This window comes from Nerophis ophidion, linkage group LG22 (genome assembly GCF_033978795.1).
Source record: "Nerophis ophidion isolate RoL-2023_Sa linkage group LG22, RoL_Noph_v1.0, whole genome shotgun sequence".
Taxonomy (NCBI): Eukaryota; Metazoa; Chordata; class Actinopteri; order Syngnathiformes; family Syngnathidae; genus Nerophis; species Nerophis ophidion.
The window spans coordinates 30,349,216-30,471,997 of NC_084632.1; the positions used below are offsets into that span (position 1 = coordinate 30,349,216).

The window sequence follows — 122,782 nt, forward strand, 5'->3', positions numbered from 1 at the left end:
CAAGTATCAAATAATTATAGTTGCATATTACTTACACATACAAAGGGCCAAACATCACGCGCTAGAAAAAGATGAAATTGTGTGTAGTGTGAGTGGGTGTAATGTACTAGCAATTTGTGTGCAATTGAAAATTGGTGCAGAGCGCCCTATTTAAATTAGGATTTTGCGTGTATACAGGGCTATTTCCGCGGAGACGATCACATTTCTTCACATTCATGTTACCATGCACACTGACACTTTCTGACACTTTTTTCTAACTTTCACATTCATTGTGCAAAGCTGTGGATCGCATCACCGGCACATTTGTGCGCCTGAAATGATTCAAACGCAGGAATTTACATAATGAAAGACGCCTTTTCATGTGGGATATATATTATATATATAAAAAAAAAACAATTTAGGAAAAAAAAACAGCAGACACCAAAAAGCGTCGATTGAATTCATTTTATGCAGTCATCCGGCATCAATAAAATTATAAAATGAAATTGCTGAGTAGACAATATGTGTAATATTTTTTATTTCTGATCGTCCACTAACACACACACACACGTAGGACAGAGGATTCTCGTATGTCCATTGACTGTCTTTGCAACGCAAGCACTGATCCTGCAGCCGTGTGTGGAACTGTCTGTTTGCACCTACTTCCAACACATGCGTGCTAAATAAAACGACAAAACGGTGACGAGTGTTGATAAATCACATTGTGCGTGCTAATTGATATATTTGCATTTTTTTCCTTCCAGTATTGTGTGCGTTTTGATGATCAGCATATATTCTGCATAATAATGAAGAAGCAAAATGGCTAGCACGCCTCATTCTGCTCACTTAACAGACACAATCCACTTTGCACACGTTTATAAATCAGCTTTGCACGTGTTTAGTGCAGACAGACCTTTAGTTAATCAGGCCCAAAGTCTCCAAGGCAGAGGAATATTAGAAACAATCCAGTAAAAAATGTGTCAGCGTGGTTCATCTTGTTGTATCATGACTCATCAGCTTAACTTCTAATTATCATTGTGACCACTAGGTGTCGCCAGAAAGAAATTACCACTCCACTTCAAATTTAAAGACAGCATAAGTACTCCGTAATTTTTTTTTTTTTTATATCTTTCATTGTTAATTTCACTTGATCTAACCTCTTATATTGTTCTACACTACAAAATAGTCAAAGTATGTATTGTAGCTGACCTGGCTGAAAGATTATCTTTTCGCTTCCCGATAGACTGGACTCCTACATGACCTATTCATTTATACATTCAGTAATTATAGCCACTCAAACTCCCTTGCAGCCGACCTTGGAAGTGGGTTCTCTACTTCTCCGGTCCCTTCTCACAGTTTCTTCTTTTTCTCGAGCTGGAGCCTTTTAAGTTTTTCCTTTCACCTATGTGGTTTAGGTCAGGGGATGTCGCTGTGAGTTTGTTAAACCCTTTGCAACAATTTTGATTTAGGGCTATATATTTTGATTGATTGATTAATTATGATTTTGATTTGTGCTGATATTGATATTGGGGCGGCATGGCGTGATGGGTAGAGCAGCCATGCTAGAAACTTGAGGGTTGCAGGTTTGCTCCCCGATGGCACTTCTTGTCATCCAAATAACTGCTGTTGGGTCCTTGGTGAATGAATGATGTGTGGCGGTCAGAGGGGCCGTAGGCGCTAACTGGCAGCCACGCTTCCGTCAGTCTACCCCAGGGCAGCTGTGGCTACAAATGTAACTTACCACCACCAGGTATGAATGAATGATGGGGATCTCAGTTCTCTGTGAAGCGCTTTGAGTGTCTAGAAAAGCGCTATATAAATCTAATCCATACTGAAAAAGATGTATCGAGACATTCCTAATGTCTAATGGCATCAAAGAGTACATTTACACATTAAAGTGATTCATTAGGTGTTATTTTGGGGCATTTGTCAATCACACTAAGCCCAAGAAGGGGCAGGATCCAGGTTGAAGCAAGAATAGTATAATTGAAAACGAGTGGTGTGCCGTCAAGGCCAGCAAGGCCTTCCCTGCTGGCCTAACGTAACCAGTAATCATGATCATAATTAAAGATAAATGTTTTAATTTACTTTCCCTAAATATCTAAATTTACTCATTTTCCCTTCATGTTATATTAAAGGCCTACTGAAACCCACTACTACCGACCACGCAGTCTGATAGTTTATATATCAATGATGAAATATTAACATAGCAACACATGCCAATACAGCCTTTTTAGTTTACTGAATTGCAATTTTAAATTTCCCGCCAGTTTCTTGTTGAAAACGTCGCGGAATGATGACGCGTATGCGTGACGTCACGGAGTGTAAGGAAATATTAGCGCTGCACCAAACACGGCTAAAAGTCGTCTCTGTTCATGGCGTAATTACACAGTATTTTGGACATTTGTGTTGTTGAATCTTTTACAATTTGTTCATTTAATAATGGAGACTATAAAAAAGAATGCTGTTGGTGGAAAGCGGTGTATTGCAGCTGTCTTTAGCACCGAGACACAGCCGGTGTTTCTTTGTTTGTTGTGCAGCTTTACTATGGAACAGAGCGGTCAAGCGAACATGTTTTCTCTATGTCAACCAGCATTTTTTTGGATGGGGAAATTGTGATATATATCTTACCGGAGAAATCATTGGATTATTCGTCGTCCTGCTGCAGCTGTTTAAAAGGCAACTGTGAGCTTGGCTCCTCGGCTTCTCTGAGACACTTCGTGTTCACCGCAGCCATCCAACCTCGAGGTATGTCTTTACAATCTTTAAAATCTCACTAAAACACTATTAAAACAATAAGCATATAAGGGATCTTCCAGAATTATCCTAGTAAATATGTCTAATTACATCTGAAAGGCTCACACTGCCGCCGCCCAGAGCCGTCGCTTTTTCATTTTTAATTTTTTTAATTTTTTATTTTCTAGTCCTTCCCTATCAATATCCTCATTCACGAATTTTTCATCCTCGCTCAAATTAATGGGGAAATTGTCGCTTTCTCGGTCCGAATTGATCTTACTGGTGGTGGCTCCCTTTAAAAACAATGTGAATATGTGTGGAGCCCTACAACTCGTGACGTCGGTAAAGGCAGGGCTTTTCTATTAGCGACCAAAAGTCGCAAACTTTATCGTCGCTGTTCTCTACTAAATCCTTTCAGCAAAAATATGGCAATATCACGAAATTATCAAGTATGACACATAGAATGGACCTGCTATTCCTGTTTAAATAAGAAAATCTCATTTCAGTAGGCCTTTAAGCTCCTTCCAGCACTGTTGTTTTTAGGTTAGAGTTTTTATCCAATCAGAATTCAGCTAGCTTATGTTGCCATGCTGTACCAAATCTGCCCGTGGCCTTCAGAATCAACAATGCTGGCGTCCGTGCACTGTAAGTGAACGGACACAAACATTTGACAGACAGTTGCGATAGCCAATCAGATCACGAGTTGTTGTCATTAAGGCCTTCTTGCTGGCCTAAGGCAGATACATATTGTGATGTTTTGAGCTGGGTAACATAAGAACTCCATTACCCAGCATGCCACAGTAGCGAAGAGGATGAGCAGTAGCCCCGTTTAGGTTGTTGAATGTTGACATTTTATTTATGAGCACGCTGAGGAGTAAACTTTAAGAACTCAGCCAACACGCCTTGTCTGCATCTTTTATGAAGACAAAACATATATTTGCAAAGCCATTTTCAAGAAGGATATTTAAAGAGAAACTACATTTTGTGAGACCATGTCGGCCAACCCCGGAAACTAGCTCAGCTGTCCTGGCGATGAAATAGGGAAATGCCCACCACACAACGAGCGACACCACTGGCTTATACGGCCGTTGATTGGGTTCTACTAATGGTGAGTTCAAATATTTTATTTTTTCATGTTTAATATGTTTTTTGCAATTTAAATGTTGACAGTACCACGTAAAATATGTTTTAATTGCTGATGCGGGTATATTGATTTTTATATGCGCCAGAAAATAACCCGTTTTGTACACTGTTGATGTGTTTCAATCAATCATTGTTCATTTATATAGCCCTAAATCACAAGTGTCTCAAAGGGCTGCCCAGTAAATATCTTCCTGTATAGTATTTCTCCAGCCATGGTCATGTGGTGACATAAATGATGGTATTTTGAGAGGTAATCATTGAAGTTGGACAGGTGGGAAACACACGGCCCGCCACTGTTGAAAACACTTTAATAGAGATACGTAAACTTGTTTTGTGGCCTAGTGAGTAGAGTGTCCGCCCTGAGATCGGTAGGTTGTGAGTTCAAACCCCGGCTGAGTCATACCAAAGACTATGAAAAAAATGGGACCCATTACCTCCCTGCTTGGCACTCAGCATTAAGGGTTGGAATTGGGGGTTAAATCACCGAAAATGATTTCCGGGCGCGGCACCGCTGCTGCCCACTGCTCCCCTCACCTCCCAGGGGGTGATCAAGGGTGATGGATCGAATGCAGAGAATAATTTCGCCACACCTCGTGTGTGTGTGTGACAATCATTGGTACTTTAACTTTTAAAATGTAAAATATCTACTAATAGAGAGTGCAATGCATAGTAAAATGGATCGTCCTCCAGTTGTTGATGGACTGTGCAGTAACTTTCTAGATCAAACACCTGCTGGCCTTTAAATCACTGAGTATTATCAAAAATAGTCAACAGAGCCCTTATGTAGCATGTGATATGTGACCTAAACCCAGCTTTACTCTACTGCTGAAGCCAACCCATCCCTGTAGTATGGAGAGATACGAAAGACTGTGGCTATACAACATGTTACTGTGGAGGTGGTAGTAAGTCATTCACATCTTAACTGCTGCCATCCGTCAGCGTGTGAAGGCTCCCGGTGGAGCTGCCACTGACTAACTAGTCCACCAATGCATGCACTTGCTGCTGACCATGCAGCTCACTCTGCAGCATGCATGGGCTCGGTTATGCATAAATGCCATCGTTACTGACCAACACCTCCCCTCAATGAGATATCACACACATTTCATTCCTTGACCCAACCCCCCCTCACACTGCATTTAAGTCATGCGAGCGTCTTCTTCTCGCAAAAAACAACAACTCTGCATCCCCTCCACATTTAGATCAACACTGCACATGATTCAAATGAACCACTCGGGCGGAAACAAGTCAGCGTTTTCTTTTTCTGAAATCCACACAAGAGAGAGCCGAGAAAACATAAATAGTGTCTCACCGTTCAATTCGCGGACGAGTAGTCTGGGCTTGACTGTCAGATGTGGAGATGCTCCGGTGACGGTGGATGATGCCGTTGGAAGGCGTCGCCGTGTTAGTGACACGAGAGACCCCTGCTGGCTGATGAAGGCCATTGACTTTAACCACTGCATTAAAGGCCTACTGAAATGAGATGTTCTTTTTTAAACGGGGATAGCAGGTCCATTCTATGTCATACTTGATTATTTCGCAATTTTGCCATATTTTTGCTGAAAGGATTTAGTAGAGAACATCGACGATAAAGTTCGCAACTTTTGGTTGCTAATAGAAAAGAATTGCCTGTACCGGAAGTAGCAGACGATGTGCGCGTGATGTCACGGGTTGTGGAGCTCCTCACATCCTCACATTGTTTACAATCATGGCCACCAGCAGCGAGAGCGATTCGGACCGAGAAAGGGACGATTTCCCCATTAATTTGAGCGAGGATGAAAGATTCATGAATGAGGATAGTGAGAGTGAAGGACTAGGGGGAAAAAAAAAAGACGAGGGCAGTGGGAGCGATTCAGATGTTATTAGACACATTTACTAGTGTAGCCGAGTGGCCTGGGTTCGCCTATACAGTGAACTTATATAATAAAATGATTAGAGCAGGTCCGGGAGCCACCGCTTCTTTAATGTGAACTCCTTTTCACCTCTCTCTCCACAACCACACACCCTACGTCAAGGACCCACAGCAACTCTGAAAGGACAAAACTCCTCCTTCTCCCCCTCCTCACACTCTGTTAACTTGGGACACCCTGAACTGTTTTTTACACTACGAAAATTCTGGAAAATCCCTTATCTGCTTGTTGTGTTACTAGTGTTTTTTGTGAGATTATATGGTGGTACCTGAAAGTCGGAAGGGTGTGGCCACAGGTGTGGTGACCGCCAGTGTCTCCGTGGGAAGCCACGTTTCTCGACGAGGCAAGGCAGCCGGGCTGAGATTTTTTTTTCCCCCCCTCCTCAATGGTGTAAGCATCCGACGGTCGGGGGTGGCCGTTGGGAGGAGGCAAGAGAGTCCGCAGCTGCAGGAAGAACAACGCAAACTCTCCGCTCATGTCTACGGAAAGAGCAGACTTATTGCCACCATTTTCTTACCGAAACCTGCCGGTTGACATGTGGCAGAGAACCATGTTCGCTTGACCGCTCTGTTCCATAGTAAAGCTTCACCGTCACCTTTCGGGAATGTAAACAAGGAAACACCGGCTGTGTTTGTGTTGCTATAGGCGACCGCAATACACCGCTTCTCACCTACATCTTTCTTCTTTGACGTGTCCATTATTAATTGAACAAATTGCAAAAGATTCAGCAACACAGATGTCCAGTATACTGTGTAATTATGCGATTAAAGCAAATGACTTATAGCTGGGATAGGTACTGGATCAAAATGTCCGCTACAATCCGTGGCGTCATCATACCGCGACGTTTTCAGCAGGATAATTCGCGCGAAATTTAAAATTGCAATTTAGTAAACTAAAAAGGCCGTATTGGCATGTGTTGCAATGTTATGATTTCATCATTGATAAATAAACTATCATACTGCGTGGTCGGTAGTAGTGGGTTTCAGTAGGCCTTTTAAGAAGGATTGGAATTTGGAGAATTTGAAAAGGAATTTAAAGAATAATTAAAATTAAAATAAGATGTTTTAGAAAATATTTAGAAAATAATTTGAAAAGAACTTGTAAAAATAATTTGAATTGCGTGGCGCAGTGGAAGAGTGGCCGTGCGCAACCCGAGCGTCCCTGGTTCAATTCCCACCTAGTACCAACCTTGTCACGTCCGTTGTGTCCTGAGCAAGACACTTCTATTCCCACCTAGTACCAACCTCGTCACGTCCGTTGTGTCCTGAGCAAGACACTTCACCCTTGCTCCTGATGGGTGCTGGTTGCGCCTTGCATGGCAGCTCCCTCCATCAGTGTGTGAATGTGTGTGTGAATGGGTAAATGTAGAAGTAGTGTCAAAGCGCTTTGAGTACCTTGAAGGTAGAAAAGCGCTATACAAGTACAACCCATTTATTTATTTAAATATTTTAAAGTGTGAATGTTGTCTGTCTATCTGTGTTGGCCCTGCGATGAGGTGGCGACTTGTCCAGGGTGTAAAGCCTTCCGCCCGATTGTAGCTGAGATAGGCACCAGCTCCCCCCGCAACCCCAAAAAGGGAATAAGCGGTAGAAATATTGATGGATGGATGAATTAAAAGAATTTAAATTTTAAGAATGATTTCAAGAGGAAGTTGAAATTAAGGAAGAATTTGAAGAAGAAATTTAAAGAACATTTTAAATTTAAATTTAAATATGAATGAAAAAAAATAGTAGAAGCTATAAACAACAGAAGTACAGATTTTTTTTTTTAATTAACTCAATGTTTTCTTTTTCCAGGCCAGGTCACGGGTTTGCCATCATTTCTGTTAAGAATCTACAGGAACAAAATCACTTACAATAGTAGTTTATTTTTTACCCCTTATTCCTACAATCGAAGATCCACCTTTTTGGACATTTAAGACGCGTCTGTATCAAGATTATTGCAGAATACCAAACAGCTCGTCATGTTTTCATTGGAACAGACAGCCGTCCTTTTTCTAATACTGCATTTATTTTTATTCAACATACAGATAGTACATACTGAAAATATACAAACAAATTTAGGTACTTCCAATACATAAAAATATTTCAATCAATAAAAAAGTTGATCAATCAGCAATTTATATTTAATGTTGAATATTTTGAGTATTGAATATTATATTTAATGTTGAATAAAAGGAAAGATACCATTCAATAATATAAAGATAAAAATGAGAATGTATACAAAAAATTGGGTTTATCTATCCGTCCATCAATCTATTTACTAAAACAAATTCGCCCAGTAAGGAAGAGTTTTTTGTTTTTTTTTTACTTTTTACAATCTTGCGCAATTGTAGTATTAATTTTAAACCATTAAATCAATGTGAGAATTTGGGTTTCACTTTAAGAAATCGACTTTTATTTATGAAAAATTTTGCTTGAATCCATCCATCCACCCATCCTTTTTCTACCACTTATTCCCTTTCGATTGCTTGCAACGCAATACTATTAATACTTATGCTATTTTATGTAAAAAAAAAAATTAAAAAAAATCTGCCATCATGGGGGGGATTTTTTTATTTTTTCTGTCATGAAAAAGGGAGGTTTTTTGGGTTGGTGCATTAATTGTGAGTGTATCTTCAGTAATTGTAAGTGTATCTTGTGTTTTTTATGTTGACTTATTAAAAAATAAAAATTATTTAAAAAAAATCTGCAAACCGGTACCAATGGAGCTGGGGCCCGGTATCGGGCCGCAGCCCGGTGGTTGGGGACCACTGGCTTAGAATAAAAGGCTATAGAAAACTCCAAACATGGCTTCTCAAATGATCAAGCCGGACCTGACACAAAATGGTGTCTAATGATACGCCTGATGAAAAGTAGAATAGTGTTCATGTTCTTTAATATGTTCAGCCCATAAATGTAACATTTAAATACTGACATGTTAATATAGTTAACTATCACGATTGCTAGTTATCCTAAGAGGAATATCTGACGTTTCAATTTAGTGCAAGGCACACTGGCGGCGCACAAGTCAGCAGTTTGTCCGATGGAAAAAAGCGCCAAGTTGTGGTGGAGCGTCAATGAAACTGTAAAGGGATTTAAGTCAGAAACTCGAAATATAATTGAGGAATGAATTAAGCTACGACTGTAAGTATGTTACTAATTGTGTAGTTCGCTTCATTTTACAGTGGAGTCGCAAAAACGTGTCTTACAGTTTCGCTTTCTACTTCCGCCTTTAAGCCGAACCGTTTTGACCCAGTTTTGGTTTTGTGCTCATCAAGGCTGCAAAGTCGGCAAATAGAAACACTTTGACATGTCGGCGAGTGTTGTGTCGTCCGCAGTGTGCCGATACATGTGTGCTAAAAAGACCACAGCCACGAAAAACATCGACAACTAACCGACATTAATATAATTTCTTGTTCAGTCAGTAATGTACGTTAGTCATGCGTCTTTGATTGTGTTCTAAGCACAATACCAATGGGTACAAATTTAAAGTCAAATCAAATCAAATGTTTATTGGATTCATCACTATACAGTGTACATCCACGACTAAACTACTACCACAACTTGGTTTACTATTTATAAAATATAATAATGTAGGGTTACCTGGAACTTGCCAGACACTTTTGTTTCCCAACCCTCACGCTTGAATAAATAGGCCTTGATGCCATCTGCGCAGTCTTGGGAGACCGTTTTGCTGTTAGATCGCGTCCAAATTTGCAAAGTGCGCGAAATTGGTGAAATGCTTACAACAATTGCAACTACTTTGTAGTGTCATTCCAACGTACATGAAACGTGGCCTTGTGCGTATTAGTGTTTGTATTTGAAACTTTGATGCAGCAAACTGAAACCCCATTGTTTCTTTATTTTGCCATACAGTGGCGCTGTTGCAACTCCTTGGGGGAAAGCAGCCTCGAACACTGAAGATGCCTGGCCTCCAGGGTGAACATGTATCCTCTCTGGGGAGCCCCATCAAGAGGAATAAACTTTCTCTGAAGTTCTTCCAGAAGAAGGACACGAAGCGTGTTTTGGATTTCTCTGAACCTCAAGCAGATGAAGCCCAGCCAGTGTACATACTTATTATTTTTTTTATATTTATTGTGGTCCTGAGTAGTCCTGAGTTCAATCCCGGGCTCGGGATCTTTCTGTATGGAGTTTGCATGTTCTCCCCGTGACTGCGTGGGTTCCCTCCGGGTACTCCAGCTTCCTCCCACCGCTAAAGACATGCACCTGGGGATAAGTTGATTGGCAATACTAAATTGGCCCTAGTGTGTGGATGTTGTCTGTCAATCTGTGTTGGCCCTGTGATGAGGTGGCAACTTGTCCAGGGTGTACCCCGCCTACCGCCCGAATGCAGCTGAGCTGGGCTCCAGCGACCCCAAAAAGGGACAAGTGGTAGAAATGGATGGATGTTCATTTAAATCAGATGCCTCATCTTGTTATACTCTAGCACTGGACTTATAGATCAGGGGTCACCAACCTTTTTGAAACCAAGAGCTACTTCTTGGGTACTGATTAATGCGAAGGGCTACCAGTTTGATACACACTTAAATAAATTGCCAGAAATAGCCAATTTGCTCAATTTACCTATGTTATTATTAATAATTAATGATATTTATCTTTGTGGAAACCTTGATCATCTTGATGATTTCTCCCAATAAATATATATTTTTGATGACATGTTTTAAATAGCTTAAAATCGAATCTGCACTTTGTTAGAATATATGACAAATTAGACCAAGCTATATTTCTGACAAAAACAAATAATTATTTCTTCTAGATTTTCCAGAACAAACATTTTAAAAGAAATTCAAAAGACTTTGAAATAAGATTTGAATTTGATTGTACAGATTTTGTAGATTTGCCAAAATAATTTTTTTGAATTTTAATCATAAATTTGAAGAATTATTTCACCAAATATTCTTCGTCAAAAAAACAGAAGCTAAAATGAATAATTAAATTAAAATGTATTTATTACTCTTTACAATAAAAAAACTAAATGTACTTGAACATTGATTTAAATTCTCAGTAAAGAAGAGGAAGGAATTTAAAAGGTATAAAGTATGTGTTTAAAAATCCTAAAATCATTTTTAAGGTTGTATTTTTTCTCTAAAATTGTCTTTCTGAAAGTTATAAGAAGCAAAGTAAAACAAATAATTTATTTATTTATTTATTTATTTAAACAAGTGAAGAACAAGTCTTTAAAATATTTTCTTGGATTTTCAAATTCTATTTGAGTTTTTTCTCTCTTAGAATTACAAATGTCGAGCAAAGCGAGACCAGCTTGCTAGTAAATAAATACAATTTAAAAAATAGAGGCAGCTCACTGGTGAGTGCTGTTATTTAATGGTATTTTTAGAACAGGCCAGTGGGCGACTCATCTGGTCCTGACGGGCTACCTGGTGCCCGCGGACACCGTGTTGGTGACCCCTACTATAGATGAATTACGTCTTCAATGGAACATTAATTTTGCAGGTGTCCCCTAATTCCTAACCAGCTCAGTGGCCTTGTGGTTAGACTTAGACTTAGACAAACTTTAATGATCCACGATGGAAATTCTTAGAGTGCCCGCCCTGAGATCGGTAGATCGTGAGTCATACCAAAGACTACCAAAATGGGACCCATTATTATCTCCTTGCTTGGCTCTCAGCATCAAGGGTTGGAATTGGTGGGTTAAATCACCAAAATGCTTCCTGGGCACAGCCACCGCTGCTGCTCACTCATCCCCTCACCTCCCAGGGTGTGAAAAAGGGGATGGGTCAAATGCAGAGGTTAATTTCACCACACCTATGACAATAGGTGTGGTGAAATTCATTGGTACTTTTTAACTTGAATCCACCTGCCTTACATGTCATTGATTGTATGACTATAATGTGTTCATAGATTGTAATGCCTACTGATGTATATATTTTTTTCAGCTCAAAACTTGTCTGTATGTTTGCTCAGCAGCTGTGATCAGGTGGTGCCTGCTCCATCTTCACGCCCTGGCTCTCCTGGCCTCTTCTTGCCACCAAGTGAGAAAAGAGACAACTTGGTGCCGTTCGTGGGCTTCAGCAACGGTGGCAACACCTGCTATTTGAACAGTATTTTACAGGTGAATCACCACATTCAAACTATTGTTTTTACACTGACAATTGTTGTTTTTAACTGCTAATTTGAAGATATTCTCGAGGTGGTCTGAATACTCTAGTCTAAATTATTAATTATATTGTTAAATCAGTCCATTCGGGTACCAACTATGCAAATTCAACCAATCTCTGCACTTTTTTTAGTCTATCAACATCCTTTTTGCCACACAAATTTGTCTGAGTGGCGCTCAAACATAAACACAGAACACATTTCATTGTGTTGACAAATCAGGAAAAGCAACGTGTAACAATACTTACATTTTTTGTTGTTCAAACGGCACAAATGTTTTCCTCCTGCGTAGCTTAGACAAGTTCAGGTTCTCATCTACAGCGCTAAGCTTTCTGGGTAAGGTAGCATTTAAACATTTAACAACACACCAGTGTCATAACTTTCTAGTTTCCATATTTATTAAAACTTTATATATCCAGAGTAAGGTAATTACGAACATACTCTCCCCATTGTGGGATGAATAAAGTTTATCCTAACCAAACATGGTGGAAATGTCTGTTAATAGATACTGCAGTAGCGAAGCAACGGTGCTCGGTACAACCCTGCACGGAACAATCTGCCTTCATTGACCGTGATCTTGTGGGGGTCTGTGAATGGGTCTGTGTTTGTGTGAATGTGTTTGTGTACATGTGTGCGGGTGCGACCGTCTCTGTCCACTGTCGCGAAAGTCAGGCTCTTCGCAACGTAATTGATGTCCAGCTGGAAGTGCAGGCCAGAAGAATGAAATAAAAATATCTCCAACACTAGCATAGAAGTTGAAAGACAACATTGAGAAAAAGCAGCAATTTCAGTGTCAGACTTTAGTTTAATTGACTGCCGAAGCTCACTAGTAATTCAGCCCTGAATGCAGACTCACAGGCAAGCACAGAATGTCTTTGTGACTTAACTACTGTATTGGTCCCGACAGGGAGAATAAACACACCAACTAATTTAAACAGAAAAATAGGCGTTTTTCATATGTAAATATTTTTTGAATCAGACATTGTGTTTGCTCTTATTCAACTCCTCTTATATAACATGTACTAAAAAACAGAACAATTTGCCTTTAATAAAAAAAAATTGTGCTGCTAATAAATTGGATGATATAAAAAAGATAGAAGTCTTCTCACTCATCGTTGCACTGACGTATCCATCAACATTTAATCATAATTAACATAAAACTGTAATCTGTATAAATTGCAGTAACTGTATAAACACAGTTTGTTATAAGTTACAAACATTATTTTACATTGGGATAATCAGTCACCCACCTCTTCCAAAGAGGGACACATTTGTTGTTAGTACTAGGGCTGGGCGATATGGCCTTTTTTCAATATCGCAGTATTTTTAGGCCATATCGCGATGCACGATATCTATCTCGATATTTTGCCTTAGCCTTGAATGAACACTTGATACATATAATCACAGCAGTATGATGATTCTATGTGTCACCATTAAAACATTCTTGTTCATACTTCATTAATATATGCTCATTTTAAACTTTCATGCAGAGAAAGAAATCACAACTAAAAAAGATCACTATTTTTTTCATACTGTGTTGATCTGGAAATATTTGCCTCGGCACTTTGATGGTGTGGGCGTGTGGCACCGAATGGATATGTTAATATGCAAAGTAAGCACTCTTCATTCTCTAGCAGGTGACTTTTCAAATGATGCTACATATTAGCAGTAATGCTACTTTTTGTAGCAACGCTTGTGCCCCACACTTGACAAATTAAAGTTGTCTATTCAACATATTCCCACTTAAAGCCAAACCACCGCCGGACGATGGACCCAATGCTGTTTTTCTAGGGAATGAATTCTTCCTTCATGTGTTACCAGATTTGCACCTTCTCTCGCTCGTATTACCTCTCGCACGGCTGCGCTGGCATCACAGCTAACGTTACCCATGCTGCTCCCTCTCTGCTCCGCGAGGGCGTATACGTATGTGGCGTATGACGTGACAGTATGTGACATATGTAAGAAGGTGCGCTTGCTCTCTGTGAGAATGAGAGACAAGAACGAGCGAGGAGAGCCTGTAGTGTAATGCCAGCAGCTAAAAGCAACTGCGTGAGAACGTATACTCGAATGTCACGATATAGTCATTTCATATATCGCACAGAGACAAACACGCGATATATCAATATATCGCCCAGCCTTAGTTAGTCTACTACCCAGTAGGTGGTAAGTGCACCGGGACAAATGCATTTACTACCTAACTGACACGACCATTTTTTTTTTTTTTTCTGCTTGTGTTCAGTGCTTGTAGACATAGTAAAGTAAGGCTGACAATCGCTCTGCCGTCTACTCGAAATAGGAGAAAGCAGCATCTTCTACTGACTTGTGACTGGACAAACCGTGCTAAACTCAAGCACATGGCAATGTTCAATAATATTTGCATGTTTATAAGGGGTACTTGGTCCGAGCATGCCAATCACATGTCTGCGATAAATTCCAAGTAAATTGTGATGAAACAAAATAATGTGCTTGGATTTGTCTGGGCGAACCCACATCTGAATTTTTAATTGCGTACGCCATTTTCTGGATTTGTCCATATTTCGTAGGAAAAAAAACATGCAACTGTTGGTACTGTACTGACAACAAGCTACATTTGCAATCAGTCCCATTGTAATGCAATTAGTGCCAAATCTATATGAGGCAGCTACAAGTAAATGAATATATGCAAAACACTGCCAGGCTGTCAGTGACAACAAAAAGGCCTTAATGTCTTTTTGCTCCTGTAGGTACTCTATCATTGTCCAGGCCTAAAGGAAGGTATCAAGTCATTGTACAATTTGTCAAAAAGGAACTCTAAACTTGGTGAAGAGATTAAATCTGAAGAGGTGAGTACCTTAGTCCATCAGGACAAGTCACCTGTCACAATCGCCATGACAAAGCAACTGTCATTCTCATTTGTAGCATTTAGAGGGTACTGCTGAACCTTCCTCACCGGCACACATTGAGATCATTGGAAGCTTTCACAGTCTGATAACCTCAGTGGAGCAGGTACAGGCCAAATTCCTGCTGAGTCCAGAAAGCTTCAGTGAGAGAGAGCTTGACACGTCACCTCGCAAACTTCTTCACACGCTCAGGTAACATCGCTGTAAATGTTCATCCCTTGAGTGTTTTGCTTTCAAGGCCATTGCCAATTAATGCCTTTTAATCTAGATCACAAACGCGGATACTCCCTGGCTAACAAGCTAGCAGTGAATTATGTATCTCCATACACAATATGGAGCCGCTCCATTAAGCTTATATTATTCACCTGCATTACGGTAAAAAAAACTGCATTTCTTAGTATCATTATCAAGTATAATTATCGCTGGAGGACAAGGTGATACATGTTATACATCGAAACAAAGCCAGGAACAAGCATATAGTTAAAATAACCTTGCTTAAATAACAACAAGAAATACGTGCTTAGTAAACTTTAAGAAGTCTAGATGGAACAGTGTTACAGCAGAACATAAGCAGTTATTAACAGGAAATTAACTAGTAGATTATTAAGAGCATAGAGAATAATGTAACAACTGTTGATGTGTCAGCAAAGTCACAGTCAGTCCATGACCAAAAGAGTAGGGTTGGATCATCCATAAATTGATAGTGTTGATATCAAGGGTAGTGTATGATCGATACTAGAGTGATCGGCTTGATATGTTTATTTACTCAATCACATTTTATTATTTTTTTGTTAATGTTTTTGTACTATTGACTTTGTTTTGTTCAAACAATTAGATATAGGTAGTACTTTATTGATTTCTTCAGTACTTTATTGATTCCTTCAGGAAAATTAAAATTCTAGCTCCAGTGTACAGAGTTGAACTCAATTTAAAAAATAAAAAGTAAATAATGGGGGTTTAAATGGAAACAAAATAGGGAAATATTAAAATAGGGAATATAAATGAAAAGCAATAATGGGAATAAAAATATAACAGTAATATAAGAATATAACATGAGAAACTAGGCAGTAGTGACCATGTTATGAAAAATGGTCACTATACTATACTATGTGTAATAAGAGATAATAGGGAACTAGTTTGAAGTTTATGTTGATATTTTTTAAGCTGTCAATAACACTCACCATGAATACATTGAAAAATGTTCAGTTAGTACAACAGATTGGTATTGGTATTCAGGGTTTCTTCTGTACTACAAATATACCTGTGGTGGTGGGGGCGTGGTTATGGGTGTAATCACCATGACGTCGTCGAATAATTTGCGTAATCTGCTATGATGATTTTCATTTAAAAAAGGTTGCTGTTGTTTTTTTACAATTGACTCTCCTTAGTTTTATCCTGGGTTTTGACTCCTGTGCAACACTTTAGAAAACGATAAAAGTTTGACTAAATGTGCTATATAAATGAAGTCGATTGGATTGGATATAAAGGCTAAAAATGTATAAATGTATTTCAAATCAAATCTGTTCTTATTAACAAGTAATAAGATATATTTGGTTACCTTTTTTCTATATTTTCAACTGTTGTTGCTTGTTGTACAATGTACTTTGAAAATGTTTCAAGTGTAATTCTTGAGACTTTTAATGGCCTTTTTTAATTTAAACTACTCACAACAAATATCTTACAATGTTATTATAAAATGTACTTGTGCTTAGAGACTTTAAACTTCTGTCCCTCTGTGTTCCTGACTATAGAGGCGTGCTACAGCAAGCATGACGTCACACGCTTAGCGCTGGTCTAGTTAACTTCCTCTTATGAGCCGCCACTGTCTTCTTACTATTTGCACATTTTGTAGCTCACTTCCCAAGGGTATATCTGGTTACGTCCACATTGCAGACATGCTGACAACGCTCCAGACAATGGTGTGCGTCTCGTTTACATCCGTGTTCGGCAGCACTGTTTATGGTAATTAAAAGTCTTGTTTTTGGCGGTTGGCTTTTCGGTACATTAGCTGTCAATAGTGCGCAAATAGGAGGCTGTTTATACATACATTCAAACTAGGGTTACAAAATTCTGGGAATATTCTAAGTTGAAAACTTTCCATGGGAATTAACGGGAATTAATGAGAATAAACATTGAATGCAACATGCTCGATCTTGCAGCATTAATATTAGCTAAAACAACCAGATTTAATGCAAATTCAGTTCAATTTCAACCTTTCATTGTGCATTCTTCCATCACATGTGCAGTGCATTCTTCTATCACATGCACAGATAATTCCCAGTATGCTACACACTACAGCAGGGCTATAGAGGCCACGCTAGTATTTGAGCTAGGACTGGGCGATATATATCGATATACGCGATATATCGCGGGTTTGTCTCTGTGCGATATAGAAAATTACTATATCGTGATATTCGAGTATACGTTCTCATGCAGTTGCTCTTAGTTGCGGGCATTGCACTACAGGCTCTTCCCACTCCTTCTTGTGTCACCTCACAGACAATAAGTGCACCTTCTTACATACGTCACATACTGTCACGTCATACGTCACATACGTATACGCCCTCGTGGAGCAGAGAGGTAGCAGCATGGGTAACGTTCGCTGTGATGCTAGCGGAGCGGTGCGAGTGGTAATACGAGTGAAAGAAGGTGCAAATCTGATAACAAATGAAGGAAGAATTAATTCAGAAGAAAAACAGCAGGGGGTCCATCGTCTGGCGGTGGTTCGGCTTCAAGCGAGAAAATGTCGAATAGACTACTTTAATTTGTCAAGTGTGGGGCACAAGCGTTGCTACCAAAAGTAGCATTACTGCTAATATGTAGCATCATTTGAAAAGTCACCTACTAGAGAATGAAAGGGGCTATTGCTATTTGATTTCCTATTATGCAGTTTATTTTTATTTGACAGTTATTGAAATATCTTGTGTGACATCATGCACAAAAGTGCACTTTATTTGTTTTAAACTATTGTAGTGGCATTCTGTACAAAAAGTGCACTTAAATTTAGTGTTGTTTTGATATGTCATCTTAGTGACATCATGCACAGAAGTGCACTAATAGCTTGTTTTAAAATGTCTCTAACAATCTTGCACTTTCAGTTTTGGAAATGACATGAATGTTTGTGGCACTGCTTAATAATTGTTTAAAAAATACAGTTTTGGTCAATTGACTTAGTTGTGATTTCCCTCTCTGCATGAAAGTTTAAAATGAGCATATACTATTGCAGTATGAACAACAATGTTTTAATGTAGACATATAGAATCATCATACTGCTGGCTAAGGCAAAATACCGCGATTTATATCGTCTATCGCGATATGGCCTAAGAATATCGAGATATTAAAAAAAGGCCATATCGCCCAGCCCTAGTTTTTCCCATGTTTACAAACACACTGTCCATGCCTGAATGGCCAAGAATGAGGAAGTGTTGTTATTGTCCTGCAGGGAAGCGGGGACTCTCGACACAAAATGTGGACACGGTAGCTAAAACCTGTTGGAATTGTGTGATTTGTTATCATAGGTTTGGTAATAAAAGTTAAAAACCCAACTATTTGTCAAGGTGTGGCGATAATAGAAATATAGTGGCGGTCCGCCGCATTAAGGGAAAACCCTTGTATTGGCTGATCTCATTCATAAATTATTAATTTCAGAATCAACAGTAGAAAACCGTGACTGGAACATCCCTACATTTTTAACATAATTGTTATGTGCTTCGACTGATTTATTTGCTTACATTTCTTGCAGGCAACTGAACCCAATGTATGAAGGCTATCTTCAGCATGATGCCCAAGAGGTTCTGCAATGCATTCTAGGCTACATCCAAGAGGCCTGCATCACCATACGGAAGGAGCACAAGATGGAGAAGCAGGAGGATGTTGATGTGACTAAGGTCCAAGTCGAAAATGGCACCCCTCTTAGTTCACACAATTCTGAACTGGATAGAAGCACAGAAGATGAAGGTCAAGTGAATGGAAAGAGGAAGAGCGATACGGACCTGGGAAATGCCAAAAAGAAGCCAAAATCTGTTAAATCTGCCAGATCTAGTGCTGAAGAGGAGCACGCAGTGAGTGCACCTGTCACCCGTTCCAAAAGGAAGTCTTTTTGCGACATCACCCAGGACAACACGAATGGCAAAGATGGAGATGAAGGAAAGGGAGACAAGGAAATAAAAGTAAAAGAGGAGGAAGATGTAGGCAGTGATGATGAGAAAACTTCTAACGAGGCTGACGGGAAAAAGAAGCGGAGTAAATTGAGCTGGCTGAGACCAGTTAGGAAACAACCCAGCATCATGTCGATGTTTCGCACTGTGGGGAAGCTCACCACCTCCTTTGGAAAGAAGGTGGAGCAAGAGAACAATGTGACCGAGGACAAGCAAACCAAAGATAAGTCAGAAGATGATCAGGAGATCGTCCCTAAAAACATAAACAGTGTAGAGAAAGAATCACATGAAGGTATGACATTAGTAACATTTGGGGCATCTTCACATATAATATGACATAACCTGGACCTCCTTTTTGGTTGTGTTGCCTTGCAGACGGTCTGGACCTGTTGGAGCGCTTGTTCCAAGGCCAGCTGGTCTTACGCACTCGTTGTCTGGAGTGTGAGAGCTTCACCGAAAGGCGAGAGGACTTCCAGGACATCAGTGTCCCCGTGCTGGATGAGCAACCCAGCAGCCCAGACGATCTCTCTTCAGGTGAGGCTTTAAACAACAAACTGTTGAATCCGCACCACGGCCACTTTTCCACCCACCAAAAGAGTTCAGTCTAGTAAACATGGAGTTGTTGTGCGACAGCGACATTATTGCGTAACCTGTCAGTGACTTGAATACAATTGAGAGTTAAATAATGTGATGTAATGTAAATTAATGGGGAAAAAAGACAAATACATACTAGGGATGTAATGATATCAAAATCTCACGATACGCTATTATCACAGGTTTAAGGTCATGTTAAGATATTATTGCAGTAATGTATGAAAAAGATGACTTGAAAAATATGCCTTAGTCTGAAAAATTAAGTCTTATGTTAAGGATTAACACACCTACTGTAAATAAACACAAACCTAATTCTCAAATATTGTAATCATATTTATTACTACCAAGAGGTTTGTCCAAAGTGCAAAGAACAGTGAGGGAAAAAGTGTTTGAAATAACAAGCAAACATAAAAAAACTTTGTGTTTTTAAACTGACATGTTAGACGAAAACCTGATTAAAAAGACTCACAAGTTGATGTTTGGCTTGTATTACTTATTGTTTTTGCTTCAATAATATTTTCCAGGTGATGATTAATCAAGTGACTTCTTAAGTCGCTTTTATTTCCGGATCTGCAGCGTAGGCGGCCGTGGTCTAGCAATATCTCCAAACTGTATTTTGCATGTACGTCACGTTTTCTCCTCTTTTAATTTCTATGACTTTGATGTCAAAATTTAAAGTTTGTAAGAGGATCCGATCGCTTGCTAGAGCTTTTTAGTCTGATCCTCTGTGTTTCCTGCCGTATTTTTACTGAGCTGCGCCGCGCAGGGGATTATGGAAGATGTGGTTTGCTTCTCAGATCGGCTCACTCAATAGTGGCAAAAAAAAAATCGTACTATGGTGGGAGTAGTCCTAGTTCCCATTTACCGTCACTCGTTATGGCATTATTGTGAGAATGTTGAAACCGTGATACTGCAGTATTTACAATACCGTTACATCCCTAATACATACACTAATAATAATAAGGCACCTTCAAGGTTCATAGTTTTATTCGTCACATGCAGAGTGCACCACAGTGAAATGCTTTTTCCCATGGTCTTCAGATATTGCGTACAGTAGGATCCAAACACTAGTTGCAGAATTCAATACACTAAATACAAAAAATACAAACATATGAATAGCTGTGGTGTACATTAATTACAAGACAATAAGTTGCACAATAAGTCACAGTAGTTATGGTAGAAGTATCAGTACAAGTTGAAGTACAGTAGTCAAATAAAGTACCAGTGCAATATCAAATAGTACAACAGTATATACAGTATAGGAAGCAACAAATATTAGGTGTCAACAGTTCTTTGGCAGTTGAGTAGTGAGGAACAAAGGTAATGGAACAGTATGACTTCTTTATACTCTTGTTTTTACATTATTTAAGGTCAATGAATGAAGTGTATTGTAGTCCCGTAATTACAGTGGTAGGTAAAGTGATCTTGTGCGTGCGGTTTTGTGCAATTGTGACAAGTGTTAATCAGCGGTGCAGTTGGGCAGTCTGATGGCTCGGGGATAGAAGCTCCTCCTGAGTCTCTCCGTGTTGGCCATGAGACTCCGGTAGCCCTTGCTTGATTGCATCAGTGAGACGAGGCAGTTGCTTGGGTGGCTAGAGTCCCTCACAATCCTCTTGGCCTTGGATCACACCGCCAGGTGTAGATTTTGCAGATGGTTGGGAGCACACCTCCGATGGTTCGCTCGGCTGATCTGGCCACTCTCTGCAGTCTGTTGCGGTCGTGTGCGGTGCTATTCCCAAACCAGGAGGTGTTGTTTCCAGTCATGACACTCTCTGTTGTGCATGAGTAGAAGTTTCTGAGGATCTTGTGGTTCCTTAGTCTCTTGAGGAAGTAGAGACGCTGTCTTGCGTTTTCCACCACTTTGTCTGTGTGGTCCAGGACAGGTCTTCTGATATTGTCACTCCGATGTATTTGAAGTTGATCAGTCTCTCGACCGGCAGCCCGTCTATGCCGAGTGGACTGTAGTTCCTTTCCCCCCCGTCTCCTAAAATCCACTATGATCTCCTTGGTCTTGCTGACGTTCAGGGCGAAGTGGTTCTCCTGATACCATAGTGCCAGGTTCTTGACTTCACTCAGGTAGGCCGTCTCATCGTTTCCGGAGATCAGGCCCACCACAGCTGTGTCGTAAGCAAAGTTCACAATGGAGTTGGTGTTTTTAGCCACACAGTGTGTAGAGTGAATAGAGGAGGGGACTCGGAACACAGCCCCGGGGGGCACCGGTGTTGAGGATAATAGGTGCGGTTCCCTGCTCTCACCACTTGTGGTCTGCCTGTCAGGAAATTCAGGACCTACTGACAGAGGGTTTAGTTCAAGCCCAGGTCCTTGAGCTTGATGACAAGTTTGGATTGGACTATGGTGTTGAATGCTGAACTTTAGTCTATGAACAGCATTCTCACATAGTTCCCCTTTTGTCCAGGTGTGTCGTTATTATGTGCGATTGCATCTTCGGTTGACCTGTTTGAGCGGTAGGCAAATTGCAGGGGGTCTATAGTGGGGGGGCTCCTTCATTGCTGTGTGTGATGCAGCAGCTGTTAGTAGAGCTGCGCACATTTTTCTCATTCGCTGTATACTTTTAGTGCGTCTCTCTCCAATATTGTCCACACCTGTTGCCATCTAAATACAGCAGTGCGCTCACGATGGGAAGCGAGGGAATGTGACGTTAAACCAAGCGCTTGGCTCAGTTTACGTCGAGGGGAAATCTCCGCAGCAAAGTCCGTGTAGTTAGTCCGCCATGATTGTGAAGCCAAGTGACGCTAGGGCCTGACTTCGTGTTGCAGAAAATGCATTAAAAAATGTTTTTTTCGGTAATTAAAAAATTAGACAGTTTTACTCACCGTCTGGAATTTTATTGCAAATGCTCATTATACCGTTTACTGTTACATCCCTTGTCCATTAACAAGTAAAAAGTCAAGGGCGGTCATGGCATGTTTTTGCCGCAGATGTTGGTCAATTCTTTGGGCATCGCGGCAATGACAAGGGTTGTCCTGGTTAAATTGGAGCCCTGCTGATGTGTATCATTCTTTTTGTCAACAAACTGCAGTGTGTCTGCTAACTGGAATCATGCTTTAGGTCAGGGGTCACCAACGTGGTGCCCGCGGGCACCAGGTAGCTCGTAAGGACCAGATGAGTAGCCCGCTGGCCTGTTCTAAAAATAGCTCAAATAGCAGCACTTACCAGTGAGCTTCCTCTATTTCTTGCTTTGCTCAACATTTTTAGTTCTAGGAGAGACAAAACTCAAATAGAATTTGAAAATCCAAGAAAATAGTTTAAAGGCTTGGTCTTCACTTGTTTGAATAAATTCATTAATTTTTTTATTTTGCTTCTTATAACTTTCAGAAAGACAATTTTTAGAGAAAAAATACAACCTTAAAAATGATTTTAGGATTTTAAACACATATACCTTAATACCTTCTAAATTCCTTCCTATTCTTTCCTGACAATTTAAATCGATGTTCAAGTATTTATATTTTTTTATTGTAAAGAATAATAAATACATTTTAATTTAATTCTTCATTTTAGCTTCTGTTTTTTTGATGAAGATTATTTTTGAAATATTTCTTCAAATTTATGATTAAAATTCCCAAAAATTATCCTGGCAAATATAGAAAATCTGTAGAATCAAATTTAAATCTTATTTCATTTTTGTTCTGGAATATCTAGAAGAAATAATGTTTTGTCTTTGTTAGAAATATAGGTTGGTCCAATTTGTTTTATATTCTAACAAAGTGCAGAATGGATTTAAGCCTATTTAAAACATGTCATCAAAATTTTAAAATTAATCTTAATCAGGAAAAATTACTAATGATGTTACATGAATTTTTTTAATTTTTTCAAAAAGATTCGAATTAACTAGTTTTTTTCTTCATTTTTTTTGGTTGAATTTAGAATTTTAAAGAGTCGAAATTGAAGATAAACTATGTTTCAAAATTTAATTTTCTTTTTTTTCGTGTTTTCTCTTTTAAATCGTTCAATTAAGTGTTTTTTTCATCATTTATTCTTGAACAAAAAACCTTCCGTAAAAGGAAAAAAAATGTGCGACAGAATGACAGACAGAAATACCCATTTTTTTATTTATACAGATTTATTTATTAAAGGTAAATTGAGCAGATTGGCTATTTCTGGCAATTTATTTAAGTGTCTATCAAACTGGTTGCCCGTCACATGAATCAGTATCCAAGAAGTAGCTCTTGGTTTCAAAAAGGTTGGTGACTCCTGACTTAGGTGGTTTACATGTGGGTTCAGTTTGATCACCTTCATGTAGTTTGTCAGATTATTGAATATAATAAGTCCCAACAACTGGTCCCCTGACTTACGCCTTTCTTATTTCTTTGTCTCCGCAGTTTCTCCATACCCCAAATTAGAGCAGAAAACCTTGAAATGGTCTATTGCACAGTTTGCGTCGGTGGAGCGCATCGTGGGAGAAGACAAGTACTTCTGTGACACGTGTCATCACTACGCCGAAGCTGAAAGGAGTCTTCTGTTTGACAAAACGCCCGACGTCATCACTATTCACCTGAAGCGCTTCTCCGCCAACAATCTGGAGTGAGTTGCCAAGCTCATCTCATTTGACTGACAAAGTAACATTTGCTTTTACTTGTCTTTTCTTCCAGACTGGACCCCTATGCAGGTCTGTCCAAGGTCAACACTCCCTTGCAGACGCCGCTGACTTTGTCTCTGGAGGAGTGGTGCACACCTCAATCTTCCAGCAAAGGCCACCACTACCAGCTCTTTGCCGTGGTCATGCACAGCGGCGTGTCCATCAGCAGCGGCCATTACACCGCCTACGTCCGCATGAGTGGCCTGGAGGACGCCAAGCTCTGGCTGCAAGACAGGAAGGAGACGGAAGAGGAGGAGGCGAAGGACTATGATGACGGCGAAGTTTCTGTCAAGCAGAATGCAAAAGAGCAGCCGGCGCCGAGCTTGGCGTGCAGCAAACCAGCAAGTAAAAAGCTTCCCGAGGGTGGCGTCGGACTCTTGGGAGGTCAGCGGAGTTCAGTGGACAGCGTGAGAGAAGCGCCCAAACAGAGAAAAACTCTAAACCGCAATGCAGAAGCAGGAGATGGGCCTTTGACTTCCTGTGAGGGTTTGGAGGCCTCGGAGCAGCAAGCTTTGAACAACCTCCTGGAGTACGAAGGAAAATGGCTGCTCTTCGACGACTCAGAGGTGCGCTTGTTTCAGGAGGAAGATGTCCTGCAAGCTTGTTCTCACCAGAGTTGCTCGTCTTCAACGCCGTATCTGCTCTTCTACAAGAGAGTACACGCTGACACCACGCCACCTTCACCATAAGATAAGTACTATTAATAGTATTATGGAGCACATGGCTTCTGTAGCACTCATTTGTGCAACACCAACTCATATGACAAACAATGAAGGTTTTGTGCCACAAGCAAACCTTTTCAACAAGTTTTTTTTCCTCAACCTTTTTTTGTTTGGACTTCTACCAATTGACTTAAAAGTGGAGTTATTGAAAGTGCTGCACTTGCTTCTAAATCATGTTGATCATCGAGTCTAAAACCAAACAACACATGGACATGACAATTTACTCCTCTGCTGTTTTTAACAAGCTCAGTCATGACTCAAATGTTTTGTGTAATGTGTGCATTTCACAATGTAAACAAAACTGTATCAGATCTTGAGTGGACCAGAATATGAAATAAACTTTTAGTTCACTTTCTCACACATTTCCTGAAGATGCAATTTGTTGTTAAAACTATGATAGTTAATGTTTTCTCTGGTAAGACAAACATATCTGTTTCCATTATTCATCTGTTCTGGATAAATAACCCAATTGGAAACACCACAGTCGTCCTGCGCTACATCCCATTCACATCGCAGATTTGTAGCGCAAATAAAAAATAAAAAAAAAGGCAAAGCATATTTTACAAATTCTTTGGGTCATAAATTAAGCATTATCAAGCATAGAATGGCTCAATTAGTATTGGCCATTAGATACCAAACCAGTCAGTGTGCTGGTCAGTATTGTGGCCAATGATTGGCTCAACCTCAGGAAATATTACTGTAATTAATTAAGAGTGTAAATGTGTGTAGTGTAGTTCATGTCCAGGAGGCTCTCATTATGTCCAAAAGCTATTTAGAAGGTTGTAAACACTTTGTTTATGCTCAAGGTTTGTATTGATTTATTAATGATTCCTACTTTGCAGAAATCCCTTTATTGTGGTTGTGTCCGGAATCAATTAACAGTGCAAAATAAGGGACAACAATCCTTTTCAGACACCACAAATAGTAACACAAACTTTATACACGCAGAACATAAAGCAAAATGCAACATTTAACACCACTTCTTTAACGAGGACTCCACTTACCATAGCAGTGTGATGCATTCAGTGGCACCCTGGAAACACGGACTCTTGTTGACTTTGATTGGGCTATTATGTATGCTACAACTTTATTTGGCTGTAAAGTGGGGTTTTCAGCCACAATTGATGAAAAGCATAAAAACAAACTTGGCCCACTGCAATAAAGTATTGATCTTACCTTAATGTTCCATCCTGTGGTCTAATGTTTGTACAAAACACAGCATGAGCCAACTGAACATTAAAATATTTATTTTGCAAAATATTTAAAATTAAAACAGACCTACATAAAATTATACATTTTAGTACCTAACTTTAAAACATTTCTTTAACAAAAACTGGTAAAGCAATAAGATAAATATTTTTTTTTTGTGCATGTTTTGATTTTTCCACTGCCATTCCTCCCAGGTAATATTAACTTTCAAGTTGTAAAATGCACTGCTACAACAGAAAAAAAAAAAAAGTGCACACATTAAATACAGATAATTTTTTTTGACACATACGTGAATTAAAAAGACACCTTAACATTTAAAAAGTTTATGTTGCAGAAATGTGTCAGTATTTGGTGTACAAAGTATTTTTTTGGCACTTAAAACCAATAACGGTATGTCAACATTCCAGGTAGCAGTGGTTTGTTTGGTGGCTTGCAGCAGGCGCAGTCTCGTGCTTCTATGTTAAAAAGTGGTCAAGGTGTCCTCTTTCAAATCCACTGGATGGTGTGTAAACAGGATAAGACACTGGAATGACGTACCAACTTGCAACTCTCCAACTAACTCTAGTGAACCCTTCGGCTATTTACACTGGAGAATAAATTAATATTGCATCTTCTGGTGTTGCTCTGTGTAGTCTCTTCTTCAAATGTCAACTTTGCGAAGACTTAGTCTGCTAAACGAATCTCTGGGAAGAAAGAAAACGTAGGAAAAATTTTTTATGTGAAAATGTCAAAATACCAACAAGAATACAATTGTTTGGACAGGGGTATTGTGAGATTTTCCTTGCCCTTGGTTTGTGCAGCCCTTTGAGACACTAGTGATTTAGGGCTATATAAGTAAACATTGATTGATTCAGGAAATGGGCTGTAGGGGGCAGTAACGTTTGCCTGCTGTTTAGGTGACAAAAAGCGAGGTTTGCATCAAATGTTGCTAGATTATCATATTTGTACAATCTGTCATTTACAATATTTCAAAACCTGCCTGTTACAAAGAATACATCCTGCATTAAGTCTGATGTTGACTTTCTGGTCTGCCATTTTTGTCTACTGAGTACCATCAAAGAGTTTAAGTAACAGTATTCCATCCTAACAATGCCATCGGGCAACACTGATTGCATCATCAATATAAGTACATATACTCAAAATATTTGATAAGTATTTGTAATACATCTTTATGTTTTCAAGCCGCTTTGAGAGTCGCTATCAAACAAAAAGGAAACCTACCTGTGTGAGTTGACCTGCAGCACTGGTTTATAAAGCTGAGGGATCTTTCTGTTGATGAGGGGCTGCAGCGCCTCCTTCAGGCGGTGATAATTCCTCTCCAGCTCCCTCTGGTATTCCTTCTGGTCAGGACCTATCAGGCTCTTGTTCTTACGCAAGGCATCTTCACACCTAAGGAAATATGTTGGGGTACAAAGTCAGCATTGTTAAACTTGGGCCGTACTAAAAAAAAAAAATTTTTATGAAACGGTGTATTATCATACAGTTTTTTGTTTAATAATTTATTATATTTAGTTTAATAATTTGTTATATTTAATCAACAATATTTAGATATTTTTATACTGTGTATTTAAATTAGAATATTTATTTGTATTTATTTGTCATATAAACACAAACACAAAGTATATATAAATACACGCAGTATATATATAAATATATGTATTAATATATATATATAAATATATATTTATACTGTGTATGTATATATATATGCACATATTCACTATATTATATGTATTATATATACATACATATATAAACACTATATTATATATATGTATATATACACACAATGTGTAATTGGTGTGTAAATTGAGTAATTGTCAATATTGATCTAATACGATATCAGAATGTATCACACAAACTTAGGTAGGTATAAAAAATACTAACCTACTGGAATGCAGTTATGCATTTTTAACAAAAAGTGGAGTGGTATTCTTTTTTTAGCGACAACTAGTGGCCACTATATTTTATTTAAAAAAAGCTGAAGATGCAGTAAGATCAAATGATGCTGACATATTTGTTACTGGACACTATATCTGTAAATGATATGGAACTATAAATATTTGATACTTTTTTATAGAGATAAATATCACTTTTAAACTGCGGTAATGTTCAATCAAGGTTAACGGTCCAGCGTTGCAGAAGTAAATAGGCTGCAGGACTGCTTGCTCAGACCTGCATCAGATAATTTGCTGATATTGAAAGTAAATATTGGATCGGTACACCCCTATTATCAAGGGTTGAATAAATATCTGGATACATTCTAAACTTATTTGACGTGCTAATGTAAGGTTGTAGAAGTCCCAATAGTCCATGAAATAGTCCAATGTATTCCATTGGACTATTTCATGCACTCTGAATTCCAAAAGCCTAATGCAGGATATGGATGTTCTGCTTAAAAAAGGTAAGAAATGATCTATAGCAGGGGTCACCAACGCGGTGCCCACGGGCACCAGGTAGCCCGTAAGGACCAGATGAGTAGCCCGCTGGCCTGTTCTAAAAATAGCTTAAATAGCAGCACTTACCAGTGAGCTGCCTCTATTTTTTTTTTATTCTTTATTAACTGGCAAGTTGGTCTCGATTTGCTCGACATTTTTAATTCTGAGACAAAACTCAAATAGAATTTGAACATCCAAGAAAATATTTTAAAGACTTGGTCTTTACTTGTTTAAATAAATTCATTTATTTCTTTACTTTGCTTCTTATAACTTTCAGAAAGACAATTTTTAGAGAAAAAATACAACCTTAAAAATTATTTTGGGATTTTTAAACAGATATATCCTTTTACCTTTTAAATTCCTTCCTATTCTTTCCTGACAATTTAAATCAATATTCAAGTATTTTTTTAATTATTATAGTAAAGAATAATAAATACATTTTAATTTAATTCTTCATTTTAGCTTCTGTTTTTTCAACGAAGAATATTTGTGAAATATTTCTTCATGATTAATATGATTAAAATTCAAAAAAAAATATTCTGGCAAATCTAGAAAATCTGTAGAATCAAATTTAAATCTTATTTCAAAGTCTTTTAAATTTATTTTAAAATTTTTGTTCTGGAAAATCTAGAAGAAATAATGATTTGTATTTGTTAGAAATAAAGCTTGGTCCAATTTGTTATATATTATAACAGAGTGCAGATTGGATTTTAACCTATTTAAAAAATGTCATCAAAATTCTAAAATGAATCTTAATCAGGAAAAATTACTCATGATGTTCCATAAATTCTTTTTTAATTTTTTTCAAAAAGATTCGAATTAGCTAGTTTTTCTATTCATTTTTTTGGGTTGAATTTTGAATTTTAAAAAGTCGAAATTGAAGATAAACTATGTTTAAAAATTTAATTTTCATTTTTTTCCTGTTTTCTCCTTTTTTAAACCGTTCAATTAAGTGTTCTTTTTCATCATTTATTCTCTACAAAAAACCTTCCGTAAAAGGAAAAAATATGTACGACGGAATGATAGACAGAAATACCCATTTATATATATATATATATTTTTTTTTAAAAGGTAAATTGAGCAAATTGTCTATTTCTGGCAATTTACTAAAGTGTGTATCAAACTGGTAGCCCTTCGCATTAATCAGTACCCAAGAAGTAGCTCTTGGTTTCAAAAAGGTTGGTGACCCCTGATCTAGGGTGTTCCAATGTACTAGAGATTTTTTTGGGGAATGTTGCCTACCTCTTAGTGAAGTCCTTAAAGCAGAGTCGTAGCTTATTGTGGTGTCTGTACAGTTTGGGGTCGCTAGGGATTTCAGACAGGAACACCTGGGCAACCTCCAACGGCCCCTGAACACAACATTTCAAATGCACTGGGAATGTTGTTGTCTTCTGAGCATGTCGGGACTAACGTTCCAATGTTCACCTGGTTGACAGTAGTGCCCACTGAGCCCTGCAGGACCATCTGCAACATCTTGGCATCAGAAGGATCCTGGTGTGTGGCGAACGCAAGCTCCTGCGTCTTCTTCTGCATGTCCTCGATGGCCACCTCGATGGGCGTAGAAATAATCTGGAGAGGGACATAAAGAGTCCTAAAAACTGACGGACACACAGTGAAGCGCCATTTTCTATTGGGCTCATTCACCTCCTCCTTGTGGATGATGTTGATGCGTGTCTTGATGTAAGGGAAGGCATGAGACGTGGTCAGGATGGTCTTGCGCTTGAACTGCTCATGCAGGTCGCCATGTGCTCGGCCATCCAGCGTGAAGGGCGTGCAGTAGACAAAACGACGCAGGTTGTAGTTCTTGTCAAAGTACGTGATGCGGTCCTTCATCTCGTAGGTGTCAAAGTACGGCTCCACGTACGTGATCTGAATGAAGGCCTGGAAGGGGAAAGAGGACTTAATAATGTATGTTCATGGTCGCTTTTCTGGTCGGATGAAAGGCGGTCTTGTCCCGACCTTATTTGGGTCAAGCTTGCACTTGTCGACTGGGTTGGAGTCCTTGATGACTTCCACCTGATCTTCACCATACTGATCCCCATAGAAACCCTGTTAAGAAGCGCAAAGCAACATTGAATGGAACCACTTCAAATAAAATGTGCCTTCTAATGCAATCATTAAAAAATCGTGGATTTTCAAACAAAAAAAGATTTGAAAACAAAAATAATGGATTTAAAATAATCTTAATTTTTTTGGTCCCAAATCGTTTTTTTTTTTTGTCACCAATCGTTTTTTACACATTCCATTCATGCATTTTCTACCGCTTATTCCCTTCGAGGTCGCGGGGGAGGCTGAAACCTATCTCAGCAACAATCGGGCAGAAGGTGGGGTGCACCCTGGACAAGTCACCAACTCATCGCAGGGCCAACACAGATAGACAGACAACATTCACACTCACATTCACACACTAGGGCCCATTTAGTGTTGCCAATCAACCTATCCCCAGGTGCATGTCTTTGGAGGTGGGAGGAAGCCGGAGTACCCGGAGGGAACCCACGCAGTCACGGGGAGAACATGCAAACTCCACACAGAAAGATCCCGAGCTTGGGATTGAACTCAGGACCTTCGTATTGTGAGGCAGACGCACTAAACCCTCTTCCACTAGGCATCCCGTTTTTTATTAAATTTTGGTGACAAATACTTTTTTATTTTGATGACACATTTTTTTTATTTATTTTGGTGACAAATTATTTTGACCACATCAGGGTTTTTTTGGTTAGAAATAAGGTTTCCCCTACATGCAGTTGATTGTGGCGCTCTGCCGCGGCAAGACAAAAGTCACCATACCTTAAAAATTATTTTTTTTACTTAAAAACAAATGTAGGTAACATATTGTATGAATGGATATATACTATAAAGTCCATTATTTTCATACTATTGGCCATAATTAATTTGAACAAAAATCTCAAATATCATAAAAATGTTTGAAAAACATGCATCTAAATTGCCTGTCAGCATAAAGGGTAGAGCAGGTCGCGCACCTGATCGACCCTGAAACGGGATTGGCACTCGAAAAAAGTAAGGAGAGAAAGTTTAAAGAAAAAGGTATTTCAAGTTAATTAATTTCTCGTTCCAGCCGGTGAAAACCACCATCATTTTGACACTGCTACCGACAGTATTGTTTAACTTTACACCCTGTGTGTCTCCAAACCTCCATCTGTGTGTGGAGTTTGCATGATCTCCCGGCGCGTGTGTGTGTGTGTGTGTGTGTGTGTGGGTTTTCTGCGGGTACTCGGGCTTCCTCCAATATTCCAAAAAGACGTATGTTAGTTTAATTGGAGACTCAAAATTGTCTGGAGGTATGAACTTAATTGTTATTAATTTAAAGTGATTCCTATATACAGTGGGGCAAATAAGTATTTAGTCAGCCACCGATTGTGCAAGTTCTCCCACTTAAAATAATGACTGAGGTCTGTAATTTTCATCATAGGTACACTTCAACTGTGAGAGACAGAATGTGAAAAAAAAATCCAGGAATTCACATTGTAGGAATTTCAAAGAATTTATTTGTAAATTATGGTGGAAAATAAGTATTTGGTCAACCATTCAAAGCTTTCACTGATGGAAGGAAGTTTTGGCTCAAAATCTTACGATACATGGCCCCATTCATTCTTTCCTTAACACGGATCAATCGTCCTGTCCCCTTAGCAGAAAAACAGCCCCAAAGCATGATGTTTCCACCCCCATGCTTCACAGTAGGTATGTTGTTCTTGGGATGCAACTCAGTATTCTTCTTCCTCCAAACACGACGAGTTGAGTTTATACCAAAAAGTTCTATTTTGGTTTCATCTGATCACATGACATTCTCCCAATCCCCTGCTGTATCATCCATGTATCCATTTTGGTATAAACTCAACTCATCGTGTTTGGAGGAAGAAGAATACTGAGTTGCATCCCAAGAACACCGTACCTACTGTGAAGCATGGGGGTGGAAACATCATGCTTTGGGGCTGTTTTTCTGCTAAGGGGACAGGACGATTGATCCGTGTTAAGGAAAGAATGAATGGGGCCGTGTATCGTGAGATTTTGAGCCAAAACCTCCTTCCATCAGTGAGAGCTTTGAATGGTTTACCAAATACTTATTTTCCACCATAATTTACAAATAAATTATTAAAAATTCCTACAATGTGAATTCCTGGATTTTTTTTCACATTCTGTCTCTCACAGTTGAAGTGTACCTATGATGAAAATTACAGACCTCTGTCATCATTTTAAGTGGGAGAACTTGCACAACCGGTGGCTGACTAAATACTTTTTTGCCCCACTGTACATGTGCAATTCATGTGTATTTTAATGCACTTTCCTTTGTTTGCTTAGTTTTACAGTCACTTCATTGACTGTTTACATATTTGGCAAACTACATTTTAACATTCATGGAGGGCAGAATATAGTGCAATCTGTGTTACATTTTAAAATAAAACAGCAATTAAAAAAAAGATAAACAATACAATATAAGAAAAAATATGTTAATACTAATAGCAGATGTGTTTCTAATATATATGTATATATATTTTTTTTTTAGCTTTTTAAGGAAAATATATGCATCATTGACGGTTATGCAAATGTTACAATAATGCCTTACAGACCACGCCCCCATTACCAAACCTTTTATTGGGGGATTACAACAATTTTTTTGTTAACAAATTGTTCTTTGTCTGCAAACCTTTTTTTATATTACAGATTGTTTTGAGAAATCTATTTTTTTTTTGGTTGCAAACATTTATTTTCAAACTAATCGTTTTGATTACAAATTGGTTGCAAAGATTTTTAGGATACAAATCCTTTTTTTGGAGTTAAATTTCAAAGTCGTGAGCATGGGCTTCACTGAAAAATTTATCAGAAGCATTTATATTGATCAGTATTGCCCCTCCAGTCTGTTGAGGGCTAAAGTTGTCAGCAGTCACACCCATATAGTCACATCATTTGAGGCTGACCAATTAAAAAGGCTTCTAACATTGTTCAGTGTCGGCCCCATCCACAAGATGGAATTTGAGTCATAACCCCCCAAAAAATTTGATTTGTAAACTTTTTATAGGGCTGTCAAACAATTAAAATAATTACTCACGTTTAATTAAATTTTGTTCATTGTTGACTCAAAATTAATCGCAATAATCGCAGAAAGATATCATTTTTTGTCATTAATACGTGTACCCAACAAAGATAATTTTTTAGGTTTTTGATACCATGACTGGACAATTAATATGCTTTAATAAAATATTTTTAAACATTATGCAGCTCCACCCAAAAACGATATCAAAACGTTCTTAAAGAGAATACAAAAAAATACCTGCAGTGCGTTGGTGTCTTGCCAGATTTTCTATTTTGTAGGAATACAGAATTTGTATTCCTGCTTTAGGAGCACTTGCATTTTGAGGCGAGGAGCTACACTCCCATGTTTAGATAGAACTTTAAGGCACTAATAACGCAAAATGTGGATTGTTACGATCATGCTTTGATTGTCAAAGATGTTAGGGGATATTTTGTACTTTACATGTTGTACAAGTTAATGGCATTCACATCCCTGCACAACAATGTTTTAACCTTTTCTTCCTACTTATTAACAAAGTGTCATAATCAGTCGGTTAAACATTCTGCAATTGCGGACTATCAATCAGAACAGGTTATATAAAAAAATACCTTAGCGATGTGAAGCCGCAAACTGACCGTGTGTGTTTGGTATGAGAAAATATATGTTTGACTTGTTTGGAAGAAAGTCTCTGATAAAAGTGACTTTAGACTTCCTCTCTACTGTCTTTGTTTCTGCTGAGTTTGTTGTATTCCATCTTACTGATGCTAGCTATTTTCGAGCCTGTGGCTCAGCAGTAATATACGGAACGGGCCAAGGGTCAAAAACGTTCATTGCGCGTTAAAAAAAAATTAAGGGACTTATAGTAAACGTGTTATTATCAAGTTAAAATTGACAGTCCTACTTTTGTTGAGTGAAAATATATATAATTTTAATTATGTATTTTTTTTGCAAATCTTTTTTTTGTTTAGTTGCATAAAAAGACACATTTCTCTCTAAATAATAGATGAAGGCAGCATGGCAGAGTAGCGGTTAGCATGTCTACCTCATGGTGGTTCAAATTCCAAACATATTTATTTGCCTTATTTAGCTTGATGAAGAGGGTTAAAATATTTGGGGGAAAAAACACCTTTCAATATGATGCTGTTCCGTCCTATTTCCTATTTCGTCATACTCACCTCCAGCCTGTGAGAGATTTCCGCCAACTTGGTGATGGCTGGTTCTTTGTACACAAACTCCTGCTCATCTAAGTCGCCTAATTTGGAGCCGTAAAAACCAACCCTAAAGTACGTTCCAAACATCCGCTTTCCGTCCTGCAGACAAGGAAAAAAGTGTACAAAACAGCATTACTGTTTTGATTCAGAAAAAGCAGAGGAAATAATGAAATAAATCCAATTAAAATTGGTACAGTAATAAACAAGAATATGTACTTTTTAGATCTTTCATATAAAGCACAGGCGTCAAACTCAAGGGTTTGGGGCCAAATCTGGCCTGTCACATCATTTTTTGTTTATGGAAATAATACGTATATATATATATAGCCAATATTATTCTGATACGATATCAGCACAAATCATAGTACATACTTTTAATCATTTTGTAGTGTAGAATGTCAGAAAAGGTTTAATCAAGTGAAATTAGTCAAACAGTGAACAATAGTAGGTATGAAAAACAACAACCCATTTATTAATAACCTTATGTATGTATTTTTATCTATATAAATTTGATCTTTTGGCACCATAATTCATAAAGATAAACTCATGTTCAGCTTTGCACAAGTAAACACGCTACTGGACTGCTCGTACCGGAGCTTTTTTATTATAACTTGCAAGCGGATATTATCAGGTTCTTTTTTTTTTTTTGCTGACATCGGAGCAATATCAAATTGAGACACCCATAACCTAAATATCTGCTTGTCACCTTGACTTATGATTTCAAAGCAAGTTATCATCAGTAAAATATAATAAGTGGGGCAATTGAAACATTTATATTCACAGTTAGAAGCAGGCCTTCATTGACAACCATAACTGGGATCTGGCCCTAAATGTAAACTAGTTGGACACCCCTGATCTGACGTATCGATGTTGGATATTTTAGAATTTGTTCAGTACCAAAGTGAGAAAAGTACAAAAAAATAAAGCCGCAAGAATAGTCTGTTTGACTCCACAAATTTACCAGCCAGCAACACATTTAATCAAATTTAGAGCATGTCTTCAAAGGTCATCATCAATCCTCATAAGAGTGCTGCTGAATAAAAACAGGTAATTAACGCAGATGTCGTAATCCTAATGCCTACAACCAGCTCACAAGTATTGTGTCAGTGTGTGTTGTAAGTGTATGCTACAAATAGGAAATAATGATAAATCAAAAATGTATTCACAAGTTAAATAAAATGAATGAAATTAGAGCAGAAATGTGAGAAGCCCCAAAAACAAAGAAACTTACCATAAGAAACAATTAAGTTAAGTGGGAAGGAGGGTTCGGCAACCAGGAGAATTAAAAAAAAAGGAGAAAAAGAACACATTTTAATGAGGTTAACTTCCTCTATAAATGTAAACATAACACAACTAAACACTGAATACGTTGGAATAACACCAACAAAAAAATAGAACTTCAGAACTGATTGTGGAGAATTCTATACCATGCAAAGGTAGACAACAAAGAACAAGTCAAAAAGTGAGAAAATAAAGCTCCACAATCTCAAAGAAACACACCATGCACTGTAATGAGTGCTTTGTCCATGCAGCAACCACAGATTGTTAATACTGTTAACTAAAAATGTAGTAAATGAATGAAAAATATAATAAACGGGTCGATTTAGTTGAAATAATATGGTTAAAATAAAAAAAATACAAAATGAAGTGTTGTGAGTTTTAGACAAATCATCTTGATGCTCTCAAGCTTAACCATCCAATTGTGAGCTGTGCTTAACCCAGAGAAGCTGAAATGGAGCCGCGGGAGTAATGAAAAGTATGACGGCGAAAGTTTCAGCAAACAGGTGTGTTCTGACAAAGAAAGTGCGGAATGCGCAGGTGATGCATTCACAGATACTTTTTTTTTGTGTGTCAGACAGTGTGGCTCCCATGCACACAGCCTGTTAGCGGTTGGAACGAAAGTGCCTCCCGCACTACATGAGGGAAGAAGGTGAGAGGGGAGGAAGAACAAGGATGTCGCTGCCGGTGCAGCAAGTGTCCCTGATGACGGCAGACAAGTTGACGTTGCCTGCAGTTGTTAATGGACTAGACGCGTGTCAAAAAGCAAAGCGAGTATCAGATAGCTTGCCGCTGGAAAATGAAATGAGTGATTACAAATTATAATGTGAAAAAAAAATAGGTCAACAAGACGAGCAGGGCCAAGCAGGAACACTTTAAGCACCTACCTCCCAGCCAGTACTCTGTGTGATAAACAGAACACAGCACATGTGAACAACAGCACACTTACAACCCCTGTCTCATATTCAGTGTTACAGCAACAAAAGGAGGACTTTGCTACCATGCCAAAACTCCTAATCATGCACACTTTGGTTCCTACTAGGGCTTGCTGGTATTATAGTTAACACCAGTATATTTAAGAAAAGGGTATATTTGATATATCAGAGGCTTCTCTGACACACAATGACAAACTGCAAAAAAAAAAAAATCTAATTAATATGGTGCCCCCGACTCCTGAGTAATGCTATGCTTTGGTCAGGGATTGCATTTGGCTATTGGTGATGACTACAGCTTTACACAGTAATAACCAATATACACCAATTTGCTCGAGAATGTATATTCAGGGTTTGTACACCTTTTCCATGGCCAAATTTAAGCCCTTTTTAAGGAATTTCAAGATCAATTTCCCAGTATTCCTCAAAAGGCGAAAAACCAGTGTGAATAAATCCATAGCCGTGTTGTTTGAGGTCACTAAATGCTGTCTGTCTGTAGGAAAAATACGGAAAATCTGCTAAAATCTTAGCCTAACATCGAACCAGCAGTTATTATTAACTGAATGGGGCATTGAAAATGAAGCAGTGTTTCTGTAGCTATTTCAATGTCATTGGTGTTTGCAAACGTGTCTCCATTTGCGTTTTTTTTCTTCCTTCAAATTTCTTGTTCTTTTTCTTACTCACAGCAAATGACATTGAACAGCACGGATTGATTCACATCGTATTTGTGCTTGTAAACGGCATAATGTAATATTAATACACGCACCCTCAAAATTTCAATTTCACTCATTTATCAACAAAACTGTTTGTCATTAATATAAGGTTAATAAAGGAAAATATTTTGTTTGTTTCACCATACCTCAGTCACCTTTCATCAAACATATCTAGCCTTATAACTGTGGCTATGATAAGAAATTAACAAAAACACAAAAGTTTACTTTGTTTGCTTTCACTGAGGTAGCCAGACTTGTTAAGTACACAACGATAATAACAGAGAAAGAAATGCATACAACAGAGTTGTATAAAAACTACTAAAATTAACTCAGCTCTAAGTTGTGAAAAAGGTAACATTACATGACTCTCAGAGTACAAACAAGTCCAATAATGGACTAATAATTTCCATCATTAAAACGACAACCTCCCGGCATGATGGAGCTGTTTAATGTCCTCCATATATACGACTCTGGCATGCAAGCTCATGCGAGTAGCTTTCATTTTTAAGGAAACTTATTTCATTTTTTTTTCCATATTATAATTTGCCTATTGAGTTAGGCTGTCGAGAAATAAGATGAACATTTCCAAGCATTTACAAGCACTTCAACCAAAATTCAAGCATTTTTCAAACCTTGAAAACACAACATTAAAATCCAAGCATTTTCAAGGTTTTTAAGCACCCGTACGAACCCTGTTTATTTCTCCTTGGAACGACTTTATCACAAATTTCATCTGTTTATGTTGTAAGCAACTTAGAACCGCAGCTAGCGACAGCTTCTCTTTGCTGCTCGCTTTGTGTGTTAAATGTTTAGCAACACCTTGAAATAGGGCTGGGCGATATTGGCTTTTATTAATATCTCGATATTTTGGCTTAGCCTTGAATGAACACTTGATGCATATAATCATAGCAGTATGATGATTCTATGTGTCTACATTAAAACATTCTTGTTCATACTGCATTAAACTTTCATGCAGAGAGGGAAATTACAACTAAGTCAATTGACCAAAACTGTATTTATTAAATACTCTTCATTCTCTCGCGGGTGACTTTTTAAATGAAAGAACGAATTAGTAGTGCTGCTACTTTTTGTAGCAACACTTGTGGTGCATACTTTGCATATTGATGTTGTCTGCTAAATATCTTCCCGCTTGAAGCCTAATCACCGCCAGATGATGGACCCCCTGCTGTTTTTTGGGGGGATTAGTTGTTCTTCCTCCATTTCTGATCAGTTTAGCACCTTCTCTTTCTTGTAATGTCACTCCTACCACTCCGCTTGCACCACCTGCCTCAGCTAACGTTAGCCATGCTGCTACCTCTCTGCTCGGCGAGAGCGTATGACGCTACACGCGCGACAGTATGTGACGTATGTAAGAAGTTGGGCTTGTTTTACGTCTCTTTGAGAAGGAGAGACAAGGAGTGTGAAGAGCCTGTAGTGTAATGCCAGCAGCTACTGTAAAATCAACTGCGTGAGAACGTGTACTCGAATATTACGATATAGTAATTTTTTATATCGCGGAGAGGCAAACTCGCGATATATTGTTTATATCAATATATCACCCAGCCGTACCTTGAAAGTGCGTCTGCATAGGCCACGCGGACTAAATTACTGTTGCAGAACTGCTGGGTGGCTGAAAAGTAGTTTTAAACTTAACAGCCAGCGGCTTTCATCGCATTGAGCGAGGACAAGCTCCATCTATCCACACGCACAAGTATGAGGCTATAAACCTAACGCTAATTAACAAAATGAATGAAAACTGCTTTGACATAGTAACAGCTAACTAATTACTTTATGAAAAAACTAACAATACAATACACCTTACAGCAAAATCATCCTGAGTACTCTTAACACTGGTTATCTAGCCATAAAAGACTTAGGCAGCTTTGAGCAATTTGCACGTTTTTTTAAGATACCATATACCGCCATTCGGAGTACAAACCGGTATCAGTTTTGGTTCATATTGCCCAGCCCTAGTTCCTACTGAACAATAATTATAAAGGTTTTTGCACTGGTGCAGTTTAATAAAACAAATGTGCAATAAAAGTCTTACAATGGCCACAATAATCGGACACAAAAATGTCTGTCTGAAACAGGTGTCATACAGAATGTAAGGGATAAGTAAGTACCACCAATGATCAAAGTTAAAAAACAAAAACAAGCCCGTAATACAGTACATCTTAAGTATTGCATTAATTTCTATCAAGAAATACTTTCAAGTATGGGTGTACAACTTTTTCACTTTCCATACGATAACAATATTGGAGCCTTGAGTATTGGCCAATACTGTTAATAATCTGATCTGATACTTGCACAAATCATACACACTTTTCTTATTCTCTTCAGTGTGAAGTGTTAGGATAGGTTTGACCAAGTGATATTATTCAAAGAAAGAACAATGGCGGGTATGAAAAATATTAAACTATTTATTATAAATGGTCTGAAATGGACTTATGCCGTTTTTAATTCAATTAGAGTGGTAATTGTTTTTAGTGACACCTAGTGGTCACAATAATTATTTACGCTAAGCTCGTGATGCAATAAATTGAATGATGCGGACACGTTTTTTACTGGATACTTTTTTACTGGGGTGGTATAGCTTGGTTGGTAGAGCTGCTGTGCCAGCAACTTGAGGGTTGCCGGTTCGATCCCCGCTTCCGCCATCCTAGTCACTGCCGTTATGTCCTGGGACAAGGCACTTTACCCACCTGCTCCCAGTGCCACCCACACTGGTTTAAATGTAAAAAATTAAATATTGGGTTTCACTATGTAAAGCGCTTTGAGTCACTAGAGAAAAAGCGCTATATAATATAATTCACTTCACTTCACTTTCGAAAACGCTTCCGTATGTATAAGTAATATGCAACTGTAATAATCTGATACTTGTTTTTTATTGACTAATGTTGTGTTTTAGACTGAAATAGTGGTCAATTAAGGACACTTATTGCGACTGTCGAGCTTGTGTGCTATTATGTGCTAAGCTGTTGTGTAGCTGCTAGCTCCTAGTAACCTTTTACCTACCGTGTTTTTGCCTTCTGTAAATGACCTGTAAACAACTTGACCAACCTAATGTTCGTATTGGAGGACATTTAGATGTTAACTGGCTGTTCAGTGACACTGTATCAAAGCTTTTACCTGAGATTTGGGTGCAAAGCTTACATAATCCAATACTTGTTTTTTGGCCGATACTGGACCGATATCCAAAATCCATATTAAATCACGACACCCCTGCTTCCAAGTTTGTCAATAAAGTGCGTGAAAAGAAAATATTACAAGCATGAGAATGCACAACTGTGTGAATATAGATTATAATGAGGATTTTAAAATAAGTGTTGAGTTTGCCCCTTAATAGTTACATATAAATACTAAATGTAATTCTGAAAAAAGGCTTGCATAATTCAAAATTACATTAAAAACATCGAAACTTGTTTGGGAAACAACGCAGTAGAACACATATTCACCTGATGGACAATTTTTCCGAAGGCTTCCTGAAGTTTACCATGAATAGTGGCTAGCTTCTTTGCATCCCTGTTGGCTTCATGGACTGGGATCAGTACCTTATACACTTCATTTACTGCCTCATACATGCCAGCCTAACAGGGACAAATATCACAAAAAGCCAAGTTACGATGAGGGAAAGAAAAATTACACATTGTATAATCATTCATCTTTTATCATTCTCACCAAAGAGAATGATGAAGCAGCTTGTTCCAAGAGTCCCACTAGGCCGAGTTCAGTGAAGTATTTCCCCGAACAGATGCCTTCCTCATCTGGTGACACCACATCATCAGACACTGCCGACTCCTCCAACACGTTGGAGGAAATATACTACATACACACACAAATGCACAACAGAATGAATTACATAGGCACACACTGGCCGAAATTTCTCATGTAGGAATATTTCAAGGTGTCCTGACCTGGAAGGTGACACAGCCGACAGGCAGATACTTGCGATCCTCCAACATGCTCAGGTATTCTGCTACCAAGGCAGCACTGTGCACTAAACACTGAGCGGCCTCAGCATGGTTGTTCCTCTCTGAGTGTTTTCCAGCCATGTTCTGGAGCCATGTGAGCCGCAGGTCTGGTGACGTCTGGTAACCCTTTGCAATTCTACAGACGGATATGCATTAAAATACTGATGAATTACGGGACCACATCACAGTTATGGCTGCCCTCAGGAGGCCAATTGTAATAGTGAATAATAGGAATATTTGGGTTTGCCTCATGATAGTATAATACAATTGCTAATGCATTTGATTTTTTTTTTTTTTACGTACAGTGAAAAAAAAAAAATTGTAGCTCAGTTGCTACAATTTTACCGTAAAATGTAGTATTTTTTTTTCTTTTTTTTAACTGCATATTACTGCATATATTAAACAGTATCACAAATTGTTCGGTAAAATTATTTTTTAAAGTACATCCATTTTATACTGATTGTCCCTCTCGATGTACAGTACGTAATAACTATAATAATCAATTGCATAAAATATTGTGTTATAATATTAAAAAGCTAAGTTTTTCTTGTGATTTACTGTAAATGGAAAAACGGTACCTCTGTTTTTTAATGATAAAAACTGACAGCTCAGTTGCCAGAATTTACTGTAAAATCTATTGTCATGTGACTATTTGATGGATAACTTGCTTTGAAATCATCAGTCAAGCAGATATAAAAAAAGTCTCCTTTTTAAAAAAAAAATGTTTGAAATGTATGATAAAAATTGTTGCATCATTAGATAATATTACAAAAAAAATTTAAATACATGCAATTGCATGCAATACATGTATTTATTTCTGTTAAAATTGAAAAAATTAACTTATTTACTTATTAATAAGAAAAGATAAAGTACTTAATTGAAACATATTTCCAGGCCCCCAAAAATTTGGCAAATACACAGACAAACCGACACACGCAATATCATTCCATCCGTCCATTTTCTACCGCTTGCTGCCCTCGGGCGGAAGGCGGAGTACACCCTGAACAAGTCGCCACCTAATTACAGGGCCAACACAGATAGACAACATTCACACACGCGGGCCAATTTGTGTGTATGTCTGTCTGTCAAGGGGCTTGAGGGAATTTGAGCCGGCTAAACCCACACAACCACTCGCCCAATGTAAAAAAACAAGATTGAAATACAATGAACCCAACTTTTTGGGGCATTGGGCTCCCCTAATATAATAATAGGGGAAATATTACACTATTGAATAAAGCTTTGTTCACCTGTACATGAGATCAATAAGCATCTCTGGGTCTTCCTGGTGTTCCTTCATCTTGACTGTGTCGGAAAGGATCATGTGCAAGTTGAAAACAAGGTCCTGCACCTAATAAATTAGATAAATGGGCATTCAAACACTGAGGTTATTTCCAAAAGTGTACGGTGTACTGTAGCGGAAAAGAAAAAGCACTACCATCAGTTTTCTTTAGCTTTAATTAAATCCATTTCCAGTAGTGCCTCAACGTCAGAGCTTAATTAGTTATGTGGCGGAGGTCTTAAAACATTTGCATCTCAAATCAGCATGGCCCATTGAAATTAATTAAAATCAATACAGCACAATTCTAACATGTAACATGCCTTTTAAAAAGAAAACTAACTTTTACGTAAGAAATATTGTATAAAAACAATCCAATAGAATGTAATACCAACAACTACAATAGTTTTAGAAAGTAGTGTACCACATTTAACTTGGGAGAGTGGATTTCTACGGTGTCTCCTTCAGCTGCTTCTCTGTCAAACACACTATCAGCAGCTTCACCATATTTTCATGGATAAATGTCCGCAGGTTAGATATTCAAACATATTTGGCTGGAGTTAGTCATGTAAAATTGATATCAGTGGTAAAATTCCTCACAATTCGTAATAGTGTGTTAAATAAAAAGTATTGAAAAAATGTGAACAATAACTGCACTTTGCTAAACTCATGGACTGACTGGCGCCAACTTGCTGGCTGAAATGCCAAGATGAAAACAAGATTTGTTAATGTCATACCCCAATCTAAACTTATATAAATACATTGATGTCAAAGATATTCAATTGTGCACATTGAACCTACAAGCTGTGCTCTCTTCGAGTGATTGTTCTATACTCAGAAGAGTATGAGGCCGAGGTGTTTTTACGGTGCTTTCAAGCACCGCTGAACAGACTAGGACGCCTAACAAAATAATATATCTTATTTGCTACACATCTTTCATTTAAATAAATCTTAAAGAGCTACAGTAAAAAACAATATTAAAAAAAAATCTAAGACTATCAGTGAAGCATAAGAAACAAAACCTGCAAAATGGTGTGTTGCCTAACAGTGTGTCTATTTACTTTTTAAGCACATTTAACAATAACAAACACATTTGATACATTTGATAATTTTGGTCACCATAACCGTGGTGTCATATTGTTGCACCTTTAGCCGGGAAACAGATCTTATCTAACAATAGACTTAAAAGTGAACTGCATTTTTGGGGGGACATTTTTGCTCAACGTTCACAATCATTAGAAAAATTAATGACGACGGATTAATTTTTTTAATGTATTCTAAATATTAAATCAATTCAATCAAAGTCCGTTGACAATGAAACCTATGAAAGCCGTTCAATTATGCTAATAGAGCCCCTAAAAAAAACATTCAAACACCTCCATTAAGGTTTTATGATGAAAGTATATATGTAATGTAGTAACAGACACATTTAAAATAACATTTACCTTTTTGATAATTTTAAGCATACATGGCGCATTTATTTCAAAACACATCTAGACATTTTCTTTTTTTTTCGTCTTTACTGATATCTGCTCACTGCAGACTTCATGGGAGCCAAAAAAAACAAAATATTACTAACTGTGCAATGCTTGCGGTCATTAGGATGCCAACTGCTAGAATGTTCATATATTCCCATTGAAATGAAAAATGTTCTATAATCCTAGCAAAGAAACGGGGACGTGGGGGGCAGGGGTAGTAACAAGCGCTTTTTACGTCATTCTCGCCAGTTCCAGGTCCTAAATGGCTGTCAAAATATCCCAACTTGTCGGATTATATCCTCAGCCATCTACTTTCCAGGTGAGATGCATGATTTATGATCTACAAGAAACTTACACAGAGCAAGGAAACGAGGAAGCAGCAGACCACCCAATGATGTAAACATAGGGACACAGAAGTGATCACGTCGCCGCTATGAATAGTTTGTGTTAGCGCTTATAATAACAATATCACAAATACTTGGTTAACATTCAAATCACGAAATGTAAATTGAGTACTGCTGGCGTTTTTTGTTATTTATCGGATTTTATGGGGAGAATAGCAGAGCTACTATTGGCTCCGCTCTAAGATGACTTTTTTTTAACGTTTAATATTTTGAATGCTTTAAAAAAAAAATCCATCCTTCGTCATGTCTTACATAATGATTGTGAACAATAAGCACAATTTAAAAAAAAGTGCAGTTCCCCTTTAAGTTAACGAAAGTTTAAGTACAACCTTATGTTGTAATGTCATAGTTAATACCTGATCGGGAAAAGTCGTTTCCCTAAGCTCAAGGTCTTCCTCTGCATAAGTAAGGATGGTCTTCAGAGAGCGACGCAGGAACTCCTCGTTAAAATTTTGGGACGTTCCCACTAATGAAGAAAGCGACATAGTCACCTGCATCTTCACCCTTGCAAAATTCTAAAAACCGCCATAAGAAAACCAGGTTAGATACAGCCAATTTTCAAAGACTAGGTAAAAAAAAAAATGAACTCACATTCCCAATCTCAAAGTTTTGCCTCATGAGGAGGTAGAGGGAGGCGCTGGCATGAGCCCTGATGGTACTTATACTGCTGCTACAGCTCCTTAGCAGGCGCAAACAGAGATCGGCACACTGCTCGGTTTCCTCTTCAAACAGCAGCTCAGGAAACTAAACGGACAGAAAAACACCCACATTGACCAAACGCAGGTCGTTAAAAATTGTTCACACCACAAACATATACAAATACATCATCTAATGCAATGAAGATGGCCCACCTTTGACACCAGTGCTCTCTGTGTAGCAAAACAGTGTTGCAGGTAGAGGGCGCTCTGATTGCAAGCCATACTGTGAAGCAACACTTTTAGAACCCCACCAAGGACACTCTCCTTTGATTCTGTCACTGATACCGTCTGAGGGCAGATGGACACATGAACCGTTATTGTTGAACAAAAAAAATAACTACAGTGGTCGAAATGATATATATGCATATTATACATAATGTTTAAAAAAAAAAAACTCAGGACACAAAAAATTCATAGCAGAATTTAACCGAAGAATCTCCTGTTTTTGAAGCTAACCAATATTCCCCTGTGCTTAGGTGTGTCCTGTGTCCCGATAGGACTTTTTCCCTTCAGATAAGATACAGATATTGGAGCCTTAAGTATGAGCCGATAACGACATTAAACCAATACGATAACAGCATTTTTTTATAATTTTGTAGTGTGGACTGTTACAAAAAGCTTGATTAAGTGAAATTACTCAAAGGACAATTAAAAAAAAGGTATGGAAAACACTAACGTTATGATCAATAGATACATAACATAATTTAATTTAAAATAATATATTATAATAATATATACATATTCCCCCTAATTTTTGCAAGTGTCCAAGCAAACACACATACTCCCTAAGCAGTCAGTGGACCAAATGTGCACACTTTTGGCCACACCAGCAGCACACTTGTCCCAAAGCTGACATCATAATAAGTGAAATGTCTCATTACTCTAATCAAATGACAGCAGTCATTTTTATTAGATTATTTTCTAATACAGATGATTTGGCCCACTTTCAAAAAAATAAACATTTTTCATAATCTATGTACTAGGATTTTATGTCTGGGTGGGATTCTTGCTTTGAAAAGAAGTTGTACCCCTTTCAGAGATCACATTTAGTTCCGCTTAAACATTCACATGTTACATAATGAGATTTGTGCTGAAGCACAAACATGGGATGAAGTGTACATTCCTGTAACTTTCTGTCTGTAAAATATATCATTAGTTTTTATTAGCATTTCTGTATTCTAGTGACAGTATGCCATTAATTTTCATAAATTTGCATTCTTAATAAATGACGGTAGAATAAGCACACATCTTATTGGGGAGTGTGAGTATGCAGTACTTGTTTGTTTCACCATAAAAAGAGTTATAAGTATTTACCTCTCTTAACTATGCTGCGCTGTTATCTATAAGCTAACCAGCAAAACAGCGACACGCACGCATAACACGCTGTTAAGGACATTCACAGGCTGCATGTGAGCCTCGTCATAGTGTAACGACCTGGCATTTGTGTGTTGTTGGAGTTGCCTGACTTTCTGTATGACTGAGAATAATGACAGCATCTCTTGGCACAAGTTAGGGAGAGAGCGAGCGGCTGTTGTTGATATGACAGAGAGTTGGTTTTGGGAAAAAATTATCTGTTTTGCTGGATAGTGTTTTTGGTGTGGTTAGGGTGGACAAACTGTTTTCCTCAATAAAGTGGTGCGTGTCCTTAAAGCGTCTCAACAGACGTTGCAATAATTGAAGAGTGCAGACATTGTTTTATCTGTTGTTGACGCTTGTTTCCACCTGTCAATCACGGTTGCATTGCAAAATCAAATGCAGTTATTTTATTTTGTTTCAAGGTTTAAGTGGATTTTATTCATTTTGTTTGCGGCATAGATTTGCTGTGAAAAGAGGACACGTGAGCAGTGCACAATTGTACAGGAACGCACCTTAGAGGGAATATTTCTTATGACTTATTATCAATCAATCAAAGTTTATTTATATAGCCCTAAATTACAAGTGTCTCAAAAAGCTGCACAAGCCACAGCAACATCCTCGGCTCAAATCCCATTATCTATGCTTTTGAAATAGACTGTTAATTCATTTTTTTGGTATCAAATACTAATCACAATAAATCATTAAAATTAAACGAATTATGCAGTAAATTTACTGATCCAGACACAGTTGTAAGTGGATAATTTGTATTTGTTAGTAATATGCAATTATAATTATTTGATAAGAATTTTATACTCATATTTACTATACACTGACATTATATAAACAATACTGAAGGTCACTTATAACACATATGTCTACCTTGTGTGTTATAGTGTACTTAGCTGTTGTGTAAAGTAGCTGCTAGCTCCTAATAGCCTATAGCCTACCATGTTTACCTTTTGTAAACGACTTCACTACAAAACAAGAAACCACTAACCTTATGTGCAGATTGGAGGACATTTAGCCTTTAACTGACTGTCCAGCTTTGCACAAGTAAACGTGGTGCAGGACTGCTTTCATCAGACCTTGTATGGGGGGTTTGAGATGCAACCCAATATCCAATACTTGTTTATTTTTTTTGCTGATATCAGATCATTATCTAGATCTGATTGTGACACCTCTAACTGTGCTGCACAACAATACCAATATTTCTACACAAATAAAGGTGTGGAATAAAAATATTTTAATTATATTTACCTGCACAACGATTTCCAATGTATCAAGGATGATCAAGTTAGCCTCTGTTGCAAGGTTACCATCAATAAGTGCTTCATGCTCTAACTCTGCTCTGGTCCTATAATCACAGAAAAAGAAACCAGCGTCAGCATGTAAGTACCAACAATTTAATGTCGACTAAGGTACTGTACATAAAAACTCCAGGAGGTCTCGTTTCAAGCCACCACAATCAAGCCAGTTATCCCAGAGAAGACATGAGGAAAATATTTTGATTACTTAATTAAATAGGAGCACATGTTTACAACAACACTTTCTCTTCATCTTTGTAAAAGTCGAAGGCTTCAAAGCTATGCTGCTGGATGGCTCTTTGGGGACATAATGGGTCTATTTCCAATTAAATCAGACTGATTCACACAACAGTAATAGATTATTTGTGGTTGATCATTAGTCCAGCTGCTTTGAAATCATATTTCATGCATGAACCGGGTGGCTGAAAAACCAATCAATTTCTCTGAGACTGGTTCGAATTGGCTCACCAAATTATTAAAAGGCAATAGAGATAACCATTTTTTTGTAAAAATAATATTGATCTTGAAGCAACCAAAATGTTAGATCCATTAAATCATTAATGTGAAATAATCCGATCACAATCCAATACCAATCACATGTATTGAATTATTCTCTTTACTTATAGTGACTGTTACTGACAGTTTAATAACATCAACACAATATTTAGACTAGTTCTTTCTCTTTAATAACATAGTTGTTTGAGCAGAACCAAGTCAATACTACACAATAACTATACAAAAACAAAAACTACTATCTGCTACTCATTTAGATCCTTTGTTTTTTTTATCCTCGATGTCCTCCTGTGTCCATGGGATTATTCCCTGAATTTTTAAGCCTTAACAAAAAAAACAAAGTAAGCTTGCTCTTAGTGTGTAACATCTGAACCTCGCTCTCGAGTGATAATACTTGATAATGATAACTAAGATAATTAGAAAAGCAGTTAATCTGCTGTAATGGTGATTGTTTATTTTTACATTGTGTATAAAGACACACAGACGCAAGCTGCTTGTCAGCTGGGGAACTAAAAATAAGTAGCCAGAGGGAATCTGTGTCTGTGATTGACATTAAAAAAGGTATTGATCGACAATGGCACTCACACACTTTTGCATAAAAATCGTCTGATACCGATCGGTGGCCGATAGATCAGCACATCTCTAATAAAAGGCAATGAACTAAAGTTGTTTTGACAGCCAGTACTAAAGTACTTTGAAGATGACGTCAACGCTCTGAATTACCTATGGGATATTTGCCAGAATATATGTGCTGTATAACAAAAACAACAAAAAAGAACAGAGAAACAGATTTTCTTCTAAATTCTGCCACAATTAGAAGGCTAAAAATAAGCCAAACACAGACAGCCAATGTGACTCAGCCACCACTAACCAAAACAAGCGCAATGTTATTGGGACAGATTGAGGAGTGTAGAAGGGTAGGAACCAGCATAGAGACATTACTTGTAGTGTGTTCATGTGCACATGGGAGCTTACAACTCAACAGTCAAATCAATCCAGATATTACTGCAGCATCTATAGCATTTATTTGATTAAAGTATGATGTTTATGCATTTAATTAGTATTAAAAATTGGTGTCTTTTTGTTTGGAAATACTGTAGAAAAATAAACGTAATGCCCATGTTGAGGGTCCTCTTACAACTATACAGTTGCACTTAACAACTTCAGAATATTTAAAATATGAATTGATGATCGATGAAAAACTGCGATCAGAAAAAAAAAACATTGAACAACCTAAACTCATTTTACATCTGTAACTGTCAGTGCTTCCACATGCATGTGAACACAACGCCCAAGGAAGTCAAAGAAAAAAAGCACACAGCAAAAATGGGTCATACAATACCTTACTGATCTGTGACTCCTACATAAACACAAAACAACATGAAATAAATTAAACGAAAACTAAACTACACTAGAGCCAGTAAAACAATTGATGAAGTACACGAAATGAAAAATTATTTTAAAAAATATGAAAATACAAAATATATATATATATATATATATATATATATATATATATATATATATATATATATATATATATATGGCAAGAAAGCAATAGTGTATTTGGTTTTAACTGCAACTACAGATATGCTGAAATAAATTAACATAAAACAATTAACCTGGGTGAGATTCCATTTGTTTTTGGAAGATAGTAAATGATAGAATAAGAAAGATCGTATTGCATTAACACAAAACCTACTTATCTAATCTCTCACTGTTCTGTCTCCAATGGGTCATGTCCTTTCTCCACCGCAGATTTTCCTGGCTGCCAAAGGCACTGCCTGATGGACTCCGCTCTAAACAAAGAACATTTTTATTAGTTTTATTCATTTTGTATAAAGGGTGGATGCATACAGAGTAGGGGAGTCATTTAATTCACAACTACAGGCCTGTGTATTGTTCGTAGTAATAATATCCGATATTGATAGTGGTTAGATATCATCAAAAAAGCTAGTATCGACTTGTATCTTAAATCCCAGATTAAGAGCACTTTTAAGATTTCAAGATTTTATACTCTGCTTCTTTCCTACTCCTTTTCGGACGTGATGTACTGAAACAAATGTAAATATGTGATGCGTTACATTGTATCGTATGCATGTTCGAAATAAACTGAAACTGAATTCCAACACAACCAGTCCTGCAGCGTGTTTACTACTTGTGCAAAAGTCGACAGGCAATTAACAGCTAAATGTCCTCCAGTAATCAGAATCAGTTATTAAGCACACAAGATTGATATTTTCTTGTATTTTAGTGAAGTAATTTACAAACGTTAAACATGGTAGGCTTTAGGCTATTACGAGCTAACAGCTACACAAAAGCTAGGCACACAATAGTATACGATCTAGACCTATGTAATAAGTATCCTTAATTAAACGATATTGCCTTCTAAAACACCACGTGCCAATATCAACAAGTATCATATAAATATAATAGCATATTACTCCAAGGTAGAAGCGTATTAGAAAGTACCCGAACACAAACATGTTCGTGTCATTCAACTTACTGCGTCATGAGCTGAACATAATTAACTTTTGTGGCCACCAGGGCCGCCTTTGAATCATCGAGGATTCAATTCAGAGGAGTCTGCTTTGACTATCAACTTTACATTCGAATCGTCGAACATTAACCGTCCTTCCTTTGTTCACTGAATACCTGCTTGGGACTCTGTGTACAGTTAGTATGTTTGGCAGGACATATTGATTGCCGTCATCACATTTTATTTAGATATTGGTAAGAGATTGCTGTGTAAAGAAAATTTTATTTTATCGAGTAAGAGATAACTCTTACCTGCTTACAGTTTCGGCTGTCACTATACTTCTTCAGAGTGCTCACTCTTACCTAGAGTGACGGGTCTAATAAAAAGATGGCTACATTTTGGCTTCCTCCATTTGTCTGCGCACATAACAATGGTACTAATAGGATTTGGGAGAATGTTTCAACATGGTTTGCGTGCTGCTGTCACACACGGAGCTTGCAATGCCACCACGCAACTCGGACCGGCAGAATCCCGCCATTGGCAACGATGGTACTTGCCGAAATTTGGACACAGCCACCTCGCATTAGAGTTGTAGCTATCCCCTGATAAAGGTGACCATTCTCCTGCAGGTTTATATATGGAAACTTTATGACTTGTACTCCCTCCATTTAGTCAAGTTTGATTTATTCTCTGTGCTGGGTGAGACAAAAACAAACACCTCAGTTAACTATCCAATCTCTACAGTGTTCAATTGTTAGTGGTTAAGTCTTTGAAGTGGAAAATGTCACACATAAGATATGTGTTTTGTTCACTTCAATGAAAGAGTGTTACTTCTATAAGATTGAAGTCTTCTGTCAGTCATCTACAGACTTTTCAAAGCTATAGATTTGACTGATTGTCGACCATGTGAAAAATTTCGAATCAGATTCAACTATGTAAATCTTTAATTGATGGCATCCCTCGTGGTCACTTGGTGTTACTAAAAAACTATTACCATTCTACCTCAATGTAAAGACGGCATATGTCCGTTCCAGACAGTTATTATTCAATAGGTCAAGGTTTTACAATAAAGACCATTGTTCTGAGTATTTCACTTAATCAAGCCTTTTTCTAACATTCCACACTACAAAATAATATAAATATGTGTTATCTGTGCTGTGCAATTTTCTTAGGGCTCCGATATCGATATAAGTGAAATATGGGACGGCCGTAATTGTTAGCCACATTTTCACCACAATTCTTAACAGTAAACCTGTAATCAGGTACGCTTTCTACCTCTAGGTGACATCTATAGCCATGCAAAACATTTTTTGTGCAAAATACACCATACATATTGCTTGGAGGAAAAACTACTTTTGTGTTTTCTTCTTTAAGCGCGTGTGCTTGATGAACTCACCTAGCTGTCCACGGCTGCGTCGCACCATCTCCTGTCTGGCACCGATGCTACCCAGTATGGCCTCCTCTAACTTGGCTTTCATGTCTTTAGACTTCTTAAAGGTCAGACTGTTCATTCGCTCAAACGCCTTTTTCCCCTGCATTGTGAACACAACATGGGCCTTGTATCCAGAAGTAAAGAGTGAGTGGCAAAAGAGAAAAACCCAGGAAAGTCATTTGCAGCACAGCACTCAGGAAGCAAAGCAGATTAATTGTTTAGAAACATGCATTGAAATAAAAGACAATAGCAAAGCAGAATGAATCATGAGAAATTGATGAATAAAAATACATGCTTCTGTAAAAAGAAAGCAGGCCGTTTTGTTGAAAAAAAAAAAAAAAAAACAGTAGCCAAAGTAAATTAGTTGCAGAGAAAGTGATGTCATGTATCCTACCTTGTACTCAAAGCAAGAGACACAGAGGTAGAGGAGCTCTAATAGGCGGTTGAGCTGCGACACTGAAAGATCTGTGAACCACTTCTGCAACACCAGCTCGTCAGCATTTTTTAGCACCCACAGTAGACAGATGAGTAGACTGCGACTTGACTCGGCCGAGAAGCTTCCATGCTGTCGATTCGCCTAAAGGCCGTGAAAATGTCAAAAGATGACAAATAAGTGTTCACACAGTTGATGATTGTAATTAATAATAATATTAAATTCAACTTTGTTGAGTGAAAGAAAAAGCATTGGAAGAGAACAAAAAAAACCTATCTTTTACCTGCGAATTCAACAAGAAGCTGCTCGGGCGGGACATCGGAGAGGTAGTGGCAGTGCCTGCTATTGCCATGGCAACGGTTTGATTAATCATGCTGTTTGCCTCTCCCTCCGCATCTTCCCCATTGCTGCTCACAGCTGCTCCCTGGGTACCACCAGATCGACCCCATTGATTGAGGGACTCTAGTAAAAGGAGAGGATAATGTTTAACAAGTTATGTAGAACAATAGACACATACTGACATAAAACATAACAGTGTTCGTGTGTTTTATCAATGACATATTTTCAAAGGGGATCTGTCTGTCTATTGCTTGTATTCTGTCACGTGACTTCTTGTCGGAAGTGAAAACAGTGGTGGTCAACCAAACCAAGGTGGCTGTTGTACAGCAAGCAGCATACCAATTATTTGAGTACAAAAGAGGCTTAAATCTTCCTGCAAAACGCAGATACGAGCAAAAGATCAGACTATGCAATGGAATAGATCCCCATACTTTATCAAAAAAAGATTTGTCGAGTTATATCAAGGATTATACGTCAGTCGCACCCAGACACTACTGTGCTACTGATACCATTCTACACCACAAAACAGATGGAAACTTAGAAAAGCATGGAGGTTTACAACTTCTTTGTGTGTGACTGGGTCAAGGAAATTGGTATCAATATAAATATGCATCGTTTTTGCTCGGGTAAGGTTGCAGTTCATGATTTAACTTTGCATCTACAGCCATGATTGTTGCTGTTGCACAGCCCGTTTATGAGTAGTGTGTTTTTCCTCGTCATTATCAAAATATAAATATAACTGTCAACATTGTGTGTGTGCTGAAAGCTTCATTTATGATTGTTGCCTTTGGTAAAACCCAACTCTCAAGTTTTGCTCACATTTGCTTTCTTTTATTTAGATTCGCCGAGTTGATGCTTTTCAAAATACTCTGAGCAAATATGTGTTAAAGAAATACAGATAAAATCAAGATATCACTTAAATGGGAAATAATAATCATTAAATGTATGTCAAACAAACCCTAAAGTAATAACTGCAAACTCATGCATTCTTGGACTCTGCTCCCTTGGAGCTGCTTTTCTCATCGTTGTTTTGTAAAATCTTGCACTCTTCTGCCCTTTTTTGATTACCTCTCGAGGAACTCTGAAGAAACGTTTATCTTTTTTGCGATTTGAACAATTTGTACAGCCGTTCTGTGGTCTGACGAGTCCGCATTTCAAATTGTTTTTGGAAATATTCGACATCGTGTCATCCGGACCAAAGGGGAAGCGAACCATCCAGACTGTTATTGATGCAAAGTTCAAAAGCCAGCATCTGTGATGGTATGGGGATGCATTAGTGCCCAAGGCATGGGTAACTTACACATCTGTGAAGGCACCATTAAGGCTGAAAGGTACATACAGGTTTTGGAACAACATATGCTGCCATCTAAGTGCCGTCTTTTTCATGGATGTCCCTGCTTATTTCAGCAAGACAATGCCAAGCCACATTCAGCCCGTGTTACAACAGCGTGGCTTCGTAAAAAAAAAAAAAAAAAGAGTGCGGGTACTTTCCTGGCCCGCCTGCAGTCCAGACCTGTCTCCCATCGAAAATGTGTGACGCATTATGAAGCGTAAAATACGACAGAAGCTCAACATAAAACAAATTTCGGAAAGAATTCCACTCTCAAAGCTTCAACAATTAGTTTCCTCAGTTCCCAAACGTTTGAGTGTTGTTAAAAGAAAATGTGATGTAACGCAGTGGTGAACATGCCCTTTCCCAACTACTTTGGCACGTGTTGCAGCCATTAAATTCTAAGTTAATTATTATTTGCAAAAAAAAAAAAAGAAAAGTTTATGAGTTTGAACATCAACTATCTTGACTTTGTAGTGCATTCAATTGAATATGGGTTGAAAAGGATTTGCAAATCATTGTATTCTGTTTATATTTACATCTGACACAATTTCCCAACTCATATGGAAACGGAGTTTGTATTTCAAAGCAATATTATTATTATGTACCTCATGGACACGTTTTATTTTAATTACAGTAAATATTTGTATATGACACTTAAGAATAAAAGCATTTTCTATTAAACTAATAAGTTGATTTGATGTAATATAACTTTAAAATTATGGAAAATGGTGGAAAAATACTTCATTTCCTGAAATGCTTTATTTTTTCTATATATTCAGTTTAGTTTCAAAGTCTTTTGTTTGATAGCCTCTGTTGAAAAAAATTTGATGATAAGATAGATTCTGGTTTCAACCTCAATAAAACCTTTAAGGCACTTATGACACATAAATAATACAATTTTACCTAAAAAATTAAGAACTGTAATAGATGATTAGTGCATTTAGGGCTGCAGCCATAGATTTTTTTAATAATCGATTAATCTACCAAAGCATTTGTTCGATTATTCAAGTAATCAAATAAAACACACTTTGTAGCCTTAATGCGTCTTTTAGGGAAAATTGTTTTTTTCTTTTCTTTCTGAATGAGCATAACATTTACTTTTACCATGAGAGAATCACTATTTAGTACTTCCATCCATCCATCCATCATCTTCCGCTTATCCGAGGTCGGGTCGCGGGGGCAACAGCCTAAGCAGGGAAACCCAGACTTCCCTCTCCCCAGCCACTTCGTCTAGCTCTTCCCGGGGGATCCCGAGGCGTTCCCAGGCCAGCCGGGAGACATAGTCTTCCCAACGTGTCCTGGGTCTTCCCCGTGGCCTCCTACCGGTTGGACGTGCCCTAAACACCTCCCTAGGGAGGCGTTCGGGTTGCATCCTGACCAGATGCCCGAACCACCTCATCTGGCTCCTCTCGATGTGGAGGAGCAGCGGCTTTACTTTGAGTTCCTCCCGGATGGCAGAGCTTCTCACCCTATCTCTAAGGGAGAGACCCGCCACACGGCGGAGGAAACTCATTTCGGCCGCTTGTACCCGTGATCTTATCCTTTCGGTCATGACCCAAAGCTCATGACCATAGGTGAGGATGGGAACGTAGATCGACCGGTAAATTGAGAGCTTTGCCTTCCGGCTCAGCTCCTTCTTCACCACAACGGATCGGTACAACGTCCGCATTACTGAAGACGCCGCACCGATCCGCCTGTCGATCTCACGATCCACTCTTCCCTCACTCGTGAACAAGACTCCTAGGTACTTGAACTCCTCCACTTGGGGCAGGGTTTCCTCCCCAACCCGGAGATGGCACTCCACCCTTTTCCGGGCGAGAACCATGGACTCGGATTTGGAGGTGCTGATTCTCATTCCGGTCGCTTCACACTCGGCTGCGAACCGATCCAGCGAGAGCTGAAGATCCCGGTCAGATGAAGCCATCAGGACCACATCATCTGCAAAAAGCAGAGACCTAATCCTGCGGTTACCAAACCGGAACCCCTCAACGCCTTGACTGCGCCTAGAAATTCTGTCCATAAAAGTTATGAACAGAATCGGTGACAAAGGACAGCCTTGGCGGAGTCCAACCCTCACTGGAAATGTGTTCGACTTACTGCCGGCAATGCGAACCAAGCTCTGGCACTGATCGTACAGGGAACGGACCGCCACAATAAGACAGTCCGATACCCCATACTCTCTGAGCACTCCCCACAGGACTTCCCGAGGGACACGGTCGAATGCCTTCTCCAAGTCCACAAAGCACATGTAGACTGGTTGGGCAAACTCCCATGCACCCTCAAGAACCCTGCCGAGAGTATAGAGCTGGTCCACAGTTCCACGACCAGGACGAAAACCACACTGTTCCTCCTGAATCCGAGGTTCGACTATCCGACGTAGCCTCCTCTCCAGTACACCTGAATAAACCTTACCGGGAAGGCTGAGGAGTGTGATCCCACGATAGTTGGAACACACCCTCCGGTCCCCCTTCTTAAAGAGAGGAACCACCACCCCGGTCTGCCAATCCAGAGGTACCGCCCCCGATGTCCACGCGATGCTGCAAAGTCTTGTCAACCAAGACAGCCCCACAGCATCCAGAGCCTTAAGGAACTCCGGGCGGATCTCGTCCACCCCTGGGGCCTTGCCGCCGAGGAGCTTTTTAACTACCTCAGCCCCAGAAATTGGAGAGTCCACCACAGATTCCCCAGGCACTGCTTCCTCATAGGAAGACGTGTTGGTGGGATTGAGGAGGTCTTCGAAGTATTCCTTCCACCTATCCACAACATCCGCAGTCGAGGTCAGCAGAACACCATCCGCACCATACACGGTGTTGATAGTGCACTGCTTCCCCTTCCTGAGGCGGCGGACGGTGGTCCAGAATCGCTTCGAAGCCGTCCGGAAGTCGTTTTCCATGGCTTCCCCGAACTCTTCCCATGTCCGAGTTTTTGCCTCCGCGACCGCTGAAGCTGCACACCGCTTGGCCTGTCGGTACCTGTCCACTGCCTCTGGAGTCCTATGAGCCAAAAGGACCCGATAGGACTCCTTCTTCAGCTTGACGGCATCCCTCACCGCTGGTGTCCACCAAGGGGTTTTAGGATTGCCGCCCCGACAGGCACCAACTACCTTGCGGCCACAGCTCCGATCTGCCGCCTCGACAATAGAGGTGCGGAACATGGTCCACTCGGACTCAATGTCCAGCACCTCCCTCGTGACATGTTCAAAGTTCTTCCGGAGGTGGGAATTGAAACTTTGTCTGACAGGAGACTCTGCCAGACGTTCCCAGCAGACCCTCACAATGCGTTTGGGCCTCCCAGGTCTGTCCGGCATCCTCCCCCACCATCGCAGCCAACTCACCACCAGGTGGTGATCGGTAGAAAGCTCCGCCCCTCTCTTCACCCGAGTGTCCAAAACATGAGGCCGCAAATCCGATGACACAACTACAAAGTCGATCATGGAACTGCGGCCAAGGGTATCCTGGTGCCAAGTGCACATATGGACACCCTTATGTTTGAACATGGTGTTTGTTATCGACAAACTGTGACGAGCACAAAAGTCCAATAACAAAACACCACTCGGGTTCAGATCCGGGCGGCCATTCTTCCCAATCACGCCTCTCCAGGTTTCACTGTCGTTGCCAACGTGAGCGTTGAAGTCTCCCAGTAGGACAAGGGAATCACCCGGGGGAGCACTTTCCAGTACTCCCTCGAGTGTTCCCAAAAAGGGTGGGTACTCTGAACTGCTGTTTGGTGCATAAGCACAAACAACAGTCAGGACCCGTCCCCCCACCCGAAGGCGGAGGGAGGCTACCCTTTCGTCCACCGGGTTGAACTCCAACGTACAGGCTTTGAGCCGGGGGGAAACAAGAATTGCCACCCCAGCCCGTCGCCTCTCACTGCCGGCAACGCCAGAGTGGAAGAGGGTCCAATCCCTCTCGAGAGAAGTGGTTCCAGAGCCCTTGCTGTGCGTCGAAGTGAGTCCAACTATATCCAGCCGGAATTTCTCGACTTCGCGCACTAGCTCAGGCTCCTTCCCCCCCAGTGACGTGACGTTCCACGTCCCAAGAGCTAGCTTCTGTAGCCGAGGATCGGACCGCCAAGTGCCCTGCCTTCGGCTGTCGCCCAGCTCACAATGCACCCGACCTCTATGGCCCCTGCTATGGGTGGTGAGCCCATTGGAGGGGTGACCCACGTTGCCTCTTCGGGCTGTGCCCGGCCGGGCCCCATGGGAACAGGCCCGGCCACCAGGCGCTCGCCATCGTGCCCCACCTCCGGGCCTGGCTCCAGAGGGGGGCCCCGGTGACCCGCGTCCGGGCGAGGGAAATCTGGGTCCATGGTTTTTCATCTTCATAAAGGTCTTCGAGCTGCTCTTTGTCTGATCCCTCACCTAGAACCTGTTTGCCTTGGGAGACCCTACCAGGGGGCTTTATGCCCCCGGACAACATAGCTCCTAGGATCATTGGGACACGCAAACTCCTCTACCACGATAAGGTTGCAGCTCAGAGAGGAGATATTTAGTACTTATATTTAAAAAAAGAAAAAGTACAAAAAAAAAAAATGTCAAGCCTCAAACCAGGTACGGATAACAAAGAACCAAACTAAACAAAAAGCTCTCTGATAAGGTATGATAAATAGGGTGACAATGTATTTAAGAATTGAACACATACACAATGTTTGATGTTTGATTTTCAGGCGAACAACCTGGTAGCATTAACACACACACACACACACACACACACACACACACACACACACAGTTGATGCTAAAATGTCCTCGCATGTGTTTGAATAAAATATTTTTAATAAAAATCAAGTATATAAGGTGGCGTTAGCGGCCAATGTAGACTTTGACCTTGTTACTTCCTATTCCTTGTTACTTCTTATTTGCTGCTCTTTAAAAAAGCAGTATACTTTCTGGTAATGTGCTGCATCATCGCAGAGCTGCTTTGAAATATTACCTTTTTGACAGTGCAAACATTTCACCACGACATCTATCTTTTAAGTAATCGCAAAACTTCTCTCTCGATTTCTCTGGGACCTTTGCTATTTCCACCTTGTCGTCGTTTTTCTTTAGCAATCTTTTTTTATTGGCACTGCGCTGTTTCCACATAGACACACACACACACACAGGCCACATCACTGCTGGCAGCACAAACTACATTACCACTAGCTGCACCATTCTCATGTGCGCTGCAGCATTCTTGCAGAAACAATGTTTTCATATTTTACTCACATAGCCAGTTATTCTCAAACTGTGGTACGGGTTCCACTTAGTGGTATGCCAATAAATCCCTTAATAAAATATGAAAACAGTGTTACTGTTCAAACTGTGGGTAATGTTACAGTGTCCAAAAATATTAAACACACTTGTTAAATAAAACCTATGCCTTGTTTGTATTGAATATTTAGGCTTACTATGCAACAGTATTTTAACGTTGGTCATTACCATTTGAAGGGCCAAGTGTTTTCTAAGGTGGTATGTGGTGAAAAAAGTTTTAAAACCACTGATTTAAGCAACGAAACCGATTAAAAAGTATGCCTTTTTTTCTAATGGATTAATCAATGTAATCTATGAATCGTTGCAGCCCCACCAAGGACTGTTTTCACTGCTGGACTCTAGAAAGAGGTTCCGCAGCCTTTGCAGCAGAACCTCCAGGTTCCCATGAGCTAATGCAACAACATTTTGTTCTTATCTGTACTGTAAAGTTCAAACTTTAATGACAATAAAAAAGAAGTCTAAGTCTAGTCTAATTGCATTTACCATGATGTTAGGCCATTTGTTCATATTGAAATGATAATATCGTTACACGTTATTCAAAACTGAGGCAATTTCTGTTTTATTTTGGTGTTTGTAAAGTATTTAAGCCAAAACTTTTGTTAAAGGTGGCAAATGTTTTTCTATTAAGGCAACCTTTTTTCCACCAAGGACCGGTTTAATGTATGCATTATTTTCACGGACCGGCTTTTCACGTGTGGCAGTTAAAAACAGCAAAACAATTAGCATGAAAAATCAACTCACTATAACGCTGAAATAATGAGAACCCTGGGTGTGTTTCTTTGTAAAAAGATGGTCACTGGCACATTGATGGCATATCCTATATACCAGTGTTGGGTCGCTAGCTACCCATGGAATGTAATATATGTGTATTTTCAGCTGTGGTCCCCATAGGCCACAGCTGTACTTGGTTGTAATACACTTTTCTACCACTTGTGGTAGTAATGACAATACAAAACAACCAGAATTAAATTCATAGAGAAATTTCTTAACGGCAAAAATTATGACTGAAGTGGTATTTTCATATGCACTTTAATTTCATTGACAGTTTGGTTAAAAAAACATATTTAATATTAATCTAGTTTATTCATTTTAGCAGAACATCATGTATATTGTATGTACATGTATTTTGTCTAATAAATATGACCTAAGCCTAACATTTATTTATTAAATTAATAATTAAATCTTCGTAATTAACACATGCTTTCATGTCATTTTACAAGCTAGAGAACTGCAAGTAAGTCAGATATATCATTTTACTTAATTTGATCAAAATCAAGAGTAAAATTACTAACATTGGAGTGGCCCCCGAGTCCCTCTGTAGTGTAGGTCCTCCTGAGGTCAAACAAGTTAAGAACCCCTGCTATTTACAACAACTCTGTAGATGGAAATTACCATTTGGCTACAACCTGACACATAAAAATTGTATATGTTCATTAATGTGCATTAATGTACTATAACAAAGGGTAACTTCCTGTCAGGAAATGTAATACACATCTATAAACAATCTTATTGGTGGTTTTAGTCAAGTTGGAGAAAGTTCAGTTGGAGAAAATGTTTTAGTTTATAAATCAATTAATGTTTCTGTGCGATCTGGGAGCAAATGCGTCACGGACTGGTACCGGTCCCCATACCGGTGGTTGGGGACCACCCAATATAATGGTAGAGGTAAATATTGGAACGTTTATGCTATAAATCTGAGTATATTGCTTTAAGAGACAGAGGGAAGGATGAGAAATGGTGTTTATATACTAAAGGTAGGGAACATGAGGTACATTTAGCAAGCACAAACATAATTTAGGTCAAGTGATAACTTCTAGTCTAGGCTATGCTTCTGAAGAGTATATTGTCCCACACTAGGACAAAAACATTTTTGAGTAAAATAGACACCAACGTATGGCTATCATAAATACAACAATTGGCTTTAATTAGTACCTGTAAAGTCATGAAGCTGAGGCAGCGTCTCCATGACAATGCCAATCAAAGGAAGGTAGAGCATTGCAACCCGAGCTTTAACCTCAGGATCCGCATAACGGGGGTCGGAGTCATGGCTAGACAGGAGGTTATGAACAACACTAACAACTTTCTTGTGCAAGCCAAACATCCTAGACAAAAGGGAGAACAATATGATAAACACAGATGTTAGAGATATAGTTAGCTCACAGCTAGAAAATGTAATTTTTGTATACCGTATTTCCTTGAATAGCCGCCGGGGCGCTAATTAATTTAAAACCTCTTCTCACTCCTGCGCCTATTCAAAGCATGCGGTAAAAGTAAGCAGGCGTTAAGAATTTTAAAACCTCTTCTCACCCCTGTGCTTACCAATGGCATGCAGTAAAAAATTGAGTATGATAAAAAAAAATTAAATAATAAAAAATTATTCTGCGTCCGTGGCCCGGTGTTTGGGGACCACTGCTCTACAGCATGTCATCGCGCCTACCTTTACACCATGCTGTCTGCGTGCCGGCCGGACGCCTGCATTTCCCTGCTTTTTGTACGAGATTGCAATGCATAATTGGTCAACAGCCATACCTTTTCCACTGATGTTTGTGATATAAACAACTTTAAAACTCTTACTAATATGCGCCACACTCTGTGAACCCACACCAAGCACATTTCTGGAGAGCATTGGCTCTGTGGCACATTCTAAACGCAGCATAGGGATTACCCATAATGCCGTGTATCCGTGTCTCTTGGATATATTATACAAGCGCCCCCAACCCCGCCCACCTCAACCAACGCACGGAGGGGGGTGTGGGGGGGTTTGGTGCCAGCGGGTGTATGGACGGTGTAGCCAGGAGTAGTGGATGCATTGCATTGTGGGTAGGTGTTGTGTTGCGCTTGTGACGTGTTGCAGGGCATATGTTCTCCAGAAATGTGTTTGGTTAGGGTTTGCAGAGTGTGGCGCATATTATTAAGAGTGTTGAAGTTGTTTTGTATCAAAACCATTAGTGTGATCTGTATGGCTGTGGAACAAGACCCCTGGTTTTACACACAGTAAAAGCATAATAACTCCTCCGCCGTTTTGAAATGACGGCAGGGGAAGGGTCACTCGTGACGTCACAAATTTGACCCGGCGGTAAAAGTAAGCATGCGCTTATTAATTTGGGGAGCGAGTTTTGCCCGGCCGTAATTCAAGGCAGGCGCATATTACATGCCCGGCGGCTATTCAAGGAAATACGGTAACTACAATTTGGTAGAGCTATTAAACACATTTTACAAGTTATTTCCAAGTAAATAGGCATCAAGGTTCAACTGCCCAAGCTGTACTTAATGATATTTTAACTATTATTCAGTCACTCAATCCTTATAATGGAAGTTATAGTACCCTGCACATACTAACCCCTCATTGTCTGGGTCCAGTATCACGGACAATTCTGACAGTACCAGCCCAGCCATAAAGTGCTGCTCTCTGAAGGGCACAGACAGTTCAAACATGTTTGCAATTTTCTGGTCCTGGACATGTGTCGAAAACCCAGAGCTCTGTGACAAAGAAGACGAAAAACACATACATACAAAGAAAAAGGAACCACAGTATCACCTTCGGGATTATTTTGAAATGTGTTTTTTTCTAAATTACAGTTCCGATCCTAGTGATGGCTTTAGTTACTGAATGGAGTATATGGATTACATAACAGAAACAAGTAGCTTGGTATCAATTTAGTTAAACTATTAAAGACAGTAACAGTTGCAATGTTTTTTTAATTCAAATTTAGCAACAATTTAAGATCTGACCTGTGAAGTCGCTGAAGAGACAGACGGTGACGGTGAGGCAGGCGGTGTGAGCAAGCTGCAGGGAAGGTTAAGAGTGACGTAGTGTTCATGACTGCACACTATTCTCAAGAAATCAAGTCTCAGAGACTCCAAGGTTGGGTTTTGCAGAGTGAAAATCTTGGCGGAGACCTGTTTAAAGAAACATTATTTAATTTAATACAGAAAGAGAAAATGTGTAATCAAAAGTAATTATATTTTGCATGTGTTTTTACTTTTGCTAATTTGTAATAACTCATAACTCAAGAGTTTTAAATACTTTCTCATAAATTGAATTATCAAACAACAATCTTAAAACCATTTTCACTTGACTAATATATAAATTATGTGTGGTCATGACAATGACAAAGACAATTATTGTCTTTATCATGAAACAAATAATATTAAATGCATTGAACGTTATTCATTAGACGTAAAACGTACTGTGAAATGTGTCTCTGCAAATAACCCATCCTCTTGACGAGCAGTGGGAAGCCACTGCTGTGTTTCCCACTGTACTTCCTGGCCACGTGAAATATGCTTTGTTGTATATACAAACGTTTCATCCACCCATTGTGTGCGTGCAGCAGAGCAGTGCTGTCATTGGCTACTGTACTAATTGCTACTTTGTTTGCTTTTACAACCTACTATTAATGTTTACAGTTTCTAATGAAGAAATTTGCTTCAATATAAACATTTTTCGATTTGTGAACCCTGTTAAAGACGCAATTGTGTTAATTAATTAACTGTAATATGAAAAAAACGCAATATTTTATGTTCAAAAATCCTAAGTGGGTACTTACCTGCTTCCAGTATGCTTTGACAAGAGTGAAGACAAACCCTCTATCCATGACTGACAGCAAGTCATTCAGAAAGAAAGCCAGACTTGTGTTCAGTCTCTCAGTCAGTTCCAGATCCTGATAACAAGAAGCACAAGTGATAATTGTTCTGCTTTATCAAATACAACAAGAATGAATCAGAACACAGGAAGTCAAAATATACAAAAAGAGATGCAATATTATCAATATTCCATCAGTTACTCCAATCAAGCTGCACAGTTTAGTCAATGTGGCTTAAATCTGTTTTAATGGATATGTTTGTCTCAATGTGTTACCTTCTGGAAACGCAACACAATGTCACCAGCAATGGTGCTGACCAGTGCTGTAATGTCATCCATAAAGCGTTCTGGGAATCGGTTCTTTCTGGGCGACTCCAGGCGATCAGCGAAGTAAAGGTGATGGATAATGCTCTTCACCTGTGGTTTTAAGAACCATGGTATAAACACACAGAATACTGGGTTGTAATGAAGTTTATACAGGGTCTGCTATGACTTGCAGAGGACATGCATTTATCGGGCCTCTAAATGAGTAAAGACAGCGGATGTTTCATACCATCAGCTCAAAGAAAAACCAGGCCTGCTGGAGAGCTCCCTCCCTGACGCTTCCACTGCTCACCACCCACTGGAGGGCCAGCTCCTCATGAAAGAGCTGCAAATGACAGGAAGGTAGCAAAAACAAAGGCGATCACATGGATGAATAGAACAAAATACCAAAATGTACATGATAAACAAGAATGTCAGTTGAATCGTTTGCAGCCAACATTACACGTTATGCATTCAAGGGTCTAGTAGGGCTGTAACGATATATAAAAACTTAAAATGACAGTTATTTCAGCCATAATTATCACCGTTATCATTATTATCATGGTACTGTTGAATGTGCTCTTAAAGGGGAACTGCACTTCTTTGGAATATTGCCTGACGTTCACAGTCATTATCAAAGACATAACGACGGATTTATGTTTTTATAATAGTCTACTTACAGCGAAGCCAAATTCCACTATTTTGCCCATAAAATCCGATAAATAACCATTCACAAAGCGCCAACTACACTCAATTTACATTTCGTAATTTGAATATTAACCAAGTATTAGTGATATTGTTATTATAAGCGCTAATTGTGGGTTCTGTGCCGAGGATATATATATATATATATATATATATATATATATATATATATATATATATATATATATACTTTCCTTGGCAGAAGAAACAAATATTTTTCTCTCTTATAGGGTTTTTTTTTTTATGATAAAGGCAAAATGGGAAAAGATGCTAATGTGTCTTGTATTTGTGTTATCATCTAAGATAGCTAGCGATTAGCACGCTAGTTGCTCTTTCCGGAAATAAGCAATGTCACCGTGCAGTGAGTTTTTCAAAGTGAGGTAATCAATCACGGTTTTTACAAAAATAGAAATTTAAAACGGTAAAAGTAGTCGTCAGGAGTGTACAGAGGTTTATCATCACGGTAATCGTTAAATCCTTACAGTCTAGTTAGGCACTAAAATTGATCAACACAAGCTACTGCTTAAGGGGGACCTTTGATGAATTTTGTCTTTTCTGACTTATAAATATTACATTGTTGGACACTTTAGTTCAACAATGCCAAAACGTCAAATCATAATGTACATGCATTTTGGCGTGAGCTTGCACGCATTTCTGGATGCCTCTCAAAATGGGGGTTTTGCAGTCTGACTACTTTGTGACATCACAATGAGGTGGACGCTCTTATTTAGACATTAAGTCAATATCTCAGCCAGAAGAGGAGGAACTTCTGCCCCTTTTATTCAGGCTACGAGAAAACACAAAAAAGGTAAGATAATGTTTTATTTTTGTCTAATCGTGGCATGTGCATAACACCAATGTGCAACAAACAATGACATAAAATCTGCGAAAAAAAAACAGCTTTTCAACGTAATGTTTTTTGAAGTGACGACTTCCAGATATTTATTTAAACAGTGGACATTTTCAAAATATAAATGATACTTTGAGAGAGGGTGGGGCATGGTTTCATTTGCAATTTAGGAACGCCACAGAAACAAAGACAGACTCAAAAATCGGGTTATAAAGGGACAGTGAAGCAAAAACATTTAAGCAGAATTTACAACAAAACAAATCCGATACGTATTATCTACATTTTCACACAAATAATAAATAAAACAGAATGCAACCATAGGCATCATGCAGTCTTATGGCCATGCAAATTATATATAAGTTTACAATGCTACTTACCGCCGATGATACAAAAAGTAAGAAATGCCAGTGTGTATCTGATTTGTGTGGTAATACAAATTAAGTGTCCTAATTTTAATTAATGTGTGCATTTCTTTAAAATGTTCTCCACCAAACACTTACTCAAGACCACAATCTTACAAGTATTGAAGTCTGACATTTTTAATTGTCTGAAATATTTTAAATTAAAAGTAAGAAGTGCCTTCTAAAATTGTACATTTGAAATTGCTATGATTTCTTTCCTGACCCTTTAAGAGTACTTAATTAAAACTAAACAAGGAAGCGAACCTTGAGAAGCACTCAAATGTTCTGGAGAAAATAGTTACACAACACATGCTGATATTCATTATGTCAGGTCTCACGTTGACAGATTACAGACATCTTTTGAGATTCTGCTCAACCTATAATGATGATCATTCATAAACAGCACACACACCGTTTTGGAAAAAACAGTACTTGCAAGATTCATTCCATTAAAAAGGTTCAAAACAATCAGTTATGATCATTGACATTCAGCAAGACACCACACACCACAAACAACACTGAGCAATCCGGAGCCATACTGTACATCCACAGACAAGACAAGTGAGGGGGAATTTAGAGGATGTGATGTTTTCCTCCCCCAATGCAAGTGGCTCTACCTTTTTTGTGGGTAACCGTCCTGTTAAAGTTTGCAAGAAACTGGCGCTCTCTGTGTGCGAAGACATGCGATTGCCACAGCGCTCCATGGCCTATGGGTGGAATGAATGGAAGGTGACAACAACATTAGTGGAGGAGCAACAAGAGCATATGGTTGCACCTTTTCTTTACAGTATAAAGCAAAAGGTGTCTGGATCTCTACAAACAACTCCTTTCTATGATGTCTTACACACATACACACACACACACACACACACGGACACACAACAACTACATACACAACATGGCTAACATTTTGTGGCACTGGATAATAAGTTTTAAAATACAAATATTGTAATGTAGCCTCTTATGAGACTGTGATTTATAATTAAGGGTTCTTGCTTTTAATAATGCTGGATGTGGACGTCACATGGCATGGTATGTTACTTGTGTCAGATCAACATAGGACAAGTCACATATGAAGATAGAAAGTGAGAAAGAACACACAGACAGACTCATTCATTCTCATAGAACATGCTCCAGTGAATGGAATGAGAGGTTAGTAGGAACCCATGCAAATGAGCGGGGGCTAAATTAAAGACAATGAATAATTATGATTATAGGAAAATGATGACATAATTATGATAAGGAAGAGGCTGATGAACACCACTCTTTTTCTCCACTTCTTCCATTATAATTATAACTTTTAGTTTCCCTGATTAAATGTATTTCAAGTTCATACTTTATGCCATGTTCACACTGTCATCTGATCACTACGATTAACTACTCATAGCTGGTCATTGAATCAGTGATTACATTTTTCCTCAGAAGATAATTTGATTAGGTTTTGTGACGAGATGGTTGACGCAATGGTTGACCTGTTCAGATGTGATCAAATACAATTGGCGCGCCGATTTGATGTGCTCTTGTACGTTCTCATACGTCAGTTACGTTCTACTGTGCTCTGAAAAGATTTCGGGTGCCCATTAGAGACCTGGTAAAGAAAAGAGGCTGATGTATGGTCCTTGCTTATTTCGTGAAGGACATTCACCATGGCAGGAGCTTCTGATGAAGAAAACATCACATTTAGCATACTATTATATAGTGATGTCATTGCCCTAGAGCAGGAGCGCTCACACTTTTTCTGCAGGTGAGCTACTTTTCAATTGACCAAGTCGAGGAGATCTACCTCATTCCTATTTATAATTTATATTTATTTATTTATGAAAGAGACATTTTTGTTAACAAGTTAATGGTGTTTAATGATAATACAAGCATGTTTAACACACATAGATTCCTTTCTTTCATGAAGACAAGAATATAAGTTGGTGTATTTGATTCTGATGACTTGCATTGATTGGAATTAGACAGTGGTGCTGATAACGTCCGCATTTTCAAATGGAGGAAAAAAAAAGTCCTCCTTTCTGTCCAATACCACATGAAAATGGTTGGATTTGGCATCTCATTTGTCCAACTTGCATACTCGTTTTTAAACACTTTGTTATGAGAGTAGCATATGTGTGTGGCCCTTTAATGTCTGGCAGCAGGTGAGTGACGTCAGTGAGAGTGCGGGTGGGCAAGCAAGTGAGAAAGCGGTCGCTGAGGGTGGGGGAGAAATACATTGGCATCAAACTCCGTAGCTTGCTAGCTTGTGCACGCTAGCTTTCTGAGACTCTTATTTTGTTAGCACAGGAAGATTGAAACAGGTCTTTTATGGTGAAGACAGGAACTGTGCAGTCGGTCTTTAGAGTTTTGACAGTAGGTACGAAGTCTCTAGAAATAAATTGTGTTTCTCTGCGTCCGCCCTGTTAGTGATTTTTTTCTTAAATATGAGCTCGCAGCAGCCAGCGTCATCTCACAAGATCCTCGGGTGCCGAGAATGTCAAACAACTGACGAAAGTGAAGTCTTGGTATGATTGATGATTGCTCATTTTTATGTATATTTTTTAATGCCTGGCTTGAGATCGACTGACACACCCTCCGAGATCGACCAGTCGATCGCGATCGACGTAATGGCCACCCCTGCCCTAGAGCAAGAAGTGGAGCAGCTACTACGCCAGTCAGACAGAAGGGCCAAAAAAGCAGTAGTGAAGCAGTTGGGAGTGCAGCTAAGCGTATCTGATTGTGATGTCTTTGGAACAGGTCATCAGTTATAATTATGTTATCTAATTGTGCGTAACATATGGAATCGGATTGCAACTCAGCAAGTTGGAGCATTTTTTCTTTTTTTCCCCTATTTGATCCCGATGAACACAATTAGGGACCATGCTTGCTTGCGTTCTGACAGGTTCTGAGGAGACTAGATGCGATTAGCAAGACAATTGAATCGTAGCAATTTTTTGAACCGTCCACAGTTTCTCTACAATTGCCATTGCAGACACGCTTCATGTCAAGGTCAGATGTCATGTAATACGCTCACCACGACAGCTCCATGTTTCATTCCAAGATGCCAATCGTCATCCTAACCATGACACTGTGAACGGGGCCTAATTAAAACATGCAAAGCTGTGTTTTAGGGAAGTAACAGACTTAAAATTTCATATCACTCTTATTGTGACCAAAGTGATCACATTTTATATTATCGTGGTATTGTTGAATTGTGTAATTGTTGAAGTCCTTATATCCATCCATCCATTTCCTACCGCTTATTCCCTTTATTCACACTAAAATCGTTTAATTCTTTTAAATAACTAATATAAATAAACCCAGTGTTAGAAAGACCACTATTTTGCATGTTTTGTATTTCTTATGCTTCATTGATAAGAGTGTTCTGGCGGTCGTTGTGGCGTCGTCCTTGAACGCAACGTAAAAACACCTCTTGAGTATATATCGATCACTGTGTTCTAAGAGACCACAGCTTGTAGGTTAAATATGCACAATTGAAAAGCTTAGTTGCTCAGACAGCAATGTGTTTATATAAGTTTAGATTGGGTATGTTGTTTTTTTGAATGGGGAAAGCAGATAATGTCTCTTTCTTTTTCCTGTAAGAATGTAAGCTAGCATTCAACCTTCAGTTTATTAAAGTGGGGCATTAAATCATGATTTTTGATCATTTTCATTCAAACCTTTAATAATAACTAACTATCATAAGTTTTACCGCGGTGATTATCTATCCATCCATCCATTTTAGAGTGTCCGCCGTGAGATCGGTAGGTTGTGAGTTCAAACCCCGGCCGAGTCATACCAAAGACTATAAAAAAATGGAAGCCATTGCCTCCCTGCTTGGCACTCAGCATCAAGGGTTGGAATTGGGGGTTAAATCACCATAAATGATTCCCGGGCGCGACACCGCTGCTGCCCGCTGCTCTCCTCACTTCCCAGGGGGTGATCTAGGGCAGTGGTCCACAACCACCGAGCCGCGGCCCGGTACTTGATTGGTACCGGGCCGCAGAAGAATTTTTTTATACATTTTTTTTTTTTTTTTGGATTTTACAATTAGTGCACCAACCCATAAAACCTCCCTTTTTCCTGACAAAGAAAAAAAAAGAAGGTCTGGACTGCAGCCGGGACAGGGAAGTATCCGCACTCTTTTTTTACAAAGCCACGCTGTTGTAGCACGTGCTGAATGTGGCTTGGCATTGTCTTGCTGAAATAAACAGGGGCGTCCATGAAAAAGACGGCGCTTAGATGGCAGGATATGTTGTTCCAAAACCTGTATGTGTAAGCTACCCATGCCTTGGGTATTAATGCACCCCCATACCATCACAGATGCTGGCTTTTGAACTTTGCGTCGATAACAGTCTGGATGGTTCGCTTTCCCTGTCGAATATTTCCCCCAAAAATTTGAAATGTGGACTCGTCAGACCACAGAACACTTTTCCAATTTGCATCAGTCCATTTTAGATGATCTTGGGCCCAGAGAAGCCGGCGGCGTTTCTGGACGTTGTTGATAAATGGTTTTCGCTTTGCATTGTAGAGCTTTAACTTGCACTTACAGATGTAGCGACAACCTGTATTTAGTGACAGTGGTTTTCTGAAGTGTTCCTGAGCCCATGTGGTGATATCCTTTAGAGATTGATGTTGGTTTTTAATACAGTGCCGTCTGAGGGATCGAAGGTTACTGTCATTCAATGTTGGTTTCCGGCCATGCCGCTTACGTGGAGTGATTTCTCCAGATTCTCTGAACCTTTTGATGATATTATGGACCGTAGTGTTGAGATCCTTAAATTTCTTGCAATTGCACTTTGAGAAACGTTGTTCTTAAACTGTTTGACTATTTGCTGATTGATTGATTGATACTTTTATTAGTAGATTGCACAGTACAGTATATTCCGTACAATTGACCACTAAATGGTAACGCCCGAATAAGATTTTCAACTTGTTTAAGTCAGGGTCCACGTTAATAAATTCATGGTAAACTACTCACGCAGTTGTGGACAAAGGGGTGTACCTCTCCCCATCCTTTCTTGTGAAAGACTGAACATTTTTTGGGAAGCTGTTTTTATACCAAATTATGTCACCCACCAGTTCCCAATTAGCCTACACACCTGTAGGACGTTCCAGATAAGTTTTTGATGAGCATTCCTCAACTTTATCAGTTTTTATTGCCACCTTTCCCAACTTCTTTGTCATGTGTTGCTGGCATCAAATTCTAAAGTTAATGATTTGCAAAAAAAATGTTAATCACTTAGAACATCAAATATGTTGTCTTTGTAGCATATTCAACTGAATATGGGTTGAAAATGATTTGCAAATCATTGTATTCCGTTTATATTTACATCTAACACAATTTCCCAACTCATATGGAAATGGGGTTTGTATAACATATGGGTGTTTACTGCAATATAAAAACATGTGAAAGTGCAACTACAGCATGTTCATCTATAGCCTACTCTAGTATCATCAGATAATGTAGTGTATTTTGTTAGTATTAGTGAGCAAAAATGTGTTAAAATCAAAAACAATAATTATCATTATTTCAGTCCAAATAACCACAGGAATGGTCAAAGAAACCGCTGCATAAACCAACTACAGTACTGTATATTCATAATACATAATAATTACAAGAAAAAGAGAGGTGTTCAGTAGGGACGCACTTGACTATAAGATTAAACACCATCTGCATGTGGGGTGATCATGGGGGCAAGCTGACATTCCCATTTTTGAGATCATGAGAGAGTTGTGACTGTAATTTTAGTAGACAACTGAAATATTATGAAGTTTTGGTATAGTAAAATTGTCTATTTTGAGAAACAGGAAAATACATGTTGTCTTGTACTACTTGTGTGCAAACTAAATAACTTTTAATAAGATGGATCATGGCAACACAACACCAAAACTCCAAATATGTCAGTTTTCTTCCAGGGTGAGCATGGTGGGTTATTTTTAGTGGAGCAAATGAAGCAATGCAGAGGGTGGGGCATTCATAAAACCACCTGCATGGTTTCTGGTGGAGACCCAGGGCTGGATCCCCAAGGGGCACTCTTACAACCCATGGTGTGTACCCAAGAGTTGGACCGGTCTAAGCCCTAGGGCGGCCATGGTCAAAATGACACAAGGCAGGCAGGAAGCAAGGCAATAAGCGAGCAGCATGGAGGGAAGGAGGAGGGAAGGAATATTCACAAGTTAAAAATGTTTAGAGGTCAGGATTGCGGGATGGTTACAAGGGCCAAAAATTTCATCTGTCAGTAAATAAAAAAATCACCACAGTAAATAACTATTTCATGCTTTAATAAGAATTCACTTCCCCTCCCTCAGAAACAAGAATAGAAAAGTAAAGTATTAGCAGCACATGAAACATTCTAATTCAACACAACCATTGTAGAATCACAATACACCAGTCACTCACTCACTGGTTAAAAATAATTTGGGGCTGAGTCAAAAGTAATAATGAACACAATACAGTACATGTAAAGATGTGTACAATAATAACATTCACAAAAGAACCAGAGCAATACGTAGAATAATGCTACCTGTACAGTGTGACACTAAAATATAATCAACTTTTTCTATACTTTTTTTCAATCAAAATCGAATGGACAAGAGTTGTGCATTTACTTCACAGCATGCAGCTGAATAACAGGTTAGCGATAAGATGTCCAGACTGATATTTACACACTATATCTAGTTTACATGCTGATGAAATAGACTTCAAGGTCACTTGTGAGCATGGAAGGTAGACAAAGTCAGTGTTATACGAGATATCTAAAATACATCACAAAATCAATATGGGCCTTAGATGTCAGCGCTAGTAAATATTGAAGTTTGATAAGCACGTGCAATGTGTGCACGGAAGTCAAAGAGTGCAATGACATCAAGTGGCCAACAGAGTTACAGTCGTGGTCAAAAGTTTACATACAATTGTGAAGGACATAATGTCATGGCTGTCTTGAGTTTGCAATAATTTCTACAACTGTTGTTGTTTTTTTGTGATAAGGTGATTGGAGCACATACTTGTTTGTCACAAAAACCATTCATGAAGTTTTGTTCTCTTATGAAATTATTATGAGTCTACTAAAAATGTAACCAAATCTGCTGGGTTAAAAGTATACATACAGCAACATACATTATCAATTTTGGTGATGTAGAAAAGTTGCATTCAAATCAAATTAGCTTCATGGCATGGCCTCTTAACTTCATGTGAGTGATTATGATTGACGACACCTGTTAACTTCTCTGAAACCATTTAAATAGGGCTCCTGTGATGCAGTCATTACACACGGTTAAAAACGCGACAATGGGAAAGTCAAAGTAACTCTGCACAGATCTGAAAAAACTAATCATTGACTTGAACAAGTCAGGAAAGTCACTTGAAGCCATTTCAAAGCAGCTTAAAGTCCCAAGAACAATTGTGCAGACAATTGGTCATAAGTATAAAGTGCATGGCACAGTTGTGTCACTGCTACGATCAGGAAGAAAATGCAAGCTATCACCTGCTGCTGAGAGAAAATTGGTCAGGATGATCAAAAGTCAACAGAGAACCACTAAAAAGCAGGTCTGCAATGAATTGGAACCTGCTGGAACACAGGTGTCAGTGTCCACAGTCAAGCGTGTGGCTTGTCTAAAGTTTGCTGCTGATAACATGGACAAAAGATAAGACCTTCTGGAGGAAAGTTCTGTGGTCAGAGGAAACAAAATTTGAGCCGTTTGGTCACAATACCCAGCAATATGTTTGGAGGAGAAAAGGTGAGGCCTTTAATCCCAGGAGCACTATGCCTACCGTCAAACATGGTGGTGGTAGTATTATGCTTTGGGCCTGTTTTTCTGCCAATGAAACTGGTGCCTTAAAGAGAGTAAATGGGATAATGAAAAAGAAGGATTACCTCCAAATTATTCAGGACAACCTAAAATCATCAACCCGGAGGTTGGGTCTTGGGCCCAGTTGGGTGTTACAACAGAACAATTACCCAAACTAAGGCTGGGCGATATATCGACTATACTCAATATATCGCGGGTTTGTCTCTGTGCGATATAGAACATTACTATATAGTGAGTATACGTTCTCACGCAGTTGTTTTTAGCAGCGGGCAGTACACTACAGGCTTTTCTCACTCTTTCTTGTCTCTCCTTCTCACAGAGACATAAAACAAGCGCGCCTTCCTACGTACGTCACATACTGATGCACGTGCAACGTCATACCCTACTGAGGAGCAAAGAGGTAGCGAATGTTTAAAGATAGCTGTGATGCTAGCGCAGTGGTGCGAGTAGTAATACGAGAGAAAGAAGGTGCGAATCTGGTAACAAATGGAGGAATATTTAATTCCCAAGAAAAGTCAACCGAAGATGTTGAACAGACAACCGTAATATGTCAAGTAAGCGGCAAAAGCTATGCTACAAAAAGTAGCAGCACTACTAATTTGTAGCTTTTAAAAAGTCACCCGCTAGAAAATGAAGAGTGCTTGAAACTCCGCATGTCACCATCTCGGCCGGTGCCACACCCAAGAAAACGCACTGACCCAAATGAACATGGCGTCTTCCATTTCCAGGTCAACCTCGTATGAAAAAAATAGTCAACAACAAAAGGAGATAATGTCTGCAGTAACCTATGACATAGCGAAGGACATGCAATTTGATTTCCTATTATGCAGCTAATTTTTATTTGACAGTTATTGAAATATCTTGTGTGACATCATGCACGAAAGTGCACTTTATTTGTTTTAAACTATTGTAGTCCTGTTCTGTACCAAAAGTGCACTTGAATTTAGTGTTGTTTTGACATGTCATCTTAGTGATATCATGCACAAAAGTGCACTAACAGCTTAGTTTAAAATGTCCCTGACAATTTTTGCACTTTCTGTTTTGGAAATGACATGAATGTTTGGTCCACTGCTTAATAACTGTTCAATAAATACAGTTTTGGTAAATTGACTTAGTTGTGATTTCCCTCTCTGCATGAATGTTTAAAATTAGTATATATTTATGCAGTATGAATGTTTTAATGTAGACACATAGAACCATCATACTGGTGTGATTATATGCATCAAGTGTTAATTCAAGGCTAAGGCAAAATATCGAGCAATATATCGTGTATCTTGACATGAGCTAAAATTATCAATATATTATTAAAAGGCCATATTGCCCAGCTCTACACCAAACGCACGTCAAAAGTGGTAAAGGAATGGCTAAATAGGGCTAGAATTAAAGATTTAGAATGGCCTTCCCAAAGTCCTGACTTAAAACCCATTGAGAACATGTGGACACCGCTGAAGAAACAAGTCCATGTCAGAAAACCAACATATTAAGCTGAACTGCATCAATTTTGTTGAGAGGAGTGGTCAAAAATTCAAACAGAATCTTGCCAGAAGCTTGTAGATGGCCAAAAGTGTCTTATTGCATTGAAACTTGCCATGGGACAAGTAACCAAATATTAACAATGCTGTATCACCATAAATGATTCCCGGGCGCGCAACCGCTGCTACCCACTGATCCCCTCACTTCCCAGGAGGGTGATCAAAGTGATGGGTCAAATGCAGAGGACAAATTTCACCACACCTAGTGTGTGCGTGTGACAATCATTGGTACTTTAACTTTACTTTACTTTAACTTTATGTATACATTTGACCCAGCAGATTTGGTCACATTTTCAGTAGACCCATAATAAATTCAGAAAAGAACAAAACTTCATGAATATTTTTTGTGACAAACAAGTATATGCTCCAATCACTCTATCACAAAAAAATAAAGAGTTGTAGAAATTATTGGAAACTCAAGACAGCCATGACATTATGTTCTTTGCAAGTGTATGTAAACTTTTGACCATGACTGTACAAGCTGCTTTATTGTGTACATAAGAAACAGGGTAAAAATGATTTCTGAGATAAAAGGTTAGCAGGACATGCATGTTTGACAAACTTACCTTGCTGCCAATGATGGAGCGAACCTCATCGTCAGGAGAAGTGGGCGTACCAGAGATATCAGGGTTACTATTGCTAAGGCTACGAGAGCGGTTGAGGTTAAGGCTGGCTGGTCGAACTGCTGATCGAGCCATGGTGGCATAGTGAACAGAACATCCCAGCCCTCCAGGGCCTGGTACAACACACACATAGAATAAATCAACTACTATTACTAAAATTGTCTAGCCACAACCTCATATGGGCAGATTCTTAGAGAGAACATCTATACTTGCAATAATGTCAATGGAATTTGTTATCTCTTAACCAAAGTAATACTTTTGTATTTGCAAAATGGGAGCAACAGAATTAGTGACTAGGAATCAATGTATATAAATATGGCTGATATCTGCATGAATAGCAGAAGATGCCACTAGATCCTTGACACTAATTATTCAAAAGAAATGTGAAATGTCAGCAGGGATAACAAATTAAAGCGCAAACAATGAGCCAAAAAACATTTTGTGACATAAAAAATAATGTAGCTGACCATATCTACCTGATAAGGATGTTTTGGCTTTAGTAGGCAGGCAGAAGAAAAAATATTGTGGAAGGAAAAAGAAATGTAAAAATGTAGTTGAAAATGTTTAACAAACAAATGAGACAAGCGATTTGTTGAGGTTGAATGTAAAAACAAGAACAAAATGAGTAGTTTTCTCAGAAGTAAAATAGTTTCCATGGTTAAATACCTGCAGAAGGTGCGTTAGGGTTGGTGCTGGGCAACCGGAAGACATAATGGATGTATGAAGACAGCAGGCTGTTGCGACCGTGCATGTCCTGGCTGGTGTCAAGGTACTTATGGAGACGGTTTACAATGGATGCCATAACCTCAAATGATGCCTGGCCAAGATTCACTAAAACACATAGACAACAGACAAACAGATGCAAGTACAAAGTTTACTAAAATGTTTCAGTCAGTCCCTTTGCTGAGATATGCATACAAAACCTGCACATTATATTAAGAGAGGCTTTACTTAATTAAAAATTATTACTAGTCATCAATAAGTGCAGAGTGACAATTATTAGGTGCACTCATGTGTTTTGAAATAAAGGATTTGATTAAATAAAAAAATATACGTATGATTTAAATATGTAATTAATATGAACAAAACCCTATTGATGTTTAGAAATACTTTACCTTTTTAACTTAATAGTAGGGATGCAAGATTTTCTTTTAAAGCAGATATGATACAGATAACTTATGTATATATATTATTTTACAAATGTACATTTACCTGTAGTTTGTGCACACCTTTCTTTGCGGCTGGACTTGGGGCAGTTTCTTTAGAAGTGCAGCTTCTTTAGCAATGCTGGAATTTCAAGTAGCTGATGAGGTTTGATGTGTTGAATCTCAATGTTAAGTGAAGTTTTTTTGTAAAATCTTGTTGAATCTCAATGTTAAGTGAAGTTTTTTTTTGTAAAATCTAGCATGTTTATATATTTTATCTGTTGTTGGAGACTGTACCCATGTTTAAGAGTACCTTAAAATCAGTTTCCTCTACTTGAAAGACCAGCAGCTGCCACTTATAGCCCGTGTTACATTGGACAATAATATCTATTATAAAAATAGAGCAAAACGATATGACAAAATGTTAAGTTTGTGTTATTAGTAATTAGTAGTAATTTTAAATGTATTTAAATATTTTTAGGATATATATATATATATATATATATATATATATATATATATATATATATATATATATATATATATATATATATATATATAAAAAAGCATCATCAGCAATTATGCAAATGATATGATCACATCACATTAACCACATTCGCAACATGTAGATTTCAAGCTGGGGGAAACCTTGATAGTATTGGTAATCATTTGGTAAATGCAAAACAATGTATGGGCTTTGAAATACAGATTTTAATGACTCTAAATTAGCGAGCTCTATTGCACTGAACACTAGACTTAGTAAAGTTAAAAGTTAAAGTACCAATGATTGTCACACACACACACACACACACACACACACACACACACACACAACGCACACACTAGGTGTGGTGAAATTATTCTCTGCATTTGACCCATCACATTTGATCACCCCCTGGGAGGTGAGGGGAGCAATCAGCAGCAGCGGTGGCCGTGCCCGGGAATCATTTTTGGTGATTTAACCCCCAATTCCAACCCTTAATGCTGAGTGTCAAGCAAGGAGGTAATAGGTCCCATTTTTATAGTCTTTGGTATGACTCGGCCGGGGTTTGAACTCACGACCGATCTCAGGGCGGACACTGAGCAGTACTTAGTTTACTTAACATAAACTGTGCTGCCAGGGATTTTATTTATAATATACTAGTGTTTTACTATTTCCTAGGGCCCCCTTCAGTCATGGGCACTTTCCCAGACCTTACGACACCCCTGCATTATTGAAGATTTTCAGACTATCAGAACCGTTTAATTCTACTACCCTCGAATATTTAGTAAGTGTCTAAGGAATGCAGTAACATACCAATTTGTCCAGCGATGACTGGTGGTCGGACCACAAGCAACACCAACTTGTCAAGTAGAAGGTGAAGGAATCGAACAACTGGTTCCAGCTGGGAAGAGTTCAGAGCAGCCAAGCTGGACTTCAGCTCAGCTTCCAGGTTGTTCTCCATGATTCTAATGTCTCCTATCCTGACTGGGAACATGTGCTCATCAAGGGCATGCACCAAGGCGAAGAACTTATCCAAATATTGGTCCTAGAATAACAGAATGAGAGCGTTTGATCAAACAGGGTACAAGAGGGAACAAAAAAATGTATCACACCAAAAAGATGGAAGCAAAAAGTACTTCTCTATAATATAAATATGAAAATATACTGTGACTTCAAAAGAGATTTGGAAAGTTAAAGTAAAGAGGAAAGGTCTTCTGTGCCACACTGTTAAGTCATCAGCCATCCCTGACAAAACAGATAAAATCACTGGCCTCTGGTGCACTTTAGCCATTAATGTATTGGTGATGGTGATAAATTAGAGTTTATTTTTTTAGTTGAAGTACAAATTCAATAACTGTGCAGTTTATTAGCGTTTTCTGCTGACATTAAGCTATAAAACAAATATATAGTTGACATAAACACAAAAAAGAGATGCAATGATGGTTAGACACTATATTTTAAAGAAAATATTGCAATTACCTGGGTATGAATTGTTGAAACAGCAACCACTTCCACATTGAATACTCCGCGATGGTTGTCCACCCACTTCATCCCTGGGAGAGGAACCTAAATTCCAATAATAGAGGGTTTTTGTTCTTTTTTACCAGTGATTATGGCTATAGGTTGTGAAATGTTTATCATATTACAATAAATAGCTGTAAAGAGAATACTGTCTTACATCAGGTGAAAGTACCGAGTACGACTGTGGTGGTTTTTCAAGTGACACTGGCAGACAAAAGTGGCCTGTTCGCAAGCGTCCATTCTGCAGCATAGGGATCCACTAAAAGAAAATAAAGAATCTCTGTATATTATCTATTACAAGTGACAGCACGACAGCAATGTCAAATCTATCATCAATGTAAATCTGTCTAAAAGTCAGTGAGTGAGAAAAAAAACCTATGTGTGGGGAAACCTACTATAATGGTTACTTTTATACAACATATATGTGTTGGTTAATGTCATTGTAATAGCCTGTTTGGTTATATTTGCTTTACATTTATTGAAACTTACCGTGTATCCCACAGGGGTCTCCAGCAGTGTGTTTTGCTTCTGCTGGCAGCTGACGTGATAGAAGGTGAAGAGAATATGGTGATGGTCTGACAGGGAGGCAGGAAGCTTGATCTTGATCTCATCATGAAAGTCCGGGGATCTGACAAAAAAAAAGTCAAGGGTTAACCATTTGAAGTTACCCTATAATTAAATTAACTTACCAAAAATGTCAAAACATAGATAAAAGCATTAGGGCATTTTTAGTTGATTTACTCTGGAAAATAATGAGAAGGCCTTGTCTGTTGCGTATGATTTAAACAAGTGTTTTGTGAAAATATGCAAATATTTAAATTATTTGAAATTAGTCCCCTTCTAATGGGAAACTGAAGACAGAGGAACAAATGGAGTCAAGTGTTTCCAAAAGAAAAACATTATGTAACATCTGCAGTTCATACATTTTCATAGTCCCATGGGGAACTGTAGTCTGCTGACAAAAATAAAAAACTAAACCACACAGATCAAAAACAGGCCTCTGACTGAACTGAAGGGTTGACCTATTTCTCACAGGAACAAACATTCTGTTTCGGGAAAATTCATGTACTGTAAAGTTGCGGTAAACCTATCATGGAAATGGATGTAATCAATTTGGGGCTTTTAATGAATTATCTGAAAACATTTCTTTTTGTAAGATGTTTAGGGAGCTTCAGAATACCTACCACTGGAAAGAAAAAAATAATAACCGGCAAAATACAACCAAATTAATATGAAATCAAACAAATCAATTCAAGCAAAGAAGGCGATTAATGAATTTTGGGAGCATTGAATTATATGATCATACAGTAAATATGGAGTATATACTTTATAGGCATGGGCGATAAATCCATTTCATTGATAAATTAAATTTTTTAGTGGCAGATATTTTTAAAAAGTAAAATATAAATGTTTTTCTCCTCCTGCTCCCGCATACTTTTCTCCCCCAGAAGCTTCTGCCCTCCACCGTGGAAGACACCCACACACATAGCAAAAACATTGGTACTGCTGGTAACGTGAACGAGAGCGAAACAAAATTGTGTTGTCATGGTGGCTTGGATTTGCAGCAACAGATGCAGAACAAGTGACTGAATGCTGCAAAGTTGGTTTAAAAATGTTTTAAAAATCCACTTACTTAAAACTAGAGCCCTATAATTTATGTTTGATTTCATACATTACACAATGTTACATTTGTGTTTTCAGAAAGATTTAAATTTAAACACAGAAAAGTGTACACTTTAATAGGGATGTAACCATATTGTAAATATTGTGGTATTGCCATGCCAAAATTCTCACAAAATGACATTTTTTGTGGTGGCCTTTATTTAGAAAAGTATCAAAAAGTATTGAAACAAATAACGATGTACCAAAATATTGGTGTTGGGACAATTGTGCAAACGTGATTACATAGTCGCTCATGTGACCGAACGAAAACTATACAGTGATTTAGCAAGTGGTGTCCCAATACCTAGGGAAGATTACAAAGTTATACCCCTTGTTTTCTTAATTTTGAATGTGTAGTGGTAGTGAGTGAGGGTGAACATTGGGACTGGGCCTTAATCAAGTTTTTTGAGAATTACTCTTTACAAAGTGCAATTCATGTTTGTTCTAAAAATAACAATTTTATTAAACAATATGTTTGCTAACAGTAAAATGTGCAGTATGTTCATGGCATGTACTCGGGAAATTGTGGAATTACTCATCTCCTTTCAAACTACTAGTTTTGATCAAATAAAAGCATAACGGTTTTTTAAATATCTCTGTCATTTGTATTTATTACTTTATTTAAAAATAGGGAAAACACGTCAATACATTTTAAGGTGAACAAATTGGTGATCGCCCAGGCTTAAATCTACATTATAAAGGTCACGTTTATTCCAAACATGTGTGGCATGTCCTTACCGATTGTGGTACACTACAGAAGTATAGGCCTCTTTATAGAAATCAGCACAGCTTGACTTCCCAAAGATCACCTGGCGATATAATTACATGTTAGAAGTGTTAAAAGTGCTAAAGCAAAAATACAACAAGCAATTACTGCATAATAAGCATGTCGTACCTGCATAGCATTATTTGGATCCTCTCCATTCATGAATTGAACTTTCACTGTAATGTTGCGGGCTGAGCCTTGACGGTTGGCGAAGTTGAGACTCTGAGGGTTCACATACAGCAGATTTCTGCAAAGTAAACATACAAAGTCAAAAGAGCTTATGTGAATACTGTATATAGATGTATAAAATATACATCAAATAAAAATGTGTTCTACTTCTCAAAGCAAATGAGTAAAAAGTAGGCAAAAAAGGCCTGTCTAATGTGCAAGGTGAAATATTTTGGGAGCAGGAATGGAAAAGGTTCCGTCCCTTCAGAGCTTTTTAAGTAAGTAAACCGGTTGGCTATGGAGTATGATACACAGCGACACCCTTTGCACCAATGGCATCAATATTGTAATAACCAAGGTGGGAATGTGGAGTGAATGAATGAGGAGTTCTCACTTTTCTGTGCACGCTTTGAGTCTCTGGTGTATAGAAAAACGCTAAATAAATCTAATCCATTATTATTATTACTATTGAACAGGAAGGTGTTAAATCTAATTTACTTAGAAAATGTATGTTTAGCCAATGTGTGAATGTACTGTATCTGCTGGTCTTGGACAAACTATAAAATAAAAACCAGCTGGTGTTTTGAGAGGGCAATGCTTTGGAAGAAATGTGATTAAAAATACAAAAAGGGGGTTGAGTTTAAGAACCCTTGGCCCTTTGTAGCTCCTTTTAAAAATACTAAAACAAGAGTTACCACGCTGCATGTCAGGAAGTGCCAAGTAACCTAGGATCAGCCTATAAACCACAGTGACGTGGTTAATTCAGTTGGGGATAAGATGACAGAGATCACAGCTGGAAACACAAATTCCAAAGAAGTATGGGAATCTCTCTGGTGTTACATGTGAATGCTTCTTGCCAGGACAACATAGTCCAATTAAAATGGAATTGGTTAAAAACAGTAGCAGAACTATTCTCAAAGCTTCAACACCACTGGAAGCAAATGTTTACTTTTCCAATGTTAGATGATGGCTTATACTGTATTAGAGATGGAAATGAGACACTGGAGAAGGTTGTTTTATATATTATAATGCTTCATATTGAACAATTCAATTGCATTCTCTAGGTTTGGCCTTCGCGAAAGTATTCTCCTACAGTATCGTTGTAGCAAAATTATTTGTTTCTGCGCCAACATTAAAGCGAGTGTCGCTGCATATTGTTTATTACAACTACAACTACATACAGGAAGCTTTCTCTCTGCAAGCTACTAGCTGGTCAACAAGAGTTGTGGTTTCTCACACAGAAAAACGTGTGGACAAAAATTGAAAGTAAGTCCTGCGGGCTTGAACCCAAAAAAAGATTGTGGATGACTGACAAAAGGGTTCAATCTGTACCTGTAATTCTACTGTCAAATCCTCCCACACCCATAGACATGCAGCTGGGGATAGGTTGATTGGTAACTCTAAATTGGCCCCAATGTATGAATGTGAGTGTGAATGTTGTCTGTGTTGGCCTGCGATGAGTTGGCGACTTTGTCCAGGTGTACTCTGTCTTCTGCCTGAATGTAACTGAGATAGGTTTCAGCACTCCCCGCGACCCCGAAAGGGACAAGCGGTACAAAATGGATGGATAGATGAATGGATGGATAAACATGCTCATGTCTTGAGAGCAATGCACAGAATGAGAACTCTTATATCCAGTTTAAAAGTCAGCCCCGGGAAAAAAAAAGAAACCCAAATGAACCAATGTATCAATAACGGCAAAATTACTGAGTTAATTTTCATTCATCTTTCGATGAATTGACTTATTGACAATCAACCCAGGCCTAAAATTGTATGAATTGTTTAAATGCATCTGGACATCGAATTTAATGCTCTTTAATTCAATTTCAGGCCTTAATTTACACAAAATCCAGTTAATGATTCTATTGCTTTTTATTGACCCACGAAAACCCAGTGGTCTGTAATACACAATCCATGCAAAATTTTAACGAAAGCACTACCATTGTATGTTATGTAAACTACAAGTTAGTGTCTTACATGTCGAAAAAACAAATAGATCAATACACTAAAAGAGCACAAAATAGGTCACATACTTCTATGAAGGTTTTAGCTCTATAAGCTATGTCATAGTAATCACGCTAAATATGTATCACTTTAGTTGGAATAACAGCAATAGCAAATGTATGTGATTAGTCAACTCTCATTTTATGAAGATGCTTAATATTGGAATTAAAGTGGTTCTTTTTAGATTTTGAACGTCACATGATGAAAAAAACATTTAAAAAAATATGATGAGCAAGCAGTATAAAATCACGATAATGAGTATACACTGTCCAACCATGTCAACATATATCATGCCCAATAGCTGAACTCTGGCCCAAATGACAGAACCACTCTGCTGAACTCAAAGAGAGGCTGGAGCTAGGCTGACTCAGCATGAAGCTAAATCAAGCACGGGAGCATTAATTATACATAGCATTATCAATCAGGGTAAAGTATGCGTGTGGTTCTAAATTTTAAGATTGATCGGACAGCCAATCCATCTAACACCTGTGACCGGCATTGTTGGCTTTCTGCTGATCAGCTAAAGCTCTGCAGCACAGGGAGTACTGGGATGTGGTATGAAGAGGGGATTGTAGTAAATGGGTTGAAAGAGAGGGGAGGTATGTCATCTGCTCACGGCTGTGATTTGTTTGTTCAGAAGGGGGAGGACTGCAGGGGGATTTAGGGGGAGGTGAGCAGCAAACTGGTAGGATTTAATGATCAACTTGGCCTCCTCCTCCCCGGAGTGGGCAGTATATAACATGGGGCAGCATGCATCTCACATTAAGTTACGTGGAAGTGTGGGAGCAGGGTAAAAGGCAAATAGTGTTTCCCCAGTACAGTTAGACAACAAGTATAGCAAAAAACTTTAAAGAAACATGCAGTTTTGCCTATTAATGCTGCTAGCCAGTTCTACTGCTGCGATTTCTCTGAAAAACCTTGGTCAAGAAGATATTCTCACACTACCTTCCGGAAACCTTACAACAGAACCAAGTCCTACAGAGGCAATGTCTCGCTTTGCCATGCTTGATGATGTTCGCCTACTTGCAAATGGCCTCCTGCAGCTGGGCCAGAGCTTACGGGAGTTTGTTCACAAGACCAAGAACCAAATCAATGACATTTTCCAAAAACTGAATATTTTTGACCGGTCCTTTTACCAGCTTTCAGTGGTCACATCAGAGATCAAAGAGGAAGAGGAAGAGCTGAAGAAGACAACCAGTGCCCTAAAAGCCAACAATGATGAGATCAAGAACCTGTCTATGGAAATTAACTCGAAAATCAACAACATTGTGCAGGAGCGTGCACAGCTGCAGAGTAAGGTGGGAAGTCTTGAGGAGACACTAAAGGGGCTATCCCAGAGTATGATCCCTGCTGACCAGATCAAAGAAATGACAGCGCTCAAAGTAAGGGAAACAAATGTATTGTTTTACTAATGCACAAGTCATGATAAACAATGTGTTAATTATTGACAGTGACTAGGAGAGAGAAAGAGAACTGTTAAGATACTGTAACAGTATATTGGTGCTGCATTCTTTACTATAGATCAATAATGTACTTGACACATACATGTTTTACACTGCATATATGCAGGGTTGTTGCAAAAATGTTCTCTAGCCTATTTTTCTCTTAGGATTAATAGTCTAACTACCATCTTTTGGTGATGGGTAAAATTAGTATGGTTTATTTTAAATAATGTAATATTACAATTGTACCTTATTGAGTTAATATTTAAGTAAAACTGGAGAAGACTGACATTCGGTTGTAAATGTGAAAGCAAGTATAATTTCAGTTTTGACCTGTCATTTTCAGGACGTGATTGAAACTCAAGAGAAAACTATTTCGAGTCTCCTCAAAGCTGTGCAGGACCAGCATGAGCAACTAGACCAGCAGAAAATAAAAATAAAAATTATGGAGGACAAGGTAAACAACCTTTTGTTTTGGTCAAAACAAAGTGAATTAGAATTTTAAGGAACTGTCTTGTGCAAAAGTTTAGTTTACTGAGTAATTTGATGAGGAGACACAAACATGTAGAAAGTTTGCAGATAACATTGCCTAATAATGTTAATGTAATGGTGTTGTGTTGTAGTTCAACTATGACAATTTCCAAGACACGGCTGATAAGCCAGTAGATTCAGAGACAACAACTCCGGATATGTTTGAGGACTTGACAAACTCAACTGACATGGATATAAACGGTAACATTATTACATAAAGCTTAATATACAACATTATTGACTATTCAAATGTAAAGGAAAGTGAAAGTGGATTTAGCTTACGTTCTTGAATTGTCTTGGTTATTTCAGATCTCCCCATTGACTGCAGTGAGTTGTTTGAAAAAAACAAGAGCAGGAGTGGGGTCTATGTCATCAAGCCAAAACAATCTAAGCCTTTCAACGTTTACTGTGAAATGAGTGCTGGTGGGTGAAACTTTTACTTTACATACATTATAAGTGACAGTATTTCTATTCAAAAGTCTCTATATATCATAAAACAATAACACTTCTGGATTCTTGTGTAAACTGGCATAAAACCTTACAGAGAAAAATATTTTCATACACTCTTAGATGGAGGTTCAACTGTGATCCAACGCAGGGTTGATGGTTCAGTAGATTTTGACCAGAATTGGGAAAAGTATGAGAAGGGTTTTGGAGATCTGGAAAGTAAGTACCCATATAAACACCAAATAATTCATAAATTCCAAAAATTGCTTTCTAAACTATCGATAATATATAAATGTTGCTTAAAGCTTATCAGAACAAACAAGGCAGATTCTATTAAAATTGTTCAAAATAACTACTATGCATTGGTCTTATGCAGAGGACTTCTGGTTGGGTCTAAAGAAGATTCACAGCCTTACAAACCAAGGAGGACACATTTTGAGAACTGATCTGGAGGACTGGAGGGAAGATAAGCACTGGTCTGAGTACCATTTCTCACTCGATGGTCCTGCTCAGCACTACACACTCCGTGTTAGCCACTTCTCTGGTGACCTAGTTGATGCCATGGCCAACAGTTCTAATGTGAACTTCTTCACGAAAGATAAAAATAACGACAACCAACACAACCCTAACTGTGCACGCAGTTATACAGGTACTGAATATAATATTTTAAGTACCCACAGCATCAGCAGAATGTTTACCATGATGACCGAGCCTCTCACAAACTTTTGACAGGTGGTTGGTGGTTCTCTGGGTGTGGAGAAAACAACCTCAATGGAAGGTACGTCTGGGTTAGAGCAAAGGGTCTTTCTTCAAGAAGGAGGGGCCTTCCTTGGAAACCTGGCAACGGGGTAGCATATTCCCTCAAGAAGACCAAGCTCTCCATTAAGCGACTCACAACTGTGGAAGGTTTTAACTGAACTTAACATTCCCTGCGGACCATTACAACACTGGCAGTATCTTAAATAATTTTTAAAAAAACACCAATATGCAGCACTCAACCAAAATGGGAACGCGCTAAAAGATAGTTTGTATGCTTATATACTGTATGCCACCACAACCTTGATGTTGTATCAAGCTAGTTATTTTCTTTTAAACTTTTTGGTAGAGGCTGTTGTACTGCACCTAAATAGGACGCCCCAAATATAGTACTGCTATGGAGAAATTATAGATTAATGCCAGACAGGTCAACAACCTAATCGGTCTGATCCAGTACGGGCAGAGGAGCTGTCCTCACGCAACATTAGGAGTCACTTGCAACATGGAGAAATTGATTGACCGTGCTGTCTACAATGTCATGATAAAGCAACAGATGGCAAAACAACAAAGGAGAGACAGAAAAGGAAATCAAAGTTTCCTTACTTGTAAGTGAACATGAAGGTGTCTAAGTCTACTTTGGCATGTTGTAGTAGCTTAGGACAAAACAAAAAAGGTACTAACAAGTCAAAGAAACTATTAAAAACAAAACACTATTCACATTTTCGAAAAGTGCAGTTTACAGAGAGGTGATTGTTTCCCACATACACACATTAATTTCTTTAACTAGGCACCCAGCTTAAATATTACATTGTATTTTGTTTTGGTAGTGAGATGTATTGTAAAGTGTTTTCTTTTATGATTTGTTGTCATTTTTTACTCATTAAAATATTTAATTCATGCACCTGTAATTTTGCAATGTATTATCATAAAACAGACATAATTAACGTGTATCTCTAATATTGGGTCATATTGACCCTTGTCCATTGTAAACAAAAGTTGTGTAAATGTTTGTCATACGTCATGTCTCATACACGCTGACAATGTAGGTCTTTGAAAACTGATGGCCTAATAAAGAAAAACAAGCAAATGACTGATATTTTTTTGGAATCTTCTGAAGTACAAATACTATTTTATGTATCACTTTTGCATTACTAAAATTGTGGAAAATCACAATGTCTGCTGGCCTGCGAGTCACGGTAAACAAAATTTATATTGCTGCTTTAATTTTGGAGCCCATTTATAAACCATATGAGCAGCAAACTAATATGCTAAATGACAGCAGAGCTATATCAGTTGCAACTAATGGTGACATCTATTGAAATGGCAATGACAAAAATCGTATTTGGGCCAACAGCCTATGCAACATTATGGTTTATGGTTAAAGTTTATTTCCAACATGCATACAGTTACAATATGATACTATGGCTGGACAATTAATCAAATTTTTATTTCGATTATGGCTTTTTACAATCATGAAAATATAATAATAGGAAATAAATTCAGAGCTTTAAACGGTGGAAAGGATGATGAGCGAATGAGTGAAAAAAGCACGTCTACTTGAATTTTGGGATATTACCCTAATCAATAATCCCTCCAAAAATAAGGCATACGATTTCTGCATTGATGTAACAGTGGACGGAGTCCCATAATTGACCAATACAACGAAATCCAGTGTTAAACGCAGAATATCAAGGTAGTAAAATGCTGTCATTGTCGGGAGAAGAAAACATCTGTTAGAGAAAATGTTTTCAGGACCACTCAATCCCCTAAACACGCAACCGCCCCTCCCTAACAATTTTGGGGCGGTCACTAGAAGCTGCAACTAAACAACAAAGATAAAGCTAGCGATAATAATCCATACACCCACAACACATCTTATCTGCTTATGTTGTTGTGAACTACATCATCGATGTAGGATCAACTTACAAACATGGCAGCAGTTGCAACTTAGGAGGCGCGCTCTATTTTTGTTCAAACAGCCTCAAGTCGCCTCAACATGACAAGCTAAGAACAGCAGCACACTACATTCCTTTACAATAACAGCGTGGTGCGCCACATCCGATCTGACTGCACTAACAATTTAAAGGTTTCAAAAAAGTATCTTAAACAAGCATAATGAACTTTAGAGCACTTAAATGTACACATTTGTTTTTGTGCTTTGACCTAAAATACTGGTCAAATTTGTCCAAAGACATATTGAACCAATAAAGGTTAGGGATTTTGGATTAACAAAAAAACACCTTGACACAAAAAGCACACACTCTATGGTGGTAAAATTAGTGTGAAAGGTAAAAAATTGTAAATATAAAAGTACTACCAGAGTGGAAAAAACAGGTTGCCTCTATGTTGAAGCTATTATCATATATGTCTGATTTATGGCACCAAAAGACTTTCAAAGTTTGCAAATAAATAAATATGAGCAAAATAGTATACATTTCAAGGAGATTCCAGAGTCATTTTGAGAGATAATGGGGAAGCCAGTCATGTGATCATACTTGCCAACCCTCCTAAATTTTCCGGGAGACTCCCGAAAGTCAGCGCCTCTCCCGAAAACCTCCCAGGACAAATTTTCACGCTAAAATCTCCCGAAATTCAAGCGGAGCTGGAGGCCACGCCCCCTCCAGCTCCATGCGGACCTAAGTGAGGACAGCCTGTTTTTACGTCCGCTTTCCCACAATATAAATAGCGTTCCTGCCCAGTGACGTTATAACTGTAGAATGATCGAGGGCGAGTTCTTGGTTTCTTATGTGGGTTTATTGTTAGGCAGTTTCATTAACGTCCTCCAGCGCGGTAACAACACACAACAACAGTGGTCACGTTTTCGTCTACTGTAAAGCAGTTTGTCTTCCGTAAACAGCAATATTGTGACACTCTTAAACAGGACACTACTGCCATCTACTGTACATGCATATGGTTAGAAAAATAGAGACAAAGAATAGAACAAGGATGGACAATTCAAACCTTAACTCAACAATGTGTAAATGAGTGTTATGTGTGTGTATTCGTGTAAATAAATGAACACGGAAATTCAAGTATTTCTTTTATTTTTATGTACATATATATATATATATATATATATATACGGTATATAATAAAATAAATATATATATATATATAGCTAGAATTCACTGAAAGTCAAGTATTTCTTGACTCTTAACCACGCCCCCAAGCACGCCCCCTGCCCCACCCCCGACCACGGCCCCCAGCCTAAATCGGAGGTCTCAAGGTTGGCAAGTATGCACGTGATCATGTGACGTCGCGCTATGAAGCACAGATCCCTTCCCTATCAACAATGCAAATCAAGCAGACTTTGTGAAAGCCAACAACTATTAGTTTTGGAAAGATTATGATCTAGGACCTTATATTCTTGAGCCCAAAGAGGATGAGCAATAAGTTTTAGAAGCCGAGTGATGGATGCAGTTTCATTGTGACACTGGCATCCGCATCATTGCAAGGTGTTGAACATCCAAACTAACAATAACAAACCACAATAATACAAACACTTATCGTGCTATTTCCACTTGCGCTGGGACCGACCAACATAAAGATTCAATTGCAATCCTCACTAAGTGTTAAAAAAGATTTCTTGTGGGGTCTATTTCGCCATTTGGGGGATGTGAAAGTCGACCAGCCTGTCAGACCATGGCCACAATTGTCTACTACTAAGTGACAGCAGCATGAATTATAATATAGAATTTACTTTTAGCAAGTTTGAGACAAAGCAGAAGCAGCCGTCGGCCCAGTGTGTCAACAACAGCAGCACCACATCTCTTCCCCATATTTGCGTAATTCCAGTATGACTGTAAGAGTGCAGAAGTGTTACTACTGTGACGTCAATCTCTGAAAATAGCCGAGGGTTTTCAGAGCGCAATATTCAAAATGGCTGACTGAATTTGTGGCATTTTGTAATGTTTAAACAGTGTTTTCACATACTTAGTGGATTGTAAATACAATTGGATATGATGTATTGGATACAATGAAACACAAATAAGCATGTAAAGTAAACTTGTTTTTCCACTCTACTGGTACTTTAAAACGTAAAAACTAAATTATTTTGTTTTTTATATTGCAATTGTTATACGTTTTTTTATTGCTATTATTTTACTTGTGGTTTATTTATTACGAATATCTGTTTTTTTCAACTACATTCAAAGTTGAGATTTGGTGGTACAACAAATACTCCATCCATCCATCCATCATTTTCCGCTTATCTGAGGTCGGGTCGCGGGTGCAACAGCTTAAGCAGGGAAACCCAGACTTCCCTCTCCCCAGCCACTTCGTTTAGCTCTTCCCGGGGGATCCCGAGGCGTTCCCAGGCCAGCCGGGAGACATAGTCTTCCCAACGTGTCCTGGGTCTTCCCCGTGGCCTCCTACCGGTTGGACGTGCCCTAAACACCTCCCTAGGGAGGCGTTCGGGTGGCATCCTGACCAGATGCCCGAACCACCTCATCTGGCTCCTTTTCCTCTTGATGTGAAAGAGCAGCGGCTTTACTTTGAGTTCCTCCCGGATGGCAGAGCTTCTCACCCTATCTCTAAGGGAGAGCCCCGCCACACGGCGGAGGAAACTCATTTCGGCCGCTTGTACCCGTGATCTTATCCTTTCGGTCATGACCCAAAGCTCATGACCATAGGTGAGGATGGGAACGTAGATCGACCGGTAAATTGAGAGCTTTGCCTTCCGGCTCAGCCCCTTCTTCACCACAACGGATCGGTACAACGTCCGCATTACTGAAGACGCCGCACCGATCCGCCTGTCGATCTCACGATCCACTCTTCCCTCACTCGTGAACAAGACTCCTAGGTACTTGAACTCCTCCACTTGGGGCAGGGTCTCCTCCCCAACCCGGAGATGGCATTCCACCCTTTTCCGGGCGAGAACCATGGACTCGGACTTGGAGGTGCTGATTCTCATTCCGGTCGCTTCACACTCGGCTGCGAACCGATCCAGCGAGAGCTGAAGATCCCGGTCAGATGAAGCCATCAGGACCACATCATCTGCAAAAAGCAGAGACCTAATCCTGCGGTTGCCAAACCGGAACCCCTCAACGCCTTGACTGCGCCTAGAAATTCTGTCCATAAAAGTTATGAACAGAATCGGTGACAAAGGACAGCCTTGGCGGAGTCCAACCCTCACTGGAAATGTGTTCGACTTACTGCCGGCAATGCGGACCTAGCTCTGGCACTGATCGTACAGGGAACGGACCGCCACTATAAGACAGTCCGATACCCCATACTCTCTGAGCACTCCCCACAGGACTTCCCGAGGGACACGGTCGAATGCCTTCTCCAAGTCCACAAAGCACATGTAGACTGGTTGGGCAAACTCCCATGCACCCTCAAGAACCCTGCCGAGAGTATAGAGCTGGTCCACAGTTCCACGACCAGGACGAAAACAACAAATACTCATGTTTTCAAATTAATAAATAGTTGTGTAATTAATCATGATTACAATATCAATCAAAATAATTGTGATTATTACTTTTGCCATAATTCTCCAGCCCTATATAATACATCACATTTTTTTCAGTTTCTCATTACATTTTCAAAAAGGAGTAGAAAGAAGCAGAGCTTATTAAGTCCTAACCCTTTTTCCACTTCATAGCAATTATTAACATATTTATTCACTTCCTGTTGTCCATTTATACATAATTTACTTCACAAATAATAAATTAAGTTATCAATAAATAGTTAAATGAGTTAAAAATTACATGATAAGATAAATAAGATTCTCATTTACAAAAGAAGTATAAAAAAAAAATTCAGGGTTTTTCTTCTTTGTACTTGGTAAACACTTTAATTGAGTTTTAACATTTTTTTAAACTGGATCATATTACTACAGTTTGATTTCTTTGCCTAATCCATTCCATAATTTAATTACACATACTGATACACTCAACATTTTCAGTGTTGTATGTGCATACAAATGTTTTAAACGAGCCTTTTCTCTAAGGTTACATTTAAAAATATAAACCTCCATGTTGCGATATCCCTGCAAGAAGCTCTCACTGACAAGTGAGGATTTATAACAGCCAGGAAACTAAGTATTTAGGCTAATAAGATAGATTTTTGGTACTCAGAGTCACAAATGATACAATAACATTCCAAAGTATTTTATTAAAATAGAAAGGTGTGGAACGATTGTAGACTGTACCTGTATGTGGTGTTTGGCACATATACATCCCTGGCAGGAAACTCCAATATCTCTCTGGTGGGTCGCACTCTGCTGTCTGGGTAAGGTTTAACCTGCAGAAGGTCAGGTGTCAAGCAATAGTGGGGGTTCTCTGGAGCTGGGGAAATGTCCAACTTCAATTGGGCTGCAGGGAAAAGACAGTAAGAGTAAGTTTGGTCAACCAACTGATTTTTACAAGGGGCATCTAAGAGCACTCTTCTCTCTTCTATGAGATGTATATACCTGTGATGGGTCTGAGTCTCCTCAACACTGAAGAAGGTCGTCTCATATCAGCAAGAAATTTGTACAAGTCCTCATCACTGAGTCTATCACCCTCCTAAAGCCAACATGCAGATCATGAGATTGAACAATCTGACACGTACAATGAGCCAAGTTACCGATGAGGGACCGAACTGCTGGTCAATAAGACTAAAATAGCCACAAACAATGGCGTTTAAAAAGACAATATTCTGAGCTATGCTATCTCCCACAATCAGTGTAGTCAGGGAGAACAGTCATTTTAGGCAATGTTTTACTATTATACGAAGATGGACACCAGCAGGACCGGAAAGAACAGAACTGGTTTGTAGTGAAGCGGGGAAACAGACTCGGGAAGAAAGGCCTTAGACGCCCAGAGAAGCTTCAGGCGTGTGCAAGAAGCTAAGCTGTGGGCGGAAAAGCATACCTCAGTAAGAGGGGAATGTCGGCTAAAAGGCTATGAAAGCTGGATCGCTGCCAACGGTTTGGTTTCTAATGGTTGGAAAACCAAATAATTTCTATACCTAGCTATAAGCTAAAGCTAGCAAGTACAAACCCTGTTTCCATATGAGTTGAGAAATTGTGTTAGATGTAAATATAAACGGAATACATCCATCCATCCATCCATTTCCTACCGCTTATTCCCTTTTGGGGACGCAGAATACAATGGTTTGCAAATCCTTTTCAACCCATATTCAGTTGAACATGCTACAAAGACAACACATTTGATGTTCAAACTCCATCCATCCATTTTCTACCGCTTATTCCCTTTGGGGTAGCGGGGGGCGCTGGTGCCTATCTCAGCTAAACCGGGCGGAAGGTGTCGCCACCTCATGATGTTCAAACTGATAAACATTTTTTTTTTGCAAATAATCATTAACTTTAGATTTTGATGCCAGCAACATGTGACAAAGCAGTTGGGAAAGGTGGCAATAAATACTGATAAAGTTGAGGAATGCTCATCAAACACTTATTTGGAACATCCCACAGGTGTGCAGGCTAATTGGGAAAAGGTGAGTGCCATGATTGGGTATAAAAACAGCTTCCCAAAAAATGCGCAGTCTTTCACAAGAAAGGATGGGGTGAGGTACACCCATGTGTCCACAACTGCATGAGCAAATAGTCAAACAGTTTAAGAACAACGTTGCTCAAAGTGTAATTGCAAGAAATTTAAGGATTTCAACATCTACGGTGCATAATATCATCTGGAGAAATCACTTCACGCCGGAAACAAACATTGAATGACCGTGACCTTCGATCCCTCAGACATGCTGCCATCTAAGTGCCGTCTTTTTCATGGACGCGCCTGCTTATTTCAGCAAGACAATGCCAAGCCACATCAGCACGTGTTACAACAGCAGGGCTTTGTAAAAAAGAGTGCGGGTACTTTCCTGGCCCGCTTGCCGTCCAGACCTGTCTCCCATCAAAAATGTGTGGCGCATTATAAAGCGTAAAATACGACAGCGGAGACCCCGGACAGTTGAACGACAGAAACTCTACATAAAACAAGAATGGGAAAGAATTCCACTTTCAAAGCTTCAACAATGAGTTTCCTCAATTCCCAAACGTTTATTGAATGTAGTTAAAAGAAAAGGTGATGTAACACAGTGGTCAACATGCTCTTTCTCAACTACTTTGGCACGTGTTGCAGCCATGAAATTCTAAGTTAATTATTATTTGCAAAAAATAAAAATAAAGTTTATGAGTTTGAACATCAAATATGTTTTCTTTGTAGTGCATTCAATTGAATATGGGTTGAAAAGGATTTGCAAATCATTGTATTCCGTTTATATTTACATCTAACACAATTTCCAAACTCATATGGAAACGGGATTTGTAAGACTGGATGTTTTGGGGCAGGTAATACAGCGTTTACTGTGGCATTTGGTACGCTCCCTAGCAGTGAGAAAGCTTGTAACTCAAATTTTCTTGTAACTTCAAGCATAAAATAAAGCAGAGAGACCGCTCATATCTCAAAATACTCGAATGTAAATGGGTACTCGTGAGATGAGGTACCACTTAAGAGTAGAGATGAGGCTGTGCAGACCTGTTTAAAGAAGTTGGTGATGGTGAGAGTAGCAGGTCGGAAACCAGTGAGACTACATGATTCATCTCCACTTGTGGTTCTCTCTAGAGATCGTCTTCCCATTATGCTTGAGTTCCTTCGTTCTGACCATGAGCCTTTTCTCTCTGTAATAAGAAAGTAAGTTCACACTAATTAAGAGAAAATTAAGAATGTGCTAAAATATTTTCTTGTAAACCTTGTTTCCAAACTTAGTCCACTGGGCTAAAGAGTAACCATTGCATTACATTTAAGCTTTAAAATTAACACAAAATATACAGTCTTCCTAGAAATAACATTCTACCACCATTGCTAGCTAGGAACCCTTGGAAGCGAGAAGTTAGAAAAACACCAAGGGTCAAACCAAAAAATAAAATTGTAAAAATCAATATGACTGGACACTATAGACATTTTGTTGTGTTTGAGTATGCTTTAGTTATTAATTAGCATTGCAAAGTTGTTTTTTAGATAAAGAAGTGCAATATTTTTAAAGCCATGAGTTGTATGCATGACCACAAGACCTCTGTTATCTTTTGCACAAGCAAGACTGACAAACACTGATTCTATGCGTTCACGTACACAGAAACACACACACGCACAGACACACATAAAGAGAATATTAAAAGAAAAATACCTGAAAGGCTCATCTCCAGCTCAGTATCTCTCTCAAGACTGCCAGCACTGTTGACAATATTCATTAGGTGAATCGCAGTCCAAGCAAAGGGCATGCGATACCGGCCCAGGCGTTGGCAGAATTGGTCGGACTGGGCGCGGAGTTTCTCCAATTTCTCTTTATTCTACAAAAAAGAGACACCACCCAACATAAGTGGTGTGTAGACTTATTGGACAACACTTAGAGTACAGAATTATTATGCATCTAAATGTTTTTTTTTTCTTCCATCTCACACTTCTTGTTGTGAGAATCAGTGTCATGTAGGCAGGCAATGGAGGCAGGTCACCACTGATCTGTGTTATTTTGTGCTGCAACATCCACAGCCTCCCAGATAATGTTAAAGGAGAACTGGTTTATTTCTTACATGTTGCCTCTCATTAACAATCTATATGTAAGACAATAACACATACCGTATGTTTTTCTTTTTTTTATGGATTCTAATTTGTAATATACAGCAAGTAAAATGTTGCTACAATGATAATCAGCTAATGGTGGTAATCTCTTGCTTCCATAAAGCCCTCTAAAAAAACATCCAAAAACCGCCAACAATATTCTATTTACATGTCATAACCTGACTATTAAAAAAGTATTATTGATTTTGTTATTATAAGTGCGAACGCAGATGGACTTTGTTCAGCGGCGCCATGATCACAGACAGCGAACTGGCTTGTGCTGTTATATTTACCTATTGAGCAGGTGAGCTGCATCGCCTCTAAATTGGTAAAAGTTTATTGTCGATTATAAATCACGCCTCTCAATTGTATAGTACAAAGCTGTGGCCATTAACCGAGGAGTTTGTCAACTTTGACATTCAATTTAGACCCATATATGGCGAAAAAGACACGAAAAGACGCCTTTTTTGTTTTTGTCAGTTTTCTTACCTGCATGAGGATTAGGATTAATTCTTCATCGAAACAGAAAAAAAATGAATTCCATCACTCGGCATCCTACTGAGAGCAGATATTGTACAGTTAGTGATTGTTTTATCATGATCGTAGTTTGTATTTCTTGTTTAACACTTAGCAATAGTGCCACTTGCTGGATCTGCTTATCACTTCGCTTCTGAAACTTTTAACTTTTCCTCATATTCAGGCTAAAAAATACAAAGTTCTGGATCATCGTTTGTCCTCAATTAGTCTTTGTTGGCTCTCATGAAATTTGCCATGAGTACTTGTTGTTTTTGTCAAAGGAAATAGCAAACATTCTAATGCCTGTGTAATTAATTCACAGACATACACTTAAAATGTGCAAAATAGGTAAATATTACATGCTATTATGAATGTGCTGTTACTACATTACATATACTGTATTTACAGCATGAATATAAAACGTTGATGGAGGTTTTAGGAGGTTTTTAAAGCGCTTTATAGCCACAGCAAAGCGAATCCCATTACCTCTTTTGTTAGCCGACTTGCTAGCGTTTATTTACGAGTTAGATTGCATGAAAAAAAGAATAACGTGTGTTCTTGTCTTAGATAAAGTTTGTGAATGATATTGTTTTTTTTGTTTTTTTAAAGTGCAGCTCCTGTTTAACAGAGGTTTCTTTTGCCTAAAATCTTCCTACTTTCATCTATTGGGCTTAAAGAATATATGCAAAATTTATACCAAAGCATAATTATTAAATATTACCTAGACCACAAATAAGTGTTTTAAATGTGGATTAAAACCACTATAGGTCACCATTAGATCCAATAAGCAGTTAACGTAATACAGCCTAGAGTTCGGAAAATATGCATTAGCATGATGAAGATAAAGTCATAATACTCTTTGGTGCCCACACCATCTCTATGATTCATACAGAAGTGAATCTTTATCGTAGGCAAAATATGAAGATGCTGGTTTTCTGAGTAACTGTACCTTGGTAGCATCTGATTCTTTGAAGACCATGTAGGGTTCAGCACATTCCCCAATATCTCCTTGCTGTAGTACTTTTTCCAGCTGAGAGATTAAGAAAAAATAATATTTACTATTCTAAAACACAGCAAGGAACTGATCATAGAAGTCAATGCCAGAATTCATTTTTGAAACAACAGAAAAATTATGAGTGTCTGACCTTGATGACCAGAAAGACATCCTGAGAGGGATATGTGATGGAGAACACAGCAGAGCGGGCCAATGTGGAAATGGCTGCAGTTTGAATATGTGGACGCAACATGGCCTTTGTCTGCTCGGAATTTAGGTCAAAAAAAAAGTTTTCGGATATCTGTTGAACACATAGAAATAAAGACATAAATTTTATTTTAACTGAATAAAAGCACATTTAAAAAGCATGATATTATACTACATAATAATGATGTAACTGTTTGGTAAGTGGACATGTTTTCTGTTTAAAATGTCTCTTTGTTTCCCTGAAGGGCTTGTCATTTACCATTTTTTTCCAGACTATAAGGCACACTTAAAATCCTTTAATTTTGTCAAAAATCAACAGCGATTATGAACCTCAAAGCAAATTTATTTGGTGCATGGTGTAATGATAAGTGTGATCAGTAGATACCAGACACACAGGTTGACTGACGCCTGTTTAATAATTGACGCTGACAAGCAACACCAAAACTTTGACGTTTGAATGAGAATATAATGAACATTAAACACAACACACGGAAATCTGTCAAAATGTTTTAGTACGACTAGGGTAAGTTACCAAGCTGCACTGCTTGATGGAATTCAGAGCATTACGGCTAGTGTAGTCATAGTTACTGTGATTCCACCAATGAGTATTATTATGGTGTGTGTATGAGGACCCCAAAATAGCACCTATTAGGATACATTATCTGGTGTGTTGTTTCGAAATATTATGCAAAACCAACTTTTCTTACCTACTGGTTTCTGCTAAAAAATGTGCGCGCATTGCCAATATAGTGCGCGCTGTAGTCAATCAGGTCCTGCTTTTTCCTCCATCCTGTTATTGTGAGGCATTCAAACTCCACTTTTTCCATTTCTAATATAATTAGCGTACATTTCTAACATATATGTCACTACACTTGTTATGGAAGAGCTAAAAACTACCGCTGCAACAAAGATCACGAGGAAAATACGCTGTCGAAACGTAGCCCAGTAAATAAGACTGTACACAAAAGGGCGCACCCAGTAGAGGCAATCAGAAATCGACTTGAAGATGGTCTGTAAAACCTAAGCTCTGCAACATTTTGACCAAAGAACCAGCAAAATGTAGACCACAAGGAAGTGTTTTATATGCAGAAAAAAATCATAATACATAGTCATAATACAACCCTTTAATGCGGCTTGCATTTTAATGCTGTGCACCTTTTGTGTGAAAATAGAGCTGATTAGACCAGCGTATCAGCAGTGTGCCTTATAATCCGGTGAGCTACATGGACAAATATGGTATTCTTCAGACAGATACTTAGTTCCAATGTGCAGGGCAACAAGGTAACATTTTGTAGTTCAACAAAACTTGAGTCCAAAATGTGATTTAAAAAAAAAAGGCTCCACTCTCACCCCTCAGCAACGGAAGAATAACAGCTTACCTTTTTCTTTTCCTTGACATCGTATAAAGCCAAACTAGCAAATATGGGTTCAATTTCAATCTCAAACCTACAGCGGGAAAAAAAGAAAGTGGATCAGCAAAAGCTCCATTAAATAAAAAATACTTTTGGACCCACAAATAGTCTTCCTACTACTTACTTCAAGGACAAACACTTGACAAGTAGCCTCTGACCAAAATGTTCTTTGGGTACTTCGGGCACGCAGTGTCGCTCAATGGGGTCCTCCTACACAGGGGGCACAAGAAACATACAACTTAATGACAAATTACTACATATGGTTGTGTTTTGTCTATTGCCGTAAAATTATTGATGCTATTAATCAAATAATAAACCAACATCATGATTAACAAAAACAATTGTATTTTAACTGCCTGTAAATTGCACCGAATCAACTATTTAAAGAGGAAAACCATCTAGAATTTTTACCTAACGTAAGAGTGCCCCAATTTAAGTGTTTTGAGATAAGAGCTGTCTCTCGGCTAATTGTTATGCTTTAAGTTAGAACCCAAAACTGAAGTTGAAAACATTCCTGCCTTTAGTTAGCGAAGCAAATGCCAAAGCAAACCCCATAAAGGCAGCCCAAAACATCAAGATGCTACTCGATAATGTTATCTTATAGCGAGAGATCGCCATAATAATAAGTGGATGATATTGATTGAATTAAATAAATAAATAATCATATGGAACAGCTGCTGATAGCGTGTTTGAGACGAGAAGCAGCTTCAGAAGGCAATAACATAGAAGTCCACTCTCCAAGGTAAACTTTTTACATAATCATCACAATATTTCATAAAACTACTGAAGTTGTTTGTACCACATTCTATTGTATTTTTGTATACAATATTTCATCTTTAAAAGTTTTCCTTTTTGAAAGGTGTGTTATTGGGCATGTCATTTTGGAGAGGCCAAGCACCAATTAAATGTGTTTTAATGAATGTCAATGGGAGACGTAGATTTGCAATACAAGTGTTTTGAGTTAAAATTCTCGTCATAGAACAGATTAACCTTGAAAGTCGCGATATTACTGTATATGGATGTATGTCGGAGTTTCATCAAATTCACCAAACATGAAATGAAAATATACAATGTACCGTATTTTTCGGACTATAAGTCGCAGTTTTTTTCATAGTTTGGCCAGGGGTGCGACTTATACTCTGGAGGGACTTATGTGTGAAATTATTAACACATTACCGTAAAATATCAAATATTAATATTTAGCTCATTCGCGTAAGGGACTAAACGTATAAGATTTCATCGGATTTAGTAATTAAGAGTGACAGATTGTTTGGTAAACGTATAGCATGTTGTATATGTTATAAGTTATTTGAATGACTCTTACCATAATATGTTACGTTAACATACCAGGCACCTTCTCAGTTGGTTATTTATGCGTCATATAACGTACACTTATTCAGCCTGTTTATCACTATTCTTTATTTATTTTAAATTGCCTTTCAAATGTCTATTCTTGGTGTTGTTTTTTATAAAATACATTTCCCAAAAAAATGCGACTTATACTCCAGTCCGACTTATTTATGTTTTTTTTCTGCTTTATTACGCATTTTCGGCAGGTGCGTACTTACCCTCCAGAGCGACTTATACTCCGGAAAATACGGTATGTATACAGCCAGTTTAGGCTTTATGAACATGCAGTTTCACAAATGGGTCACTGGGAGTTAAACTTATGGTCAACTCAAAAGAATAATGGTCAAAAAACTTGTATTTAGGTGAAATACTGCTGCATAGTGGTATGAAGAGGTATGTACTATACCTCATCAAGGGCTGGGTGCAGAGCAAAGAGTTCCCGATGGCGGTTGGCCTTGCGGTGCTCCTCATTGTGTCTGTCAATCTCTTCATTGGGGGCGCGATCAAGGAGATGAGGGAGGAGAGCGTCAGGGAGGGAATTCTTCAAGTCAAAGATGCTGCATGCCCAGCTGCCCCGAGGCGTGTCATCGATGGACATTGACCGCCGCTTTAAGTCATCCTACAAAACAACCATTGTATAAAAGTATACATGTCATTGGTACAAAATCTCAACACAACATATTTAGGACAGTTATATGGTTAAATTAACATTAATATAAGATTCTATAGAATAATTATTTAAGACTATAACCAAGTGGACTGTATTTACCTCAAAATGGTATGTCTCATCATAATTAAACCTAAGGTGTAGCGTTATCATCCTGTAATGGTCAATTTTAGCGCTACATGTCTTAAACGAGCTTTGATTGCCCAGAGTTACTCTTAGACAAAAAAACACGACCACAAATACGAAAGACATCTGCAATTTCAATACAAAAAAAACTAAATATATTAATGTACAATATCTACTTACAAATGTTTGATGAAGTTTTGTAATGAAGCTTACACGTGCGGAATTTTACCATTGTTGTTTCTTGTATAGGTCGATTCAAAGGTTCAGAGTAGACCATTCATACTTTGTTGTCCAATCGTTGTTTAAAGTCTGATTTTTTCAATTTATTTTTTATTTTTTTAAGGCTTGAATGAGTAGTTTTCTCTACTCACCCCACTGCTGCTTCATCGTGACCCGTTCCTCTCTTTTGCCCCCGTGGGGTAGCGAGAGTACTGCATAAATGAGCAACCCTAAAGTTAAATGGTTTCATCAAGCCTATCAGGGTGATATCCGGCAGGCCAAATTAAAAGCTTTGGCAGGCCGGATGTGTCCCGCGGGCTGCCAGTTGAATAGACCTAACATACATTATGCATACTAGATCTGGATCCATCTGCATAAGATTTTATAACTCACTAGTTTGCATGATTTCTCCTGTGGGATTTACAAATCATGGCTTGGGTATCTCTTGGCGTGATAGGCATCTTCACATCCCCGTATGGTTTTACTTCCGGTAGTCTTGTTGTCTCTCACATTTCCAAAACATGCATGAAAAGCTCATTGGTAACTGTAAATCACTCATGTAAATTGTTGTCTATGCAGTGTGTGCCCTTTCTTTGACTGGTGACCAGTCCAAGGTGTGCCCTGCCTATCGCCAAAGTCGGCTGGGATAAACTCTGGCTTATCCGTGACCCTAACAAGAACAAACAGTATAGAAAATAGATGGATGGACTTCACAAATCGTAACCTGGTCATCTTGATAGCTGCTGCTGTCCGGCAATTCGTCAGCCTCAAACACTTGTTTGGGCAAACCTTTCTGCCGCTCCTTCTGCTTATCCAATGAATTGGGATTGAAACCTGTGCCAAGCTTGTGGTACCTGAAAAAAATATCATGAAAATAATTGCACGTGGTCATTAAAGCTGTGCTGTTTATTTCCAATTTAATGGATTCTTTTACAAAAAAGAAGCCTTACTTTCTGTTGACAACGGCCCAGTCCTCCGTGTACGATCTGACACAGTCTCTTACATGAGAGTCGGTATCCCTAAAAACAGCCCATTACAAACACGTTTTAAATACCGTAATGCAAATATTTTTTTCTATTTTATTTTTTTAAATCTAACATTTCAAAATCATCACAATACTTTCTGCATGTCAGGCTTATCTAAATTAGTTTAGACCAACCAGTAAAAGCGGCAAAAAGAAAATAATGACTAAAATGTGTGAAACTTCCCGTAACTGCTTGTTATTTTGGCTGCCATGTAAATATATATATAAATATAAAACACGATGTGAAAGTACAAATTAAATATGAACACATCCTATGAAAATGCACACAATAAGTCAAAGGCTGTAACTCCAACCAGAGTGAAGACTTCTAAAAATCCCGACAAGTACAAAATTGTTTTGGCTTGTATTCTTTGATCTCGTCTAAACAATGTCATTATCTACATTTGGCATCATACATGATTAGGCCATTGACTTACATGTGCTGATATTATTGAATGTAAATGCAAAATATCAATTTGAGTTGACTCCTTGTAGAATGGTATACTATAGTGTCTAATACATTGTTATATTGACAAAAATAAGCATCAGAATGCATGACATTTTCTGCGGCTGTTGCTATTGCAGGCTTGAGAGCATATGACAGCTAATGAATGTGGTTTTTAATGTAGACAGATTTCCTCTTTTTCAAGAACTTTATATTCATAGAGTTCGGAAAACACGTGTTTAGGGCTAAAATTGCAGAAGTATCATTCTTTGTCTGTTTCTTACTATATACAATTATAATTTGTTAACATTTGTTAGTTACTTTAAAGGGGACCTATGAAGAATTTCCTCTTGTATGACAAATGCTGCAAAGTTGGATACTCATATTAAACAACGTCAAAGCATAAAATCATTAGGTTTATGCATTTTGTCGTGAACTTGCACGCAGCTTTGGATGCCTCAGTTTGCTGTTTTACAGACTGGATACGTCAAAAGGTCGAAGTGAGGTCGACACACCTATTTGTACATTAGGTAAAGCTCTCAGTCAGAGGGGGATGAGCTCAACCCCCTCTACTTCAGGCTATGAAGAAACACAAAAAGTTAGGATGAAGTACAGGGCTGAGTGATAAATCAACATGAATATAAATGGTGAAAGATAAGTAATTTATATCAATACAAATTGTAGAAATGAAATGTTAATTTTTTTTTTGTTGGAAGAAACTGGAAGTTGTGAAGAAAGTTTGGCGGCATGAACAAAGGTATGGCTCTCGGCAGTGCAGGAAGTGATCACTGATCAGTGGGAGAGACACACTAACAGCCAATTTGGTGACAGTATCAACTTTCACGTTTGGTTGCGCCCTCTTGTTGTCTCGCAATGAATTCTTAAGTGAGAAGAGAAACTAAATAGGGGTGCTGCAGAGAGCAAATAAATTGTTACTAAAACAAGAAAAGTCACCATGACAGTATGGCAGTTTTTTTTTCTTCGACTTTTTCAAATGGACTTTTTCCAAGGCGTTCGTCCTCTTCAAACCGGTGATAGATATCACACCAGAATAGCCGCGCTCACCCAGAGCACAACCATAATTTCCCGGCACTAAACATGCAGAAAATGGTTATTCTTAGGTTTCTCCAGGTTTGGATTTTAACACAGTAGTTTGTTATTTATTTATATATTTTTTTTACACTTTCATTTTAAGAAGTTACTGGATAAGTGTTCAATGTGATTTTAGAATTTACATTAAGTCAATCAATCAATCAATGTTTACTTATATAGCCCTAAATCACTAGTGTCTCAAAGGGCTGCACAAACCACTACGACATCCTAGGTAGGCCCACATAAGGGCAAGGAAAACATCCTCGGTAGGCCCACATAAGGGCAAGGAAAACTCACACCCAGTGGGACGTCGGTGACAATGATGACTATGAGAACATGATACTGTGATACTGATGATACTGATGACTATGAGAACATATGAGAACATGATACTGTGAAAGTGTTTTCCATGGTAGTGACATTTACTTTCCTTTCTGCCTTGATAGCTAGAGATTATAAATCAGAGAATGGTTACATTTTACATAAAAATGTTTACATTTAATACATTTTTCTCCTGGTCGTTATTTTCAGTAAGTCATAAAAAATATAAATAATTAATTATCGACTGATATAAAACACTTATATCGTGATACAGTTTTCAGCCATATCGCCCAGCCTAAATAAAGTATTATTATCATCTAATCTTGGCATGTGCATAATAACACCGACCTGCAACATGCAGTGACATCAATGCTGCTAAAAACCTACTTTGTTATGCACTCTCTGATGGATCAAAGTGTGTGCAGGTGTACCTAATGTTGTTCCTGTGTGAATCTATATAATGTTTATGAAGTTTATTTTCAACCCACGTCTAGAATAAAAAATATTTATATATTTAAACAGTGTACATTTTTAAAATACAAATTATGATTCTTTTGGAGAGGGTTTCATTTGCAATCTAAGAACGCTTCCAGAAACAAAAATCTTACTTACACCAAAAGCATATCAAATACATACTATTTAGACCACAAGTAAAATGTTTCAAATGTAAATTAAAATCATCTCTTTTCAGTTAACATGCTAAAATCATGTAACAAATGTCAACGTTTAAGAGGTTGCACACTGAAGCGAAACCTCTCCTAAAGCAAAATTAAATGATCTACTCTTAACTTGCCTGTATGATATCTTCCATCAATGAAGATGTAGCCTGCTTATTAACAATTAAAGAACATACACATTTCTATCTGGATTCTGTATTTTGCCAGTTTTTTTGGTACGAACAAGCCATCTAATGAGTAAATTTGGTTGGCTCCAGCAAATGCTTACCCTTCCTCTGGAACGGCTTGTATCACTGTGCGACACTCCCTGGGTGTGTAGATGACCTCAATGTCATCTGGGGGAAATTCTATCAGATCTCTTAAAGGTCCTGACTCCACAATTGGAGGGTGAGTGATGAGGTAGTCCTCAAAATCCACTGGCTCCACTGCCTCAGTAAGTGGGACCTATAAAGTGATCAAACGCATATAAAAAGAAAAAGGTAGAAGAAAGACAGTTGACATTTTTTCTCATGACAAAGCCAAGGCAAAGAAACTAAAACAGACTAGGTATTTTCTTAATTAATAGTTTTGATTTAGTAAAGTAGACACAAAAAGAAACACAGTATATGATCATATATACTGTATATATATATATGTCAATTCTCATTAGTGTCCGCACAAAATTCCGTTGTGAAAAATCATGATTGAATGTTATAAAATGTTCTAAAATTAATACATTTTGCAAACGTGTGTGTGAAGGAGTGAAGCATCAAGAACAATCATTTTTTTCAAAGTTTGGTCAGGCACACTTTTGAGAATGTATGCATCTGTTTGTTTTATAGTGAGTTTAGTTTAGCAGCCCACAGTTTGAATAACGCCCATCCATCCATCCATTTTCTAACGCTTGTCCCTTTTGAGTTCGCGGGGGGTGCTGGAGCCTATCTCAGCTGCATTCCGGCGGAAGGAGAGGTACACCCTGGACAAGTCGCCACTTCATCGCCCAATGGTAAATTAAATAAGAGGCAGAGCGCAGGAAGTTGCTAATATTCTGTTAATGGCTGTTAAAGGCCAATTTGCTGCTACCCCTCCCACAATATGTGCTTAGACAGATTCTAGAAGAGTTGAATGTGGAAAATTCACAATAGCTATATGATTCAATGTTATTCTAAAATACAATTGAAAAAAAAAAATCATATTATTATATCATTTTTAAGTATTGGCTTATTTTGTGCAATACATGGAATTGTGTTACGACAAGAGAAAGGGGTACGCATGAGTATATAGATGGGAATGTTTGTTCAGGATTAATTCATGTACATTGAGGTTAAGAAAACAATACCTTGGTTTTCCTTATTTTTTTAATATTCCCAGGCAATTACCAGGTCCTCGGCCCATGTCTCTTATTCTGCATAGCTGCAGCATCTTATGTAAATGGTGTGCTAAACTGGATAAAAAAAATAGAGAAAGCTGTATAATTTTGCCAGAATCTTAACAGTCCTCCTGTATTGACCCTATTAGGAGCTGGTACCAAAAAATCCCAGTATACGGTAGCTTATGTGCCGATCGATCAGCCACCCATCAATATTTGACAATTTTTGCGAGAAAGTACATGATCGTCATTGACAATTAATGAATTTTAATGCCAATCTCAAATGGCATCCCTTCTGGCCCTTCTGTATTTATTTCTGAACCACTGGCTGACAAGTGGCTAGCAGCTAACCGTGTGTTTCCATATACATTGTGGACAAGGCTAAACATGTTGCACACCGAGAGCAAGCATGCTAATAGCTTAGCTTACGGCTAAGATTTTCCTCCTATGAGAGGATTAATAAAGTTTACCCATCTTTCTATCTACAGTGGGGCAAAAAAGTATTTAATCAGCCACCAATTGTGCAAGTTCTCCCACTTAAAATGATGACAGAGGTCTGTAATTTTCATCATAGTTTATACTTCAACTTCAAAAAATCCAGGAATTCGCATTGTAGGAATTTTAAATAATTTATTTTTACATTATGGTGGAAAATAAGTATTTGGTCACTTCAAACAAGGAAGATCTTTGGCTCTCACGGACCTGTATCTTCTTCTTTAAGAAGCTCTTCTGTCTTCCACTCGTTACCTGTATTAATGGAACCTGTTTGATCTCGTTTTCTGTATAAAAGACACCTGTCCACAGCCTCAAACAGTCAGACTCCAAACTCCACTATGGCCAAGACCAAAGTGCTGTCGAAAGACACCAGGAAAATAATTGTAGACCTGCACCAGACTGGGAAGAGTGAATCTACAATAGGCAAGCAGCTTAGTGTGAAAAAATCAAGTGTGGGAGCAAATATCAGTAAATGGAAGAGATACAGGACCACAGATAAACTCCCTCGATCTAGGGCTCCATGCAAGATCTCATCCCGTGGGGTCAAAATTATCATAAGAACGGTGAGCAAACATCCCAGAACCACACGGGGGGACCTGGTGAATGACCTGCAGAGAACTGGGACCAAAGTAACAAAATTTACGGTCAGTAACATACTACGCCGACAGTGAATCAAATCCTGCAGTGCCAGACGTTTCCCCCTGCTTAAGCCAGTGCATGTCCAGGCCCGTCTGAAGTTTGCCAGAGAGCACATGGATGATACAGCAGAGGATTGGGAGAATGTCATGTGGTCAGATGAAACGGAAATAGAACTTTTTGGTATAAACTCAACTCGTCGTGTTTGGAGGAAGAAGAATACTGAGTTGCATCCCAAGAACACCGTACTTACTGTGAAGCATGGGGGTGGAAACATCATGCCTAACACACGCACGCACACACACGCACACACATACACACTCACACACAGCAAAATGAGCTAACATTACGCTAAAAGCTAATTAGCCTTCACGTCAAGCCAGAACTGCGAGCGAGCTGAGCTGCAGTTTAAGTTTCTAAAAGGTCAACGGGCTCATAGTGATGCTAGTAGTAGTTGTGACTGGGATGTCCGCTGCTAAACACATATCTGCTCGACGCTGAAGCATTGACAACATGCGTTCTGAATACGCACTGCTGATTGGCTTTGTATGTAACCTATCAGATGGTTGTGTGGGCGGGACAATGCTGGGTGCTCAGACAGAGGCAGAAAGCAGAGCAGCTTGTTAAGACTTTAGCTTACAAACTCGTTCGATACACCTCCGAACTGGACCGAAATCCCCGTACCGAAACGGTTCAATACAAATACACGTACCGTTACACCCCTAATATATATATATATATATATACACACACACATCTATCTATCTATCTATCTATCTATCTATTTTATCAAATTTCACCACCAAGAAATAAGTGTTTAGTAAAGTTTAGGAAAGGTAGATGGAACCAAGTTACAGCAGAAAGTAAGCAGGTATTAACAGGAAATTAGCAAGAACCGGTATATGAATAAGAGTCTAGTAAAGAAAGGATAATATATCAACAACTGTTGGTGTGTCAGCATTGTCACAGTCCGTACATGACACGCAAGTTAAAAGACAATAAATTAGTAGTATCGGTACCAAGAGAATCTGTATATATATATATTTTTTTCTTTTTTTTAAATAATTTTTTGTTGGTTTTGTTAATGTTTACAAGCCCAAAGAATATTTTCTTGGACACAAAAGGACTTTGAGAGAAAAAAAAAATGTAATGATTAGAATATAGTAAATTTGGTTTTTGTTTTGTTATTTTGGATTATTAACTTTGTTTTGCTTTATCAATTTTATTTAATAAAATAAAATAAAAAACTAGTTTATATATTATGTTGATAGTGTCACACTGTCAATAGCATTCACCATAATACATTGAAAAATGTACAGTTACTACAAGTAATCGGTATCGGAATCGGCATCATAAAACCCTGATCGGAACATCCCTAGTACTCAGTCCACAACCCTAGACACAAACATTCCAGCTGTGTAATAAACTTAGTAAGTTAGATTGCAGCTCCAAGTAAGGACTGATTTAAAAAAATGTTGAGTCCACTCACGGTGTTACTTGTTGTGTTGCCAACATTGAGGTTTTTGAAGAGCTGTGGGGAGCCTCCATGCTGGCCTGCTATTTGCTTCCTGACCTCTGCTGCCACAGTCCTGCAAAGAAAAGAAAATTAATTAATTTCATATAAATGTCCAAGCAATGGTGTGTCTAATTTAATAAACATGTTTTCCGAAATGGTAAATGAGAGTAGCCCAATTCTACAAAAATGCTAAGCCATTGCATATTTTAAGGTTAATTGGTGTGTAGAGTGGTGTAATATGAGAAAAAGTATTTTATGTCCCTAACAAGGAGCATGTGTGCTATACATAAAAATAACTGTAAAATTCTAAATGAGTTGTACCCTGATGCAAACATATTTGCAAATGTGTTGTTTTTGACTGACTGCTGCATGCTGGCACGGTGGGTAGAGCGACCATGCCAGTAACCTGAGGGTTCCTGGTTCAATCCCCAGCTTTTGCCATCCTAGTCACATCCGTTGCGTCCTTGAGCAAGACACTTTACCCACATATGCATGGCAGCTCCCGCCATCAGTGTGTGAATAAGTGAATGTGGAAAAACTGTCCTCCTCTCTGAGGTGCCACCTTCTCGTGGTAGAGGAGTTTGCGTGTCCCAATGATCCTAGGACCTATGTTGTCCGGGGGCTTTATTCCCCCTGGTAGGGTCTCCCAAGGCAAACAGGTTCTAGGTGAGGGATCAGACAAAGAGCAGCTCGAAGACCTCTATGAAGAAGACAAAACATGGACCCAGATTTCCCTCGCCCGGACGCGGGTCACCGGGGCCGCCCTCTGGAGCCAGGCCCGGAGGTGGGGCACGATGACGAGCACCTAGTGGCCGGCCTGTTCCCATGGGACCCGGCCGGGCACAGTCCGAAGAGGCATCGTGGGTCACCCCTCCAATGGGCTCACCACCCATAGCAGGGGCCATAGAGGTTGGGTGCAATGTGAGCTGGGCGGCAGCCGAAGGCAGGGCACTTGGCGGTCCGACCCTCGGCTACAGAAGCTAGCTCTTGGGACGTGGAACGTCACCTCACTGGGGGGGAAAGAGCCTGAGCTAGTGCGCGAAGTGGAGAAGTTCCGGCTGGATATAGTCGGACTCACTTCGACGCACAGCAAGGGCTCTGGAACCACTTCTCTCGAGAGGGACTGGACCCTCTTCCACTCTGGAGTTGCCGACAGTGAGAGGCGACGGGCTGGGGTGGCAATTCTGGTTGCCCCCCGGCTTAAAGCCTGCACGTTGGAGTTCAACCCAGTGGACGAAAGGGTAGCCTCCCTCCGCCTTCGGATGGGGCGACGGGTCCTGACTGCTGTTTGTGCTTACGCACCAAACAGCAGTTCAGAGTACCCACCCTTTTTTGGGTACACTCGAGGGAGTACTGGAAAGTACTACATATACATATATATATATATATATATATATATATATATATATATATATATATATATATATATATATATATATATATATATATATACACACATACACCAGTGACGTGCAGTCAGGGTAGGCAGGTGAGGCTCTGCCTCACCTGCCATCATGGAAAGAAAAAAAATGTAAAAAGAAAAAAATATTATTAAATTGTTATATGTATCCAGTGATTATACTATAAAGTTATTTTCCATTTAACTTCCCCAGTTTTAGATTATTTTCATTCAAAATCGCTGAATTTTCACATTTGCCGTTCAAATACTGAGCAGAGAGTTGCGGTGAGTCACAGCCAGCTGAGACTCCCCATCACCATGGATTGCGCAATGACTCGGCTAACTGGTGGCCTGCTGTGCAGTGAGACCATATGGCTTTGTGAACTATGTTATACATTTCCATAGTTTAGTTAGCTGAGGTATATAATGTACAGTGTATTTTGTCAACAACTGTATGTGTGTAACGTATATTTCTTGTGCTGGGCAATCATAGAACGGCTCCGAAGACGGACCTAGTGAGGCACCTGTTCTCCGGCCTCCTGGTGGTAGAGGGCGCTAGTGATCCCAGAGATCATTCTTGTGCTACTCGGCTACTGTTGGGACATCTGAAGCCGGTATGTTTTAAAGATGTCGTTTGTCTGCATATTGTAAAAACAACCGTCCAACACTTAACAACTACCGCATTTTTCGGACTATAAGTCGCAGTTTTTTTCATAGTTTGGCCAGGGGTGCGACTTATACTCAGGAGGGACTTATGTGTGAAATTATTAACACATTACCGTAAAATATCAAATAATATTATTTAGCTCATTCACGTAAGAGACTAAACATATAAGATTTCATGGGATTTAGCGATTAGGAGTGACAGATTGTTTGGTAAACGTATAGCATGTTCTATATGTTATAGTTATTTGAATGACTCTTACCATAATATGTTACGTTAACATACCAGGCACGTTCTCGGTTGGTTATTTATGCGTCATATAACGTACACTTTTTCAGCCTGTTGTTCACTATTCTTTATTTATTTTAAATTGCCTTTCAAATGTCTATTCTTGGTGTTGGGTTTTATCACATAAATTTTCCCAAAAAATGCAACTTATACTCCAGTGCAACTTATACATGTTTTTTCCCTTCTTTATTATGCATTTTCGGCAGGTGCGACTGATACTCCGGAGTTACTTATACTCCGAAAAATATGGTAATTGTAAACTTATAGATGCCGACCATCAGGGCCGAGTTGCAACGAAAGAGTGTGTCGGTGTTGGTAAGTGAATTTGTTTGCTAATAGTAGCTACTAGCCGACGCGGTGAGCCGCTGGTCTCGCTATATCATCTGGGTTGTTGGGTTGTAGTGAAAGTCAAGTAAAAATGACATGCCTGATAGCGATCACCAGTGTCTTAGCAAAACAAACAACTACTGTGCCAAACATAGCTGCAGGGCAGGGACAAACGTGTAGTTAGCTTTGGGGGGCGTGGTAAGGAGGGCTAACAACTCTGCCTCTCAAAACGAACCGTTTTAGAAGCAAACAGAAAGTGTCTTAAAGGCCTACTGAAACCCACTACTACCGACCATGCAGTGTGATAGTTTATACATCAATGATGAAATATTAACATTGCAACACATGCCAATATGGCCGGGTTAGTTTACTATATTGCAATTTTAAATTTCCCGCTGATTTTCTTGTTGAAAACATCGCGGAATGATTACGCGTGCGCGTGACATCACAGACTGTAAGGAAATATTAGCGCAGCACCATTTGCGGCTAAAAGTTGTCTCTTTTCATCGCGCAATTAAACAGTATTCTGGACATCTGTGTTGCTGAATCTTTTGCAATTTGTTCAATTAATAATGGAGAAGTCAAAGTAGAAAGATGGAGTTAGGAAGCTTTAGCCTTTAGCCACACAAACACACGGTGGATCCTTGTTTAAAATTCAAAGATGTGAAACTTTACTATGGATCAGAGCGGTCAAGCGAACATGTCAACCGTCAGGTTTTGGGGGGAAAATTGTGTTAAAAAGTCGCTTCATACCGGTGATCTGTGGAGTTTGCGCCGTCCTTGTATCTGCCGTGACTTCCCTCAGACACTGGCCTCAAGACACCCGTGGACACACCCCTCCGACTATCAGGTACTATTTAATCTCACTAAAACACCAGCAACACAATAGAAAGATAAGGGATTTCCCAGAATTATCCTAGTAAATGTGTCTAAAAACATCTGAATCTGTCCCAATACAATCGCCTTTTTTTTTTTAAACTTTATTTATTTATTTATATTTTGTAGTCCTTCGCTATCAATATCATCATCCACGAATCTTTCATCCTCGCTCAAATTAATGGGGAAAGTGAGGAGCCCTCACCCCTGTGACGTCATCCTCTACGACTTCCGGTACAGGCAAGGCTTTTCTATTAGCACCAAAAGTTGCGAACTTTATCGTCAATGTTCTTTACTAAATCCTTTCAGCAAAAATATGGCAATATCGCGAAATGACCAAGTATGACACATAGAATTGACCTGCTATCCCTGTTTAAATAAGAAAATCTCATTTCAGTAGGCCTTTAACACTAGTTCTTTACAGCAAAATCTATGCAAAATGTGGACCCAAAAACTATCAGGACATGTTATGCAGACCAAAATTAAGTGTTTCAAAAATAGAAAAGAAAAGTAATGATATGACTATATAATATATGTACTTGTTAAGTAAAACTTCTGCCTTGTTTTTAATAAATACTTAGGCCTATTATGGCATTGTTGATGACTGAAGTGCTGATATCAACCAAACCCAACCCACATCCCACCCCCTGGATTGTAAATAATTACATGTATATACTCTGATGATTAACTTGTGTGACGACTGTATTATGCTGATAGTATGTATTTGTACCATGAATAGATTAACATGGACCCCGACTTAAAGAAGTTGAAAATTCTTATTTGGGTGTTACCATTTAGTGGTCAATTGTACAGAATATGTACACTGTACTGTGCAATCTACTTATAAAAGTTTCAATTAATCAATCAAACCCCATTTTAATGTTGGTCATTATGGTGGAACTTGAAGTGATACCTTTGTAAAAACAAAAAAAAAAACAACAACAACCACTGCTTAAATCACGGCAGGGCGATATCGATATATCGCAGGTTTATCTCTGTGCGATATAGAAAATGACTATATCATAATATAGTCATTTACTTTCTCACGCCGTTGCTTTTAGCTGCGGGCATTACACTACAGGCTCTTCTCGCTCTTTCCTGTCTCTCCTTCTCACAGACAGCAGGTGCAACTTCTTACACACGTCACATACTGTCACGTCATATGTCACATACGTATACGCTCTCGCGGAGCAAAGAGGTAGCAGCCACATACGTATACACCCTCGCGGAGCAGAGAGGTAGCAGCATGAGTAACGTTAGCTATGATGCTAGCAGAGCTGTGCGAGTGGTAATACGAGAGAAAGAAGGTGCGAATGAAGGAAAAATTCATTTCCAAGAAAAACAGCTGGGGGTCCATCGTCTAGCAGTGGTTTGGCTTCAAGTAGGAATATATTGAACAGACAACCGTAATAAGTCAAGAATGCGGCAAAAAAGTTGCTATAAAAAGAAGCATTACTGCTAATGTGTAGCGTCAGTTGAAAAGTCACCCATTATAGGATGAAGAGTGATTACTCCGCATCTTAACATCTCCGTTCTGTGCCACACGGTGCAAACATTTCCAGATCAACACCGTATGAAAAAAATAGTCAACAACAGAATTTTATAACGTCCGTAGTAACCTACCACATAGCGAAGGACGAACACTATTTGATTTCCTATTATGCAGCTCATTTTTATTCGACACTTAAAATGTCTCTGACAATCTTGCACTTTCTGTTTTGGAAATGCCATGAAGGTTTGTGCCATTGCTTGATAACTGTTTAATAAATACAGTTTTGGTCAACTGACTTAGTTGTGATTTCCTTCTGTGCATGAAAGTTTAAAATGAGCATATATTAATGCAGTATGAGCGAGAATGTTTTCATGTAGACATATAGAATCATCATACTGGTGTGATTATATGCATCATGTGTTAATTTAAGGCCAAGGCAAAATATCGAGATATACAGTCAGTGGGGCGAAAAAGTATTTAGTCAGCCACCGATTGTGCACGTTCTCCCACTTAAAATGATGACAGAAGTCTGTAATTTTCATCATCGGTACACTTCAACTGTGAGAGACAGAATGTGAAAAAAAAAATCCAGGAATTCACATCGTAGGAATTTTAAAGAATTTATTTGTAAATTATGGTGGAAAATAAGTATTTGGTCAACCATTCAAAGCTCTCACTAATGGAAGGAGGTTTTGGCTCAAAATCTCACGATACATGGCCCCATCCATTCTTTCCTTAACATGGATCAATCGTCCTGTCCCCTTAGCAGAAAAACAGCCCCAAAGCATGATGTTTCCACCCCCATGCTTCACAGTAGGTATGGTGTTCTTGGGATGCAACTCAGTATTCTTCTTCCTCCAAACACGACGAGTTGAGTTTATACCAAAATTGATACATGGATGATAAAGCAGAGGATTGGGAGAATGTCATGTGGTCAGATGAAACCAAAATAGAACTTTTTGGTATAAACTCAACTCGTCGTGTTTGGAGGAAGAAGAATACTGAGTTGCATCCCAAGAACACCATACCTACTGTGATGCATGGGGGTGGATACATCATTCTTTGGTGCTGTTTTTCTGCTAAGTGGACAGGACGATTGATCCGTGTTAAGGAAAGAATGAATGGGGCCATGTATCGTGAGATTTTGAGCCAAAACCTCCTTCCATCAGTGAGAGCTTTGAATGGTTGACCAAATACTTATTTTCCACCATAATTTACAAATAAATTCTTGAAAATTCCTACAATGTGAATTCCTTGATTTTTTTTTCACATTCTGTCTCTCACAATTGAAGTGTACCTATGATGAAAATTACAGACCTCTGTCATCATTTTAAGTGGGAGAACTTGCACAATCGGTGGCTGACTAAATACTGTTTTGCCCCACTGTATATTGTGTATCGGGATATGGCCTAAAAATATCGAGGTATTAAAAAAAAGCCATATCGCCCAGCCCTAGCTTAAATGTGTTTCTAATGAATGGTGTGTATAATAATACAAACACATAGACAATCTTAGATGAGATTATACACAGAAAAGCCAAAACCAATAGGATGACAGCATTTGACAGCACAGTCCCATTGTTAAAGAGATTACTTAGATCTGTCTGGGGGGCGGGGATCACATTGTTGTTTGATTGGTTGGACGGCTTTTAATTCCCAGACGGACTTTATTACACCTATCTGTTCAGTCCTCTTTTAGTCCAGATCTGTCACATTCCCAGCAATGCAAACAGTGTCCATCTTCAACAATGTTAGCAACAATAAACAAGAAGACAGCTAGCTGGTCAAACTAACGGTTTCATGTTTCTGTCCAACATCAGTGCGCACAGATACTGACGAGCCCACTTGTGTCTGACCATGATGCATTCTTTGAACGACATTATAGCGCCTGTGTTTGATCCGATTCATTACGCTGCAAGTCCGGGTGGGTCTGAGCATCTTTGCCGATACGGCTAGCAAGCTAACTGGCTACGCTGACGTCTGGGCCTCCTCCGCTGGGTTAGCTCGGCGGTGGGCTGTCGCGGTACTTGAAAGCTTCAAAGTGCACGGTTTGTGTTATATTGGGTCGGAGTCGTCTTTACCTGCTTATTTTCTGGGCGAAAGCGCGGCGTTCAGCCATGGCAGTGGCCGCTGATGTGCTTGGAAGCGATTCCCGGAGAGCCAGCCAACGAATTCCAGTCGCTCGCTCACTCCGTACGGCCAGTGGGGAAAACGGCTGAACTGGAGGATGGTAGCTTCACATCTTACCGTAATTACTGTAGTGCGGTGCAATAGAACACACCCTCCCACGCAAATATATTCCCCTCATTGGATTTACGGTAAAAAAACAAAACAAAAAACGCATTTCAAGAATCTTTGGTTTTTTGTTATGGTTTTGTATTTAATGTCAGTGGATGACTCTAGTAGAAATATTTCAATTATTCTGTTATTTTTATTTGAGTATGTAAACTAATGTATGTCATGCAGCAAGTTTTGATGTACATATAATTCACGTTACAATTATTTTTTTATTTTTTTATTAAATTTTTATTGACATCCAGCATCAGACATTCCTATCCATTACATCATATTTACATACATCACATATCATATACCGTATTTCAGGGGTCGGGAATCTTTTTGGCTGAGAGAGCCATCCATCTTCTTCCGCTTATCCGAGGTCGGGTCGCGGGGGCAACAACCTAAGCAGGGAAACACAGACTTCCCTTTCCCCAGATACTTCGTCTAGCTCTTCCCGGGGGATCCCGAGGCGTTCCCAGGCCAGCCGGGAGACATAGTCTTCCCAACGTGTCCTGGGTCTTCCCCGTGGCCTCCTACCGGTTGGACGTGCCCTAAACACCTCCCTAGGGAGGCGTTCGGGTGGCATCCTGACCAGATGCCCGAACCACCTCATCTGGCTCCTCTCGATGTGAAGGAGCAGCGGCTTTACTTTGAGTTCCTCCCGGATGGCAGAGCTTCTCACCCTATCTCTAAGGGAGAGCCCCGTCATACGGCGGAGGAAACTCATTTCGGCCGCTTGTACCCGTGATCTTATCCTTTCGGTCATGACCCAAAGCTCATGACCATAGGTGAGGATGGGAACGTAGATCGACCGGTAAATTGAGAGCTTTGCCTTCCGGCTCAGCTCCTTCTTCACCACAACGGATCGGGACAACGTCCGCATTACTGAAGACGCCGCACCGATCCGCCTGTCGATCTCACGATCCACTCTTCCCTCACTCGTGAACAAGACTCCTAGGTACTTGAACTCCTCCACTTGGGGCAGTGTCTCCTCCCCAACCCGGAGATAGCACTCCACCCTTTTCCGGGCGAGAACCATGGACTCGGACTTGGAGGTGCTGATTCTCATTCCGGTCGCTTCACACTCGGCTGCAAACCGATCCAGTAAGAGAGAGCCATACAAGCCAAATATTTTAAAAAGTACTTCCGTGAGAGCCATATGTTATTTTTTTAAGACTGAACACAACTAAATGCGTGCATTTTTAAGTTAAACCTAAATTTTTAGAGTATAATAAAACAAGTCTCTTATTCTTTTTAATAACACTGTTATTCTGAAGCGAACCAACAATAAATAAAATACTTCTTTCCATTAATGCGACTTCTTGAACAGGTGCGGTAGAAACCAGATGGATGGATTAAAATGCATGAGAATGTTTTATATTTTGAACTTCATTTTTGACACTGTGACTACCAGCAGAATTATTCATTACTTATTGTGTTAAACAATGTCAGCTAAGATTTATCTGAGAGCCAGGTGCAGTCATCAAAAGAGCCACATCTGGCTCTAGAGCCATAGGTTCCCTACCCCTGCCGTATTTCCTTGAATTGCCGCAGGGCATATAGTATGTGCCTGCCTTGAATTACTGCCCGGTCAAACTTGCTTCCCAAAATAATTAGCGCATGCTCAGTATTACCGCCTGGTCAAACTCGTGACGTCATGAGTGACACTTCCCCTATCATCATTATCATCATCAATATGGAGGAGGCTGATTTCAATACCGGTAATTTGAAATCGCATAAAGGGAAGAAGATTAGGAGCTATTCAGTAGGATTTAAGGTCCCAGCTTACATCACACTCAAATTTTTACTGCATACCTTTGCTAAGTGCCGGAGTGAGGAAACGTTTTAAAATAATTAGCGCATTCTTACTTTGACCGCATGCCTTTGGTAAGCGCAGGAGTGAGAAGAGGTTTTAAAATAATTAGCGCCCCGGCGGCTGGCGGCAATTCAAGGATATATGGAATATACACAGCTCCTTCCCTCAGGCCGTACGACTCTTGAACGCATCATAATCCGCCTCCGCTTGGGATGGTTTCCTGTTGGCTCCACTATGGACGGGACTCTCGCTACTGTGTTGGATCCACTTTGGACTGGACTCCCACGGTTGTGTTGGATCCACTATGGATTGAACTTTCACAGCATCATGTTAGGCCCGCTCGACATCCATTGCTTTCGTTCCCCTGGGAGGGGGGGGGGGGGGGGGGTGGTTGCCCACAGATGCGGTCCTCTCCAAGGTTTCTCATCGTCATCATTTTCACTATCACCGACGTCCCACTGGGGTGAGTTTTCCTTGCCCTTATGTGGGCTCTACTGAGGATGTCGTTGATTGATTGATTGATAATCCCCTCAATTCCCCCCTGTAATATAAAGACAATATAACATACATCCACAAACGTGAATGCATATGCAAAAGTGCAATATATTTATCTGCACAGTAATGTATTTATTTATATCTGCACCTTATTGCTCTTTTATCTTGCACTACCAAGAGCTAATGCAACGAAATTTCATTCTTATCTGTACTGTAAAGTTCAAATTTCAATGACAATAAAAAGGAAGTCTAAGTCAAAGTGTAAGTCTATTTGTTGTCTGCCCTAAATGTCAAAATATTTTTTTGTCTATATCCCAACCCCTCTGCTCCCCCCAAAAGAAACGGCAAGAAAACAAAATAATAATATTTACAGATAAAGCAATTAAATAAAGAAGAAAGAAAAAACTATAGGGCTTCACGGTGGCAGAGGGGGTTAGTCATCTGCCTCACAATACGAAGGTCCTGAGTAGTCATGGTTCAATCCCGGGCTCGGGATCTTTCTGTGTGGAGTTTGCATGTCCTCCCCGTGGATGCGTGGGTTCCCTCCGGGTACCCCAGCTTCCTCCCACTTCCAAAGACATGCACCTGGGATAGATTGATTGGCAACACTAAATTGGCCCTAGTGTGTGAATGTGAGTGTGAATGTTGTCTGTCTATCTGTGTTGGCCCTGTGATGAGGTGGCGACTTGTCCAGGGTGTACCCCGCCTTCCGCCCAATTGTAGCTGAGATAGGCACCAGCGCTCCCCGCGACCCCAAAGGGAATAAGCGGTAGGAAATGAATGGATGGATGGAAAAAAATATATAATAATAATAATTATAAGAAATTATCAGAAAAATGATTACTTCCTATATGTCTATATATATTTGTTTTTAAATTATTATTTAATATATGTATATTATTTTATTTTATTTCTTACGATTATTTTCAAGTAACGCATTTATCGTATTGTGTAATTAATGTTTATTTACAAAGTCCCTGGTCGGGGGTGGGGTGGAGGCGTGGTTGGGGGCGTGGTTGGGGCGGGGGAGGGGGGCTGGTTAAGAGGGGAGGAGTATAATTCACCAACTCGAGTATTTCATATATATATATATATATATATATATATATATATATATATATATATATATATACATACATATATATATATGAAATACTTGACTTTCAGGTGAATTCTAGCTATATATATTTATTTTATTACATATATAAATAAAATAAATAGTTGAATTTCCGATGGCACCTATCAAATACAGAGTAATAAAAACACAGTTGTTCTACTAACTACTGTGCTTGTTGGTTACTAAAAAAAACAACAACACTTACCTTTCACTATTTGAGTAACCTTTGTTCTGCCATTTACGTATTGGCGAGCGATCTCCGAATCCGGGAACATATATCACGGATTTGTTGTAGACATACGCAAATGAGAACGGGATGTTGCTTCCAGCTATTAGCATAGCCATCTTTGTCTCAGCATAAGTTACACCATCGGGTCTCCATTTTGCGAGGGTGCCCATATGATGGGTTGTGAACGATGTTGCGCTGCGGGCGCTTTGTGTTTCGCTGACCGTTCATGACTGAGTAAATCCGTTCGGCCGCCGTGTTCAATGGAGAAGTATGTTCTACAAAATTTATAGGCAACATACCCCTTCCCCTTCGAACTCTCCTGGATAAACTGAAATTCTTGTTTCAAATCGTTCTGAAACTTGCAAGCGTATTTCTTCATTTTGCTCGTTGACGGTGTAATATATTGGGTTGGAGTCAATAACCAGGCGAGGTGAAAAGTTATGTCTCTTTACTGTGGGCTTCAGAACAGACTCACTAATGCATGTTCCTTGACTGCACTTAAATGTAGAAAACATGTAGAATATATTTACATTCTATTCTATTCTATGTACAGTAGATGGCAGTATTGTCCTGTTTAAGAAGGTCCCAACATTGCTGAGTCAGGTTCTCATGGAGCTGCAGGGGGCGTGGCCTCCAGCTCCGCCTGAATTTCGGGAGATTTTCGGGAGAAAATTTGTCCCGAGAGGTTTTCGAGAGAGGCGCTGAATTTCGGGAGCCTCCCGGAAAATCCGGGAGGGTTGGCAAGTATGCTCCGTGTGGCCCCAATCTAAAATTAGTTTGACACCCCTGGTCTAGCGTGTCCTGCCGTTGTGGTGCTTTTAGCAAGGAAGGCAACAAACTAGGGCTTCACGGTGGGAGAGGGGTTAGTGCGTCTGCCTCACAATACGAAGGTCCTGAGTAGTCTGGGGTTCAATTTTGTATGTCTTCCCCGTGAATGCGTGAGTTCCCTCCGGGTACTCCGGCTCCCTCCCACTTACAAAGACATGCACCTGGGAAAAGGTTGATTGGCAACACTAAAAAAAAAATTGGCCCTAGTGTGTGAATGTGAGTGTGAATGTTGTCTGTCTATCTGTGTTGGCCCTGCGATGGGGTGGCGACTTGTCCAGGGTGTACCCCGCCTTCCGCCCGATTGCAGCTTAGATAGGCACCAGCGACCCCCGCTACCCCAAAGAGAATACCGTATTTCATTGAATTGCTGCAGGGCATATAGTATGCGCCTGCCTTGATATACTGACGGGTCAAACACGCTTCGCAAAATAATTAGCGCATGCTTAGTATTACCGCCTGGTCAAACTCGTGACGTTACGAGTGACACTTCCCCTGTCATCATTTTTAAAATGGAGGAGGCTGATTTCAATACCGGTAATTTGAAATCGCATAAAAGGAAAAAGATTAAGAGCTATTCAGTAGGATTTAAGGTACAAGCTTACATCACAATCAAATTTTTACTGCATGCCTTTGGTAAGTGCCGGAGTGAGAAGAGGTTTTAAAATAATTTGTGCATGCTTACTTTTATTGCATGCCTTTGGTAAGCGCAGGAGTGAGAAGAGGTTTTAAATTAATTAGCGCCCC

At 38.9% G+C, this 122,782-nt stretch overlaps 3 protein-coding genes across 18 annotated transcripts; 2 read left to right on the forward strand and 1 right to left on the reverse strand.

Annotated features, from left to right (window-relative positions):
- The first annotated feature begins 8,733 nt into the window (after positions 1 to 8,733).
- usp1 (ubiquitin specific peptidase 1) lies at positions 8,734 to 25,192 on the forward strand. 2 transcript variants are annotated; one of them, XM_061883686.1, is made up of 9 exons: positions 8,734 to 8,890; positions 9,623 to 9,812; positions 11,690 to 11,837; positions 14,605 to 14,703; positions 14,780 to 14,952; positions 18,503 to 19,209; positions 19,293 to 19,451; positions 23,852 to 24,053; positions 24,122 to 25,192. In XM_061883686.1, the coding sequence occupies exons 2-9, from the start codon at positions 9,670 to 9,672 to the stop codon at positions 24,795 to 24,797; spliced, it is 2,307 nt and encodes a 768-aa protein (XP_061739670.1). In that variant the 5' UTR covers positions 8,734 to 8,890; positions 9,623 to 9,669; the 3' UTR covers positions 24,798 to 25,192. The 2 variants fall into 2 exon arrangements, with proteins under 2 accessions (XP_061739670.1, XP_061739671.1); XM_061883687.1 differs by having other exon boundaries at positions 11,693 to 11,837.
- Positions 25,193 to 26,060: 868 nt separating this feature from the next.
- On the reverse strand, positions 26,061 to 117,522 carry dock7 (dedicator of cytokinesis 7). Of its 15 annotated transcripts, none has more exons than XM_061883670.1 (52): positions 117,355 to 117,522; positions 110,202 to 110,301; positions 106,502 to 106,677; positions 103,625 to 103,693; positions 103,399 to 103,528; positions 102,069 to 102,281; positions 100,437 to 100,522; positions 100,280 to 100,346; positions 98,845 to 98,994; positions 98,649 to 98,729; positions 96,753 to 96,915; positions 96,104 to 96,246; positions 94,042 to 94,135; positions 93,781 to 93,943; positions 82,411 to 82,528; positions 82,254 to 82,324; positions 80,343 to 80,481; positions 80,011 to 80,112; positions 79,812 to 79,898; positions 79,146 to 79,377; positions 77,370 to 77,534; positions 77,180 to 77,197; positions 76,647 to 76,816; positions 72,727 to 72,819; positions 67,375 to 67,464; positions 65,052 to 65,147; positions 64,775 to 64,915; positions 64,464 to 64,577; positions 63,646 to 63,813; positions 63,254 to 63,393; positions 61,846 to 62,015; positions 53,271 to 53,449; positions 52,949 to 53,131; positions 52,519 to 52,678; positions 50,346 to 50,442; positions 49,986 to 50,003; positions 48,084 to 48,180; positions 45,624 to 45,758; positions 45,364 to 45,516; positions 45,129 to 45,287; positions 42,862 to 42,962; positions 41,558 to 41,750; positions 41,322 to 41,465; positions 41,099 to 41,230; positions 36,883 to 36,897; positions 34,682 to 34,807; positions 30,437 to 30,526; positions 30,122 to 30,358; positions 29,903 to 30,046; positions 29,720 to 29,826; positions 27,261 to 27,428; positions 26,061 to 26,722 (listed from the first exon to the last, which is right to left on the reverse strand). In XM_061883670.1, exons 1-52 carry the CDS (start codon positions 117,390 to 117,392, stop codon positions 26,680 to 26,682), a joined length of 6,468 nt encoding a protein of 2,155 aa, XP_061739654.1. In that variant the 5' UTR covers positions 117,393 to 117,522; the 3' UTR covers positions 26,061 to 26,679. The 15 variants fall into 15 exon arrangements, with proteins under 15 accessions (XP_061739654.1, XP_061739659.1, XP_061739657.1 ...); XM_061883675.1 differs by having other exon boundaries at positions 52,519 to 52,654; positions 117,355 to 117,521; XM_061883673.1 differs by lacking the exon at positions 49,986 to 50,003.
- Positions 85,206 to 88,734, forward strand: angptl3 (angiopoietin-like 3). Its single transcript, XM_061883669.1, has 7 exons — positions 85,206 to 85,835; positions 86,242 to 86,352; positions 86,519 to 86,627; positions 86,736 to 86,849; positions 86,997 to 87,092; positions 87,250 to 87,522; positions 87,606 to 88,734. Exons 1-7 carry the CDS (start codon positions 85,311 to 85,313, stop codon positions 87,788 to 87,790), a joined length of 1,413 nt encoding a protein of 470 aa, XP_061739653.1. The 5' UTR covers positions 85,206 to 85,310; the 3' UTR covers positions 87,791 to 88,734.
- Positions 117,523 to 122,782: the final 5,260 nt, after the last annotated feature.

Bases quoted from the DNA above. Each gene is read 5' to 3' on its own strand.
- angptl3 (XM_061883669.1), top strand. From the start codon at position 85,311: ATGCAGTTTTGCCTATTAATGCTGCTAGCCAGTTCTACTGCTGCGATT. The intron at 86,353-86,518 runs GTAAACAACCTT...GTTGTGTTGTAG, and splicing joins TAAAAATTATGGAGGACAAG to TTCAACTATGACAATTTCCA. The intron at 87,093-87,249 runs GTAAGTACCCAT...GGTCTTATGCAG, and splicing joins GGGTTTTGGAGATCTGGAAA to AGGACTTCTGGTTGGGTCTA.
- dock7 (XM_061883670.1), bottom strand. From the start codon at position 117,392: ATGGCTGAACGCCGCGCTTTCGCCCAGAAAATAAGCAG. The intron at 94,136-96,103 runs GTCTGCACAGCC...TGTTGGCTTTAG, and splicing joins TCACCAACTTCTTTAAACAG to GAGGGTGATAGACTCAGTGA. The intron at 63,814-64,463 runs GTAAGTACCCAC...TTCTTTAAACAG, and splicing joins TCAAAGCATACTGGAAGCAG to GTCTCCGCCAAGATTTTCAC.
- usp1 (XM_061883686.1), top strand. From the start codon at position 9,670: ATGCCTGGCCTCCAGGGTGAACATGTATCCTCTCTGGGGAGCCCCATC. The intron at 14,704-14,779 runs GTGAGTACCTTA...TCTCATTTGTAG, and splicing joins AAGAGATTAAATCTGAAGAG to CATTTAGAGGGTACTGCTGA. The intron at 19,452-23,851 runs GTGAGGCTTTAA...TTGTCTCCGCAG, and splicing joins CCCAGACGATCTCTCTTCAG to TTTCTCCATACCCCAAATTA.